Source organism: Vigna umbellata, chromosome 2, assembly GCF_029865625.1.
Source record: "Vigna umbellata cultivar VRB3 chromosome 2, Vumbellata_1.0, whole genome shotgun sequence".
Classification (NCBI taxonomy): domain Eukaryota; kingdom Viridiplantae; phylum Streptophyta; class Magnoliopsida; order Fabales; family Fabaceae; genus Vigna; species Vigna umbellata.
The window spans coordinates 44,218,807-44,362,985 of NC_142166.1; the positions used below are offsets into that span (position 1 = coordinate 44,218,807).

Below are 144,179 nucleotides of genomic sequence, written 5' to 3' on the forward strand. Positions count from 1 at the left end.
AAACGAAATTTTAATTAGTTGAAAAATAACAAAACATAAACTTTTTAATTGATTAAAAAGTTTAACAAAAATGAACTTGAGATTTTTAAACGATTTTAATTAAATAAAAAATTGTTTACTTGTATTAAAAAAATTTAAATGTGTAAATTTGGTTTTAAGTTGTTTTATCGATTAAATTATTATTTTAATTGTTCAACCTATGGTTTTCCAACAAAATGTTTGAAGAATCTAACAGCCTCCAACCTAGTTACTACAAGAGCATGTGTTTCCTAAAAAGTTTAGCAGACACAAATTTTTCTTTAGTTCCATTTATATTAATTTTGTAAATACTATTTAAGATATTTTTTTCATTTGTCACATGCGTTAATAAAAGACTTCCCTGCTTTTTAAGTGTTAGATTCATCAAATAAAACATACATTGCGAAAAAAAAAATCAAGACTAAGTGCACATGTTACATAATGATGTTATGTCTTCTTATTTTCAATTATATACCAATCAACCTATGATTTTCCAACAAAATCATCTTCCATTTTATACATAAAAATATATGATCATTTGAAAAATGCATTCCAAATCATTCGGATTAGACCAATCAACTATACCTAGAAAAAAAAAACATACACAACAAGATTTTGAATCAACTATACCTAGAAAAAAAAAACCATTAGACATCTATATTTTTAATTAAACACATTTATAAGTAAAATACATTTACTAACCTTTGAACTGTCGTTAAGTTAACTTTAATTAAAAGTTTATTTCGAAACCTATAAATATAGAGATAAAAGTAAAAAAGTAAGTGATTGCATTTATTATGAATTTAAGATTTTATTATGATAATCAATCAGCAACGTAATTGACTTGAGTGTCAAAGTGTCATTGACAAGTGTCTCCCGACATTTTAAAGTTACAACACTAAGGACCTAGGAGAACTTTGTAATGAAAACCCAGACAACATTAAAAAAACTTAGAAAAAAAAGTATAAAGCCCACTCCAAACAAATTTTGATAATATTATATTTTTATCATAATATAATACATTATAAATATTTTAAAAAATCCAAATACACAAACACTATCACTCATAATATAATATATTATAAATAAAATATAAATATTATCAACTCATAATATAATATATTATAAATAAAATATAAATATTATCAACTCATAATATAATATATTATAAATAAAATATAAATATTATCAACTCATAATATAATATAGGGTTAAATATGTTTTTAGTCCCTAAACTATTGGCCGTTTCTGGTTTTCGTCCCTCTTTCAAGGTATAATTTGGTTCTCATTCTTTTCGAAACGTTCGTTTTAGTCCTCAGAATTTTGGTTTTAGTCCTCATTTGTTGCTAAATGAGGACCAAATTTTTAAACAGTGTTTAGTTTTCGAGGACTAAAACAAACGTTTTGAAAAGAATGAGGACCAAATTGTAACGGCCAATAGTTTAGGGACTAAAAACATATTTAACCCTATAATATATGATAAATATTTAAAAAAATGCGATTACACATACATACGATACACAATCGCAAGAGCGTTACGCGTGTGTTTCCACTAGCTTTTTATAATTAAAATACAATTTCAATATATTAAAATGTTATTTTAATTTATTAAAATAATAAAAACATCACATAATGAATTTTTATTTGATTATTTATTTTTATTTTATTAAAATATTTTTCATTATAAACCCAACAAAGCTAAGAACATTTTAACATAATAAATAATTTGTAATCAATTGCAAACAAAATTTAACATTTTAAATAATGATAAAATGCTTCAAAATAAATTACTTATATGTAACTAAATCAAAATAAAAGATAAAGAAATACAGTTCAAACTCAAGATCAAACACAATATTAATATCTTCAACCCTTATATAATCTCAACATAGCATATTATATTTAGAAGCATCAAATTTTAAGCTTAGAAACATTAAATATGTAAACTTCAAGTTTCTATATCAACAAACATATTTATATACTTGTGTAATAAGAATATCTTTGTATAAGCTATTATATTTTAATGGATTTTTTATTTTTTTAAATTACGATTAGTCGTATTTAATATAAAGTAGAGCAGTCAAAACGGGTATCTGACTAGATCCGGCCCGACTCACCATGGGTTAGTCACTTAGTGAATCAACCTAACTTGGTTCACTTATTAGCAAGCTGAAAAAATTCGATCTCGGTTTGACCCACCACGGGTTGTTGAGTTAAACAGGTTAATTCACTTAATTATAAGTTTTTTTTAAAATAAATAATTATAATTTTTTAATTTAAATATAAAAAATTTCAGCCTAAAATGATGTTAAATTTCAAAGACAATTCAAAATAAAAATATATATCATACAATCCAAGCGTAAGAAAAAACAAGCACAAAAGGCGAACAAATAATTTTTTAATATTGATAATTTTTGTATGGTGAGCCAACTTTAAAACTAACCTACATCTTTTTCAAACTCAACTCAACTCAAACGCATGAGTCGCGTTAACTCAGCACTAATATAAACACTAGTTTACCTATTAATTAAGGGTCTTATTTTATTTTTTTAATTGGTTTCCTAGTTAAGGGATTTACAAATAATTATGGGGAATCGCTTACACTAGTGATATTGTTCGTTTTAACAATAATTATGAAATTCTTACTAATTTTATTAATAATTAATATTACACTAAAAGATTGATTAATCATTTTTATTGATAATTAACTAATCCTTGTCTCTAATTTTTTAAATTTTAATTCGAAATCTTGTTTACAAGAACCAAATACACTTATTACTTTCCTAATACTGTTTATTCTTAGAACACGACAATCTTTTTCATCAATGAACATAATAAACGTGGCATACTTTTTTGGTCCTATAAATCTAATTTAATTTCAACTGTTTAATATCATTTCATAATAAATCTGAATAAATTTATCGAAGTGATGGTAAGAGAAACAAGACTAATTAAGAAAATACCAAATTGGTCACTAAAAAAAGCGGCAAGTCCTTCATTAAAATTTTCATACAAATATGTTCTCGAAAAAATTATATGCTTTAGTATAAGATCTTATAATTTATCTTTACCCTTTTTAGAGAGAAAGAAAAAAGCAACACAAGATATTATTACTTTGTGATTTGTACCTTTATGGAGCAAGTTGCTTATTTTAACACTTTCTTTTCCAAATAAAGTACATGCACGTCAATGTCACATATATATATTACCATAAACTAATGGGTGGTGCTACTTTGACATTACAAAATGGCATTATTTGATATGGAAAAATAATAATATTTTAATTAGATTTACAATATCTTTTAATTTAAACATATAATATATGTATATTATTATATTATTGAAAAGGATTGTCAAATGAATGTATTTTTAAGGAGAGTATGAAACAACCTTTTTCCTAAACTAATAATAGTGTCAAATATGGAAGTTCTATGAGTTGAGAAAAAAATAAAATGGAGTATTTGGAGTTTGTCTAAGTCACTACTTTAATTTTGGTGCATTTTTGGCACGTACTTTTTCAATACACTTAAATTAGTATTTATTTATCTATATGAATCCACCATTTATGCATGTGTTGACGTACAAAAAAATGAACAGAAACAAGGTGTGCTATAATACCTCGCAGAGTTTGGCTTTCTTAAACCGAAGAAAAAGAATAAAAAGGTGTGTAATGGAGACGTTTCTGTATTATAATATATATATTTATATAAATTCCAGAATCAGATTCGTTTCATATGTCGGTCTTAGCCCAGAAAGAATCTTTGTCATAAAAATTGAAAAAATGTTCGACAAAACAAGATTAAGAAACAACTGAGGATGAGTCCGAATATTAAAAACCTCTGATCATTATAGGACCAACTCTCTTCACCATCCAAAATGTTCCTTCCTTAAGGAAAAAGTTACAATTTGAAATATGCTCTCGCAAGTATCATTCAATTATGTGTTTCTTATTTGCACATTGCAGTTTTTTAATTGAAAAATAATCGTAAAGTGTATTTTTTGAAATTATAAAAAAAATGTTTTTCGTAAAAAAGTTATGATTTGAACTGATATCCTAAGCTGCATACTTTTTTTATAAATAAATTATTCTTTTTACTAAAACAGTTTAACTGTTTGAGAGTAAATTTTCTCAAACATACTCTTAAGTTCACAAGGAAACTATTTTTAATAAAGTTTTTATCGTAGATAATTATTTTAATTTTATTGTAAAAAAATCTGAAAATATCTTTACATGTTCGAACTGAGGTATCAACAGACAAAAAAAAGTGAGACATATTCTGATGCTATGGCTTTCTGATATCAGTGGCAGTTCAGTGGTGACTTTAGTCAAATGGGTCATGTTAATATTTTGAAAATTTTTATTTTGACAACTTCATATTACTCAATAATTAGTGAGAACTATTTTTTTTAATAATACATAGTTAATTAAGTTTCAATGCATTACTTTTCATTTTTGTTTAAAATCATTTGTATAAATTACTATAAGATTTGTTGAGCCTAGAATTCAAATTCAAGCTTGACATCCTTTCTTATGAAATTCAAGATGGTGATACGTTATCATTTGTGTCACAAAACAGCTATCATACTAACCTTCATCAAAATCATTCTTCCCTGAACAGCCTTTCAGTAACTCTGCTATACTGTATTAAAAAATCCCCCTATGGTGGAAATCCCAGGAAGATTTGTTTTCTCCAATGAACATGTTCCAACACAAAATCCATACATATATATACCCATTTGAGTCAAAAATCTGTCGTACTGCAAATTGTTCCTTGTCACTTTCTCTTCACCAATAACTTGTTTTGGTGACACAAGCATTTCGTCACCTAAGGAGACTGGGATGATGAGTGATGACGAAGACACTCAAAAGCAATCAACCATTACATAATTAAGGACTGCTCATATGAACTACCTATAAAACAATAGAAAACAATAGCCTTTGCAGAATGAATGACATAAAAACATTGAAATAAATTTACTATTAAGCAAGAGAAAAAAAAGAATGTAAGAAAAATTATTAAATCAAATATATATATATATATATATATATATATATATATATATATAACATGTTAACAAACTGAACTGACTTAACTAATAAAAAATAACAGATTATGTATAATAATAATTTTATTAATCCATATTAAATGATTAAGTGAATCTCTCCTTTTATAGTGTTTTTTGTATATTTTTATACCGTAAAAGAGAAATAAGATGAAAAATGTGACATCCCAAAAATATACTGCGTGACGTCACCAGATTATAATAATAGAAAGTAGTTGAAAACATATATCCGAATATTAGGATTATAGTCATCCTTAAAATACTAAGAAGGGAAATAAATGTACTCAAGTCTGTCCACATACCATGGGTTCTACATATTACAGTTTTTAAAATGCAAAAGTTAAAGTAAGGAGATCCTAATGGTACTAGGATTCAGCGTCATCTTCCTCCAATGCTTACTTCAGGGGCACCTCCTCGCCATCTGCTCCCATCCAAGTGGATGATCATCGCTAGAGGAAATATACCCAAACATAGAACGGACACAAGTAAGGGTGAGCTAATTATATAAAAAGCATACAATATGACAATATGCATGCAAGAGTTAACTTCAATCAAGCAAGATAAACACGCATCCAAACATGTTAAATACTAGACTTGACTTGTCCGGACTTTAGAATGACAGTCGACCTATGGCGGGTCTTGCACTCGTGGTGGCTTATGAAACTTGGGTTCCCCCACCCTATCACACTCACGAGGTTAGCCTGTTCCGGGCCTTGAGGCATACTGGAAGCCCCCAAGACTAAGACCTCCTGCTACTCCTCACCACATGGTTTAATCCTCTCTACGTGAGAAGAAAGACCATTGGAGTTTCAGGATGACCCCAAGACTAAGCTCCTACATTCATTCTAAACAACTAAGGGCATCACCATGGATCTTCTCCTTGAAGATTATGGAATTACGTACATCAACCATACTTTTTAAAACCACATACTTTGAATCACCAATCATACTATTGAATCACACACACTTTCACTTTAACAGTATACAACATGTTTGAATCCTAACATATGATATAATTTGCTCCAACACATACTTCACAAACCATACAACATTCAACTCTAAGTGAAACAATATAAAAGAGAAAATAGAAAATAAAACCCCGAACGTTTCGCACAGTGCACCACCCTCCCAGCTCGCCTTGCGAATTAAGTCTGAATAAGTGTCAGACTTTGGGTCCCTCGCATAGCGCACCCAGGTCGCTATGCAAGAACCCAGACAGAGACCAACCCTCCTAAAACTCTCGGTATGCGTCCCACTCGCCTTTCGAATTAAATGGGCAGTGGTTTCAGACCACCACCAGTCGCATAGCGACAGGATTCGCCAGGCGAATCCACAAACAGAGAGCAACACCCTCTGGTCATTCGCACAACGAATGACTCAGACAGTGAGCACTCTCTACAGGGTCTCGCTATGCGAGACAGCTCACATAGCGACTCTACATCATCTGCAGAACGCAAATTCTGCAGAATCACACACTCACACAGCCCTTACCATTTCTAGTTATTTTCTCCAACTTCTAACACTCTTAATTCGTGTTTTATACTTACTTAAACTCATCTAGATGATTATAAACATTCTCACTCCAATTCTAAAGTGATTAAGACTCAATTCCTACTCTAGAACGTCAATTTTTCACAACTTAGGGACTCAAATCCACCTTTACCATTTTTAGCATGTTCTAAACCAATTTTATGTTCCTAGCAAGTTTCATTGGACCTAATCAAACTGTATTAACCCTCCAAACACACTCTAAACTTCCGATGCTCCGAATCCTTACCCCACTTTCTCTCCAATGACCTAAAATACTTCCTAAATGTTAAATTGTCTATCTAAATATTACTATCTAAATATTACTACTGCCGAAATCCTACCCAGAAACACTTCATACAAACTCAATTAACAGTAACTAAGTTCATCCATACACCATCCACCACATTTTCATCACGCCCAAATGCTCAAAATCAAGAATGCAGTCCAAGCATCACACCAGTTCAGAATTCAACATGCATACATATTTATAAAACATATTCAACCAAAACAAAATTTAAAAGTTATAACTAGCTCCCCTAACCTTGGTGGTTATAAGCACATTACTACTCATAATAGTAGCAAAACCCCAACAGTGCGTTACACAGCCAACACACAATAAGACCCTACAATCCACTAAAGTGGAGAGACAGAAACAACTCTTAGAGCTATAATAGGCAGAGAATTAAAAGGGGAAGACTACCAGCTGCATGCACCCAATAAAGTTGCATGCCTTAGGTTCAAGAGAGATGGAGGAACTGACTTACCCGTCCAAAACGGAAACTAATCGGATGAATGGGAAGCTCTCAACTCCGTGAACGAAAGGATAACACCTATTTGACAATGCAACGGTTGTAATTTGTGAATGGATAGAGAGAAGGCAGAGCAAGAAGAAGAAGACATAGTTTATGGAGAGATGGAGAAGTTGGCTAATGAACTCAGATTGGGAAAAGTCTCTTCTAAGGTCATGGTGTCCTTAGTTTTACGGGCCATGGCTGCCTCAACATAAGGCCCAAAAGCCCCATATTTTTCAGGCCCTTATAAAAAATACAAATTTAAAATATGTTTCTATAAACTCGAATGTAAAATACTGAAATTTTTTATATCTTTAATTTTAATATATTTTTATTTTCAATTAGTGCAAAATATGTAAATTATATAAGTTTTCGTGTGCATATTATATTGATTTCGCAATTGATCTAATATATATTAATATATGTTGATCTGATTGATATATTAATATATTTGTTTTGAATATTAATATATTCAAAAACATATTACTTAGATTATGTAATGATATAATATATTCATTGATTTGAACTAAGGAACATAATATTTTTAACAAAAAAAACATTGTTGAGAGTGACCATATGAGGATATGTGCTTCTTATAGAAGGTGATAATGCAAAAGAGAACACGAACTGCTAAGGACTAACACTAATGAATCACCACTGATGAATTACTAATGAATCACCATAGAGAATATCACATCCAACGACAAAGTATCATGGACAAAACACTTAGTTGATTAGGAGACTTCGTGTAACATCATAGGAACTAGTACACATTTTGAGAGAGTGGCTACATCACGATTATGCTTCATTTGCATATGAAGATGGCAAAGTGCCAAGTAGAAACAACTACGAAAAGAACTTTCTCAAAAAAAGAAAAACCCTAAGCATAAGAAAATGAGTAGAAAAATACTAACTTGCTGCATCAATTGATAAATAGTGGCCTGGAAAAGAAAAAAAAAGTTTACTGAATCATGACGTGACAATGATAGGGTATGATAACAATGTGACGAGTGTCCTCTACAAGAAATGGAAAATAATAAAAGCACAAGAAAAAAGATGAAGTTGTTGTTGGGAATCCAAATTAATCTAAATCTCACATTGGATAAAAATGAGAAAATAGAGCAGTATATAAAGGTGAAAGAACTATTAACCAATTGCCTTAAGGTTTTGAATAGAGTTACTTATATGGTTGGGCTCAAACGTCATTGGTATTTGTATCTCCCAAATGATCAACTTTCTTCTTGATAGACTCAACAGTAGTATCAGAGCCGATGGTTTATTTTAATGACCGACTCAAACAAATATAATAATTCCTATACTGAAAATCTTCCTTTGAGTTCATATCTCTTCAATAGAACAATGATTTACTACCATAATTATAGTAAATCAGATATATTAATTACATCAATTATTTCTTTAATTATCTAATATATATATATATATATATATATATATATATATATATATATATATATTATAACTTATCACATACACTTAAAAAATGATAATATTTTATTAAAAAATTTATGTTAATTTACTTTAAAAAATTTATGTTAATTTATGTTAAACAATTTCTTATAAAAAATGACTTTATAATGAGTTTTTATTTTATAATTTTTGTCTTATCTAATTTTCACAAGCATAATGACATCCGAAAGAATTGGTAATTGGCATGGAGGGTTTTTTTAGAGATGATGATTCAACATATGCAGATGATGAAATTAGAGAAATTAGTGAAGATGGTGAAATTGAAGAGATCTTGAATGAACCTTTGCCTCAAGGTGAATATGTCAATGACTCAACTGAAAAGGTTGGAGTGAGAGAGATGAAAGAGAAATGATTGAGAGGAATGAGAGAGGTCAGTAAGGGTTTGGGGGGTTTCTTTTTTTTTTTTTTAAGTTTTGAGAATGAAAATTATTAAAATACCCTTAACCTTAAAACTTAGAATCCATGATATATAAAGGTATTTTTGTCTACTAAAATCCGGTATACATTACTAAAATGTACCAACTGAAAAACAGGCGTACGCGCGTTAGCAAACCCCATATATATATATATATATATATATATATATATATATATATATATATATATATATATTATAACTTATCACATACACTTAAAAAATGATAATATTTTATTAAAAAATTTATGTTAATTTACTTTTTAAAATTTAAGAATTAAAATATATTAAAGTTTGTAATATAAATGAGTTTCAATTTTCAAACAATTTTTATTGTTCTTTTAAACAGTAATGATAAATGATCATTGAACTAGAGTGAATTGTTCATTTAATTTTTCTGCACTACTCTTTTACCCACTCATATAATTCTTGTTATAATAGGTGTTTTACCAGTGATATATATAACATGTCAAATATTTAATTATAAAATATATATATAGATGAATTTATTACCATTTAATACACATTTAAAAAGAGTAGAATTGATAACTTTATAAGACGTATGATGTGAAAAAAAAATATACCTAATAAATGTACGTAAAAACTAAAATATATTTTATATAATTTGTCATTTATAAATATAGTGTGAGAAAGAGAGATGAAAAAGACAAAAAGAAAGGTTTTGATAAAAGTGTAAAGAAAAAATATGAAAAAATAATGATTGTTAATGTCTTTTATTAGGATTTAATTGTCCTGGCCAAAACATTATGTTGGTTCAGTGCTTGAAAGTCTCATCTATTGAAAAGAAAAAAGGAAAAATAAGACTTAGTTTCTTAACAATGGAACACTTTCAAAAGGACAGACAGAGTACAAGTGTGGATAAGAATGAATTTTAAGAAAGTTAGTGCCTAAAATGTTGCAGGTTTCATTCAGCATCTTAATCACCCACTGGATATAATGGCAAACACACTGATACACAAGAACTCTTCAAGTTCCAATGCCACTTTCTGGAATTTTCTGCATATTTTTTGTCTAATTCATATGTGACCATCAGTGCAAACTCATGCATTTTAACTTAATATTTCTAATGAAAAAAACAAGAAGTCAGCTGAAGTTTTCTTTTTCTTTTTTTTTTACAATTATAAGATTTCATTTTCTAAGTATTGTATAATGGAATTGATGAGACAAAAAATTGTGAATTTACAATAAAATCATTAAATATATGAAAAATATATAATACACGTGTCATTATTTTAACGAGTTGATCACTTTTCTATCCATTTAAAGTTTATCGCTATAATAATAAATAACTAATGTGTTATTATATTGTAAAAAGAAAAACTGTGTCAAACTATTTTTTTAAAATATATTCAATTTTAAAGACAAATTTATATTGATTAGTAATAACTGATTCATTAAATTGACAATTAATTTATATTTTATTAAATAATTTACAATAAAAAAATATTCCTATGTTATGTAAAGTTATGAGTTCAGAATAGTGCCAAAAATTTGTTATGAGGTGCACTTATTTCTATTGTTTTATTAGTATCAATAATGTCGTATATGAAATTATATTTTCATGTTTTATCAGTGTTGTATTTTTTAACAGTTTATGAATAAAAGTATAATTGATGTTTATCTAGAATTTTCACAAAGATTCAGAAACTGAATGGATGCATGTGCCTGATGTATAGGTTCTTTGATTTCATCATATCCCTATAATTATTTAATTCAGGAAAACGTAAAAGTTAGGTCAGAGCTCGCGCGTGCACACACACACATATATATATATATATAAAATATTTTTTTACAATATTTTAAAATTATCTCATTTTTATTCAAAATTATTTTATAATTAATAATAATAATTAATATAGATAATCACGTAAACTATGTTAAAATATTGTTAAAAAATTTGAGAAATTATTATTATCTTTATGTTTGATAGGCAAACAAAATTTTAGTTTGCAGAGTGAAATAAGACAACTGAGTAGAACAAAAAGGTGAAGGAATCGGCCATGCATGGTGCATTAGTCAGAGGATTTTCTGCCACTTTGGAGAAAACCATGATGAGTGGTTGCCATCAAAAAATTCTCTAAATGGATGGACTAAAACAAAATATGAAGAAACGTGTGGGGACCACGGTTGCAACGTGTGCCAGAGATTTGCCACCTTCAATGGTTCTAATACGCGTCTAAAATTCCACTCTTTTTACACCACCTATCATCTGAACCTCCAACTAACCATTAACACAAAAGCTTTCAGATTTTATATCACCTTTATCAACTTCCATGGCCTTTTCCTTTCTCTAAGCTTTTCACTTTTCTTTTCCATAAATGCTGCACCTATCGTTTATCTACATGTGCCACACCTTCCACTAACCACACTTCTTTGACTTCTCTGTTTATCTATTCTTTTCTCTCAAACCATAATGAATGCTATAGTTAATGCTTTTTTAAGATTATATTTTCATTTCTTTTTTTAAAGAAAATTTCCTTTTTTATACTATTTTATTTTAATTATGTGTGTCAAATAAATATAAATATACATTAAATATGAATATAAATGTGTGTCATCTTGCCATTTATCATCTTAATCCAAACTCTTATAAGTACTCCCAAACCAAACCAACCACACCAACCATCAGCACAGAAAAACAAACAAACACACCCTCTTTCTCTTTTCCTTGCTCTCACTCCGAAACATGAATCTTGATCAGTTTCAGAAAAACAGCATGTACGTGGAAACCCCAGAAGCTTTTGGTGAAGGTGACAAAAACTTCGACGATGATGGACGTGACAAGAGAACTGGTAAACACACATCCTGATCACATATCTATAGCTAGATGTAACTATCACAAAATCCCACACACACACACATACGTATGACATACTCACAGTCATACATAAAATATTATATACCTCGTATCAGTATAAAATGTTTTTATACGACCATGTAATCGTAGAATGACTTGTGCGATATCATTATTTTAAGTATCAAAGTGCTGGTTTTACTTTTTTGTTTCTGTCTGAGTTTTGCATTGGATTACGTGGAAATTAAGGTTTGATTCTGATTTTTTTTGTGGTTGTGTTTGAAGGAACATGGATAACTGCGAGTGCTCATATCATAACCGCAGTGATAGGATCTGGAGTGTTGTCGCTTGCATGGGCGATTGCACAGTTGGGTTGGGTGGCTGGCCCTGCGGTTCTCCTCGCCTTCTCTTTCATCACATACTTCACATCAACTCTTCTGGCAGACTGTTATCGTACACCTGACCCTGTTCATGGCAAGAGAAACTACACCTATTCTGACGTTGTGAAATCCGTCTTAGGTAAAAAAATTCAAACTTTATGACATCCATGCAATTGATCCAATAGGGTAGTTGTCAGGTGTGTTTTTCTGAAATCAGATCATCCAATCCCAGTAACTTTACTAATTTACTTGATTTATTCACATCTGAACTCACAACTTTGAATGAACAAAGAAAACAGGTCATTAAATGAAGGTAGCACCGACCAGAAACTTTAACTTGTGGTATAACTTGTCGTTTACCGTTTTGGTAGGTGGGAGGAAATTCCAACTGTGTGGATTAGCTCAGTATGTAAATCTGGTCGGTGTAACTATCGGATACACAATAACGGCATCAATCAGTATGGTGTAAGCAAAAACCGCATAAAGTATAGTATATTAATTAACATTATCCAAACTTTGGACTATGTGATAAATGATTCTGTTTGCTTAACCAGGGCGGTGAAAAGGTCAAACTGTTTTCACAAACATGGACACCATGAGAAGTGCTTCACGTCAAACAACCCTTTCATGATTATCTTTGCGTGCATCCAAATCGTGCTTAGTCAGATACCGAATTTCAGCAAGCTCTGGTGGCTGTCTATTGTTGCAGCAGTCATGTCTTTTGCTTATTCTTCCATTGGACTCGGCCTCTCTGTTGCCAAAGTTGCAGGTAATAGCAATCATAACATGAGCTGTAATTTGTTTGTATTATTAGGTAGTAGGATGCTAAAAAACAAAAACAGAGTGAGTTACTTTACATTAGTTTGTTACAATGATCATGTTTGGTGAATGGTGCAGGTGGCGGAGATCATGTACGGACAACCTTAACTGGGGTGCAAGTTGGTGTGGATGTTACAGGATCTGAGAAGGTCTGGAGGACCTTTCAAGCTATTGGTGACATTGCCTTTGCTTACGCTTATTCTAACGTTCTCATTGAGATACAGGTAACTATAACTCATTCTCTTTTTCTTATCAAACATATATCTATATATATATATATATATATATATATATATATATATATATATATATCTATATATATATATATATATATCTATATCTATCTATCTATCTATATATATATATATATCTACGATATTTTTGCATGCATGATTACATACATAAACCAGTGAGATTTAATCATCAATATAAGTAATCTTAACGAATAAGTTATATATCTACTATATTTTTTTATACAAGTAGATCTATTAAATATAGAAAAGATTTTGGAAGTGGCAGTGTCTAAGCAAACTTCCATGCTTCCTATAACAGTAGATAACTATTGTTCATTTGTTCTTTGGAATCATGATTGAATGCATGCATAATTCAAGAAAAACGTGAAAGTATGGCACGGGTGACAAATGGCTTGGTTGGTATATTGACCACTTGGTCAATATCAATGATATCGATGAATAAAAAAACGTTTTGCTATTGACTAAAATCCCTTTTAATTAGAATTGATTAACTCAGTGAACTAAATTAAAAAATAGTTTATACTTATCGAAATAATTGGAGAAATGACAGATACACAAACTTATCTTTATATAGGTCTATTAAAATGGTTTTTTGGATCAATCAAATCTAACATAAATTGAAATATGATATTTTCAAGATATGTTATGTTATAAGAAGAAAAAATTAAGTATTTAATTCGTGGGTATTAAATAGAGTTGTGTGTTTATCATTGTTTATATAAATTAATAAACATTTTACATATGTGTATACTTAACTGTTAACATATAACATTGGCAAGTTTTTTGTCAAAAACGATACTTTACTTATCCATTAAAGTGGCAGAATCTATTCCAATCGAAACTAAATATTCTCAATCTTTATGTATCTATTTGTTAGTGGAAAGCACACTATATATGATATAATGAATGTCCTTTTAACCAAAAAGCAATTATTCTATCATGGGAAAGATGCCAAGTCAAATTATATTATCTTCTCATGATGTTCGTTACTCGGCGTTTATGTGTTAGCATTTACCACTTTCCTGTAGTTAGTGCATCACTAAAAAAATCCTTTATACTGTTTATAAAAAAAGTAAAAACTACATCTGGAAAAAATTATTTTGCTAGAAGAGAAATGAAATACACTGTAAAATCTAGAAAACTGTTGCCAGATTCATTTCAATAGGATTTCATCTATGTGAACGTTACTTAGTTAATAGACATCTACCTTGATTTCATCTACAGTTATCATACACTTGTTTTTTCATCCTATCTTATTTTTCTTATCACATTATACATCCTATAAATCTATCATTTATTATAAGTGTTCATCAACGTTTTCTGTGTACATGTGTAACTATGTAACGGTCCAAGAAGAATTATCATGATTTGTTTCTACCTATAATTAAGATGACATTTTGGTTCCACCCCATCAAATATAATTGCAGGATACCCTGAAATCGAGCCCTCCAGAGAACAAGGTCATGAAAAGATCAAGTTTGATTGGCATCATGACAACAACCTTGTTTTATGTACTGTGTGGCTGCTTAGGTTATGCAGCATTTGGAAACGAAGCACCAGGAAATTTCCTCACCGGGTTCGGCTTCTACGAGCCCTTTTGGCTCATAGACTTTGCTAACATCTGCATAGCCGTGCACTTGGTTGGAGCATATCAGGTAACAACTACAATCAAACACATTTCCTAATTCTTATTTTGTTGATGAATGGCGTTTCATTTATGCCTTGTTTGTCATCAGGTTTTCTGTCAGCCAATATTTGGATTCGTAGAGAACTGGAGTAAGGAAAGGTGGCCCAACAGCCAATTTGTTAATGGGGAGCATACAGTGAAGTTCCCATTGTGTGGAAGCTACAGTGTGAACTTTTTCAGGGTGGTGTGGAGAACGACATATGTTATCATCACTGCTGTCTTGGCTATGATGTTTCCATTCTTCAATGACTTCCTAGGACTGATTGGTTCGGTGTCCTTCTGGCCATTGACCGTTTACTTCCCCATAGAGATGTACATTAAGCAGTCAAAGATGAAAAAGTTTTCCTTCACATGGACATGGCTCAAGATATTGAGCTGGGTTTGCTTGATTGTTTCCATTATTTCAGCTGCTGGCTCCATTCAAGGCCTCGCTCAAGATCTCAAGAAATATCAGCCCTTTAAAGCCCACCAATAGTTGTTCTCTGTAACTTTTTTTTAATGAGTTTAAGTTTGTGAATGGGATAATGAATTGTTATATCAAGTGCTTATAGAAGAAACAATAGACATAACACCTATCTGCACTGCACTGTATAAACGTCAGAAATAATTTCAAAGTGTTGAAAGTCTACATTATCCTTTAATTCAGTAATCTACATACAGTACATGCATAATATATATACCCACTTGATTCGGTGGAGTATGCACTAGGCTTGTATCTACATTAAACGTATGTAGTACAAATTCTGGAGTGAGGAGACTCGTATTCACTAACTGGTCAAGAAATCCTGTAATGGCACAAGTATAATGATGAAGTTGCAGTGGAAAACTATCCCAAACCGTGATTCACGTGTCAGTGGAAAACAATCTAATTAACCTTCTGATGGCAAGACCAATTCCATGTCAATCATTTCTAACAACTACTTTTGCATGTTTATTTCCTCCAATATCATAAACAGAAGAATTTTTTAAAACAAAATTTATTACTGTGTATTCATGTTACATGGTAACTTAGTTGTGAGCGAAAAAATGATGAAAAAGGTGGAATCAAGAAATAGGTGAAGAGGTGTCAAAAAGAATTTAAAACCAGTTTAAGTCAGGTTGTGCGTAGAATGATTCAATTTTTAAAATATGGATAAAACTGAAATTCACTTACTTAGGTTAAACAAAATCGGATTACAAATAGGTTTACTCACAATTCATTAATAGCTACACCATTTATCATTTTTAATATTTGTTTATTATAATTACTTATTATTCTTAATTATGTAAATTATGTAAATTGACAATTTAATAATATTATTTACAATATTAATAATATTATTTGTTGAATTAACGTTTTGACTACTTTTTAATAAATAATTAAAGTTAATATGTAATAATTTAAATTGAATTGACTCAATTAAGTCAACTTGTAAATGCCGATTTACTTTGATATACACAGGCGTGATACAGAAATCCGATAAAAAAAAAATCTTCATCAGATTTTAAAATTTAATAAAAGAAAATATAACCTCTAAAATTGCACGATGAAATATTTGGAGGCACAGGTGAAACAGCCATGACACCTTCTTGTTGCACTTCAGTAGATTTTAACTTTATTGAAATAAAATATTTACCTTTATCTTCTTCCTCCTCCACCAATGCACCCTTCTCCTCATTCTTCTTCCTCCATCGGCACTGCTTCTTCCATCTCCACCGGTGCTCGTCCTCCATCTCCGATCTTCACACACCAAGGCTCCTTCCTCAACCTCCACTGAAACACTTCTTTCTCCACCAAAACCCTTCATTCTTCCACCTCCCATGACACCCCTTCCTCCGCTCCCATCCCCTCTCTCCCACCTCTTCAACTTTTATAAGAGAAAAATATATTCTGGATTTTACAATCCAAAATACAAAATGTATTTATTTAAAATATAAATTTTATAATCCAAAATATACAATTCAAAATACAAAGAGTTAAATATGTTTTAAGTCCCTAAACTAATGTTATTTTGGGTTTCGTCCCTCTTCTAAAAGTTTGTTCATTTTCGTCCTCTTAGTTTTGAAACTCGTATTTTTAGTTCTTAAAAAGCAATGGTGTTAAGTTTTCTGTAAGATGGCTAACAGCGAGTACGTATGATGTCAGCTTCCCTCATAATTGTGTGCCACGTTGCTTTTTTTTTTTTCTAAAATGAGATTAAATACGATTAAATTTGAAGTCACTCACAATTTTATTATGGACTACAGACAATGCCTCAACCTTCATAACCACCGTGAAATCAACTCCATCACTGTCGCACATTCATCTTCATTACCTACAAAACTAGAAATCAAAAAATCCCAATTGCCAAGAAACCCTAGAGTCTCCATCCTTCTCGCATCGGACCACCACGCTGTCACCAACAACCACCATGCATCGCGTCTCGCGCCTCCACATCGAAATCCAGTAACCTGCAAACAAAAAACCACAAGTTTGTCAACCCTAGTCGCGTAAGATTCACCTAAATCAAAAATTGAAACCAGAAGCTGCAGCGTTTTCGTCTTCACGAAAAACCCAAAATCCTGTCGTTGCTTGCCTCCACCGGCCACTATGAGTGGCACAACTAGGTTCGTCTTCTTCATGCTCTACATGGAGAAACTCAATGTGTTTTAACTTCTTATTTACCACTTTTCATAAGAACTTTATCCAAAAAGTTTCCTTTACCAGTTTCCTGAAATACCTAGAAGGCAGGAACACTTTCTGCCACTTGTTGGGTCATTTGTGCAATAATTATTGGGTCCACAAATGCCATAAATAAAACAAGGTTGTGGGTGAAACATCCCTGACACCATCCACTTCTCTTGTCCATCTACCATGCTGTAGACCCTCACATTACCATCATGATCAAGGGTCAATCTCCGCTGAAGCTCCAAGGAAACGAGGTTGGTGCTCCCTCTCAGAGTCTGGTTTGGAAGAAGTGTGACGGTCAGGAAATTGAAGTTCCGCCACAAAACAGCGTTGTCGGAGGAATCTTTGAGGAGTACGAGGTTGCTGATGTCATACAAATATAAGCGGACTTGTTTGGACGAGGTGGCAGTGTCGATGGACCATACTTGCAACTAACCGGTGTCGGTGAGTACGAGGTTACCGATTTGTAATTGCTCATTTCAGGAAAAAAGAGAGCAACATGACACACAATTATGAGGGAAACTAGAATCAAACGTGGCTTGCCGTTAACTACCTCACAGAAAATCTAACGACGTCATTGCTTTTTAAAGACTAAAAATACAAGTTTTCAAACTAAAAGGACAAAAATGAACAAACCTTCTAAAGAGACACGAAACCTAAAATAACATAATAATTCAGAGACTAAAAACATATTTAATCCAAATACAAATCTTGTATTACAAATTATACAATTCAAATCAAAATACAATTTTGTAATTTATATTCTAGGTTATACATTTCAAAATGTAATCATTATATTTCGAAATATAGATTTTGCATTCCAATTTCTACATTTCAAAATATCTCTGAATTATTCAGAAACTCAATGAAAATAGAGTAAATTTAGAATTGTAAAGCGTATAAATGTGCAGGAAAAAAAAACTGCCTTAAATTATGGACTAGACTAAGCAATGCCGTCCTTCCCACCTAACTAGTCAAGAACCACAACCAATTGATTTTTACAAGGTTTACCATGTCTTCCTGAAAAGTCAAGATAGTGGTTTGCTAATGTTATTATTTTATTTGAATTCCTTGACATGAACAGAAATGGTTTTATTGAAATTAAATTTCAATTAAATTAGTATATATATTCAGATATCGTAGCCCAATTTGATAATTTAAATTCATTTATTGAAGTAATAAATTCGAACATTATCCTTTTTTGTAATTTGTGCGCAGACATCTATTTGCTAGAAGTACTAGGATTTTTTTTCATCACACTGTTAGCAGGATAGTTTTGGGCGAGCTGATGAGAAAAATGCTTCTCCACCTTTCCTTACGAGCTAAAACACCAAAGAAAGAAAACATGATCCTTTTAGCAGGTTTCTACTATAGGAAGGCTCACGACGTCAACATTTTTTATTTTTTCAATTTCCCATTCTCATTGCTTCAACTACATTTCCATTTCAGTATAGATGTAAGCAAGGAAAAAGGGAATGCCGATATAAGAAGTCGATTTCATGCAAAGACGAGAAAGCTTCCATTCAAAGTCAACAATATATAATGTAAAAACCATAATAACATAATTTTTCATTACATAATTAATTATATCAATTTATTACTATTTAAGTTTTTAATTATTATCATATAATACTTAATTACTAAACAATATATTAAAATAAAAATTATTGATAACAAAAATATTTACCTCTCTTTCCATTCATTTTCTCTATTTTCAGCTAATACAAACAGCTTCACTTTTATTTATTGTTACTCTTTTCTCTGTATCACTAGTTGCCATCTAATCTAAACAAGACATTAAACTCTTCAGATCATGCTAATAGTTGAGCTAGTCTCTTGTACAGCAGATCAAGTGATTGTAGAGAAGAGCAAATAATTGTATCTTTCTTTCGGCGGTGTCCAAATGCAGAGAAGAGACGGCTAATTAGTATTCTTACATGTCCAAGATTAGGAATAAAGCATACACCAATTTGCTTAAGCTAAATATACCAATGACGTTGAAACCCCTTATCTTCATTCACTTCACCTACGTTTTCTGTGAGATTTAGAAGGCTTGGACATGGACATTATGAAATCTATTAAACATATGTTGTAACTTCATAATGGAAAAAATCAAACCAAATGAATGCACATAAAAGCACAGAGGGGGGCATAGTCATATTTCTATAGGATAATATTTCACAGATTATACCACATGCCTACTAAAAATTAAGACAGGAAGAAAATTAAGCAGAAAGGCTCAATTACAACTTCCGGACTAAAGATACAAACCTATTAGTATATTACCCAAATAGTGAGATCAACCAGACTCCCTCTCACTCATGACAAATGCCTGAATAAGACTTTGGGCTGCATGAGTTTGCTCAGGGGTTCCAGATATTATAATTTTAGTTTCCACAGCTCCGGGTTTTGGATCAGTTATAGTAATATTTGCATCAGAGATCTGTGTAGATCACATAGTAAATGTCAAAATTCGTAAGGAATTATATAATGATATCATCATAATCCCACCATCCAACAAATTATGTTCTAATTAAAATTAAGGAGTTAATATTTTCATTGTTCATTTTCACTGCTGTCATGTTGTACTGGGTTAGAGATTAGGATGCACTTCTTTAACTTGAATGTTCAATTTCTCTCATTTTAAACAATTAAAGCATTTAGTGTATCAAAAATGTAAATCATCCAAAGGACCAAGGTCGCTTAATTTTAAAATAGATGGACATAATTGCTAGAAACACCTAGAGGGGCCAAAATCACTCAGTAAAAACTAATAACAACAAAAAAGTCTTGTATCAAAAAGTGATTTCCGCTACGTGACAACACACAACAAACTTAAGGGTCCAAAAATTAAAGTTCCTTGACCACAGTAAACACAGACTTATACAATAAAGTATTGGTGCAGGTGTGGATGCATGTTTGGCCAAGCAGCTTATTTAAATTGTAAAGCACTAAAATCATCTAACAACCAAATACAACAAAAACTTATCCCACTAGGTCTAACCATCAGATAAAATCTACAAAATTAACATCCATAATTATCAGATGCAAAGGTTCACCTGAAGTATTTGTTTCAGGCATTCACCATCTTCCCCATATATTACAGGCACCAGTGCTCGAGGAACAACAACTTCAACAGTGGTACTTGTGATAATTGGTTGGCTACCCCTGCAACGGGTAAATAACCTCAGTATTGAGAGATACAGAGAATAGAAGACAAATTGAAAATTCAGAAGAAATAATAAGGAAAACAAGCATATTGACAGTGATGATGCAATAGACTAGACAAACCCTGCAAATCCTGAAATTCTTCTAGGAGGACCTCCTGGAAAGTCTGGCAAGCCAATGCGTGAGCCACCTTCAAGTACCCCCTAGAAATAAAAAAAAAAAAAACAACACACGTAGACATATCAGTTCATAAATGAGAAATTCTAAGACATTATGGCTTCTCAGTTCTCAGAAATCCAAGCTAAAGAGTGGAATGTCATTCCTTCTGAAGGTTCCATTTTGGGAGATACAGACCAGCTAATTTGGCCTGGACAACTGGATATTAGTCCAAAGTCTAGTGCTCTACTCTTCTATTGACTGGTATTTATCTGAACAAAGCTTATATCAGCCTCAGGCTGTAGCCTGCCAAAAGGCCCCAGAATTAAAAATAAAATTTGTGCGAGATATTGATCTACGTTGCAATTTTGTTTGTATCTCTTTAGTAATTATGCAAGTCACAACTGAAAGAAAATATTTTGTAAAATAAGCACCTTTAAACAGTTCAGAATTAAAAAGCAAACATGCCTTCAGTTGAAAAAAAATATATCAAATATATTACAATTACATACAATCATAAATATTCATTTTGATGTCAACCAAGCCTGTAAGATCATTCCTCCCACCCTCCCTTATCCATTTCAATTTTTTATTTTAACTACACCAACTTCAACATGTAGCCCAAGTGTTTGATGATAATTTAAATGATACAGTAGCGTTTAAACCAAAACTGATACAAAAAGTAACTAGTGTCCAATACCTGAGGACCCCAATGCTTCCTTTCAGATATGTGAGGAGGAATGCCTGGTCTGTGTATGTTATTCAAAAATGGAGGACGGTCATCATGAGGAAAACCCGCATAAGGTGGAGGACCAAGGTCAGAATACATCCCAGGAGGTGACAGTCCCCGTCTTCCTAAATAAGGTGGGAATGGAGGAAGTTGATCCACAAATGGAGAATTTGAAGGATAATTGACAGATGGATGTGAATCACGGAAGAAATGATGCTTTAATCTAGTAGTTATTTGCATAAGAGCATCATGCACTGCCTCAATTTCTCCGTTTACCTGTCAGAAAATATACAGGAAAAACATTAAATAGCACTAGAAGGTAAAACCAGTCTAAACTAACCAAAACTGACCACCAAGCATATGTGATGCCAATTAATGAAATTAATTACACTACCATGAAATCAAAAAGTTAATCTGACTCCTCATTTTGAAAACTAGAGGAATTCACAGTATGACCATATCCACTCTAGTTTTCCCAAATAAATCTCAAACATTCTATTCTGTAATAAAATCATGAATCCAAGGAGGAGGAGTTTGATTTAATCTTTAAACAATTACAAGATATAATTCGCACCTGAATTACTTCTTCATCTTCTGAAGCACACTTTGGAACCTTATCCTTTCCTAATATACGGATATGGGCCCCTGATTTCTTCCTCATTTCAGTTATGATGGAACCACCCTTGCCGAGGAGACAACCTATTTGATTGGAAGAAACAAGAAACCTTGCTAACATTGTATGTTCTTTGGCATCAGGCATAGGCTTGGCTATTCTAGTTTGCACACGAAATACAGCTTCTTGCACAGGGGATACTCTATCTTCTGGGTGCTGCAAATATTAATCTAACTTAAGTGAAAAACAAACATCGCTCCGTAACAATAGCCAAGATGAGAAAATGGAAACTTGAACCATACCGCTGGACCAGATATAACAATAACACAATCCTCTGAATCTGGAGGACTTTCTACAATCTTGATATCACTTACTGTCTCTTGCTGAAGTGTCTTTATGATTGTTCCACCTTTACCAATTACATTTCCTGCCCTTTCCACAGGACACAATAAACGAAAAGTAAGCATTTCCTGCATAGGTCTCGTGCGACCGTGAATGGCAGCTTCATGAAACTTGGACATCAATGGAGGGCCAGAATGAAAAATAGAAATATCATGGGCAGCACCAAAAGGTTGACCACCAAAAGAACGGCTGTGAGGTGCGAATTGTCCAGATGAATGAGAAGACCCGTTAAAATTAGCTGACAATTCATGATCCCGGGGTGGATTTTCCAATAGTTGATGAGAAACAGATTGAAGAGCTTTCCTGACAACATCTACTCCTCCTGAGATCTACATCATAGCATACATATAAAAAATACTGCCGAAACAAGTAACTCCCATGAACAGGTCTTAAAATGAGTAATCATAACAAGCAAGCACCAACATGGAAGTTATAGAACCCCTTTTCTGCACATCAGCCTCATTATGTACCACTCAAAATGCATAGATGCAGGTATCAATCAAATTAATTTCAGGGTTCAGATAGTTAACTAAATAACATTTGACAAAGCAAACATTCCAGCCAGATATTTTCTACTTCAAATAAAACTACCTATGGTACTATGATTTAATTAAATAACCCTGAACCGAAAAGGGATAATGGAACACAAACATCTACCTGAACTATCTCATCAGAAGCTGATGCACACGCTGGAAGTTTGTCTTTAGGAAGGATCCGAATATGTGCACCACTTTCAGCTGCCATTCTCTTAATCACACTACCACCCTTTCCCAGAAGGCATCCAACTTGAGTAGTAAGAATAAGTAACCTAAAAACAAGGGTAGAAGATTTATTACTTTCTTCATCCCCTTCACTCATCTCCTCTACTCCCTCAACCATTCTCTCAAAAACTAATGATATAGCCTTCCGAATGGCGGAATTCCCCTTTTCACTGGGAGAATCTTCAACGAGAACCGAACTTTTATCTTCCTTTTCTTCATTATCATCACCAGCACCATCACCACCATCCCTCTCCTCTTCATCCCCTTTCCCCTCGATTCCAGCATTATCATTGTTAACCTCCCTTACCTGCTCTGCATGAACTTCTTCCGCTTCTTTATCAGAACCTGAGATAGTGATAACCCTTTCATCACACCCAGGTATAGCTTCCTCAATCTTAACCTTCACACCACTTTCTTGGCGAATTTGTGAAATGATGGCACCACCTTTTCCAATAACACTGCCAATTCTTGAAACGGGACAGAGCAAACGGAAAACCGCAGTCCCTGGAGAAACATCCAACGACGAAAAACCACCGGAAGATTTTTGGCGTTTCCCTTTCCCGTTAGGCTCTACATTCGGCCTCTTAGAAGACGCCATTGGAACTGACACAAGTCCAAAACAATGACAACACTATTCTACATCAGTTTAATGCAATAATACAAGCATGTTTCTACAAATAACAAAGTGTTAATAACATATCCTGTGAAATCATTCAATCCTAGGTGTCTGTGAGGTTATAGAGTTAATATAAGCAAATAAAAGTCGAAGAAGAACAAGAAAAATTACAGTGTCGATCTACGTACGCCCCACACCTTCCAAAACCCCACGGAAACAAAAGAGCGACGTCGTCGATGATGAACGGCGGAGAACGACGGAAATGTGTCGCCAAAAAATTCTCCCTCTGCCTCTGCACTGTGACCTAAGCAATCAGTGAACTCGTGCAAAGTTAAAAGTGCGAACGGGCTTCTTCTAATCGTAGAGCCCAAAGTCACTAATTGGGCCCCCGCTTTTGGTTGCTAGATTTGGCCCAAGTGGTTTTTGAATTTCATTTGTTTGGTTTTGTGAGGATATAAACAAAGGGTTTATTGGTTTTATCGGAAATCAAGCATCCAATCCGGAGTATTTGTGGAAGATAAGTTTATTTAGACCAATGCTGGTACTTATTTAAAAAGTATATATTTATAATTTTAAATTACATGAAATCTTAATAAATAGGTTTACAATCTATTTAATCTTATCAAATTAACTTACAAAATAATGCTTGAATCTTATTTATACATTTTTATTTAATTTTATCATATGTAAAATATCCGCACGCGTTAAAAGAGTTATTTTCTTTTATGTTTGAATTTATTTATACTGATAATATGTGCCTTATATATATATATATATATATATAAGGATGACACGTTATATATTCTAAATTTACTATTTATAATATAATTCTTATTACCTGACTTTTTAATACTAACTGATAATTTGAAACTGTCATTGATTTCATTTTCTTTTGTCTTTTTTTTTTTTTGTTTCTTCTCATATTTGTAGTTTACACGTTAATATTAAAATACTTCTTACTTATTTCTAATCTCTTTTCCTTACAATTTAAAAAAATTAAAATTAAATTCGGATCATGATTATAATTGAAATTATCATAAATGAAGAGTGAGGATAAAATAATATAAATATTATATTTTTTACCCTTTGAAATGATATAATAAGAATTGAGTTAAATTTAAAATTTAATCTATGATATTAAAGTGATCTAAAATTTATTTTAACAAAATTTGTTATTTGTTAAATCTATTATTTTATCATTATAAAAAAATATATTGTTTTGAATTTATCATGGTATTCGTTATAGAATCATTATTATTTAATTTGACATTCAAAATATATATCTCATTATAAAAGAAATATAAAGGAAATCTCACTTTCAATTAAAAATAAGAAAATAAAAAAATATAAATAGAAATTTTTCTTATAAGTTAATTTTAAGAGTAGCAATTTTCTTTAATAATAAAAGTGCTCATGTATAGTTTTTCCAAGAAGAGACATTGTTATGCAGGAAATGTGACCTTTCACTCCATAAAGTGGATGAACATACCCAAAAGCATAACAGGTTTCCCCTTTCCTTAAAAAAGAAAACCCAAAAGAGAAGCAAACCACTTTAAGAGTTGCTTAGAAAATTACTATACAACATTAAGGTTTATTGGGTTAAACTCTCAACCATTGTGATTCTCAACAACTTTTTTATGTTATATATTTTTCTGTCACATTAATTCCCACAATTTCTAGCATGTGCTTAACTGTCATTTATGGAATTTCTTTCATATAATTTTACAATATATATACTATCTATAAAAGACATGCAATTAAGTGCGAATGATAATATGTGCAGTTAATAAAAAAAATAACACACTCTTAAAAGGTGAGATTTCAAATCTTGAATGAGACCAGGTAGATATTTATGTGCAACCTTCTCATAGGAAGTGACAACGAATGCATCTGTTTAAGAAGTGACTTATCGAGATACGACAGGGGACATCTTTGAAACCAAAACAAAACATGATTTTGTTTCTTTCTACCTTTAATTGTTTCATTGCATTTGGCATCTCACTTCAACGTTGAAGCGTTCATAAAAGTCCTGTTCTATATATATGGTTAAAATTCATGATTAATAATGTGCCTAAGTTGCAGCTGTTGGATCAGAAATCATCAGTTTTCACAGCTGTTTCATTTCATTATTGTTCCGATTATGGATTGAAATTTTTTATTCATTACTCATTTCTTCACTTGAATAGATTTGAAGAAAGTAATTAAATGAATTTGAGAGGTTTTAAAGATAAATTTTTTATTGTTTATTTGAGTGGATTTAAGAGTGAATGAGAGTGGATTTAGAAATAAAGTTTGTGAGAATTAGTGTAGGATTTGATTGAGATTAAAAAAATTTACTTCGAAATTCACTTTCACTTACTTCCAAATTCACCCAAATAAACAATAAAAAATTTACCTTCAAATTCATTCAATCACTTTCTCCCAAATTCATTCAAGTGAACAAAGTGTAAGTATTTTGAGTTTTGGTGTTTGTTTTTATTATTGTTTGTCCCTTGGATCAAATTGAAAGGATAATTGTAGAAAGTATTTTAACGTCAAAGTCAAATATCTAGTTAATGTATAATAAATGCAATCGTTTTTTTTTAAATTTGTATTTATAAATTTCAGAATGAATTTTGAATTATTGACGGCTTAATTATGATTCAATTGATTTTATTCATGTTTTACCATAGAGTAATCTTCGCCAGTAGTGATGTTAAAGTGGATTAGAATCCGCGGCCAACCCATCCTATCACATATTTGAACCGGGTTGGGTTCAAAAAATATGTAATTTTTTTATACAAGTTAATTTTCAACCTGACCTACTTAGAACCTTGCTCACGTGGGTTCAACCCGTAGTGAGTTATGGCTCATCAACGATCTTAATTTAATTTAATTATTTATTACTTTGTATTTCAATATTATTAGTTAATATTTTTTATTGTATTATAAATGGAGATAAAAAAATATTTCAAAAGAATAAAATATTATAGATTTATTCATTTAATACTCTAATCTTATAAATGAATAAATTACATAAAATGATTAATAATAAAAACTTATCTATTCATTTTTTGAGTTTACTTTTGGATTACATTTGAGTTGTATGTTACTTTTTTTTATTATTTTAAATTGTCTTTTGAGTTTAACATCATTTTAGAGTATTTTTTGGATTTAAAAAAATTATAATTAAGTAAGTCGGTTTGTTTAACCCACCAACTCGAGTTCGAATTTTTTCGCCTCGCTAATAAGTATATCAGGTTAACTTGACTTACTAAGTAATCAACTCATAGTTGACCAAACTGGATCAAATCGAATGTCCCATTTTGACAATATTATCCATTAGATCTAATCATTGTTTAAGAGGGATCACCATTCAATATGTAAGATACAATCATTCGATCTCTTTGATAATCATCGTAATGTTCATAACTTTATCGACCATTTAATCTAAGATTAACTAAACTATCACACGATACAACAGACTTTGTGTTGTGTTTGTAACTTATAAAGTGTAAGTTCGATTTTTTGCATTAACTTATTTGTCGTGTAATTGATTACTGCCTATATCTGTTTGGACTATTATAATTATTTTATGTTGATGTTCAGATATTGTAATGGTATAATTTTAGTTTAAACATTTCGATTATGTTAAATAGTTTCTCTTAAAAGTTTAAACTTCTTCTCATGTATCAAAATTGTAATGTATAGTGATCCAACACATTATTTGTTAACATTACAACATTAAATTTCAAATGATTAATATCAAACTTGAAATATTCTATGCAATTCATGTATATATTGAAATATTCATAGTGCCGTCAAAATGGGTTGAAACCCGTGAGCCAACCCGGTTCACTATGGGTTTGAGTCGGGTTGGGTTGGAAAAAAATGCAAAAATTTTGATGCGAGCCAATTTTGACCCGGCTCACACGGGTTGAACCCGTGGTGGGTTGGGTTGGCTCACCAACCCACCTATTTTTTTAATTAAACTAAATTAATTATTCAAATCCTATTTTTTTATTAAAATCAAATTAATTAAATTAATTATTCAAATGTACAACATTTACTTAGCAATAGTCTTTTGTGTTGCTGTCTTTCCAAAAGGTCCCCTCTACAAATAAAATCCTAAGATTATAGATTAGACAATATTATAGATGGAGATAAATAAGAACATGCTTCAAGAGTGCATAATACTGTGGATTTATTCATTTCAGACTCCAATCTAATAGATGAATAATATTATAGATTGGATAATTCAGGAATATATCATTTGTTTTATCTTGTTTTTAGACCTACCTACAAGCATGACAATTTTATCTTGTGTTATATATTTTTGTTAACAGTTATATATAGTTTCTTGGTCAAACAGTTGTGTATGTCTTATTAAACTAAATTGGCAAAATTTTATGATTTATAGGTTAGAATATATATATATATATATATATATATATAACAATAGATTTCTTTTGTTTCATTTTCTCTTATATCAATTCGTCCAATTATTATTGTTTCAATTTGATCCATCAAAGTAATATGTTATAAAAATCTGAGAAGAAGAGGGTGAAAAAAAGTTAATTAAGTGAGCCAATGATCCAACCCGTTTAACCCACCAACCCGTGGTGGGTCGGGTCAAACGGGATTACCCGTTTTGATAGCTCTAAATATTCGTATCGAATTTTTTTATAATTTTAAAACAAATAAAAAGTTAAATTTTAAAATTATATTAAATAATAAATTAAAATCTTAATTATTTAATTTTATTGTTTTGTTTTAGATTTTTCTTTTACCCTTCTCTATTTTTTGCACGTAGGGCTTTTGTTATTTAATGCAATCATAATTGATTAGATTAATCTTAGTCAATGGTGTTTCAATTAATATGTTTATTTTGTAAATTACACGTATATGAAACATAACTCATAGATTATGAATCACAAATAAATCATATAATTAATGAGTAATAAACTTTTTTATAATTAAAATAAATTTTAATTTTTCTTAAAAAAAACAAAAGCATTAAATATTGAGAATAATTAATGAATAACGTATATTAGTCTTTAAAAATAAATATTGGAAATAAATATAGATTAATTTTTTCTCTTTAGTCTTAAGAGCATCTTAGATTAGTGCCTCAAAATGGGTTGAAACCCGTGAGCCAATCCGGCTCACCATGGGTTTAAGTCGGGTTGGGTTGAAAAAAAATACAAAAATTTTGATGCGAGCCAATTTTGACCAGGCTCACTAAGAACCCAGCTCACACGGGTTGAACCCGTGGTGGGTCGGGTTGGCTCACCAACCCACCTATTTTTTTTAATTAAATTAAATTAATTATTCAAATCCTATATTTTTTTATTGAAATTAAATTAATCAAATTAATTATTCAAAATGTACAACATTTACTTAGCAATAGCCTTTTGCATTGCTGTCTTTCCAAAAGTTCTTAGCAATAGCCTTTTGCATTGCTGTCTTTCCAAAAGTTCTCCTCTACAAATAAAACTCTAAGATTATAGATTGGATAATATTATAGATGGAGATAAAGAAGAAGATGCTTCAAGAGAGCATAATTTATCCATTCAGGACTCCAATTTAATATATGGATAATATTATAAATTGGATAATTCAAAAATATATCATTTGTTTTATCATGTTTTTAGACCTATTTACAAGCATGACAGTTTTATCTTGTGTTATATATTTTTGTTAAGAGCTATATGTAGTTTCTTGATCAAACGGTTGTGTATGCCTCATTAAACTAAATTGGTATAATTTTATGGTTGATAGCTTAGAATATATATAACAATATATTTCTTTTGTTTCATTTTCTTTTATATCAATTGGTTCAATTATTACTCTTTCAATTTGATCGACCAAAGTAATGTTATAATTAAGTGAGCCAATGAGCCAATCCGTTTAACCCACCAATCCGTGGTGGGTCGGGTCGGGTTACCCGTTTTGACAGTTCTACCTTAGATTCCAGATGAAGAGAAATAAATAAAAATAACATGTTCTCAAAATAGTATATTTGTAGTTTTTTTTTTCTTATTTCTATTAAACGTTAAATTCAAATTAACATTTGAATTTCTATCAATAGTATGCCACATATAAGTTACTCGTATATTGCTTAATATAAATTTTTCGAAACACGTTTATTTCATATTTTTCTACCAAATCTACCTTCAAATTTAGGTTCAATTTTATTTCAAAAGTTTTGAAAGTTGAATCACATCAATTATTAAATCGTTGTTTAATAGTGAATTATGATTATATTTAAAATTAGTTTGTTCTTAAAAAACGTTTTAAAGAAAAAAATATTTAAATTATTTTAGGCCTCAATTTAAATGTGGATTGTAGAAACAGTTTTTATTTATTTATCATAAAAGATAAATGATTATTTTATTTAAAGAATGGTTAAGTTTTAAGAAAAAAACATCAAATAGAAAAAAATTATTAAATTTCAAAAAATTTACTAAAAGGTAAAATATATAAGTTAATTATTTTATTTGAAAAAAAACATTTTACTTATTAAAAGGTAAAATTAGAAAAATAACGACTACACCCAAAAAATAAATTATTTTTATATAATACTTGTGAAAATACATAATTACATCATGTGTGTTGAGTTTTTTCACGCAAATTAATAAAATTATAATTTTATTTATTAAATTAAAAAATCATATTTAATAAAGAGTTAAGTTTAAATAATTACTCACTTAAAAATTGGTAAAATAATATTTATTGAAAAAACATGTGTACATTAAAAACCTGAATCTTCTTCTATAGACTAATAAAAATATATGCATTATGTTTTTTTATTGTAGATAATTACTTTAATTAAAAAAAATAACAATTAATGTCAAAGCATAAAAGCATACAACAATTATTTTAATTTAAAAAATAACTAAATTTAAATTAATGGTCATTTAAAAAGTAAAAAAAATTAGTTTAAATAATCATTACTTAAAAATTATATATATATATATATATATATATATATATATATATATATATATATATATATATAATTGAATATATGGTGGAAAGTGAATAGTTGTATAATTTGGAAAAGTATAAAATAATAAGTGAGAAACCTAATGTTAAGTTTGGATGAGACAGAGTAATTTTTTTATTTGAAAATTTTAATTATTTCTATATTAAAATGACTAGATAAAATAAAAAAAAATCAAATTTAAGAAATTTTGTAATATATTTTAAATGAATAAAATATAAGAATTTTAAATATTTTAAAAGTAAAAGAAATTTGAAATTTCATTCTTTTTTTACTATCATATTTCTCACAAAAATTGAGTTGAGTCAACTTAGGCTAAAGGTCTGAGTCAAATGTCAAGTTGAGTTGATTGAACTATAGGTTGAGCAAAGTTGGCACAAGCTGAAAATTGAACCGATTTAGGATAGATAGAAGTTCAAGTCAATTTGATATAAATCGAATGACAAGTTGATTTAACATAAATTGAAGGTTAAGCCAAATTAGCGTGACCAAATGTCGAGACAAGTCAATAAGGTCGAAGGTGGACCCAAGTTAATCCGGGACAAAGGTCGAGTAAAGACGGAGCAAACCGAAGGTCGAGCCGAGACGGTCTAAGCCAGAGGTCGAGTCGATCTGACCATGGCTAAATCGATCGGTGCCAAAGGTCGGGTCAAGTCACTCGGTGCCAAAGGTCGGGCTCGGTCGACCGATACCAAAGGTCAAGCTAAGTTGATTGGTGCCAAAGGTCAAGCTGAGTCAATATGTGCTAGTAATGTCTAGTTCATGCTAAAGGTCGAGTCGGATCGACCTAGCCCGAGGTCAAGTCGTGTCAAAGGTCGAGTTGTGTCAAACCCGACCAAAGGTTGAGCCGAGTTGGCTTGTTTCAAAGTTTGAGCCGAGTTGGCTTGTTTCGAAGTTTGAGCCAAGTTGGCTTGTTTCAAAGTTTGAGCCAAGTTGACTGACACCAGAGGCCAAGCCAAATCGACATAGATTAAAGGTTGAAATCAATCGATCCTTGTTGAAAATTGAGACAAGTTAATCAAGACTAAAAGTCGAGCATAGTTGACCTAAGTTGAATATTTTAGAGTCAATCACGAATCAAAAGTTGAAATGAGTCGTCTTTGACTGAAAATCAAATTAACTCAACTCGAACCCAAGAATATAGTCAAACGTTCCTTAAAATAGAAATTGAATTATTTATTTAAACAAGAATATTAAAATCTAATATATTTCAATTACTCAATTCAAATAAATTATTTAAAAAACAAAAAATAATAATTATAAATACTATATATTTTAATTTTTTGAAATTATTGAAATTTCTCATACAAAGTTCAAACAAATCTAAATACTGAATAGTACAATGAAGTTTATGTAATTAAGTGAGCAACTGTTGGTGGGATAATGGCATGTGAGAGAGGGCACTACAGAGAAAACACGATCGAATATGAAAGTGTAGTATTTTGAAGATGCTGCAGCCACTCAAACTTGGTGGTTCTGAGTGCATTGCACCGAATTAACGAAAAAGGCAGAATTAAAAGGCAATTATATATGTAATAGATTACTTGGAACAGTTGCAGTTGACTTGTGTTACAGTGTTCTGAGCTGAGCATGAATATTCTTCACCTTAATCCTTTCTTTTCTACTGTGAAGAGAGAATCATAAAAGAATAGAACAAATAGCACTCATGCCCACTACTATATCTAATCAATTCATTTTTCTCATTCATTCCTATTTTACTCCAAAAAGTTGGAACTTTCAACCACCATTTCCCTCACATGCTAACTCGTAAAGTATTTGAAGTTTTCCGTTGTTTTTTTTAAGTAAAACTTTGTAAATTTTATATCTATTTATATATTATAAATTAATTTTATTTTTAATTGATGTAAAATATTTTTTCTTTAACCGATATAAAATTTTTAACAATTCTTCCATATAATAAAACTCATAGTTCAGTATAAGCATTTTCAATATAATACATTATCAAAGTGTACCACTTTTCTTATTAAAGAGGTGCATCTAAACCTTTTGGTTTATCCTAAAACTAGTGAAGCATGAGGCCTTTAAAAAATTAAGAGCACTTGAGCAATTTCTCATTGGGTTAAAACAAGTTGAGTGTAATATATTTAATGACATGTCAGGTCTAGTTGGGAAGCTTTATACTATATTGTAAAGTTTCTTTTGTAATGAATAAGTTAAAGTTTTGAAAATTCTACATTTTGAAAGTTTTTTAGTGCTGGAAGATATTTTTTTTTTTTGCAAACAAAAATATCTCTAGTTATAGTTAATTATTTAAATTAGTCAAATCATTTTAATTTAGATTTGTTAAGTGTGATTTAACTATTTGGTTTGATTCAATATTTCTTGGATTGTACAACCACTATGCATATCCTGTATTCTTTACCATCATACTTTTTAAATGGGGTTATTTGTTTAACTAGAGGCTAATAATGTATTCTCTTACCCGATTCACATATGATCTCTTCAATTCAATTTCCTTTTTCTTTACAAATTTAACACATATGCATGGTTACAAGTTAACTTCAAAATCATGATCAAACATAATTTTTCACACATCATACGTGATATTAGAAAATAGTATAAAAAAACACAGGTGTATGCGTTTTTTTATATATATAATAAAATACCAACAATTATGATGAAATTGTTTGATTGAAAAAAAAAAATAGCATGACTAGCAAATAAAAGCATTTTATTTCATTTACTGTATTGTAGAAAGTTAAAGTAGGAAAAAAATATACTTATAATGTATTGAATATAAATTATTGTTATGCATCAGTTGTAGATTCTTTTTAAAAAACTCTATGATGTTTTGAATAATTTGTGGTATATGTACGAGAAGCAAAATGAAAGAAGATGTATGATCTCATAACATAATATTATTAAAATAAACCATTTCATTATAAATATTAAGAGAACAGTTTATCCAAGATATATTTTATATCATTATTATAGTCCAACAGATAAAACTACAATAATATAAATCACGTATATTTCAAGATACTATGCTATGTTTCTATAATGTATTGAATATAAACTATTGTTACGTATCAGTTATAGATTCTTTTAAAAATATTCTATGAATAATTTGTGCAATATGTATAAGAAGTAAAATGAAATCAAGTATAGTATTTCACTTTAATAGCATAATATTACCAAAATAAAATATTTTATTATAGATATTCAAAAAATAGTTTATTAAAAGTATATTTTATATCAGTATAGTAGTCTAACAAATAAAATTACAATAATATAAAACATGTACATTTTAAGATACTATGTTATAATTATATTCTAAAATTATACTTAACCTTATACAATATTGTTCCATCACTCATATAGTTAGTTTCTCACTCACAAAAGATATCTATATACCTACATTTTCATCTGTTCATATTAATAAAGTTATCATTATAAAGAGAATAAGATAACACAACAATCACAAAACATACAACATGGTGAGCTATAAATGAAAAAAGGAATAACATATATCTACAATACAATGATTCATTTAACTGCCACACAAAAGCATACATGCAATCAAACTCTTTATAATTAATTTATTTGAATATGTGTCATTTAGTCAAACTAATGAAGTCATGTACTTATGATGATAAAAACATTATTTTACCAAACTGTTATACTAAGATGATACACACAAGGTTAATCTTTATCATAGTCATAAAAATTTTGGGGTCGTCCTTGACAGAACTTCCTGTCACTCTCACCACCTAATTATTTATCTACATAAGTATGACGAGTATAAATGATTAGTAGAGTTCAGGATAGCTACACAAAATGAAACAGTACTCACGTCAAGGAACACCATAGGGAAACACATATTCAAAGGGATTTCCTCTCTGGAAATGTCCTATAATTCCTTCATCTACACCTTTGTTCCAATTTACAAACCAAATGCATCATTAAGAAAATAAATAATTTTAAAGACTCGTGAAAAACAACTCATAAAAGATGCAGAATATATTGGTGTCAAGAGAAAATCAAAGGCACGACCAACGCTAGCTATCTAGGGGCTTGACACCCAGCAAGCCACACTTGTGCTCAAAGAGAAAAGCCCATGCAACACCTCTAGATGAAATTAAAGATTTGTGTTTAACGGTAGGGTGGTGCCCAACAGTACAAAGTTAGTGAGCTAACTGACTTTGGTTTTGACCAGCAAAGCACAAGCTCGCTTAGAAAAAACTAAGTCAAAAGGTCATTGTCAAAGCGTAGCCCAACAACACAACCTGGTGTCCAATGGTCTGGAACGAAAATGCTTCCAAAATTGAGTTTTGAACTAGTGTCCAACGCCACTAATTTCGCCTAATGTCATGAAAAATACCAAACACTACATGAGAAAACTCTAAGTTGTTCAATTGACCAATTGACTATAAGTGACACATCTACTTAATTGAATCTTATATAAAATAGTCTTTATTTGGTATCAATTAAGTCAATTATTCAATTTAGAATATTCACATCCAATTTCTATATCAAACCACATTTAATCATATTCCCAACAACACACAAAACACTTATATTCACAACAAATCACCAATTCTATAATAAATAACATAGATTTAGTAGCAGATTATATATCATATTTATCACATCATCAACATGCAATGTAAATATCATCATAGAAGCATAATCACAACAATATACTAGCTTCCCTTATCTCTTAAACAACTTTAATATCTCCAAAAACACCATAACTCATTTATCTTTACAAAATGTTTTATCTACACATAGAAACATCATAAGAACAACCAAACTATATCATTATGATCATTAACCAACAAAGACTTATATTAAAGACTTAAACAACAAGGACAACCAAAAAAGGAATGCATGCAAGGACAAAACAGATTAGATAGAGAGAAAAGGGGCAAAAAATTAATTTATGGAAATGAATAAATTGATTGATCCAAATTGAAGAGCTTGTTGTGAGAAACACTTATGTTATCTTTATTCTTCAAACAGACAAACTGAAAAAGAAAACTTCTAATAGTCAGAAAAATCTAAAAAAAAGTGATTTATAAAGAAATGATCTGTTTTAAAAATAATAAGGTTCATTTATAACCTAACTATTTATAATAAATCATTTTAATGTTAAAACAATTGAATTTCACTCCTTTTTAATGTAATGTGAATTCTAAAATACCATTTTATAAGTATTTACAAGATGAATGGTAGAGAATAAGAGTAAAAAAAACACATCAAATTTCACTACTTTCAGAGGATGTTTTATCCTTTATTTCCTTCCTCTGTCATTTCAACCAGCAAAGACAACTAAAAGAAGTGATTAGTAATTTATCTTTTCAAAAACACATATAATAAAACAATAGGCTAAATGCACTATAACTTATTTCAAGTTAACTAACAAATATTTCATTTGATTAGTTTAATCCTATCTTATTTGTTTGCTTTAAATTTAGTGAAAAACATAAAATAATTTATCTAACTGTGATTAGTTGATCCTAATTTCTTATGACGTGTGTGGTTATCCAGTATACCTTTCGAAAAGCATTATAAGAAAGGTAACATAAAAATATTAGCAAATACAATTATTTTAATTTCAGTGGCTCACAGGAAACAGAAGCGAACAAAATTTGGAATGTGAAAATTGCTTTTTCTTTAATTAGTGAATTAGTGTTTGCATAAAGAAGGACAAAGTTCTTTAATGTCTTGTTGATTTACCTTGATTTGGAAGGACTTATACTTAAGCTTTACTCACATGAACAACAACTCATACTTTTCATGCATCTAGCTGCCCACTTTTCCACTTTCTCAATATTTCATTGGTTAAGCCTCTTAGTAATTATTCACTATATGTCCTATTATGTTAAACGTGCTTATCCACATATCCCAACGTATAAACCACAATAAATACAAATAGATTATCACTTTTCTTAAAATAACTTTCGCATTGCCTTTCAAATATAAAACTATCACGTTACTTTAATATATTTTTCTATTCATGCATACAACTAGTACGGAATTATGTTTTGGAAGTTAAGGGTAAGTTTAATCTCTCATCCATTCATATATATATATATATATATATAATAAAAAAACATTATGTATCGATTATTTAAAATTTTTTGGATTAAAAAAATATCTCACAAATTTGGAATTAAAAATAGTAGGATTAAATATTTTTTTATCTATGAACTTTAACATAAAATTAAAATGAAATTTTAATTAATTTCGGTCTCTAAACATTAAAATAAATAAATATATATTTTTTAATCTAATTATATTAAATTTTTTACATGTCAAATGTCAGTTTAAAAATATATTTTATATATAAAACAAAAATAATGTAGTTAGATTAAAATGATTATATTTATTAATTTTTAAAATTTTAAATTTCAATTTTATGTTAAAATTTTACTGATTAAAAAAATATTTAATTCAAAATAATATTTTAATTTTTTATGTAAAATGTTCATAGTTGACTGCTGTAAAATATTATCGACATAAAACGAATATGTATATCTTTATCTATATTTCTATATCTCTATGTATAGAATTCAAATATATTTATTATAATCAATCAAACACTTGTGATCCACGTGATTTGGTAATTAAAGATTAAAATTTAATGTTTGATTCCCTTTACTATTGCTTTTTGTTTTAGTTTAAGAGATTTATCTTCAACGAATCTGAATTTAAATATGACGAAGATATCAAAATATTCTATATCAAATATTGAAGGTTAGTAAGGCTTAATGTCAAAATAAACTTGTTATTAAATTTCATTGGATTCAGAATAAATTTGTTAGTCTTCGAACGTTTTCAATATTATTTTTCTTACAATTTTATTAAAAAATTATATTTAAATTATTTTAATATGATAATAATCCTTATTTATTCTTTTGACACCAATACGAGAGGACCAAATTGCAATTTTAAATTAACCAAACATCTCGCAAGACCAGATTCGCTCAACAAATCTTTGTACCCATATTTGCGTATATCTTTGTCTCAGTTTTTCTTTCTATTTTTAATTTATTTCTATATTATAATATATAGTTTGTAGCTTAAAGGATCTGCCAACTGTACAAATATGAGTGTTTATCCTTTATATTATATAATAATTACCTTTTTAATATTTAAGTTATGTTCGTCGACTGTTTTAGATGGCCGTAGTCCTTGAGCTTGAGCTTTGAGAACAAATTCTTCTCATAAAATTTATGATTTTAAGGCAGCTTTATGCAATTGTCAATCACTTTTATTCGTCAAAATTAATAAATAATAATGTCAAAACTTAGGTTATTTTTTATTAGTCTACTAAACAAACAACAAAAATTTGGATGTCGGGTCATTTTTTTACGACCGTGATGGCCATTGAAAAACACTATAACTTTGTGTGTGTCCATACATAAAAAAATAAATAATAAAAAAAATCTCTTTTTGTTTCATTTTTATAATAGGCACTTAGTTCCAAACTGTGTGCTATCAATATTTAAAAAAAAATCTATTTAGTGGTACCATTATTTTTGTGTGGAAGTTTTGCAAATCTTTTGTAATCAATGAAAGAAACTATAACTAAAATAATTGACAACAATGTTTATGTCACTACAAAAATGTACAATTTTACCGGGGGTTATTTTTTTAGTTTCCGGCGGTTTTAACCCCCGGAAAGTACGTTACCCGCGGTTAGCAAAACCCATGGGAAAAGCAGCGTCGCTAAATAATTACCGGCGGTTTTTTGAAAAACCGCCGGAATTAACGGGGGTTTTCGAAAACCGCCGGTATTAGCGGGGGTTTTCCGAAAACCGCCGGTATTAGCGGGGGTTTTTCGAAAACCGCCGGTATTAGCGGGGGTTTTCCGAAAACCGCCGGTATTAGCGAGGGTTTTCCGAAAACCGCCGGTAATTGTGAGGGTTTCCCAAAACCGCCGGTAATTACTGAGTTTACATAGTTGGGTTTCCAAAACCTCCAGAAATATAAATAATATTTTTTATTATTCAAATTATTTGATTATCATAAATAAACTAAAATTAAATAATATGAAACCAAAATAAAATGTAAACATTAAATATATACCAAAATATTATTATATAAATTATAAATATTAGAAATACAATTAATGTTTCCTAAAAATTAAAATAAACATGTTATGAATAATAATCATCAGTTTTGTACTTCTTCATCGTCTTGATCGTCTTCATCATTTGATACTTCTTCATCATCTTCATTATTTGATACTTCTTCATCATTTGATACTTCTTCATCGTCTTCATCATTTGATACTTTTTTATCGTCTTTATTTGAAACACTTCTTTTTCAAATACCTATAATATAAAACAATAATTATTGATAATATATTAAAAAAATTATTAAATTATTGATAATTGAAAAATATTAAAATATGATATATTAGAAACTACATAACCAACTTAGAAAACATGTCATAACACTTTCAATATTAATTCAAATTAAGATACATTCATTAATAATAATAGGAAGTGAAGTGTCAACATTTTCCAAGGTGAAATGAAAAAAGAGTAAAAACCGAGTTTTTGAATCCTGGATAAATTAAAAAATATATTTGAAACAAAGTTAAATAGCCATAAATTTTCAGTAACAGAAACATTATCATACACTTAATTTAAGGCCAAAATTGAAAATCATAAATACATATGCTTTTACAACAAGTCTGCATTATGGAGAGACAGAAATATTAGAACAATATTAGTGGTAAAAGAAGGTAATAGGACTTGACAAAAGACTTTATTGAGAAAAGAATAACAAAAGACTAACTCACATTTAATAAAAATAAATAAATTTTTGAAGCTATTCTTGGAATAATTTTATCCATATTTCAAATTTAGTATTAAACTAATACGTGCATAATTAAAATTTTAATACTGCACATAAGTAATGATATCAGTCACTTCTTAACATTTTAATACGTGCATAATTAAATGTGAATCACACTTTTAAAGACTGAACGAACAATTTAATCAAACAAAAACTAAAAGAAGTCTGTTATGGCATATTGTAGTTTGATGATTTAGAATTGTGAGAAATAATATTTTGTTTATGGCTCATAAAACTAACCGAAGATCAAAGAAAGATTGTAGCTATCATATTGTTCTTAATTACAACAAAACAGTGATTATCATTCTCTGTTGTTCTATCATACATTAAAACAGGTTGCCATAGTAAAGAAGATTCAAGGTTTTTATTTACTATCCAAGAATGAGGAATTTTCAAAATCAAACAGATTATAATTTTGCAGACTATGAGACTGGGTGATATAATTAATAAGTAAAGCATTTGTAAAACAATACAGTAGGAAGTAAAAGTTTCTCATAGCTCTTTCTCTCATACTCCTCAAATTATTAATGAGGTAGATGTAGATGAAGTTCAAACCTTAAGATTAAGCTCGTTATACAGGGCCTTTACTTTAGCAACATTTTCTGGATCTGCACTCCCATAGTTGTCCTGCAAACCGCAAAAATTAGTGATTTAGTGCAGTGTTATCACAGGATAAATGCGGGATATATTAAGATGATCACTTACGTATAGAACTTTCTTTTGTTGCTCATTGGTAAGCTTCAAAGCTTTCGCAACTAACCAAGAGCATTTAAAATTTTTAATATTTGTACCTATCTGTACCTATCTGGTCCCATTAATTATCCAGGATTCTCACCTTTCCAATAGTATCAGGATCCCCAAAGCAATCCAAATAATCATCCTAAAATTAGAGGGGGAAGGGGAAGGGAAAAGATACGTCAAAATACGGTTTTTTATGAAATATTTTAAGCTGATAGTGAAAGTATACACTAGACAGACATCATTCTAGAGTCTAAATGGTCTTAAGAGAAGCGATCAAAACTATACTAGCAAAGTATTACCGGTACTTGAAAGTAGGTTCCCATCTCAACAAGAATGTTCTTCACATCAACATGGTTTTCCAGATTCTCACCCGCCATGAGCAATGCACATGTAACCTGTGTAAGAAGGAACTAGGAAAAGGCAGCAGTTATCTCTCTTCTAGTGTCAGCTTCCAGTCAGGTTTTACGGAATACACTTGATTGCACTCTATAGAAAGGACGTGATTTACTCTCTAGCAGAAGAATTTATACTTTTTTTTCTTATAGTTGTTTTAGTCACATTTACATATGATACATGATTTCATGTTTGTCAAAAAAGTGGTTAAGCAATGATAATTTCTCTCCAATTGTTCTCCTTGTTTTCCCGTACTCACAGAGTTAATGTGTATTTGGACAGGTCTTTTCTTCCTTGCAGTGTGGTAATTAGATCTATCATCTATCCTGAAGCAGTCTGGAACTCAACCTAAAGGAAAAAAGCAAGATGGTCACATTTTAGTATATTGATTAGAATAGTCCCATATAACTTAAACTTTGACATTTGTACTACCTCATTAAACAAATCAAGAAGATCTACTTAATATAGCTTTCCCCTGAAATGGTTCTTAAGAATGCGTGGAATATGGTTTCTTAGTAAAACTCCATCATTTGCTGCAATTATCCCAATCTACACGATGCAATAACTAGAGATTAATAAATTATCAGTGATAATTACCTAATCAAAACAAGATGCCATCATCACAGTAAACTCTGAAACCATTAGAAGTTGTTTAATCATTTAAACAAGAAAAGCAAAAGCTTTCAACTGTCATATTGTAAAGTGGAAATTACAGGCTTCTTTTGATAGAGGCTTGAGTTCTGAAATAAAATCATCATCAACACCAGCTGCTACTTTCTCTGACTTGTCTTTCACAAGGCGCTTGATCACATCACGATGAACTGTTGGAAATTCATATGAACGTAAATGATTTACAACAAACAAAATGAGAAACATTAACAAATAATTTCTTAATGATTTGCATTAAACATCATCATCTTAAATCAAGTAAAATACCTTCATGTAGGTCTCCACATCGGTTGCCAGCCTGTCCAGATCGAGGTCGATGGAGGGAGATGGTCGGTCCTCGAGCCACGTCACCTGCGAGACCAGGTAAGGTTTCGTGCGCACCACACTGTTCACTCAGAACCTTTCCTGGCCCTTACAGATGAGGAAAAAGCGGTCATCCATGAGGCTCTCATGCTTTATGACTTCGCCGACACAGTCAACGGCGGTAGTTCCGAAGACGGCATCCGTGTAGATGACGCCGAAGCGGAGGTTTGTTTGGAGGAGTGTGTGCATCATGATGCAGTAGGGGAACTCGAAGATCTGCAAGGGGGGATGGCGCCGGGGAAGAGCACCAGAGGGAGAGGGAAGAGAGGAAGCTCGACGACGTCATCGGAGTTGGGGGAGTTTGTATGGTGCTTCTCGGAGAAGGAAGAGGAGCAGCGGAGAATGGAATTAAGCTTCAGGCAGCGGTGGCGGAGAGGTGCAGCGAAATGAAAATTGTGATTTGGGAGAAAATGAAGGCATAAGGAAAAAGAAGATAGTGGTTTGGGAAAAAAAAAGCAGAAAGAATGAAGGCGCAAAAACATTATTTTAAAAATTAAAAATTATAAATGTTACGGGCGGTTTCTTTTAAACCGTCGGAAATTTTCCGAGGTTTTGAAAACCGCCGGAAAAAAACCTCTCCTAAAATTAAAAATTTTTGTAGTGTGTGTAATATTTTTCAAGTAAACTAATAATAGTCTCGTTATCAATGATTTTTGTTTCTTTTATCTTTTGAGTGTTCTGAGAAGGAAGGATATTACTTGTAACTTATCTTGAACTATATTGAATTTCACTTAAATATGAAAAATAATAATATCGAGTTGAATATCACTTAAATGCTAATATAATGATTATTATTTTCACTGTCCATTATTGTTTAAGCGTTAATATGAATGCTTAAATGAGAATATGGATAGTATCAAACAATAAATAATCTCGTTTTCATGTTTTTTTTATAATAGACTGTTTAATAAAAACCAATTAGAGATAATTAATTAAGTTCTCATGACAATTCTATAATTTTCTAAGTCTCTCTTTCATTCTTTTAAACAGCTACACTTGACTATTTAAAAAAAATCAATAATTTTCAAAAAAATATTAAAAATGGAAACTTTCTAAACAAAGAAGTTCCGTGAGTTTCAACTTTCAATTTTCTAATTTTTTTATGCTATAATTTATGCATGAATAAAAATCTGTTGATTAATTGTTGGATGAATTTGTCCCTAGTTATCAATAGATCGTTCCTACATATTTTGAGACAATTATTCCAAAACACTTTTTACCATGCAAAAATAATCTTCATCGAGTAGTTAACCCTTAAAAAATCTCTTCACTATCTTAATCATATATAATGCATTTCTTACTAAGTTATTATTGCGTTTTGTTCAAGTGATTTGATGCATGCACAGAGAAATTCAAAGAACAAAGAATACACAATTTAACTAACTTTCTGAAATCAACTAATTTTGGTGCAGAACATTCCGTTACGGATAAATATATGCTTATGCTCGTGTTTTATTTGGATAAAGAATAATGGAATATCTTGTATGAGAATGGAAAAAAAGGGTTACTCTCCGTTAATATATATCATTATTTTGACTTTTTAAATAAGGTGATATAATTGAATTTTCAACTAATTAAAATATAAAAAATCATACTCACAATTTTACAAATTTTGCCAACATTTATAAATATTTGGTTGAGAATGAACTGAAGTCATATATAATTTTTGTTTTAATTTCTTAGTAATTGGGTCAAAAAGTATATAAAAAATTTTAAAATTTTTGTTATTGTTTTGATTATTTTATTTGAGTAAGGAGATTTGCTTTTGGTAGCTTCTCTTTGTTCTCTAACAATTGAAGTTGAAAGATGCACAATTTTTTTAAATTTTTATTATTATTTTAATTATTTTATCTGAGGATATTTGACTTATACATCCTTATGTGTTTCGATTTTTAAATAACATTGCAACAAAATTCAAAATTTGTTTTTTTAATTATTTTATTTGATTGGAATGATTTGGTTTTGATTTTTATTATAACCTAAACTTAAAATGTTGTTTAGGGTTATTTTTAACAAAAATTTAAAAGATGTTATTGTTTTCTATCTTCCTCCAATATTATAGTTTTCTATGAACATTATTTTGTCAACATCCTTAACTCTTTTTATTGTCAAACACTACCATGTTGTTACCACTCGTCTATTCTTCCATTCTCTTTTCTTTCTCTCCTTTTACATTTCAACTTCGCAACTATTCTTCCATTCTCTTTTCTTTCTCTCCTTTTACATTTCAACTTCGTAACTTTTACTTTGCTTCCGTTTTGAAATAGTAAGGAAAAGTTTCACTCAAGTTTTTTTTTTTATTCTAATTTATTATTTGAAACACTAATATAACTATTTTTTGTTTTTTTTTTCCGATTCAAACTTGTTTTGTGCTCCTATGTTCATGAAATTTTATAATTTTTTATAAATATGTTTTTATTATTTTTTTTTGTATATTTATGTTAAAGTACGTTTTATGTTTAATGTATTTTTTTTGAAGGATAATTTTTGTATCTAAATTCTGATTTATTCTAAGTATAATAAAATATAATGTGTTATTTCTATGTTGCTTATATGGTATTTTACATAAGTTTAAGAAATTAAAAAAAAGGCCTACATTAAGCTTTGTTTATAATTGAAGAATAAAGTGGTAATTGATTTTAGTTCTAGAAAAACCGAAACTTAATATATTTTTTTATTTAAAATATTTATTAATTTTAATGGTATGAAAATCAATGTCAGATACCTTTAAAATTAAATATCTTCTTTGAAATCATAAAGAATTTAGATTTACTTTACTATTTGAACCAAAACTTAATCTACATTTCTTTTATATTTTTTATTTATTTATTTGGTTCTAAACAAACGAAAGCATAATAAGAATTTTTATGCTTCGGTTGATAATCAAAATCAATTTTTTTTTTTACTTGATACGGATATGTTTGAATTATAAAACCAAAGTTTAATTTTTAAACTAATCGCTGTCAAAACTATTATATATATATATATATATATATATATATATATATATATATATATATATACTAATAATCATGTATTGTATTGTGTATATTTTTCTAATTATAATTGAGCTTTTTCCTTTTTTTTTCACATGTATTAGAGTTTATTTTCTTATCTATTATTATTTGTAGTATAACAATTTTTATATAATCCGTTAGTTAAAAATTTGTAGATATAATATCTATTAATTCCATGGCAATTTGTAACTGAATAGTAATATGAAAAACATATGCACTATCAAAATATTCTGGCAGTTGACATTCCAATGTGCTTAGTGCTATCTATGCTCATGGATTCCTTGAAAGGAGTATGCATTATTTATTTATTCGAGTCCTCCTCTACAGTGAAGAAACAAATATTTTAGTATTGTTTTATGTTAATTTTTATTCATTTTAAGTATTAATTGATCACTATTTGATAACACAAACATTTTATTTTTATTATAATAGTTCTGAATGAAAATAATGTGTTTTTTATTATTAAAATATATTAAAAGTTTTAGAACTAACGATGTTAAGTTCAACACTACAATGTTGTTCTGGCGACTTGATGCAATAGGTCACATGATACAAAAAAATGGTCTGATATATGTATGCATGAATTAGTCAAATGAATATATATGGAGTTGACTTATGTATAAAATGATTTGAATTGAGAAAGAATAAGTGAATATACATAATGTTATATATTATCTTAATACTTGAAATAATATTGTGATTAATTATGGTTACGATATTAACTTTTATTAATTATACTTGTTTTAATGATAGTCTAAATCACACAAATTAAAATTTAAAACGATGAGAACTCCAAAGAGATCTTTGCATGTATAATTAAAGATTTTTGTGTATTAAATTACGAATTATGTATAATTTATTATTATTCATAGAGTTCTTCACTCTGAGAATGTATGTTAATATAATAGTTTTTTTATATCGATAATGTATAATTATATGAATAATATATGTATAATTTATATTATATATTATGACCAATATTGTTTGAAATTAGTTTTTCTTTTTATATTGTGTTACTGTTATTGTACTTCATACAAGTAAAATGATATTATAAATATTGATGAGACTTCTAAATATCAAAAAAAATGTTATCTATTTTATTCCTTTATATGTATTTTAGAAATTTAAATTTTTTATATAAAAAAGTACACAAGCACACACACTAACATTAGCCTTTTTGTCTAATTTGAAGATAATTATTTGGATAAATTTTAATTATTAATTAAACTCATTAATTATATAATCCTTCTTTATTTATACTCTGTTTACGATTAATTATCTAATCCTTCTTCGTTTAAGTTTTGAATTTCTTTATGTTATCATAATATATTGTAGGTGATAAGTTCACTGTGTAAAACAATGGCATAATAAAACATGTTTTTAGATTAAGTGGATACAATATCCTTTGATTTATATCATCCAGTTTTATTTTCACTTATTTTTCTATTTTCTAAAATCTTTTATATTTTTTTATCACTACTGGTAATATATTGTTATATTTTTTAGCATTGATTAGATTAACCTAAAATTGTTAATAACTTGCCATAATTAAAAACGTAACACGTCACTATTAAGTAATGACATTAATAACACAACACATCAATATAAATAACGGTCTACCTAGACATACGCATGTTATGTATTTAGTTATTGACTGTACATGCAATAAAGAAGATTATTTTAATATAATTAAAATCCACAATAAATAAATATTTTAAGTATATAATCACACCATATTTAAAACTAATAATTATTTTAACATAGCAAATGGGATCGTTTTTGTTTGAAATGAATTTGCTCCTCTCGTTGGTCTACTCGTTTACGTGTACCGTTTACGAATATTAAAAGTTATAAACTGAAGTTAATATTTTAAAATGTTTCAAATAGAAAAAAAAAAATCAAGGGTTAAATATATTAGGACCAAATTGAACACAATAGGAAAATAATTTATTTTGGTCTTTAAAATTATTCTATTATATTTAATAGTAAAGGTAATATTTTAAAATGTTACAAATAGAAAAAAAAATCAAGAGCTGAATATATTAGGAACAAATGGAACACACATTAGGGAAATGATTTATTTTAGTATTTAAAATTATTCTATTATATTTAATAGTCTCATATTATTTTAAAAAAAAGTCAGATTAAATATTTTTATTTTTTTTACTATTTAAAACATATATAAAATCGTGATAAAGTTTAAAACTAAATAATATCTTACATATATAATAATTAGTTTTAATAGTGTCATTTGAGAGACGACATAAATATTTTACGGGTGCCAATCATAAATGATACGTAAACTTATAAATATAGATATGACTTCAATCTTTCTTTCATGATACGTAAATTTAAACTGGTCACACCACCTTTGATCTCAATTGAAGAATGGAATAGAATATTATAAAAGAAAAACTTACGTATCTTTTATTTTCTTATTATATTTAAAATTTGTTTAATAATATGCAATACATTAAATAAGATATATAACAATGACATTGAACTTTAAATTAGAGATAACATCGTGAATTAAGTTGTATGAACTGACTCATCTTTCTAGTTCAGATAAGTCTGTGTTGCGTAACTTATCTGGTCAAAGTACGTAAGACCAATTTCTCTAATTCCGTTACTTATATATATTTTTTAAAAATCTTTTTGGTATTTATAATGGTTTGTCTTTTGTTAGGTGTAGGTTTTTTTGCGATATAAATATTATTAACGCTAAACTTTGCGGATTGGGTAGCAAACTACAGACAGCATATCACATATCGGTCCTGATTAAGCTTTAATTTGTTTTATTAGTTATTACATATATAAAATATTTTAAAATCAATACAATAACATTTTACAACACTATAAAATCTTATTAAACACGTTGTTTTATTCATTTATTTATCAAGTGCTTTAAATTAAATAAAAAATGTATGACTTTACTTTATGGGATTGAATTTAAAGTGGTCGGTGCATGGGAACGTGGGAATGCTTATATATTTAACGGAGCCACATTTTTAATATTTCGAATCAATGTTAAATTGAAAATATATAAAACTAAGAATTAAATAAAATTGTAAAGCGAAGTCTTTGAAACAAGTTTTCTTGTTGTTTTTTTAAAATTAAAAACAAAATCAGAGTTATTTAAAATTCTCAAGACAAAGAAGATAATTAAACTATTAAATTACAAGAAAGGAGAGAGAAATTAAAAAAAAAATATATAAACTAGGGATAAAGTGCAACATAAATTCTCACTCACTCGTAACCCGAAGCAACAGTGAATCCAAACAGAGCAGCGTGATTCTAACGCGTGGAATGATGGAAATTGAATTCATCATCGTGAGTACTATCTTCAGTTTTCTACAGCTCAGCATAACACAAAGCAATCTCTCTATAAATACCCCTTCTGCGGTCCCTCTTCTATCCATTCACTCTCACTCTTTCGTTACCTTCGTTTCATTCATTTCCCGTAACACCCTTCCTCTCTTGAATTCCAAATCTCCCTTCTTCTTCTCCACCAACCATTTCCCCCTTTTTTTCGCTTCCCTCCTCTTCCAACCACTCCAACAAATACCGATTTCGCTTCTCTCTCTCTCTTTCTCTCTTTCTTCCTCTTCATTCTCTTCGAAATTAAGCTTAGATAGGGTTAGGTTTTCGGTGAAAATATGAGGTTGAGGGAGAACGACGACGGTGGTGAGAAAGAGGAAGTGGTGGAGAATGATGTCACCCTGGCCCAAAATCAATGGTGTCCGGTGGTCAATGCGGGGTTTTCGTCGCCCAAGAGACTGGTTGTGGTTGGTTATGCTCTTACTACTAAAAAGATTAAGAGCTTTTTACAGCCTAAGCTTGAAGGTTTAGCTAGGTAAACAGAAAGCCATAACGGTTAATTCATTCATCATCGTGTCTTGTTGCGATTTAATTGATTGCGTTTAAAGAAAAACGAATTATTAACTGGAATAAATCGTTTCTTCGTCGGATAACTGCCTTTATGTGAATTCAAACCAGAGAATTCTTCGTGAAAGGTTATTTTCAATTTTCAATTAAATGAGGTTCTTCCCACGCGCGTCGTTTTCGTTAGGCTGGCGAGAAAGCGAACCGAAAATATGTGATCCTTGGAGAATCTGTTGCAAATGGGAAGATATTTTACCAATTTTGTTGTTTTTACGGAAACTACATCAATCGTTGTTCTTTCTGAAAAACTTGTCTGAGAGCCTCCTCTCAAATTCTGAATACATGGATCGTACTTGTACCTTTTTTGTTTTCTTGTGTCAATCCCGTTTTGTGGTTCAATAATGTTGTCCTTTTACCTTCAAAACATGACCGTGTTGTGGTACTCGGTTTGTTACTGATTTCAATTTGTACGGACTTTCGTGCAGGAACAAGGGAATACTATTCGTGGCTATTGACCATAATAGGCCCCTTTCAGATCAAGGTCCTTTTGATATTGTCTTGCATAAGGTTATGATTTCCTCCTGTGAATTTCCTCGTTATCTTTCTCAAATTATTTCTGTACTGCTTGTTATCCACTGGTAACTCATAAAAGATTCAATGTATTTATGTCAATGCTCAAATGATACCTGTTCGGTTTATCTGTGGCTGATTTTTCCATTTTGTTTCTTGGAAAATGCAGTTATCAGGGAAAGAGTGGCGCCAGGTTCTTGAGGTTTGTCCCCACCCACCAGCCACCCCCTTTTTAGCGCGTGTTTCTGCTCTTTTCTGTTGTGCTAATTAATCCAATCATAATAGTTATGGTTGCTTCTTGTGTTGTTTCTTTATACATTTGATGCTAAGTGGGATGTAAAAAGAAAACGATGAAAGGCTGGTCAACGACTAGCTTTTTTAACTTGCTATCTGGCATAATTTGCAGAGTGATTCTTCCTATCTCTCGTTATGAATCATGAACCAGTAGTTGAGGTGGAGGCCTCAAGGTTCCTGCAAGTGAGGGTGTCGCTACTTTCATGGACATCTAACTGTTTTTGTCAGGTTTTACATAGCAAATAAATTTCAACAGATTTTTCCTTTTTGAATCCCATTAACTAGGTTTCATTTTTTCTGGATGCTCTAAGATGGACTTCCAGTTGGTTAAAAGAGAGAAAGTAAATTATTAGGTCCGTTCTTAATTTCTTATATTGCAATTATCAGCGCTGCTGTGTTAGTGTTTTCTATGCTTCTAAACGGGAATTAGGAGTCATAATGACCTAAATTTGAAGGTTAACGGCTCTAAGATTTCTGATCAGGGGACCTAAATTGTGCTGTCTGTCTCATTAACAGTAATTGCAGCCCGGCCTATGATAATACTTGTTGGTTGTACTGTACATAAGCGTGTGTCTGACAATGTCTGCCGTAAGCTCCAAAATATTGTCCGCGAGTCTACAAGTAATTGTACGAATTTATAGGAAGTCTTGAATCTGATTCAAAAAAACTGCAATCTTATACTTTATACTGTAATAATAGCTGCTCTTCATATTTTAAGATGGAACTTTCAGATAATACCTAAAATATTGGAAAGTCCTATATAACCGACTGATAAATGAAAGAGTTTTGCATTTTCTTTACAAATTTACTGATTAGTCGCATTTAGATATCATATCATTTTACTCAAGCCCGACTTTATACTGTAATAATAGCGCTCTTCATATTTTAAGATGGAACTTTCAGATAAAACCTAAAATATTGGAAAGTCCTGTATAACCGACTGATAAATGAAAGAGTTTTGCATTTTCTTTACAAATTTACTGATTAGTCGCATTCAGATATCATATCATTTTACTCAAGCCCGACTTTCTGGGTGTTATGTTTTCTATTTTGGTACAATATCATCAATGTTGAAAATTCCACCCATAGTTTTTTGAGTATTTGTGAAACTGACTTAATGGTACTTTCCTCCTGTAATCTTTTATATGATGAGATGTCAAATAAACCCAGTCTCTGCTTTTATTTCCTTGAACACAAATATATTGTATGAGCTGTTGCATTCCTACAATATTCATACTTCTTACGATGTCTTCTATATTTAATGTATAATTTTTAAATTTTTATAATAAAATTATATGATGGAGTTATTGTTCATGCTTTAAAAGTATAACATTTTTCGTTCTGAGAGGAGGTATTTCTTTATGCTTTGGACATGTGTGAAGTGTAGGTGTTCAACCTCACAGAAATAAAGTATCTCCAGAAATGAAAGAGAACAAAATAATAGTCTGGTAGTGTCTTTAAGGAAAGATGTGAATGCAAGTTCTTTTTATATAGCCTGGGTAAATGGTTGTTGTAGAAATTGAGGCAGATTATCGTGTAGTCTTCTACCTAATTTGTTGAATTCGCTATTTCTTGATTGTCGTTAAGCTTACACATTTCTATTAATGAGACTTGAATGAAGATTCCCTATATGTTCTCTGAATTGAATAGTCTTGGACGTTGCATTCCAGAATTTGTTGTAGTGTATTCTGAAGGGAACATTAGCGTTCCTTGTTTATTGTGAGGAGAAACTGTGAACTGAACTAAGGTTTCTTTTGGATGAACACATATTCTTAAGGAGAAAAATAATGTTGAACTGCTGTTTGGCTATTTAATTCACAGCCAATTCTACGTACTTATTTTTACAAAATGTATAGAACTAGTGTCCTCCAGATGTTTTCTATTCTACGTAAATGTTTTTCTTAATTTTTATACTTCTGGATATATTTCAGGATTATAGGCAGTCACATCCTGAGGTTACAGTTCTGGACCCTCCAGATGCCATACAACACTTACGCAACCGTCAGTATATGCTTCAGGCTGTAGCAGATATGAACCTTTGTGATTCCTATGGTATTTTTTTTTTTGTCTCCACCTTGATTATGAATTGTGGCTCTATGGAATTACTATTCAGTGATGCTGTATGTTCAGCCATGTTGAGTTATTAGTAGGTATTGAGTTTTCCAATATCATCATGCAGGCATCGTGGGTGTTCCTCGGCAATTAGTTATCAAGAGAGAGGCATGCGCTATTCCAGAGTTGGTCAACCAAGCTGGCTTGACTTTACCCCTTGGTATGTATATGTTGGTTTTTCAACTACTTTTAGATGCTGCAGTTATGCGATTTCTCAGAGCATGGACGCATGGACATTTATTGTTACGAGGGTTGTGTTTTTGAGGCAAAGTCATTAGAACTTATGAAAATAGGCATGGTAATCCCATCTATTTTTGTGTCTGATCCTAGTACTTAATTTTGTATTCCTTAATTTGAACTTTCTTTCTTATGTTTGCAACTTCAAAATCATTTTAGTTGCAAAGCCACTAGTTGCCGATGGAAGTGCAAAGTCACATGAATTATCCCTTGCTTATGAGAAGTTTTCCCTTCAAAAACTTGAACCTCCTCTTGTTCTTCAGGAATTTGTCAATCATGGTAAGCAATTTTATATATTGTATCTATTTTTTACCCTTAAATGTTCAATTACAAATCATTATGATAAAGTTAACGAGAAATGCCACTTCATTGTTTGTGTAGGGGGTGTTCTCTTCAAGGTTTATATAGTTGGTGATGCTATAAAGGTAGTAAGGCGGTTTTCATTACCTGATGTTAGCAAGTGGGAACTCTCCAAAGATGCTGGGATATATAATTTTCCAAGGGTTTCGTGTGCTGCAGCTTCGGCAGATGATGCAGATCTGGATCCTACTGTCGCTGGTAATTATCATGTCTTGTATAAAAACTTTCTATAGAACTTTACTTCTTAAAAACAAACAGGCCTTCACAATTCTCCCTCCCCTGTAAGGGAAAAAACCAGGCCTTGTCTTATTCATTCGCAAACGTAAGAGAAACCACTTCCTGGTTGGTTCTCATCTGTTGATAATGTCCCTTCTTTAAAAACATTTTTGGTTTGGTGTGATAATTCTCTATAATTTTATGGTTATCTATTTCAAACAAAATTCTATTTCATAATCTGTTTGACTATAATAAAACTTTTGTCCGGCCTATGATATGGGTAGGGTGGCGATCCAAAGTCAATTAGAAATCTCAGCACATTTACATGTGCGTGGATGAAGGAAGTGTTTGTTTTACGGGTGTGGTCATCCAGAGCTAAAAAGATATATACGCTCGTGCATATTGAAAGTCTTAACGACTAAACTGTATTTTAGTCTTCTGATTTTGTCATTTTCTCTCCTTGCAGAGCTTCCTCCAAGGCCATTACTAGAGAAACTAGCTAAGGAACTTCGATGGCGATTGGTAATTTGCGCATTCTTTTATTTGAAGGTTTCTTGCCTATACAAGGACTACAATAAGGTTTTTTTGTCATTGTTCTTATTCTAGGGTCTTCGTCTATTCAACCTGGATATTATCCGTGAATATGGAACAAGAGATCACTTTTACGTCATCGACATAAATTACTTCCCTGGTAAGAGCATATATATACGTTCGATCTTACTGTTTAAATCATAACCCATTAACAGATATTATACCCAAATGAGATTAATTTCACCTAGTAATAGAAAAGGTGTTGAAAAGAAAAATGCTAAAAGAGGTCACGTACAATAATTTATTTTGATATTTCTTTTTATGTTCATTTTGAATCATTATTCCTTATCGTGTATCTGTACTATTTTCTTACGAAATAGCTAGTCTTAAACTACGTGAGAATACGTGCGTATCCTTTGAAATTATTCAGCGTTTAAATACTTGGTGTTGCAGGATATGGCAAAATGCCTGAGTATGAACACATATTTACTGATTTCCTGTTGAGCCTGGGGCAGGGGAAGTACAAGAAAAGATCAGGCTAAAATAAATCCTTTTAGCCCTTTGATTTATGTCCTCTCACAGCGTAAGCACGTTCGTCTATCGAGTCAGTTTGAAGCTCGGGCTTATCTGTAGGAAAGTATCTTAGAATATTAATAATTTTTGCAGTTTTGCTGTGCCATGGAAGTTCAGGGGAAAATAATTACGAAGAAATGTGTTTGGGAAGATGGACCTGTACAGAACAACTTCTGGTAAACTTGTCTTCCCTTCTAAAGTAAGGAATGTTATGGCTGATGACCGAAGGGATGAATTTGACGGGACCTCAGTGGGTATGACCATAAGTTGACGGATTTCAAATGTACTGACCGTTCTTTGCTGTATATATAGAAGGCCTAAAAATACTTTACAGTAGGGAATCTAGACCAAATTGTAGTTCAAGTACACATCTTTTTTTTATCTTCAAAATTAATGCATGTTGTTCTTTTTTTTTTTATTACAATCCAACAAACGAGCTCCTTCTTTTTCATGTCTACTTAACACCACCAGATGAAGTGTTCCTGCATTTCACATAAATGTTTACATTGGGATAATCAAGATGTGATTCGGTTAAACTTAATTTTAGATGTAATAATAAATAAATGTGTAATAATTTGTTTTTTGAACTTGAATTTATATTTAAACATTACCTTTATATCAATTTATTTTTCAAATTATTATTATTATTTGGTGGAATTTTCAGAAAATGGGGGTTCTCTTTCACTAATGTCATTTTCAATGAACTGTAAACAGATATGGGAGGTAGGGGGCTTCTCGTGAATTAATGTCTCAGATAAAATTATTTTCACCTTTAATAGTTTGACTTATCACCATGTTTATCAATAAATTTTATTAAAATATTTTTATTCAGTTTTCTCTTTACATTTTAAACTAAAACTTAATTTTTATCATACAAATTACAAAAATTCTAATTTAATTTTTAAGCTTCCATAACTTTTTAAATATTTATACTCCTTAAAAATATATTATGATTTTTATAAACCATTTATTTATATTATTTTATTTTAATGAATTAAGAATTAATATTTATATCAATTTCAATTTTATATAAATACACATGGCAACATGACAGGCAAGGTCCACCTACCACAACTGCACCCTATTTTTTGTTAAACTTAAATATTTCTCTCCACATTAGATAGTGCCGCAGTAGTTACTATAAGCAACATAAAATATGAATATAACTTATTCGAAAAACTTACATTATCCTCTTCTGATGATTTTAACTTCTTTTCCTTTTTGTTTCAATCTATGGTCTCTTCTATTTTTGAAATTTTTAGTTATTGATTGTTAATTTTTCATTATACTCTTCCAGTTAGTGTTAGTATTTATTATTTTTATCTTATATGAATATTTGAATTTCATCACAAAGGTATTGAAGTTTTAAATGATCCATTATTGAAAGATATTAAAAAAACACTAACAAAATAAATCAATACTTCATTGAGTTTTAAGTCGTATTATATAAAAAATATTATAACTTCTTCCAAATATATAAACAGTTCTAAAAAGAATTACACGTAAAATATCATTAACAATTGAATATTTGTTTCTACCATAGAAAAAATCTCTTTCTTCCTGCACCCCCATAACTTCATCCGGCACCCCATAGCCCAAAGTAAATATGACAGAAATGCCCTTAAGTTAAAAATAAGAAAATATTTTTCCCTTGACGTAGCCGCCACAGTGATCTCTGCACCTCCATACAAGTTTCTCCACCTCCATATCTCCATTTCCGCCGCACCACCGCACCTCCATAAATACTCCATTGCAAAGTTCTGCATCTCGCAAGGTTCTGCACCTCGGTAGCTTGAAGACCCAGTTGATTCGTCCGTGCATCCCTGAGAGTGAGAGGTAAGTACAGTTACTGTATTTGGCATTAGTGATTGTTGGCTGGGGTGTGTTTTCGTCCAAAATCATGTCCTCTTATGCTATTCTTATTAGGATTACCGGATTGTACAGTCCGGCACATCATTACGGATCCCGAAGATTACTGGAAATCCGACACGTACAAATACATCTTGCAGACGTACTGCAGCCGGCCACCACCGCACACAAACCTGCTTACGAAATAGTAACCATGGAACTAACACCATCACCTGTGTGCAAGATGAACTTCCATCCATAAATGCTACTGTTCAAAATCCTAAATTATTTTTATTATATATCTTAGGAACAGGAGTAATTTTGGAATTTTCAAAAGTATAGGAATGCGGGAAGAAATTATAGGGGTTCAGGAAGAAAACGCCATCGAAAAAAGTATTTTAAAAATCATATTTTGCGGAGCTCATGCTGGAGAAGAAAGCTGGGCCAGTGATAGATAGCCTAATGGCAAGAAATAAATAACTACGGCTGTGGCAAGATTCTTTTTTAACTTACATTAAATATCAAATTTTTATTTCCTTCATGCCATGATTGAAGATATAAGATCATAAGCCTTCGCAATCCCCCTTTATTGCCGTTCCTACACCTGTATCCTTTCTTAATTTTGGTCTTAGTGTATTTTTGGTTAAACATATGAAATTATTAACCTTTTGATTAAAAAAAATTAAAGTAATTTTAGCTTAGTCATGGTTATGTATCCGTGTTTAACTTAATCCTACTATTAAACTTATCGCAGTAATTTATTCCCTTTGTTATTAGCTTTGACAGCATCATAAAAAATAGTTCATTAAAAATTCTACAAAATAACGCACACAAATGCACAGACTTTCAAACTTTTATATGAGGTGAGACATCTAATACCATCATTTAAAAGTGAAAAATAATTATGTTTATAACTTCCATAAAAACGTATAAATACATTGTTATTAGTAGTAGTATAAGTAAATAAAAATAGACTAAAGTTGGTAATATATACCATACAACACTTAAGACAAATAGATTACTATACCATATAAATGTACAAAATACAATATAGCAACAATGTAAAAGCATTTTAAATTTAAAATAATGTTAGAATCTTGAATTTACAAAATATCCTGTAAATAATATTTTCTCCAAGCACTAAACATTCAATCACTTGAGACACGTGATGAGCAAAGACTCGTGCCCACACGAGAGACAGATCAAACATGTGCAAGTTCAAAATTCTGAGAAAACTGATGGGTCATAAGAAAGATGGAAAGAAGGGTACAAACAAGAGGAAAGGAAAATTGGCACTCGAATAAAGGAAAGAGAGTGAAGATAGTTCCGAGTTCTCAAGTAGAGGAGGAGGAGGAAATGGTAAAAGTCAAGGAAAGACGGCTTTAATAAGAAAAAAGAAATACACTGTTACAACTGTGTCGGGCCATTTTGCTTTTGAGTGTTGGCATGCAAAAGGGAAATAGACCAAAAACAGTGAGCAAAAGACAAATGTGGCTCGAGATTCTGATTCTGATTAGGATCCAGTATTGTTGGTGGTGACTGATCTCCCTATTTTGGTATTTTAATACTGGTTGTTAAAACTATATGACTGAGTAAAGAGAGGTGCTGAATGAATTTGACGTTAGCAAAATAATTAAGATCAGAATTGCATACATTAGCACTCTGTTAGCAGAAGGAATGGAAAATACTGTGATCAAGAGAAAGGATGGGAAGGCAGCACATATACAAATGATAAACTGATTCTTTAGACCCACTTGCAAAGAATACGACTTCTTAAGTCAACATAAAAGCAGCTGAATTATGCTGTCTGAGTGTCTGAATTTGTAAAACTGAGAAATGAAATACGAATTGTTTCCTTTTGAGAACTTAGATTAAGGGAGAGTATTCTGGTTAACACAAGTGTGTGGTAATTAACAGCTTTGTTCTGTTCTGTTTCTGCAGTAACTACTTTCCATTACAAATATTTACACAGACCCTTGGTCAGACTGTACATTCAAGTATTTTTCCTACTGCCTTAGTTTTGAGTTGAAGGTGTTCGATATTGGTCCACTTATGCCTCTTTCTTTAATTTCTCTAGTATATGTATACATGCGAGAACATAGCTAAGTGGAGAAAAGAAATAAGGGACAAAAAAAAATGTGAAAAAGAAAACTGTAAGAAGAAAAGTAGTGCAGAAAGAACATCTGTCTACAAGAATTCAGAAATATAAAGTTAAAGGTAGTTGCAAAGGGTTCCTGAGTGTGTAGGGAGAGTGTCCAGTTTTAGTCTAAAAATTGACGTATACTAAACGCATTCAGAAAACCTAACCATCAGTTCCCAAATTAATCGAAATCTCGCATTCAGAAAACCTAACCATCAGTTCCCAAATTAATCGAAATCTCGTGCTCACCGTACCTAAGAGAGTGAATTCATCCAAAACAAATGCACAGATAAAAAGTTTCATTTGAGATTTAAACAAGAAATATAAGATAAAATGTTTAAAGAGTAGCGAATATGAGGCTTGAAGAAAACAGAGAAAGCATGAAAACGAAGACGCAGTACCGAGTGAGTGGCTAGGCAGAGGGAGGCGGAGGAGCAGAGGAAGCAGAAGAAGCGTCAGCAGGAATAACGAGAGTCCAATCCGGAGGAAGAGGAGGCATAGGATCGTACACAGTTGGCTTGCGGTTTATATCCCATGGCTGCGTCTTCCGTGGCCGAGTCTTCATGTGATGCGCAGTCGCTTTCTTCTGCGGCCGAGACGAACACACTATCGTCAATCCTCCGTCACTTCTCTTTCCAATTCCCAGTGCTTGTGGTGGCGCCATCACCACTCCACACCCAAACATGCTCGACAACGACGACATCCTTCTCTCTTCTCGCTTTTCTCTCTTCTCTTCGGTTGTTTCTCAAACACTCATCTCTTACCGCTTTATCCCTCTCAGATATTTTTCCAAAACTTCCCAATTTACCCTTCGGATTTTGGTTCGGAGGTACAAGGCCCAAAGGTTATGTGCTTTTTCCCTCTTCGACAGTTTCCTCCTTCATCCATTAAATTTTTCCTTACACTACATTATTCTGGAATGTTTTGAAGAGTGTAAAAAGAAAATTGACAGGGTACAGAAAGAAACATCCTCCCTCTTCACGAACTTTACTGGGCCTGGTCTTTTCTTTCTATACCTTTTGGGCTTCCCCTTTTGCAGACACCTTTGCTGAAATTAATCCATGATTCGATAACAGTACAGAAGCATGAACCATTTAATCTCTAAATTTATAATGATGAATTAAATTTGTTTTTTACACTGATAGACAAGAAAAATTATTTCCAAAATGTTAATTAATATTAATGTGGTCTCTCTGAAACTAATTTAATCATTTCTTATTAACTAGCATTATTAAATAATGCCAAAAGGTACTGAAATAAAAATATCATTTTACTTTCTCTATTTCTTTCTTCTTATTCGTCCATTAGTTATGTATTATCTCATAATTTATCCATTTAGTAAACACTTTCAAAATTTTAAGTATAAACTTGTTTGGACAACCTTTTCCCCAAAAAAAAACATTTATAGAAGATGAAAATAATAAAATAAAAAAAATAAGAACATTTCTCGCAAACTAAAATTTTTGCATAAATTAATAAATTACAAATAAAATTTTTTTTTCTTTCGATTAGGTCCATCGAGATACATAATTAGCATTAGTGACCATAATTATCTATTCTATAGATTTTTTTTTAAATTTAAACAAAGATTAATATCCCTTGTCCGTTAACTCAGTAGCTTAGCTGTTATCAACAATGTTTAAAAGGACGCAAACAAAATCCATTTAATAAGGAACATGGCGACAAAAACACGAAGACACTCCTTTGTTACTACTCAAACCCAAATTCGTACTTAGGTGTGAGCAATTTCTTGTGGCAATACACAATACATAAGTTGATCTTATTTCTTCTACAACTTATTCAAAAAGACATTCGATATTTCAGTAAAAATATGTAACTACCATTCAAACATTTCCAACTACTAATGACACATACATAAAATAGATTTAGGCATTTCATCTTTTATTTATGAAGTAAACATGTATCCATATACCGTGATACATAACAACAATAAAATTTATGTCTCATTCATTTTCATTGGATAATGGTCATGCTTATACTTGAACTTTATTGTTTTAATTATTAATCAAATAACTTCTTTTACAAAGAAATAAAAAACACATCGAAGTAAACATTATATTATCAAGGATTTATTGTTAAAATGACATAAATTTTAAATATTTACGCGGTTGAGCACTTTAAATTGAAATAGTAAGATTTATTTATGTGGATAAATAAACAATTAATAAAAATATTGATCATAAAAATACTTGAAAAAAAATTAAATAATCAAATGTGCCTCATAAAAAAATATTTTAATTGATTAAATTAATGTTTGTGTTTTTACAAAATTTAATAAATCGTTTGCATGGAATCACACAAATAAAAGATAAAAGTATAATCAAGGTTGTGACAAAAAGAGATGTATCTTAGGGATACGGGTTACCTTTATGAATATTGAAGAAGTCAAACAATAATTAAGAGAAGACGAAAAAGTGTGGCATAAGAAATAAATAAAGGTTTTTCCAAACAAACAAGACTAAAGATAAAGGAAAACATTGAATATATCTTACCTAATAAACTGTTAATGTTTTAGTAATTTAAAACGGGATAAATATGAGAATAAAAATATACAGACGGAGTCCAAACAAATACACATATAATCGTTTACAGTCTCATACTCAATTTTAAAACTATGTATTATACATATTTAGTCAAAGAAATTGTTCCTTGTTAAAATCGGAACAAGTTAGACAACACATGCAAAAAAAAAAGGATTTATTTGTTATTCATATTACTAACTAACTTTGAAGTTGTATTTTAATTATAAAAGTATAACTTTTTAAGATTTGACAAAAGATTATAAATACTTTAAGGAAAGTCTGAGTGTTTAAATGTAATAACCTAGGAGTTGAGTTTATGTTAATTAACATACAACTATTGAAAGGAGAGAAAAGAAATAAAAAATTAAGTTCCTTATTAAGTAAAGTTCTATTCGTTAACAGGAGATCTCGTGTACACATTGTTTTTTATAATACATGCCTTGACATGATCTATTCTATCATGTCATTAGCATATACATTGAAGAAAGTGAAACACTTTTAACTAAAATCTCTTGGTATATATGTCACGAGTTATACACTCCAACTTTCTGAGTATTCATAAATATTTTATATCAATTATTATTTGCTTATTGAATATAAGTTGTGTTGCTTGAACCTTTATGAAGATTATGTGGTGATACCTCTATCTAAAAGTATTTATTAGTAATAATAAAATATACAGTATTTAAAAATAATACTAATGAAGAAAATAATACAAGATTTAAATTCTAATATAAGTTATAATGACAAAAATAATGAATTAATAATAGTACTAATTTTTTTACAATTCAATATTTAATTAAAATTATTTTTAACCAATCACGTTTTATTTTAAATTAATTATACTTATTTTTTTTTATAAAAAATCATCAAATTTTATTTTAAATTAATTTTAACTAATCACATTTCACTTTCTACTAATTTTAACCACAAAGATAAATGTATAATCTTATTACTTAATTTATTAAAATATGTTTTTAATCTTTTGCATCCATCAAATTATTCATAAACTTTAAATAAAGTTTACTTCCAACTATCTTTATTTTCACTTTTAAATTCCTTGAAAAGAATTTATCTTCTATTTCTTTCAAAATAATTGACTCTCCCTCAAATAATTTTTTTAAGTCTAAATTAAAAAAAACCGACTAATTTTACTTTTGTACTAACAACTTTATCAACTATATTGTGCACGTCAATTAAATAATCCATATCACTCATCCATCTCATAAATGTTTTGCACATCTTTATCTTAATCTAGTGCTTTTTATTTGCCATGTAGACCATCTTTAAGATGCATATACCATGTCTCATGTTTTATATATAATATTTTATAAGTTAACCTATGCAATGCCTTCGACAGATCACTATGAGACCATGAAAATGACTCCACCTTCTATATTCGTAAGGGTTAAATCTGATTTTTCTTTTTAATTTCTTTTTAATGGACTTCACCAATTCAAACGTGCAAAAAGAGCTATTAGACGAAATCAACAACAACACTTGTAAGTATAACAAGATAGAAGAATCCCTAATTAAACCCTCAAATGTGAAATCCTAATTCTTAAAACCTATTTAAAAATCTTAAAATATGGAAACTATCTTATTCTAAAATATTATTGAAAACTTCTTTGATATATATATATATATATATATATATATATATATATATATATATATATATATATATATATATATATCCAACAAATATGTTAAGTCTAAGTGATATGATTTAATAAAATTCATTTAACTTTCTCAACTTAAAGTTATTGAAGAATATTTCAAAATATATTTGTTATATATTTATATTATATGTTATTAAATCTTATTAATGTGATTATATTATAACATTCTTTAATATTATATATTTATAAGATATTTGGTGAAAACACATTATCGTTATTATTTGATATAGTATTTCATCGTAAAAAAATACACTCGTACTCATTTTATTCAAAAAATTTAAACTTTTCCGAATTATATTTTGTAGGTAAAATTTCTTTCCGCTCCAATCTTCAAAAATATACATTAAAAAAAGTTTTCAATCCACTAAAAGTCTCGTTCGAAAATGCATATTCATATTTTAAAAATAATATCTTATTAACTCAAGAATCTAAAAAGAAAAATTCTCAAATTGTAGCCATACATAGAACGACTAATTCAAACAGGAAAAAAGACTTTTAATGTAATGGTGTAAACACTTTATTTACATTTGGCTACTTAAAAAATAAAAAGTAATAATATTTACACATTGATCATGTCATCATCATATTTTGAACCAGTTAATAACTAATTCACTTCCAAGAATATATTTGATTTAAGATTAAGGGATAAAATCATTGAAAATGTGAAACTTTTTACGAATGAAGTTAAGAAAAAAAGAAGGTATTTTTAATATAAAAGAAAAAGTGAATTTTGCAAGAATATATATATATATATATATATATAGGATTCTTGAACAGTAGCGTGCAGTGTGGAAGGCATAACATAGAGGAACTCCACGTGTGGTGTGGCAGGTGCGCCTCAACCTGCTTTACCCCTAGGCAGTAGGCAACAAGAGGAAATAAGAAAGTGAAGGGCAATTGAGAAATTGAAAAGATATAAAAATAGATAAAATAAAAAAAGAATAGTATAATAATGGATAAATCCAATGGGTAAGAAGAGGTAGGGTGATATCAGAGAGGGTGGAGCCCAGCAAAGTGCAGCGGAGGAGAGAGAGTCTCAACAACAATAGATACCGTCAACATGGGTTCCCCAGCCACTAGAGTCACGACACCCTGTACCCAGCTGTATCCCACCCTCTCTCTTTTTCTCAAGCCCTTTATGTCACCTCCCCTCAACAACTAACTCATTTCACCACACTACACTACACACAAAACAACTCTTCCCCCTTTTCCGTTATTGCCCCAAACATACCTTCCCTCCATTCCTCCATTCCTCATGAACAACACTCTCACTAATCTCATCTTTCTTCCACCACCACCATCACCTTCACATTAGCATTACACCCTTTCTTCTTCTCACCAACCTTAATTTCTCCCCATGGATCCTTGCCCTTTCGTCAGGTTGACAGTCGGCAACCTCGCCCTCAAAATCCCCGTTGCTTCCAAACCGGCGCGCTCTGTCGTTCACCCTTCTTCTTCCCCCTGTTTCTGCAAAATCAAGCTCAAGAGCTTCCCTCTACAGTCCGCAGTTGTTCCCTTCATCCCTCCCGAGAACAACCTCCCCGACTCCCACGTCCACCCCATCGCTGCAACCTTCCACCTCAGCAAGTGTGATCTCGACAGGCTTGCCGGAAAATCCATCTTCGCCGGCAAGCTCTGCCTCAAAATCTCGATCTATACCGGCCGTAGAGGTACTACCTGTGGCGTCAACTCCGGGAGACTCCTCGGCAAAGTTTCCGTGCCTTTGGATCTCTCGGGAACGGTAGCGAAGACCACCGTGTTCCACAATGGCTGGATTAGGATAGGGAAAGACGCCAAAGGCTCTTCCGCTCAGTTCCATTTGAATGTAAAAGCCGAACCCGACCCCAGATTCGTCTTCCAGTTCGATGGCGAACCTGAATGCAGTCCCCAAGTTTTTCAGATCCAGGGTAATATCTCACAACCAGTTTTCACCTGCAAGTTCAGTTTCAGAAACACCGGCGACCGAAATCACCGTTCCAGGTTAGTTTTCTTCACTTCCACGTCATTACTTTAACCTAGAATTTTGTAGCGTTTAAATTATGCTAGTTGCTATTGTTAGGTAATCCACTGTATGCTGGCAAGGAAAATTGAAAAGTCAAGTTCAATTGAACATACTGTTACTTCTAGGAATTTCAATGTGACTGCTCTGAAATGCACAAATTTTGGTTGGATAGTTTGTTTTAGGATTGGTTTAGTTTAAGAGTCAATTTTAAGGATTTGGATTTTCATGAGTGCAACGGTTTTAGTAATGTGAGAGTGTGTGAAAGCCGTGTGTGTGTGCAGTGTGTTAACTATGGGGTTATAATTCTCTTTCGTTCAGGTCGTTACAGTCAGAGCCGGGAGGTTCTAGAAGCTGGTTGAGTTCGTTCGGAAGTGAGCGCGAGCGTCCGGGTAAGGAGCGCAAGGGATGGTCCATTACGGTTCACGACCTTTCCGGTTCGCCGGTTGCGGCAGCTTCCATGGTCACGCCTTTCGTCGCTTCGCCCGGTTCGGACCGGGTCAGCTGCTCCAATCCCGGTTCGTGGCTCATTCTTCGCCCGAGCGACGGTACATGGAAGCCCTGGGGTAGGCTAGAGGCGTGGCGTGAGCGTGGCGGCTCCGACGGCCTCGGCTACCGCTTCGAGCTCATTCCGGACACCAACGGCGGCATGAGCGCAGCGGGCATAGTGCTTGCGGAGTCCACGCTGAGCACGTACAAAGGAGGAAAATTTGTCATTGATATGGGTTGTCGCAGCGGAGGAAATAACGGCGGATCGAACGGCCGTGCCACGCCGGGGAGTGCAACGTCGCCCGCATGCAGCCCGAGGAGCAGCGGGGACTATGGGTACGGCCTCTGGCCTTACTGTATGTATAGAGGTTTTGTGATGTCAGCGAGCGTGGAGGGCGAGGGGAGGTGCAGCAAGCCTAAGGTGGAGATTAGCGTGCCGCATGTCAACTGCACGGAGGATGCGGCGGCGTTCGTAGCGCTGGCTGCCGCGGTGGATCTGAGCGTTGATGCCTGCAGGCTTTTCTCTCAACGGCTTAGGAAGGAGCTGTGCCAGCAGGTGGAATTGGTTGGGTGATTCCGGCGTTTTTCTTTGTCGTTTGGTGTTTTGCCCCTTTCCTTTTTAAAATTTTTTAGTGGGGTTGTTCATTTTGAGTGAGGCATTTTACTACTAACAAACAATTTACAGGCTGTACAGAAGGATGAGAGTAAGCAAGTATTAGAGTGGGCTCAGTGTATTCACGTGTGGCTTTTCATTGATTTTCTGTCTTTTTTTTAAACAATTATGGGAAATCAAGAAAAAGCTTTTTTTTCTTAATCTTATTTTTTAGCAGAAATCTCACCTGCTTCGTAACCGTGTTTATGTTGTATTATTTTCTTCTATTTTCAGCTGTAAATGCCAGTCTATGGAAATACTGCTTAGCCGACTCTAACTAAACTAAAATAGATACCTGACAACTCATCACATAACTCCGTTCATACTTTACTTCTTTGCCAGGTTCTTTAGATTTGTTTTTATAATTCTATTTATTTTTGATCTTTAAGGTTAAATATTATTTATTCTATTTTTTCAGAGAGATAAAATGTAACTGATTGTTATTTTGATAATTATTCTTTTTAAACTCTGATGTTTTGTATGTCATTTTAGGTTTAGTCTCATTTTTTATTATAAAAGTTAGGTTTAACCACATTTCTTATTATAAAAGTCAGGTTCAGCCTCATTTCTTATTGTAAAAGTTAGGAAAATATCATTTATTTTCAGCAATGTCTTTGTCTATTTCGGCTAAAATTGGGATTTCGATGACTTTAAAGTTGGTTAAAATTACATCTTTTTTTATATTTATTATATAGGTTTATATTGTACCCTCTAATATCTTAATAACAATATATTTTTAATGTAAATTTTCAGATATTCATTGTAGGGAAGAACGACCAATATCTTTTTTAAAGAATACTAGTTTTAATTTTATATATTATTTTTTATTTTAATTTTGTTTTAGTATTGATTTGGCACTAAGTCTCTTATAAAAACTGGAAAATTATATGAAAAAGAATAACTATCGTCATTAAGTTTAGACTACTTTAGATTAATATTATATATTACTTGACGGAAACATGAGAAGAAGAATAAAAATAAGAAAAAGTAAATCTTATAAAAACTGGAAAATTATATGAAAAAGAATAACTATCGTCATTAAGTTTAGACTACTTTAGATTAACATTATATATTACTTGACGGAAACATGAGAAGAATAATAAAAATAAGAAAAAGTAAATCCGTCAAACTTGTAGATATTTTTCTCTACATATTACTTCCAAGTGGAATAAAAAGGACAAAAAGGTTTTTCTTGATTCAGTGTCACTTCCTAATAATATGGATTGTTTTGGTCAGATAATTATTATGTTTATAAAGGGTAAGTAAATAAAATTAAATGGCATAATAAAGAATAAAATTTTGTATTTGGAAAACATTTGAAAATTTTGATTGGGAACACGAATGAGCACCTCCGAAGATATTAAAAGTTGATTTAATTGTTAATTATTTAGTGAAAAGTGATTTGAATAGAAGAATTTTGTTTTTAAGAAGATTGCTTAATTGACAAGTTATAGAATATATATTAAGTGAACAGGTGTTGGCAGAGAATGAGAGTGGGAATGAATTTGAATGAAAGATGTTATTAGATGGAGTGAGTGAGTGGTGGGGGGAATTTAAAATATGTTAGAAGGCGAAATTAAGTAATGTGGATGATAGCTGTAACGCAGGGGCGCAGAGCGTGCAGGCTGAAATTCAGTTGGGGCGTGCTTTAAGGGAGGTAATAATAATAATTATAATAATAAATAATATTAGTAGGCACATAATCATATGACTTCCTGTTTCTGCCTCTTCTATTAATAAAAGAAAGGGTAGGTTGTGGTGGGTGAACGAAGATAGTAGGGGGTGTACTGGTGATGACAGTGTCTGAATTATGAGGTTGCAGAGCAGAAATTAAGATTGTGTGTGTATGTGTGTGTGTTTTGGCAGTGCTTGGGTTGGTAATATTATAGGTTAGGTTAAGCGTGGTGTGAAGACTTGGAAGCTAAGGCAGCTGTAGGCTGTGGTTTGAGTTACTTTGGTCCCCACATGTGCTGTGTCATGTAACACCCTTTTATTGGAAACTGAAGAGGAATTTCGAGTAATGCTTAAAGAACTTCACACAATACCTACATCAACATTGTACCCTCATGTCTCTTCTCGCCTACATCGATCGGCTCCATGCTGTATAATACTTTTTAATAAACAAGAAATTTTGTTGCAAATATACTGATTTTAATATCATTTTAAATTTAATTTAATTTTATAAAATTAATTTATAAAATGAAATTTATATTTTTATATATTGTATTATATGTTTGTCTTATTAATTTTGGAAGGTCAACCATCAATTGAACGATTTTGAACTATCAATGATTTTTTAGATTAAAATTTTCTAGATCAATCATTTTATACTGTGTTTTTTTTGGATAAAGTTTCTCTTGACCGCGAATCGCTTTTAATCCACTACTTAGGACGGATATCATTCGTGAAAGACTACCTTAACCAAACAATACATTCGACTGGTTACAAAATGGTCAGATTAATAATGGTAATGAAGAATTAACTTGTTAATACTGATTAAGATATAATTGAATTATAATTAGACAAACAAAAAGATAAAAACTCGTAATAAACACTATCAAGAAAACTCTACTAAATAACTTTTATATACATTGCATTAATTGTTAACCAATCAACCTACTTACTTTAGCATCAAAATATAAGTATTATTCCAGCAGAACGAAATTTTGGACTACTTTGAAAAACAAGCAATTAATGATCTAGTATCCATTCAGCTACGAAAAAAACATGAACATTCGATGTAAACAAACTCATACTCAACCTTAAACATAAACTAAAAATTTGACCCAAAAATTTCTAGATATATTTATTATAAATTAATTTTACTTTTTAGTTAATTTCAAACTTTCAAACTTAAATTGTTATGGAAAGTAATTTTTTATTTTTACGGAATTTTACTTTCAATTTCTCCATTATGATTATTCTTTCAGTCTTCTAAATAAACTCAGATTACTAGAGATTATTAGTTTCTTATGTTTACCAGAAAAAACAAAATTACTTCTACTATTCTTTGTTTGAAGTCCATTTTGAATTATGAATAAATTTTTTTTTCACAGTGTTTTTGATTCCCCTCTAAAACAGGGGATTTTCTTACATCTGCCATGTTACTTGTTTCTTGGCTACATCGCCCACCTTTATAAATTTTGCTAAAATTCGGCAGTTAGTGACACTTTATTTCGTGTGTATTAATAATGATATTAATCCACATAATTAGCCTTGTGGTGTGCTAATTTAACTTTATACCATTGAATGGGGAGAAGTGGTTAAACTACTCCACTTGCTATATATAATTGAATTTCATTTATTATAGCATTGAAATTTGGGGTGTTCCTTGAAAGTTAACTTTTAACTTGCTGTTAAAATACCTAAGTAAAATATATATATATATATATATATATATATATATATATATATATATATATATATATAAATTATGTTAATAATGAGAACTTTTCTATGTAAGATTAATTTTCTTGTTCCAAGTATAATAGGGTCATATCTGGTAAAGGAATCTGCATAGTTACGTGAAGAATAAACAATATAAAATTCAGGAGCAACTCAACTTTAAATTTGCAATAAAATTGAATTATAAAAATAATTTTCTTAAAGAAGGATATTCTATCATGATAGTTAAGGACACAAGACAAAGTCAAAAGGAAATAAGGAATCCAATATTCTACATGAACCCACCTACACGGTCCTTATAACATTCCAACAACCCCAATGGAAGCAAGTGAAAGAATATGAAGTACAATATGTTTTTTTTTTCTAAGGAATTTTTTTTTGTACATATTCTAATATATGATTGATTTAACATGTAATTACGAAGCCTGTTATTTTAAATAAGTTTATTGAGATATAGCATTTTAAGAGGAACAATTTCAAAAAGAATTTTATATTTTACAAAAAGCTTATCATATAATACTATCATTCTGCAAAGAGTTATCCAATGTACTCATTAATTAAATTAGATTAACAAAACTTTTTTCTTTTCTCAATTTGGGATTTTTTTCTCCATCTGACTTAGATAAATGAGTCATGAGTGGGATTTAACAACTGTATGTATGTATTTATTTATTTATTTATTTATTATCATTATTATATTATTATTTTCCTCCCAAATATCACGTTATCAAAACATGATTTTTGAAAATATCATTATGGATAAGAATGACCTTTCTTCAAGTCGTGGTCATGGTTGTAACTGTCCAGCTCACAAACACAGAATGTTCCGATAAAATCCAGGTTTGTGAAAGCATATAATAATTTTACACAGGAAAAAAACAAGAAAATAATACTTTTATGGATAAGTTCTTCTACAAATTGTTATTGCGAAACAAAACAAGAAGGTATATCAATAGTGATTAATTGGAACAACTAGTTATTGATATTCATAGTTTCAACTTGTACTTTTACACAAATTACAATTCTTTTAAAATTACAATTGAATTTTTCTTTTATTTATTCAGATTAATGCATTTTTAAATTTTGCCAAGTACTTTTTTAGGAAGAAAATATTTATGATTAGAACAGTGTATGTCACATTAGATTCTTTTTGAATAATTACTTCGATTGAAAAAAAAAACTTTGCCCCATCTCATATTTTCAACCTTATTGTGATTATTTTTCCTCATAAATGTTTTCGTCCCACCTTTATCTCACCTACTTCGTAGTTGTTATCATAGTTTAAAAAAATCTGAATAAATTCCTTGCTATATATGTTCTAATAATCAGTTTCATCATATTTTTTTTTTTGTTTTCAGTACATTTAATTTAACCATAATCATGTTATATATATATATATATATATATATATATATATATATATATATATATATATATTGCTTACTTAGATAAAATAAATATGTTACTACTCAATATATTTAGCTAATTAAAAGACTACATGTCCTCATAATACTCAAGTCAATGAAATATTGACTAAAATGTAGTCCCTATATATAAGAGTCAGGTATCACACTAGTTATTAAAATAAAAAAGATAGTTTTTAAATTTTGTCTTTTGGTTAAACTAAGTTTTATTTATATTCTGAAATTAATGAATTAATTTCCAAACTTTATTGATAAGCGACTTTAGTTTCTCACCTGATTTTAAAATGATAAAAAATATTTATTTAAATATTAAATTTAAGTATAAAAAATTAGTTTGGATACAAAAAAATGAAAACTAATTTGACATGTTTTTAAAAGGTAAAGTAGTATTCCATAAATTTAAATCATGCCATGACAAAAAAATTGCTTTAAAAAATTACATGATTTATTTTCCTAATATAATTATAATGGTTAATGAATAAATTAAAAGTCGAAATTTAATAATCAGGTCTTACTATGGAATAAATTGCATGGAACTATGTGCAAGTTTTAATGCTATTTATTTTTTCTATAAAAATTTAAAATCATTTTCTCAAGGACAGAATTGAACAGTAATTAAAACAGAACAGTGGTTTGCGTATTCACAACCACGTTTAGGTTGTAAGTTTTTGGGTGTTTGAGACGGCATCGTTTTAGGGAAGTGACAGAGGAGACTGTAGAGGCGCAGTGAGAGTTCAGTCACGAGAATGAAGGCGTTGGGATGGTGGCTGATAGCGGTGGGCACGCTTCGATTGGCTTCGGTGTGGTTCGGTTTCTTCGACATTTGGGCTCTTCGACTCGCCGTCTTCTCCAACACCACAAGTAACTAATTCTCTTCTCTTTCCTCATCTTGCTCCAACACACAAAGTTGCTTTCGCATTTCGTTACACAGATTTAGGTCATTGATTCATTCAGTTGCATCAATCAGTTGTAGTAATAAGTAGATCTTCACTTGTTTCAATGGTAGATACTGTCGGTTGAGTATGTAGTGTGTTCTGTTACTTCATTTGCGTACTCGCCGTTTCAGCGTCTGCAACGGTGCTTGTGTCATTACATTTAATGAGTTTTCTGAGGGAGGCAATCCAAGCGTTAGATCCAATGTATGGCAATGAGATCTTCTAGATCCCAATGCTTCGGATATTGTTATTCATCTTTTCTAGCTTACATAAGGAAATGTCGTTGTTCCCCCTTTTGCGTTTCACAAGCTATCAGAATGTTTCCAGGATAGGCTCTACATCGGTTGCATTTTCATTTTGAGGAATTCCTTTTTTCCATGGTAACTATGTGTGTGCCTCACGCAACCTCTTCAATTTTTCCTTTTTGAAAAATATGAACTACTTTTTGGCAATGCAGGAGGCGGTATTGGTTTTTATATTACTAGTTTCCTTGAAGAAACTGTCTGGTTTAACTGTTGGTTTACTGCGCATTATGCATTTGATTTCTACTTTTTAAAAATTGGTTTAGTTTTCCAAGAAGGTAGCTGACAACTAGTTGGGGGCTGTGCAACGCACACATAAGTGTGTAAATTAAGCGAGAGGTTATGAAAAGAGAGGAAGATGAAACATTCTGTTCTGAATTATAATTTTGATATTTAGCTTTAGCTGTTCATGTTTAGTTCTTACAATTTTGTGACAATATATTTTCATCTAATAATTAACTGGGTTGTTCCAAAAGTATGATATATCATTAAAAATGCCTTATATTACAAAAGTATGATGTATGATTAAAAATTGGCCCTTGTTTATGAATGTAAAGGATGGTTTTAAAATTCTGAAGTAGTTTAGAGGTTTAAAATTCTTTGATCCATGAAATGCTATTATCGTCTTGTCCACTGCATCTCATTTTCTTGCACAACCTTTTTGAGCCCTGGTTTTAACCAGCCAGAGTCAGCTTTTGAACATCACGAATCTTGACAATGTGGTTTTGAAAATTGTTCACATGATCTTTCCAAGGCTATACATATCCTTTCCTGAATAACAAGTTGTTTCCAATTTGCTAATTGAATCTTTCGAATTTAAAGAATGTGTTTGGATGACCATTTAGGATTCGCCTTTTTTTACCACATTTAGGATACTCGTGATGTAAAAGTAAGTGTGTTTGGTACAGCGTTTGGATCTTAAATTCACATTATAAATGTAAAAAATGTAAACTACTCAAAGTAGTATTTGTTTATTGATCGACATTCGACTTGATCCCTCATTAAACCAAACATCTACTAAGTATATATTGCTTCAAGTTGATACATACCCAGCACAAAAAAGCTCATAAAAAATGCTGTGAATCCTTTTATCTACGTTAACCCTTTTCCATGCAGCATGTTTATGACATGATTACCCAATTAATCAAATAAACTAGGTCCGAATTTTGAAGTTTGGTTGGTCTTTACTGTAAGTAATGCCCTCGACTGTATGAACAGGCTTTGTTTTCACCTTTTTAAAATGATATGATAAAGCTTTGTTGCACATGTGATGAAAATAGATTTTGCCACTTATTAATTCGACAGCATTCATTATAGCTTTATATATATTATAATTTTAAACATAATCATAGTGTGAATTTCAAACTTATAGACTAGTTTATTCATTGTTGTAGTGACTGAAGTTCATGGACGCACATTTGGAACTTGGACATTGTTGACCTGCACCCTTTGCTATATTTGCGCATTCAACCTTGAAAATAAGCCTCTTTACCTGGCTACTTTCTTGTCATTCATCTATGCATTGGGACATTTCTTGACAGAATACTTAATTTATCGCACAATGGAGATTAAGAATCTAACTACTGTTGGCATATTTGCAGGTATGAAACTTTTTTTCTCGAGCCCTATCAAATTGACACGGGCTACATTATTTGTCTTGAATATTAATCAAAATTGTATTTATTTATTGTTTTTTATCTATCTGCCAATTATTTTTCTATAATCACCCTTCCCCGTGTTTAATTATTGGTGTCGAGAATTTTTAAGCTTTCTTTTTACATCTTTATACTTAATATGCTTGACTATCTCAGTTGTCTTTTCGTTGTGTGCATTATTTGCTACTCTCTTTCTGCTCTCCCCTAGTCAAAATATTTAAAAGTAAGGAAAAGAATCTTGTACCCCATTATATGTCCTCTAACCTTTCGGTTCATTATTATTCTGAAACGACCTTGGTTTGACTTATTATTCCTCCTATGTTGGCATTATTTACGGGTGAAATACATTATAACATCTTAGTTTATTAACAGGAACATCGATAGTATGGATGCTGTTGCAATGGAATTCTCACTCGAAAATCCACTTGAAACACTTTTAGTAAGCAAAAAGAGTTGGGGCAAAAGTACAATTGGTGGTATTCAACTGTGTAAAATACAGGAGACACGCAGCCTTAGATATGTTTTCCGTTTTTTAGATTTTATTTATCCACATTTCAAGTTGATTTCGCCACCCATTGCGGTTTAAGAAGTCATGAATGCGGCGCTTACCTTGTTAACCTATCCTTAAAATGCAAATTATTATTGCCTTTGGGCCGTTTTGCACTAGTTGATATTAAGAAATGAGAACCCTGGTGTTTTAGAATTTTGAAGATGAATTCTACTTTTCCATGTAATCCGTTTAATGACCTTATATTGCTGAAGGGATTGCTTCTGTAATTAGAAGCATGACAAATTTGTGAACATAACTTTGAAACTTCATTTCTAGATACAAGTTAGTACAAGGTAATTTGCCTTGACTCATTGTTCAAAGCTCATACGCAAAGAATCTGAGACCATTATATATATTTTAAAAAGAATAATTATCAATTGTCGTATCTGAAATGATTTTACCAAGTTGCAGAGATTTATATCATTCTGTCTAGGCTGTCTCAAGCCCTACAGCGTGTGTATCACATGAAATAAAGTTGGGTAGAATTGTCTTTAGGAATTACCGTAAGTAGTAAGTTAGTATCAGAATTATTGGGCAAAACTGTGCCAAATTGTGCCAAATTCTTTAAAACAATGTCCCAAGATGCTACGAATAGACATGGTTCAAAGAAGGAAAAAGATGGAAGATGTAAAAATAAAAATACTTTTTAATTATTAGAATATATTTATTTTATTAGATTTATAATTTTTACACTATGATGATAATATAAAAAATTCCCTACTGCTATACGTAGGTAATTCACACTTACCTGATCTCGGTTTCTTCTTTTTATTATTATTCACATAAATACTGACAAGAAATACAAAGTCTAGTTAGTAGGTTGATTAATCACATGCCTCTTCAATAACTGTAAAATAAATATTAACAATGTATTATTTTGAAATTTGTTGCTTTAATACTTCAATAATCCCAGTTCTATTAATATTGAATATCACTGAAGAATGGTGTTAAAACTGAAGTATCAGCATGTACTACCATCATTTCCTCTCTTGTGATGAAGTAATGCCACAGCTATGTACAGTGTTGTTTTCGAAAAGCAACTTTCACTCGTTATATCTGAATTTGTCTAGGACAAAACTAACAAGCTCTGCCATATCCATATATAAATCCAATACCAAGGGGAAGGGATTGTGAGCCCACAGCTTTTGTACCCTTAGCCATTTTTGTTGTTATGCATCACGAGGGCTTTCAATCTTGAAGGAAATGGACCATCTGATACTACAGATAAAAACATTGGGTCCAGCCTGACTTACAAAAATGTCGGCAACTCCTTTTGCAAACGAACCAAACTAGATAAAAAATGGAGGACCAAAAATAAGATGAGATCAAATCCATATGAAGCAATTCGTTACTACAACTAGTTTTTTCTGTGTGTGTGGAACGTTTAAACTTTGACTTTATGTGGAATATTTGAACTATAATACTGTCTGGGCACAAGGCATAATATGACTCAGAGACTCACAATAGCAGAAAGTATGAATAAATTGTTTACAGTCTGAAAAAGGAAAACAGCGTACAAGACATTATTTTAAAGCAGATACTTGTTTGGTTTGTTGTGTCTCAGAAAGGGTCTGCTTATTCAGCTCGTTATTGAGTTCATTTCTACAGTTGTTATCGATAACTTGATACAATGCTTTCCTCCAATTTCTCCTCATTCAAATTCTAAGTGACTTTTATTTTCCCTCTCATGCAGCTGTCCCATTTCAAAGGAAAAAAAGTTTCTAAGAGCACCCATGTTAAATCGTGGCATACTATAGGTTGCACTATCAAAATCATTCCTTAAGTAACGAATCTTTGATCCAGCACCAAAATCAAGCACATCATTTATTCTTTTTGTTGCTAAGACATTTGGAAATGAATCAGTGCTGTGGCCAATGACGTTGCTTGAGTCCATGATTTTCTTCTTCTGCTTTTCTGTGTCAAGCCCTTTTGAACTCCCCACCTGTTCCTCTTTTACTTTTCTCAATTCTCCAAATTCAAATTCAGAACCTAAACTTTTTGTCATCCTCATGAAAACCCTAGATGCTCCAGTCTCTTTGTTATATTTCTCACTTTTTGATTGTGTATCATTTTCACCTTCGTCATGACCTTCATCCTCTAATAAGCTCATATCTTCCATCTGTTTTCCCATGTCTTCACTATCTTCGTCTTCATTTTGCTCCTCCTTCTCTTTATCTTGTTCATCAATAAGGTCTTCTGCTTCCTCAGATTCTTCCTCTTCAGTTCTTTCTCCATCATGTCCAACAATGCTGTCATCCCTTTCAAGTTCGTTTTCTTCAGTATCCTCCAATTCGAACAGTTTATCATTTGACCGTGGTTGCAACCCTTTTCTTCCAAGCCTTTTAGTTTCAGAACCAACCTTCAGAGTCTCAAATGTTTTTGCAGAGGTTTCCTCGTACGGCATCTTTTCATGTGAGTGCTGTTTGAGTTGGTGAAGCAACCATATGCCAGCAACAATCAAAATAAATATTTTAAAACCTTGTTTTACCTTGAAGCCTTTTGTCCTCTGGTTTCTATTGGATACTTGCTTCAACATGATTTACTTATGAAACATCAGGTGTTTGCAGAATCTGTACAAGGCAGCATTAGTGTGACCAAAATAGCATATCAGAAAAAAGTAAAAGATAAAAAAGTCAAGCAAGCATAAACCAAAGTCTTCAACAGAGTAAACAGAGAAGCCCTAACTGTAGAAAAACGTTTCAGCATAAAGAAATAATATTGTTATATTGATGCCTTGTAAAACAACTGAAGGCAAATTGATTAGTAAGTTTCTATCTCAACATGACAGTGAATCAGTGACAGTCTTCTTTCACCATTTTTTTTTCTGCATAATTAACTTTGTTAAGTCAAATCAGTACTCCACTACTCACCAACTATCAAAATCTACTAAATTTTGAAATTCCAAAACAAGTATTCTAAAATCCAAACTATATAATCGGGAGATGTTCTCCCATCATATCTTTTTTATAATGTTGAATCTCTCTTTCAATTCCTCTATCTATTTTGTTTCTTGCACTCTAGTAGTTGTCTGTCTGAATAGCTTTGTTTACTTGCAGAGTTTTGAAAATAGAAATCACATCCAAAAGTTCATACTTCCATTCTTTATCCTCACTCCAAGTAGTGGACTCTGATATATACAAATAATGAACAAATTCACTACATAAGAAAGTTTTTCAATTCAACCAACATTTAAGCTGATAAACCCGTATTAAAAAAGTGAGATAGGTCAGTAGTATACACAGTTCAAGTCCAAACTTTATGGTCAAGTAGTAATGTATAATATTCATTAAAAAAAAGAGACAGAATGAGGCAAGAGAGAGTTAATTTCTAAAGGAAAAGTGAATGCCACAAGAGATGATTTTGAAGTTGAGTGCAACTTGGAAGTAATTAAAGCTGGTAGAAACTAGGATTAGTAACAAGTAAATAGAGGAAAGAGGATGAAGGGTATGTGATACCAGCGTGGGAGAGCAAGACAGTGAGAAAAATGAAGCATATCCATATCTCTGCAATCTCTCTGACTGTGTTTGATGAAAGTTCACAATGAGAGAGAAAAAGAAGACGACGAACCCTCGTGAATAACATATGGTGGTCACGGGCTAGACTAGCCATGCGTGACGCACGTGCATGTTTTCCTGTGTGGCGGAAAAGGGCATGCACAGTGACATCCTTTGTTGAAGGCAAGAAGAAGAGTATTTATAATAGGAATTGGAGGTTGGTAAAATGATTTTTCATCTTTAATGTCAGGGTATACTCTATTATTAGTCTTTTTCTTGCATTTTAATTGAAGTTAGTTTCTATATTTGACTCTTTTTTTTATAGTAAAACCAGTGTTGTAGTGTTGTGGGTTTTGAAAACTATATTTTTTAGAAAATATTATTTTAATCATGAAATGTAACATTACTTTCTTAACTTATTATTATATTTAAATTATGTTATTATTGTCATTTTATTAAAAATAATGTCATTTTATTAAATATCAGTGAGTTTTTTGTTTTTTAATTTCCAAGAGATATAACTGTAGTTTTATTTACTAAAAGCATAATAAACATAAATGTCTATTTTTAAAAAGACATGTGGGATTCGTCTTTAATACCATAAATGTCTATATTGCCTAAATGCACATAACAGCAATGATCTCTTTTTTATGTCTGAAATAAATAGCAATTATAATAAAGATTTAAAAGTTAAAAATAGTTAATTAGCTACAAATATTTTTTCTATGTCAGTTTTTTTATTTTACTCATTTATTTTTTAGTCATATATCTATAATAATTGTGATACTCAATAATTATCTATAAGTTTTTTATATCAGTGTTTACTACGTAATCATTTTTTTAGTAATTATTAAATGATAAAATAGTATAATGGTAACACAAATTAATTAATAAAATAATACTTCGGTACTTTTATATCGAAGATGACAAGTTATAATAAATTATGGATTTGATAACATGTAACAACATTTACATAAGATTAAATAACTTTATAAAATTATTAAGTTTAATTTATTAGATTTGTATTAATATATCGCACTTTATATTCAAATCTTATTTCAATTTATTATAAATATAAAACAATTTTTATTTATTATGTGAAATTTAATATATTCTTTTTAACAATAATTCAAATAATATATAAATTATTATTTAAGAATATGTATTTGAAATTTATCCTTACAATTTTTTTATATATTTTAATTTTATTTTTGCAATTTTAATTTTTTTATCAATAACAATTTTAATTTCATTTTAATGTAATTTTAATTACTTAAATTTAAGTTTATATCATCTGTACAAAGAAAAATTAGTAATCATCTATTTTTATTAATTAAAATATATTTTAATTTATCATATCTATTACATGGTTCACAAATTCTCATGAATTTTATCTTTAAATTTCTTGGTTCATCTTTTCAAATCCCTAAATACAAACAACATCACAAATTCCTCTCCATGATTTCAAATCTATTCACTCACTATTTTTCAAATCTCTTTCTCAATCAAAACACTACCTAATGTTAAGAATACTATCACTTGCTTTTCTTAAAAAATAAATAAATTTAGTTCAATTTAGTTATAATAATTCATGACCAAAGGATATATTGTTTCTAACAAATATGCTTAAAAAAACATCAATGATAAAATTGGGATTTCTATTTATTAATATTTCTATGTACAATCATTTATAATATTTTTGTACATTTTTTTATACGGATTTTTTTTACATATTTATCAGTTTTTCTTTTTCTTTATTTCTTGTTTCAACTTTTTCCGTATTAAAACAAACAAAACAAACAATCAAATACAAACATAAACATAAACATGCATCTTCATAAAAAAACAAAAATTCTCTAAAATAATTAAAAAATAAAAAAAGAGTATCTCTTAAAACATTTATTGCGTGCATTAAGTTTCCAACCTACCATGTTTGCATCGGGTGACATCTATTGGACATATATGGATAAGAGTATAGTTACATGTAGACTTATGGGGTATCTTGTATATATACAAATGTAGAACCTAAATCAAAGTTTTCAATAATAAAAGTTTAAAACATATTCCGCAATAAAGTTATTTGTAAGATAAACTAAAATCTATTTAAAACAATTACTAATATATATAATCTATTTCAATAAAATGATTCCGAGGTTTAAAAAAATTAAAAGGAAAATCAACGAAGTTTTCCGTGTTAAATCCAAATTACATAAATAAGTACTGGTTTACAATTTTCTTTTCTTTAAAATTTTGATCTGTGATAGGTTTTTCTCAATTTTAGTTTTAAACTTTTTAATAATCTAATACTTACTTTGTCACATGTTAATTAAATTATCTATTAATAATATATTAGATTTAAGATCAAATTGTATTAAAATAAAATAAAAATGTATGTATAATTATAGATTAAATAAAAAATTAAATTTGTCAAATACTAGGACTGAAAAAATAAACTGAAGTACGTAATTCTGAATTAAAAAAACAGAGGGTTAAAATTTTAATTTAACATTTACATTATCACATTTTTTAGAACATAACTATATATAATGTTTTCCTTTTTATTTTAACAAAACATTATTATCCATATAAACATATTCAAATCTTTAGTTTTTTATATGTACTTTTTATTTCTTAATTCTCACAAATAAAAGAAAATAAGAAGAAAGAGGAAAAAACAAAACATTGAATTGACACGGAGATATCTTTTTAAAAAGAGTAAATGAGTTAAGAAATTTATTTATAAAAGTCATTTTTTTTCTGACAGGACTCTTCATGAGAGCATGTGAGTACACCAGTACAACAACTAATTGGGTTCATTTATCTCTTTTTTTTAAATCTTATATTTTTATTTCTTCCCAAGCAAATCAAAATAATAATTCCTTATACATACACTTCTGCTATGCCAGTTACCTAACAAACAACATGAGTGGACAAATTACACTTTTTTTTTTAATTTTTATTTAACATTTTTATTTTTGTTGTGATTTTAGCTTTAGATTTTGAAAACCTGTAATTTTTGTATCTTTATGTTTCAATTAATAAAATTATTTATTAATGAAACTGCAAAACAAATATATGTTAGGCTTAAGGTTCAACTAAACTTAAAAATAAAGAAAGTTTGTGTTGTTTAGAAAGTTGAAAAGTTAAAGAAAAAGTAACGGACACACATCCACATAATTTGTGTTAGGATTTAACAGAGTTATGTCATGTATTCGTTTGTTTAACCCATGGTTTTAGCATACTCCTAAGTAGTGACAGTAATGTCCACTCAAGATAATGTATTAGAAATTATGATACAATGAGATTTTTTTGTATGAAGTTTGAACTGAGGAGCTAGTGATGAGAGATGAATAAAAGACGGTGAATGGTCATAGATGGTACAGTGCAAGCAGCGAATAATACTCTCATTAAATACCACGCTTCAGTGTCTGCAACAAAAGAGATAACCAAACTCATGAATCAATGCAACTCACACACAAAAATTCACCCACTGTTTATCATACATCAATGTTGTGTTCCCATAAACAACATCACAGCAACTTCTTCAATTCAATGGACCAAAATTGCCACTTTCATTACTAACCTTTCTCCCCATTCAACACTCAATTAATGCACCATACACACACAACCCTGCACTGCACAAGGTGTCACAATTTCATTTCATCACTGAAATATTTGTGTCAGCTAAACTAAAACTGAAAGGGAAAAAAAATACTACTACTACTATGCTAATAAGTGAGATCCCTAGGTTGACAGATTTTAGGATGTGTGTTATGTATTGATTAATGCTTTTATCAGTTCGAGGTGGGTGGTATTAGCTCACCCTCTCTGAATTCTGATGCTGAAAATATCTTAATCTTGTAGCATACGAAAACAAGACCCTCTGACACACTGCTTCTCTTCCCCTTTCATCTTCTTATCTAGTTATTGCAATGGATCTACCAACCCACCATGCATTTTTTCTTATTATCTCATTTTTATATTCCATAGCAGCATAAAAGGAAAGTATATACTTGCAGGGAGAAGATATACCCAGAGGTTTATACCAAATGCTGGTAATGTCTGAGTAGAAAAAGTAAACCCTTACTTACAAAAGCTTTTCATTGTAAGCAGAAATAAAAACAAGTAGATGTGATAAAAAAAACAGAAAAAAAGAGTGGTTTAAGCAAAAGGAAGTCACAAATATTGACTATAATTGCCAAATATCTACAAGGTGCGGAAACATGAAGAGGAATTGGTATGTAAATAATTGAAATCATACACATTTTGAATTGTTGATTCCCAAGCAAATATGTATGTAAGTTCCCCCTTTAGATCATGGATTGAAAAGGTAATCCCCACACTTGCATTTCCAACTCATTGGTTTGTAATTTGAAAGGTCATCACCTCTTGATGAGTAAGAAACAACCGTGGTTGCTTTTGCTGGTGAAAAATGACTTCTATGAGGTTGAATTTGAGGTGCAACAGGGACTTGAACTGCTTCACAGTGCTCACAAGTACTGCATCTTCTTTCACACTTGGGAGGCCTAGAACCTATCTGAGATTTTTCCACCATCATCGGTTCCGGCTTTTTCATGTCCTTCTGCAAATATTCAAGTAATCAATACCAGTGCCTCAAGTTAATAAATACCAACAGATTGGAACATATAAAGTAGAAGAATTCAATGATGATTTTTGTACCTGAGCAGGCTCTATAAGACTGGAAGAAACTGGTCTTGCTGCATGCATATATATACAGTAAGCAAAGTTAATCGGATAAAAAGAGAAAGAAGAAGAAAGAATATAGAAGCGGGACAACCTTTAGCCGTGAATAGAATAGCAAAGAGAATGAGGCATAGGAGGGTTTGTCTATAGTTGTGGCAGGAGACACAGACTTGAGTTAACCCCATCTTCTCATCAGGGGAAAGAGACTGCAGAAGAAAGGATTCAGTAAATTGTTTTGAGTGTAACTAAATACTACTAACAGCTTGATAGAGGAAAAATGATGGTGGAAAAGAACAGTGTGACATAGAGAGAGAGTGTGAGAGAAAGGAGGGATATGTGGCAGAAGAGAAGGCAGTGCAGCTGAAATTCTGAAAAAGGTGTCCCAAACGTGGGTCAGATATTGAATGCCACCCCTATTATACAAAACCGATCACTCACTCTCACCTCTTTTATTACCCTTATTATTTCCCCATCAATTCATAAACACTCACTGCAAAAGGTGTATTATAGATCTTGGACTCTGTGAGAAGGAAAGGGTGTAAGCAAAGGAAGGACCTCACCACTCCAACACACACACACACACGGTGCCTCGTTAACTGAGCCTCAAAAATCCAACCTCTGTCATATGGTGACAAATTCTCGAACTGAGGGCACCATTCACACTTCGATTAATGGCCATGCCATTCTCACACACCAAACTTTCAATACCAAAATACAAAGACACAAACATAAACAAAAAAACACACAACCAACTTCATTCACAACCTCGGAATAGGTGTGTCAACAGTTCATGCTTTGGTCTTTCTTTACTTCTGAAGTTGGAAAAAAATGAAACATGCTCAGCCCAGTTTTGTCCTTGAACATTTATTTTCTTCTGCTGTGAGGCCAACTTGTGGCCATTCTATTTGCCAGATGATTCATTTTAACTTAACCACCAAAGTCAATAAACACTCACCTTTACATTACTTTAGCTTATCTCTTCTTCTCATTTTGTGTTATTCTCTATTCATTTTTAATACTTGTTCTAAGGTATATTGCAAAAATAGCATTGATCTTGCGTGTTTATACATATACAGGATTTACTACGTTTGTTCCTTGAAAGAGTACACGAAACATTAATGCATCTCCTTCCATTATTCCTCTCATCATTATAAATTACTGTTACGCAAAGCTGATGGAGTGGTGGGCCAGTTCGGCTTATTCATGACTGCTGAATTCATCAGTTGCGTACTTTTCTAATAAAGATAATAAGTTCATTCAAATACAATTTAAGAAAATTGATTTTGAAATAATTTTGGCAGAAACTGTAATTACACTACAGCAAGCAATATTTTGAGAGTACTGTATTTGAAAGAGTATAACTTTTTAACTTTATTTTGGGTGTTCTTATTCCAAATGACTCCATATACATTGCAGTCAAAGTAGAATGAATGGGCACAAGAACAATGTAGGGTGCAATTATAAGCCCCGTTCTGTTCTTTATCAATGTATTTTTCACATTCTTGTGTTCTCTAAACCTTCTTGGTCTGTATTCTTTTCAACTTCAATGGCAAAAAAGTGATGAAGCCCTCTCCATCTTACAAAAAATGGCATTGCCTTGGCTGTTAGAATCTGGAAATATGGGAAACTATATCTGAAAACTGTCAACCATATGTTGAATCACGTCTGCTCCATCGGAATTGATGCAGTAAGTATTCACCTGATATAGAACAGATTTCAACCATACAGAGTGCATTGTCAATACTTAAAACAAGGTGTAATATAGCAGAATATCATTATCACTTATCATTTTCAGAACATAAAATGTGAAACATTGAAGACCCCATAATGGTCTTGCCTGGTGTTAAGATTAGAAAAGGATTATAGTTCCTACATTATCTGTTTCAAGAAGCAGAAACTTGCCTGAATGGTGCTATGTGCCAGATATTTCTGCCTACTGCCACTGAAGCTGACATCAATTCTGTCCCAGCTCATTGCTGTCAAGCTTCTGATCATTTCCTCTGCAAGGGTTGTTAAATTGTACACAATATAAAGCATCATATCTTTATGTTCAATCCGATTTGGCAGAAGCATGTAACTAAATTTCAGAACCAACATTCAGGATTTGTTCTCAAGGTTCTTAACCATACCAGGAAATTCTACGAGGAGGATACAAGTACTCGTACAAAAACTATTATGTAATGGCAAATAATTATGCATTCACGTGTCTATGGCCTCTACGTAATTCATATTCAAGTTTTAGATTGTCATATTTAGATTAGTGATGACAGCCATGATCTTGAACTACTTATAAATTTATTAAAAATTACATCTCAGAGTGCCACAGTTATAATAAGTAGTGCTTTTTTAGCTCATGCAAACACACTTTTTTTCTTTGAAATTACCTACTTTATACTAACCTCATCGTGGTGTATATCATAAGAAGATTTGATTCGCTTGTTAAAAATGTTTCTCACATCTAACTGCCCCTTCAGAAGGGAAGACAATTAGTGACTCCACCAAATACCATACTATAAGACGAATTATTAGCTTTAAACAAAGTCAATACGTCTTCTTAAACTAATCTTCAAATGACAGCAACTTTGATTTTATTTTTTCATTTTCGCTTTCATGGGTCATCACAAAACTCCAAGCACCAGCCAACTCCGACCACAACAGATAAGAAATTGCCATGTTTATCATAGTAGTTATACATGCCAAAAATATTTAGACATCAGCAGATTTTACAAATACAGAATAAACCTCATCAGTTGAAAAACTTGAAAGCGAAATACCTTCTGAATCAAGTTTACAGGATTCACTACTCAGTTTGGATTCAGCAGCAACTTCCTCAGCGACACAACTAGATTTTGCTGTCTCTACATTTACAATATGAGGGTACTTTTCATGTCTTGAAAGATGCCGGCGCTGAACAAAACAACACGTCAGACAAAGACGCAATTTAGATAAATTATATTAAACCAATATATTATATTGCAGAATCTTGATGATTACCTTAGGGAGTTCCTTTCTACGTCTGATAGATGATGTACTCCATCCAACTAGCTCTATTTAAAGAGTCAAGTTGTTCGTGTAAATAATTTGTGGAGTTAAACATTAATTCACGTCAATTTAATAGTACTTGTGGTTATTTTGATTTCTGAATCAGACAAAATTATATTGAGTGGTTGGCATCAAAATCAAGAACTAAATTGACAGATTAAGACTTCAAATTCATCTGGGCTTATGACTAAAAGACAAGGATACGGTCATAACGAACATTTGCATAGGCAACGCGGCGTTTGAAGGAGCGTAAAGCAGACCTATAGAGAAAGAGGTGTTGAATGTTATTTGTTATTGGCTCAGAGAAAAAAATCAAACAAACAGAACCATAAATTCTTACAAGAATTTAATGTCTTCGGAGTCACGAACCATCTGGAGAAGAAGAGGGGGTTTCCCATTGCCACTATCTGTTAAAAATAGATGTTTTCCCGTTTTACCAAAAACCCCAGCAACACGAGACACTGCTTTCTCCAGAGAGTAAAATCCACAGAACATAGGAACCTGAAGCATACATAATTCCAAAAACTATGTCATTGTCTTCACATAAAGTCATTATCAACTCATACTAAGCCACTTCTGTGTATAACACAGTCTTCTATTTATTGTTTTTACTCCCTTAGTTTTATAAATAGTTATAGAATTTACTTTACAGAAAAACATTTCTCATCACAGGCAATAAAGCATTCAAATTGCAAATTTTGCTCCATAAAGTCATAGGCTAAAGCTACCAAAGAATGACCTGTTTATGACCTCTAGAACCAAAGTGTGGCGTTGCAGATGTAATGAAATTAATGGGCTCGAGTCCTGCAATTTTTCCTTCATATTTTCTATCATGACATTCTTGATCTGAAACACGGCTTTCACAATGTCCATTCCCCACAGAAAGTTCAACAGATATGTCTCTCCCATAAAGCCGGGCTATTGCATATCTTGCCACCAAGCCTCCTAAAGAGTGACCTACAAATGAAATTTTCTGAACACTTGGGTGACGTTTTATAACTGATATAACCTGAGAAAACAGAAGAAAACAAATATCTTTTATCTTTCTGGGTTTGTTGCCAGAGACTTGAAGTCAATTGAACGCCTTAAGGGCTAAACTAATTAACTGCGTGTGGAATAAACGATTACAAAGATCAAACAACTGAATGTCAAAGCCATAACATACCTCCTCGGCTAGTCTATCTCCCATTACATCAATCCCATCAAAGGTCAACATCGAAGAATTGCGTTCACTGCCTACATTGCACAATGATTATACATTTCCATTAAATGGTGAAAACCAATTTTGCTCTGAAAGAGTGCAATAGAGTATAGAAATTTAGAATGAAGATAACTGACACTGCTTCACTTTTTTTAGCCTTTTAAAAAAAACAGGGGATGAAGGTTGCTTCTAGTTTGCAGGCAATAACATCAGTAACCCATGATAAACTTCAACCGGGGCACCCATTATCTCCTATATGGGTTTACTTCACAATATAGTAAGATTTAAATAAAATCAACCGCACAACACTTGCTCTGATTAGTTAAAATTGTAACTTTTACAACATGGTTCTTTTTTATCAAAATCCTGATAAAAAGAGATTTTTTTTTATCAGCTGTGCACAGACTCAATGCTACCACACATCAGAAAGATGATTTTGCTTAAACAGACAAAGGAAGCAAACAGAATTGTGTTTCTGCGAACTTACAATGTACAACAGCATCTTCTGGAAACCTTTTAAGAAGCTGTTTTGCGGCAAATTTCCAATTCTGAGCACTGCATCAAATAGATCACACACACAACCTAGACACATAAATGCTCTGGTACATTCATGAGGCAAATCATAAATAGTGTAGACAAGGTTCAAACTTAAAAGTAACAGTAATTAGGCAAACCTGCCAACGAGACCATTAACCATTATGATCAAGTGGGTTGGGGTGGGACGCTGACCAGACTCATCAACAACCTCAATATCAAAACCTCCTCCTGAAACATCATGTTCTATTCTGAAACAGCCAAAGCTGGGAAAAAAAGAACTCTTTTTGCTCTTCTTCTTCTTATTGATCCCTCCACCGACACCCTCTTGCTTTATTTCTTCAAGTTGGGGTGCTGCTTCTAAATCCATGGAAATCACGGTGATCGGAATGGAAAGGCCAAAAGACAAAAACTTTGAAAAGGTGAGTATATTGAGTTGATTTGTAAGCGTGGAAAGGGGAGGTAGTAGAGTCCCTTCCTATGTACTCGAAAGGAATACAGTACTTGAATGGGAAAGGGAACTCCAACGCGAAGCTGCTTCAACGACTTTCAGCTTCAGCTTCTTGACTCTGACCCTCTCATTCTTATACCATGCTTTCACTATTTAATTTTCTATGTACTACTATGCGTCTTCAACCAACCACATTTCACATTTTTCTTTCAATTATTTCCTTTGATTCATCTGAAACTTGTCCACCTTATTCTTAAAGGCTAACTAAGATTTGGTCAATCATCCAACGGTTATGCACTAATCGAGATCATATAAACTTCAGACATGGGTCGTTTAAGGTTTTGTTGATTAGTAGTTATTATCCCTAAAAAGTCTAAGCAGCTAGAAATTTCTCCCTTTTTTCATCTTTTTTCTAGAAAGCTATGATTAGCGTACTCCATCTAGAAAATGGTAGCAAGACAAACATTTATGTTCATTTGATATATATTATAAAAGTAAAATAATTATAAATGTATAAATTTTTGTATTTTTTTAAGAAAAAAGTAAAAAAAAAATATTAAATGAATGTAAATTTGTTTTTGTGTGAAATAATTATTTTTCTTATTCAAATAATAAGAAGAGAAATAAGAAAAATTGAAGATAAAATTTCATAAAACATTTTACCAGCAAAATTATTTTCTGCAGAGTCTGCAATGGTAAATTAGGGGGAAATCATTTTATTTTTAATTTAAAATAGACTTACCATAAAACGATCAGATAAAATAAAATTACAGTTTTTTTTAAAAATGGGTTATATGAGTATAATATAAAACTTGTAAATAACCGTTATGTCAAATCGACTCCATTCATTTAATAACTTAAAGATGATTGTATATTATTATGGTTATGTATTTAATGTCTTATTATGTTTGAGATTTGGTCAAACTAATTTAATGATTATTGGCTAGGTTGATAATTAGGAATTAATGAATGTAATTAAAGAGAAAATAAATGTATGAGAGAAAGTAGAGCAACTTGAGTACAAAAAGTTGAAGAGACTTGATAAAGTTGATGCTGAGTGCAAGGACTAATACAATGCATAAATGGAACAGATGACATAAAAATTTAGTTATAAACTATAGGAGGATCTTATTTTGTTTCTATAAGTTTCTTATTTAGGTATACTTTTAATTCTATTTAAATTACCGAGGTTTTTATTTTGACTTTTCTTAAAACAAGGTTTTATCTTTGTAACATTTGAAATAATTATTTTAAACTATTATAAAATATGAGGTTTGTTTCAGTCCTATAAAACATTTTTCGTTGATTTTTTTAACATTTAAAATCACTTAAAAACATTAATTTTTTAATTTCGAATAAACTATAAAATTAAGAATTACTTTTACAAAATTAAAAGAGAAAAACATAGTGTAAGGCTATAAAAATAGCTAAGAGAAAAGTGATATCTTAAGTGAAGGTTAAATATTTTATTATTAAAATATCGAGCTTATAAATATAATAATTAGTTATTCAAGCTTTACTTTAGAAACAATCATGTTATTTATCCTCAATTTTTAAGAAAATTTTAAACTATTATTATTTTTAATTTGGTCTCTGTTTTGAAATTTTTTATGTAATTTGTAATAACAATGTTAAATGGGTTAACAATGTTAAATGGATGTTACCTGTTAATTTGTGGGGGTGTTGCTCCCTCCACCACCCCAAGCTCCTGCATTTTCCCACTATTTTTGTTTATTCTAAAAATATTTTATATCTTCCCACTATTTTCTTTTATTTCAAAAATATCCTACACCTTCCCACTATATTCAACAATCTTTCTTTTTCTCTCCACATTAATGGAGCATTCACATGACTTGATATATTGCAAAATTTTATTTACACTTTTCCTTAAATGAGTTTGATTCAATCTTATTTTCACTATTCCATATATATTTTTTTCTTCAAATTACTTAATAAATGGTAAATTTTGTTCTAAATTTCTAGAAAAATGTTTATATATGTGTGGTTTTTTTTTACATTTAATATCTATAATTTTTAACATTATATTATGTTTTAACTTACCGACATGTTTGACTCAAATAACTTGAATAAAGTATTTAATTTATTAGATAAATAATATAAAAATATTATTAAATACTTAAAATATAAAAGAAAAGTTATTTGTTAAAGATTTGGAATTTATTTAGTTCTTTCGTCATTATAAAGTTAGTATATAATAATAATAATATATTATTTACTATTAATATTATTATGTTTATTATTTTGTATTTGCATCTAACTTTTAAGTTTATAAAATGGAAGTGGTAGAAACACTAATATTGAAGTTTTCTCTTAATTTTATATTTTGCAATATATCACAAGTTTAAATCTAAGCCATATGAATACTCCATTAATGCAGAGAGAGAAAGAAAAAGATTATTGAGGATAGTGGGGAGGTTTAGAGTATTTTTAGTGAGGAGGTATAGAGTATTTTTGGAATAAAAGAAAATAGTGGGGAGGTAAGCACTTGGGGTGGTGGAAGGAGCAACACCCTAGTTTGTGTTACAAAAAAAAATAATCACAAAAAATTAACAAAAATAAGGATAACAAAAATAACAAATAATCATAATAATTTCTCTTAATTATATATCTAACTTTAACCTCATATTTGAATTGTACTTTCAAATTTTCCTTTTCGACTTATTTGTCATTCTATATAATTGTCCTTCTTCTTTATCAATAACAATATATTAATTTTCAATAAAGGAAAAAAAAATACAATAGCCACCTCCTTTGCTTCTTGGCTGCATTTCATCTATCAATGTAGACCATTGAATTCACTCTTAGAAATAATGTATTTGGTTATAGGTTTAGTGGCAGCTTCTTCTTCACAAGTTAAGAGAAAAACTAAAAAGAATAGGAAGGAGATGAGTAGGAAGAAAACTAAATCATGACATTTATTGATGTATTTTACATATGACCAAAATTTGTTGGTAATTTCTAACATATATTTACGACAGATTTGTGATCCTAGTAATTATAAATGAATTTCAAGATTTGTCAATAAAATTTATTGACGATTAATTTATCAATGGATTTTTTAGTGTCGGTTACTCAAGTTAACAACAAATTTTTGTTGTTATTAACGAATTGTGTTTGTCAGCCATATGTACATTTTTTTAAGTGAAAATTATTTTCGTCCAACAAATCAAAACATTAGAAATTTGTTATAATTAATGGCTAACATGCAAATGTAGATTGTGAAAATTTTGACTTTGTTTTAATCGATTATGTAAGTAAGGTAATCGATTAAAATAATTTATATGACCCCGTGTGTTTCACAACATACATTTTTTATGCCAAAAATGTCTTTTAAATGGTATAACTTTATTCTAATATTTTGGCCTGACTTGTAGTCTAATATGCTATTATAGTTCATGCCGATGTGATAATGTTAATTTTTATCATTATTTAAGCCTTGTTTTATTGACAAAATCGACTCCTTTATAGTTTATTATTTGTTTAAATCCTCACCTTTATCTTTCTTTTATAAATACTTTTATTTTGGATTACACTTATGTAATTATCTCTTTAATCCCCTCTTTTTTATTATATTTTTGTGTTAGGAAGACACTCCACCATTTCAAAGAGCTTGGCGACCCAAAGAAGCATGCAGAATAGAAAAAAAGGGGAAGTCTAAGCAGCCCAAGTGGCATTGAGTGTCACCTCATTACGTTGAGCAATGTTATTATAGAGAGTAATCAAAGCAACCATCGTTGAGCACCCCCTATCACCGTTGAGAGCCACAATTATAGAAAGCAATTTGGGCAATCCTGAAGACCATTGCTAAGCAGAAAAGCCCTGGTGTTTTATAGTGCTTGTGCTTATGTGTCAAGTTAAGTTTATTTATTCAAGATTTCTCGAAGGAAATTGAGTCTTTGGTGGTTTGGGGACACATCTTCACTTTAGGAGCTCATGAAGGTTGCTTGGGGCTTGTGGGAACATCTTATTCTTCCTCTTTGTGTTTCTTTTTTCTTCCATCTTCTATTTGTAAGCTTGAGGTTTTCCATGGAAATAGAAAGTCAAACCCATCTTCTCAAGGGTTTTTGTATCCATTGAACTTTTCGTGTACCTTGTAAGTGTTTTAATTATATATACGACTCTTTCATTAAATGTTAATTTCTTGTTTCTTTGTTTAATGCTTGCTTGAAATGAGGGTGTAGATAGCTTCATTCGTGGTTGTTAGGTTTTGGGAAGAATTTAGTGAGACTTAGACTTGAAACATGAGATCTAGTAGAGTTTGTATCTAGGAATGGAACCTGAACCATTAATTGTCTTAAACCCTAAATCTTAATGCGGGTTAACTTTTTAAGTGTCAAAGGGATTAGTTCTTAGTGAGAAAACATAGGCTCTTTCACTTGAGGGATTAGGGCTTGAGTGTTTTAGTGAGTTAACATCAGTGTTTGATGGAAAAAAGATGATTTTGTGAGTACATGAAAGTGAAGTCGATGAATTCTACACTTAGCAATGTCATTCCATACCAGTTCTGACATTTCCCCTCTTATACGTGCTTCCAACTATCAAAGTCCATCTTTTATTTCTTTTCGAATTTCTCTTCTTGAACATGATCTTATATTATTTAGTTTATATGAGTTATTAATTGTACAAGTCTCTTGGAAAACGATACTTGGTCTTATCATTTTATATTACTTCAGCGATTTGGTATGCTTGTCGATGATCATTACCAAGATGCCGACCTGAACTCCCCTTGCCAACTTCTAGGATATCATCCTTGCCGAGTTGTGATCTTACCGAGTTGTAGAGTTATTAGATTAAGCTCAAACATTGTTGGTGTAGTTTGCATAGCTCAGTCGTCATCAGTTCAAGTAGGAAAAGCTCAGTCACTACTTGCTTAGCTCAAAAGAGCTCGATCATCATTACTCGTTTATTCTCGAAAGAGTTCAAACATTATTCGCTTATTTTCAGAGCCCATACATCATTAACTGAGCTCAGAAAAGCTCATACATCATAAAAAAAGAGTATGTATGCTCCTCCTTTCAACAAAGTCTTGTTTAGAGACCTACATAGTAAAAATTTTGGCTCGCCCTACGCGCAATGAAATCAGAGTTCTCTGCATTTTAAAAAATTGAATTTCACTTAACAAAAAATGACTCGCCTAATTATTGACAAATACACCCAAATGAGATTTTTAAGTGCTTTCTAGTGTCAAAATGATATATTATTGTAAATAATATCATAATGAAAGTTTGACTTAATTGTTGTATCAATTTAGTTCACTACTCACACAAACAAAAACATTTACTTATCAATTCACTCTCACATTTAAAAAATCAACATCACCATAATTCTTTGCACCAAAATAAATAAGAATACAACATTATTTTTACATTATATCATCAAACTAGTGTACTAACAACAAAAAAAAAATATTTTTCATTAACTAGATTAAGTTTTAAAATCTCATTATAACTCTAAACACCTTTCGTCACACACGATGTAAGATTTGTACACACAAAATTTATATAAATTATTTGACATATTTTAATGATCATATATATATATATATATTCATCGTGAACATTTTTGAACCACACCACGTAATATCACATGTATGCAAGATTTTCAAAATGATTAAAATCAAGAGTAAAGGATAAACTTACTTTAATGAAGATCTTATAGGATAAAATGGTTGTGTTCTACAGGAGCAATCTTATGATGAACTAAGATCTTAAAAAATGAGTAGAAAGATAATAAATACATATAAAATGTAAAAGAAAGTAAGAATACAAGGTTTAAGAAAGATATGATCTTTATAAAACAAAACTCAACTAAATAAATTTTCTATTTATAAACTTGATATTTTAATAATAAAAAATCAAGTTTTATTTAGACTACTCTTAGTTATTTTCTACTTATTTATATTTGTAACAGAAAAAAAATTGTGACTCTTTATATTTTAAAAATAAATAACAAAAGTAATAAAAGATAAATAACAAATAATTTATAGAAAAACATGATTACGTTTTAAAAATACAATTATAAAATAAGTAAAAGCAAGAAAGGAAAATAAATTGCAAAGCTAATGATCGTCATACTAATTATAAAACTAAAATAGGATTTTAGATATACAAAATATGTATACTTAAATATCATTTTCTATAGTTATAACTGAACAATAGTGCTTGTAGCAGTAAATTCTGTTAAAAAGAGTCTGCTCAACTTTAAGCAATCACATTAAAAATAACTCAAATAAATGATTGAAAGATCCACAATATTTTATATCTTTGGATTAATTATCTATACTATTATATAAATATAAATGGGTTTTTTCTTTTGGTGTCTATATTTTGTTTCTTATTTTACCTTTTATATAATTTTTTTTAAAATTAAATTATTCTTTTTACTATTTTACCTTTCAACTAACATTTTTTTTATTTCTTTTTTCTAAATTTGATATTTTTTTAAATTTATCCATTTTTTAAAACTGAAACAACTATCTATAACAATATTTTTAAAATAAATAAAATCCACAACAATAAAAATATAACATTTATTTGTATTTTTTTGTAATTATAAAAATAATAATTATCTTAAAAAAAAAAGTTCACACAAAACATGCATGTTTTTCACTTGTATGGTATGTTCCTTTGAGAGGAAGATGAATTTACAAGTATCATTCCTACTCCTATAATGCGATTTGAAGACGAGTACATAGACAGATGACCTCATATCGGGCAACTCAAAGGGTGAATGACTCATTCTTTCTCTCAATTTCATTTTTACAAAAAGAAACACAACTTACAATTAATAAAAGAAGTTGATTTACTGACATGATTTTAATTTAAATAAATAAATAACTCATTAGATCAATTTTTAAAAAATATTTTTTAAATGGAAACATTTTACCAATACTTTATTTTATGGTCACTGTTATATAGTAGTTAAAATTATTAAAATTCCTTTTAACTTACTTTGGAATAAAACATGTATATCTCATGCAACCGTTTTGTGATAGTTCATTTGTTCTTTATATAACAATTTTTCGGATATTTTTATGAAAAAAAGAAATATGTTAAAAATGATTGCCATTTTGTTCACAATGTTTTTGAAGATAAAACAATTTCTATATCTCATGTTTCCAATTTTGTATAATTCAAAAAGATTTTTTATCCAAACTTTAGGTAAATCACTCTTTTTTTTCTTACTTTTTTCTCAACTAGAAATACTTAAAAAAAAAAAACTCTTTACAATTTCTAAAGTTCTTGAAACAACTCAGTGAATGTTATTATGATTATGTGAGTGGTTTAAAATTTAGTTTTGTTTCTTCTATTAGCAATTATAATTTAAAAATCAAACTATTATTTTATTTGTGTTATCTTGAATCATAATACTTGAAGAAGCAAAACAAAAACACATAGAAGAAGAAAACAAATTTGAAGTTAAAATATTGTTGCTTTTGATATTTGTTCGAAAATATCAAGTTTTCATTTGATTCATTTCAACTGAGTTTCTATTTTTAAGATACCTAATAATTAAGTTATTTCTCTTAGTACAGTATTATAGTATCTATGTTAAATGTGTTAAAGGTAAGTTTGTGTTTTTTATTTTCTTTTAATTTATTTTTGTTATATGTTAAGTTACTTTTTAAATTTTAATTTAGTTTTTATATTTATTATTGTGATTTCCTTTTAGTTTTAATATTTTTAAAAATTCAGTAATTTTGTTTTTTATATAAGTTCGAGATAAAGTTTAATTTTTTATATAATTTTTATAACGATATTTTTATTAAATATTTTTAAAAATATTAAGTTTTTTTAATTTATATTCTACATTAACATTCAAGTTTTATTTTAAAATTTTAAATATATATGTATTTTAAATTATTTTAAAATTTAATATTTGAATTTATACGATTTTTATTTTTAAATCAACTCTAATATTTGAATAGAAATGATTGATATATAATATTATATCAGTATTTGAATTTATAAATCTATATATAATTATTTGAAATATAAATTCAAATAAAAAACAATATTAAAATTTGATGTGTTAAAATATCAATACAAATACATTTAAATTTTTTTAAAATAAAGTTTAATATAAAATATAAATTTAATTAAATTTAATATAATTAAAATATTTAATAAAAATATCAATTTTAATAAAATATTAATATAATATTTATATAAAAATTAAATATGGTTTAATTTGAAAACAATAACATTATTTAAATTTTAAAAAATTAGAATTAAATTGAATTAAACTAACAAATACAGAATTTGCATTGAGATTTTAAATAATGACTTACACATGATACAACCTGACTTAATATATGAAAAAAAAAAAGACAAAAAAAAATTTATAAAGAAAGTTTAAAAATAAAAATTAGAAAAAATTAAAAGAAAATTATAAATTTATACATATTTAAGGTTATTAGTAGAATACACTTAATCGATAAATATTTTAAAAAATAAGAACCTAATTAATATTAATCAACATATAAAGACTTATTTAATTTTTTTAAATAAATATGAGGATTGAGTGATATTTTAACAAAAAAAAATCACAAACTTGAAAGTGTAATGGTAAATACAACATGAATAACTTATTAAAATAAGTTATTAAGAGTGCTAAACATGTATACAAAGAAAAACATCACGTAACACTTTTTTATATCAAATGACATACTACTAATTTGAGTAAGTTGAAATAATTGAGTATAAATTATTTAACAATTCCAGTAAACCCTTATTTTAAAATTTTCGAAAGTGACTTTGTTGTATAAGATATATACGCTTACACACAAATTAATATTAACATAAAATTATTTCTATATAAAAAAAAACTGATCCAAACAAATTTAAATAAATAAATTTAATTTTAAAGTGTTTTAACACATGTACGTATTTTTTGCATAGTAATCGCACAGGAAACATTGTAAGAGAAATAATGGAGTAGCTAGCTGCCCAAGCTTCTTACACAGTGTCTTAGTACATGCAGATAGATACACGCGTGTATTGTTTTATTTTTCAGGGAAGAATAGTAATAATAATTTTTAAGCAAAGCAAAAGCCAAAACCCCCGCAACCATCCCACACTGACACCGCCTCCACCTTCACTCCACGGTGGCGCCGTCGCTTTCTCTCTGTCGTCCCGGCGTTTACCACGCGCGTACTCACCACGCAAGCAGCAACCTACCCTTCTTGTCGCTTTTCACTTGCACATTCCACATGGGTTTCGTCCGTTAATTATTTTCATTAATTAGGGGTGTGTCTCTGACGCTCCTTTAAATCGGCGTGAGGTTCGGTGAAACGAGATAACATTCCCAATGCTAGCCTCCAAACTAATCACAAAGACTTGTCCAATAAGATTCGCCCACGTGCACAAAGTAAAGATCGAGAGTGAAAACCAGCGGGGTTCACATGAACCTCACCGCATCGTGACACCCCCTTCTCCTTTACCACCAGAATTAAATAAAGCTGCCTCTTCCCCATCGTGCTTCTTCTCTCCAATTCGCATTCGATCTTTCTTCTCCCCGCGCGTCTCCGAGAGATTTCTAGGGTTTTTTGTCAGTGAGATTGAATTGAATTTCCGCACGCAGAGAGAGAGAGACCTAGGGTTTTTTAATATTGATATTTTTCTATTGGTGGTGACCGGGATGGGTCATTGCATTGGTTTCTGAATCAAATTTCACTTTGCAAATCCGAATCTCAGTTCCTTCAATGTGATGACTCCTGACGCCGCCGGTGAATGGCTCGATTTCGTTTCCGGCGCCTCCGATTCCTCGCCATCTTCGTCGTCGTCGTCGCCGTCTTCGCGAGTGACGAATCGGAGTCAGAGCGTGAACTTTCGGTGACTGATTTCGATTGGAACCTCTTCCATCAGGACTACTCGCCGCCCGCTCCGCCGCCTCCGCCACCGCATCCACCGTCTGTGTCATGCGTCGACGATCTCGGCGGAGTCGGGACTCTGGACACGACGTGCAAGATCGTGAATGACGTGAACCTCACCCGCGACGTGTACATAGCAGGGAAGGGCAATTTTAACATCCTCCCTGGGGTGAGGTTCCACTGCGAGATTCCCGGGTGCATGGTAACCGTTAACGTCACTGGTAATTTTAGTTTAGGTAGCAACTCGTCGATTGTGACCGGGGCTTTTGAGTTGGAGGCTGAAAATGGTGGTTTTGGGAATATGTCGGTTGTGAACACGACGGGTATGGCGGGACAGCCTCCGCCGCAGACGAGCGGCACTCCGCAGGGGGTTGAGGGCGGTGGTGGGGGTCACGGCGGGAGGGGTGCTAGCTGTCTTGTCGACATGACGAAGCTTCCGGAGGACGTCTGGGGAGGGGACGCGTATTCGTGGGCCTCGCTGCAGAACCCTTACAGTTTTGGTAGCCGTGGGGGGTCGACGACCAATGAGAGGGACTATGGTGGGTTGGGAGGGGGGCTTGTAAGGTTGACTCTTCATCAAATTGTTGAGATGAATGCAAGTGTTTTGGCTGATGGGGGTGATGGAGGGACAAAGGGCGGAGGTGGCTCTGGAGGCAGCATTTACATCAAGGCTTACAGAATGTAATATTTTTTTTGTCTTTTTCCCCCCCTCGTTTGGTTAACATAAGGATATATTTATGTTCTCTGGTTATACTTGGGACATGAGTGATATGACAAGTTACTATATTTGTTTCTCTGGAATCTTCTATCTGAGGTTCTTTGTAAACAACTGTTTATATGTTTCTGCGCTGCTGCATTTGAGATGTGGTTGTCTAAGTCTAATATCACCATCACAATTATTTTGATGGTATGAGTTCAAATTACCAACTTTGTAAGGCTAATACAGAAGCTTAATACCAAAGTCAGCTGTTGAATGTATATTTCTAAATATGAAATTTACAGTAGAAGGATATTTTCTCCATAATCCCTTATATTCCTTGACGTGTACAGCCACATGCCAACAATGGAATGTTAATAATTGGTTTCGTGATTGATTGTAATTGAAATGTAATGTTGTGAATCTAGTTTTTATGCTGTTCCATTGATATGCTTTTTTTCTTTCTGGAAATGAGCAGGACTGGCAATGGGATTATAAGTGCTTGTGGAGGTAATGGTTTTGCTGGTGGTGGAGGTGGCAGGGTTTCAGTTGATGTGTTCAGCAGGCATGATGAGCCCAAAATATATGTGCATGGTGAGGATTTTTAGTTTGTGCATTGGGTAACTGTTTCCAAATATACTCTGCAGAAATCCTTCCCTGCAAATTGAGTGCTCATAAACGCTTAATCTCTTATAATAAATAAATTAATAAATAAATATGGTAACATTAATATAGGGATCACTTTGTTGCATGCCACTCTCTGTCATTGATTTGTTAATGGGCATGAGGAAAATGTTTTAGAAATCAATGCTAACATTTTTCAGCATTTTGAAATAAAAATTAGGTTGCTCTCTAGAATTAAGTATCACTCGAGTTGGAAAATATGATTTGATGATCTACTGTTTATCAACCTGGAACCTACTTTTTTGCCAACTCATGTAGGTGGGGTAAGTGATCGTTAATTAATTAAATACCCTTGGCCTATAGTCAGTTGCTTGAAATTCTATTATGACTTTTTTGTTGTGTTAAACTTGTTGGACCTCCAAACTTATCATCAGTTACACTGACTGCACTGCACGATTGATTTCTTATTTCAGGTGGTAGGAGCCTTGGCTGTCCCGAAAACGCAGGTGCTGCTGGGACTCTTTATGATGCAGTCCCTCGAAGTCTTATAGTTGATAACTGTAACATGACAACCGATACAGAGACTCTTCTCTTGGAGTTTCCAAATCAACCCCTTTGGACTAATGTTTATGTTCGAAATAAGGCCAGGGCAACAGTTCCATTGCTTTGGAGTCGCGTACAGGTTTGTCAAATGAAGATCCATACATTAATTGGATAATCCCGATGTCAATATTCTGTCAATAAACTCTTTCTTCTCTTGTTTACTGACACCAGACATTCTCTCCTCCCTCTTGTTTTGCTTGTATCCTCAATTTTTTACATCTATCAAAACGTTCATTAGTAAACTCAAGATGAGCATATGCAGTCACTTTTGAGTACCTCTAATAAAACTTAATATCTGATTAAGCCAGGAACTTTTCTGAAAAGGTAATTTACCGTTGTTCTACTTCTGACCGTTTGACCAGTCATACACCTGAAAAATTCTGACATCCCCTCTTTCATCCTATGTGCTGAATGATGCATATGTCTTAGACTTTTATATTATCCTGATTATTCTTGCTAAAGTTGACTCCCTCAAAGAACCCAAGTGCTGAAAAATATCTCCAGTAGTAGATATGGATATTTTTAGTTAACAACTTAAGCAATACTAGTAACTCCCACTGAGGATATTGTTGAAGATTAAAGCATTGAAGAACCAAAGACATTAACTTCTCGGTTTGGCTTTCATATGCCTTTAATCCATTTGCTTGATATATATTTTGCTTATATTGGCATGTTGAGTTAATTGTTGGTCGTTTGAATCCATATTGGTTGTTCTCAGGAGTTTTCTTGATGTTAATATGAATTATATATATAATCTTCTAATTCTAATGTATTTAGGGGTTGGGGCGATGCCTTTATTACTTTTTATTAAAGGTTTTCTATTTATATTTGCTTTTGTTTCTAATGAATTCTTTTATAAAATGCTAAGTTTCCTCCTGATCATCCCTTCATATTGTGATCCTTGTGCCCTTTTAATTTCAATCTGTTTTGAAAAAAAAATGTTTGGCATGTGAAGGACATCTGTGCAACTGTCTTTTTCTTTTTATCCATTATATAGGTGCAAGGGCAAATAAGTATCTTGCAGGGTGGGGTGTTGAGCTTTGGTCTACGCCACTATGCTACATCAGAGTTTGAGTTATTAGCTGAAGAACTGTTGATGAGTGATTCTGTAATGAAGGTAGTTGGAATGAGTTTTAATTTTGCAGCGATATTGTTTATTGGGACATGTTGACATCTAGTTCCTGTATATGTTGCATCTTTTACCTGTGCTGTAGAACTAGTAAACAAAATGAGCATATCATATATATAGGCTGCACTGATTTTTTATTTTTCCAGTAGTCAATGTTACAATGTCATTTGTTGATGTTTTTACACGTAAAATTTTATGAAAAAGGTTTATGGAGCTCTTCGCATGTCTGTAAAAATGTTCTTGATGTGGAACTCAAAAATGCTCATAGATGGTGGGGAAGATGTGACTGTGGAAACTTCTTTACTTGAGGCCAGTAATTTGATTGTTCTCAGGGTATTTAACCACTCCTCGAATGAATAATATTAGTGCATGTATGATCTTCACAATTTGACTCATTGGGTTTCATTAACAGGGGGCTTCTGTGATACATTCTAATGCAAACCTTGGAGTTCATGGACAGGGTCTGCTTAATTTGTCAGGACCAGGAGATTGGATTGAAGCACAGCGTTTGGTTTTATCCCTATTTTATAGTATTCATGTAAGGCATTATTTATTTTCACCACCAATCTATGTAATTTTATAGCCTTTTAAATTTTAAACACTTATTTTCCCCATTTGATTTATCTTTATTTATGAATTAGGAGGTCTCATTTCTTTTTCATTAGACTAGTGTTTTTTAACTAATCTTTTCAAATTATTTTGTTACACGTTTCTTATTCTTTTTTAATTTTACTGGCTTAAATTGTAGGGCTTTTTCTATTTTTATTTCTTTATTTAGAAAACATTGTAAGCATATCCTAACCATTTCCAATTATTAAATATTTTTTGATTATTAGTAGTAGAATAAAATGACACGAAGAAGTTTTCCTTTGGGTCTAAAACATAATTCGCTTGAACAGAAAAATGATGATATATACCTTCAGTTAACATTTATCAGACAAACCTTAACAATGAGGTGAAAATCAAAGAGATGGTATAGAGACAATCCTATTATGTGCATCTAAAGTCGATTAGAATCCCCAAATTTTTACCTTCGCCTACCAAATATCCCAAAGCAATGCATATATAACTTGTTACTAAAATAAGGTGAATAAAGAAACTGTCTGAGGAAAATATCATAATGACAACTGAGCATTGATAAAATCTCTTTTTACACCATGTCAAGATCTTGGGCTTTATTTGTGGTGCAATGGACTGTTTTTTGTTCCTTGTGTCATTCTTTCGGTGGCTCAGTTGCACTCTTCTGATGCTTTGGTTCTCCCACCACTTCGGGTCTGATTATTGTTAATTCCATCCTTTTAAATGAAACCATTGTGGTAACTTGGTTGGACATTAATAAATGATGATAATACTGTTTGTGCTTATGTTTTATTTGAGCATTATTTGGTCTTGGCTCTACAACTTGACTTTATTTTTTACATCTTTTGTAGGTTGGGCCTGGATCTGTCTTGCGTGGTCCATTGGAGAATGCAACGACTGATGATGTGTACGTTTGGAAGTTGTCAAAATATTGTTAGGTGATTTCTCATTCAACACATTTTGATTGTAGTTCTGCTAAATTTCCATACCTTTATGGTTTACAGTACACCAAAGCTTTACTGTGACAATAAAGATTGCCCCTACGAATTACTTCACCCCCCTGAAGATTGCAATGTGAACTCTTCCCTGTCTTTCACACTTCAGGTACTTTATGAAGTATTGATTGTGTAATAGATTTGGTTGTGCTAATATATATCTACAGTTGAAACTTGAAAATTCTGTATGTTGCCTTTCTAGATCTGCAGAGTCGAGGATATCCTTGTTGAAGGCCTTATAGAAGGTTCTGTTGTTCATTTCCACAGGGCCCGGACCATAAGTGTTGAATCTTCTGGAAGAATATCTGCCTCTGGAATGGGTATGCTTCTTTGTTGTGTGTGGTGGTTGTCACTTTTGGATTCAAGTAGTTGGATTTCCTATAGTGATTGTGTCAAAAAAATTGCAGGCTGTACTGGTGGTTTGGGTCATGGAAATATTCTAAATAATGGTATTGGCAGTGGCGGTGGGCATGGCGGTAATGGTGGGGATGCATGGTATAATGATAATCACGTTGAAGGTGGCAGTTCATATGGGGATGCAAACCTGCCCTGTGAACTTGGTAGTGGAAGTGGAAATGGCAACTCTACATATATCACAGCTGGAGGTGGTATCATAAGTAAGCCAAAGTTTATGTTTGGGCTAATTAATGTTTCTTTATGAATAATGGAAGATGTTGATTGCCGCTAAGTTTCTTCTTTAATTCGTATTCTTCTGTTGTATTATCTGTTAAGCAGTTGTTGGATCATTAGAACATCCTCTGTCAAGTTTGTCCATTCAAGGTTCTGTAAAAGCTGATGGAGAGAATTTTGATTCGGTAGTCAGAAATGAAGGTTTTGCAGGATTTGACAATTTTACTGGAGGTCCTGGGGGTGGATCTGGTGGCACTATACTATTGTTTCTTCATACACTTGCCATTGGGCAATCAGCTGAACTTTCTAGTATGGGGGGATATAGCAGTTCTAATGGAAGTGGTGGTGGGGGTGGTGGAAGAATTCATTTTCATTGGTCTGACATTCCCACTGGTGATGTTTATCAGCCAATTGCTATTGTGAAAGGTGGCATTCAGACCAGGTATTTCTATTTCAAGTTTTTGCTGCGACTCTTCAATATTATTTTTATTCTGATTTGCGTAACATTTTTAGCTTGTCTTTTTTTTCCCAGTTTGCATAACTGAATTTTAACCAAGAATAAGTTGTCACCAGTTTCTGATGTTATCTTTGCTAGTTGTTGAATGGATGCTTGTTTTGTTCCATTTTTTTTTTATTTATATCTATTGTTTCTCTGGAGTATATTTTAATAGTTCTTTTTCCCTATCATCTTGGTACGGGCTTCTTAGATAGGCACTAACGCAGAAGATAATATAGTGAGAAGCCAGTTAACCATTTCTTTTGTTTTTCTGTTTGAAAATGAAGTACGATTAATGATATAAAGTCCCTTTGGAACAAGATAAGGCATCTTCAAGATCCGGAAAGAAAATTTTTAAAATAAAAAGCAAAAATCTGTAAAGGAAACGTGGGAAGCCAATACTTTTGCATATAAGAGATGGATGTTACTCGAAACAGCCTTGGGAAGAACTCATGAGAGAGCATAAGAACATAACTCTTTCCCAGTTATTTAAGGGATGTTATTAGAAGGGGACTTTAAGCCTAACTCAACACCACAAAACCGGCTTGTAGGGTGAGGTTTGCACCCACTTATAAACTATGAATTGGCCTTATCTCTAGTCGAGACTTCTAACACCCCCCTCACGCCGAGGTATATACATCTCGAGCGTGGGATTAGACATTTTTAATAGGTGGTCCGATAGCGGCTCGATAGCGGGTGGAGCAATATGTCCAACAAACAACAAATATCAAATATCGCTAGGATAGGCTTTAACCATGGTTCTGATACCATGTTAGAAGGGGACTTTAAGCCTAACTCAACCCCACAAAACCGGCTTGTAGGGTGAGGTTTGCACCCACTTATAAACTATGAATTGGCCTTATCTCTAGTCGATGTAGGACTTCTAACAGCTGTAAAACACGGTTAAAGATTTGTGCACCCTGCTGCACGTGATAATAGCCAATTATCACTTTTGGCATTCTACTCTTTTCAGCCGAACCCTTTAAATTGGACTGTAAAAGACTGCTCTAGCATAGGACACTTCCAGTGATCATTACTTATTTCAGATCCTGAAATGTTTGTCTGTCGGTTCTGTAGCACACTTTTTCTGTTAATCCTTTTTGGCCCATGTATTTTTTTTTTTTTGGTATGAGGGTTATAATTAGAAGATATTTTATTTTATTTTTTTAATTTTACTGTTTGCTTTGGTGTTTTAGAGTTTTTTAACTTTTAGCTTGTATATTTCAATTTCAAGAATTTAATTGGAATAGACTGATAATGTGAAGATTTCTTACAATCATTCAACCGCGAATTGTGATGTTTGATTACATTGTTTACTTTTGTGATACTTGATTTGAAAGTCATATCTAGTGTAATTTCTTTTAAAATGGCTTTCTAAAAATCTTTAAAACAAATCCATTTTGATCGCCAAATAATATTAGGTTGTATGTGCTAGTGGTAATGATTCATCTCATTAGGACACGTGACATGCTTCTCTTGGGATTGGAGGGGAACTATGTTCAGCTCCAGGGGGTGATTGGAGTCCCTAACCTAAGAAAACTTCAAATTATTCTCTTTTTTGTTTTAATTTATCAACTTTTGTTCCATTGAAGTTTCTATATTTTGTCTCTATTTCATTTCAGTTTCTGCCTTTGCCTTTGGTTTGTGTTATAATGGAAATTTAAAAACTTTATAATTTTATCTTGATTATGATAGGGGAGGAAAGGGTGAGGGTCAGGGTGGAAGTGGAGCTAATGGGACAATAACTGGGAAGGATTGCCCTAAAGGGTTGTACGGTACCTTTTGTGAGGTATAATTTCTTTCCACCTGCCCTCAATTCTTACATTTCCCATATTTGTGTGCTCTAGCTGGCCTTTTCATCATGGGATTTTCCATATATATTGGATGTGACCTTATTCTACATTTCTGTATGCTGGTAGTTTGAGTAAATTTGTTACTTTTAATGTTAAATGTATGTGGAGGGCCAAGAGTTTTATCATAATGGTTGTCGACATCATCACCATTTAGGTTATGCATTGTTTTTTTTCCAGCCTCAATATGGTGGTTGGCTAATTAGCCTGGCATGTTGATTAAATTTCTGATAGTGATGTACCGTATTATCTGAGGATAATTTTACTTCAAACCTTTGTGGGAATTATACTCGAAAGGATATTGTTAATGTGCCACGTTATAGTAGACATAAAAGCAAATATCTAATGGATAAACGTGTATGAAGGATCAGTGGGTGACACTTGTTGCTGCTGTGTTCTATGATATTTATACTGTAGCCTCAATATGACGGTGCCTGGGTTGACAGGAGTCTGGTGTTTTGAGTATATTTCTGGCAATGATATACTGATAAATCTAAAGGGAAGCTCACCTTTATTAGTTAGGCCAATTATGATTATTAATGAAAATATGTCAAGTTTCTGATTATATATTCATGTCAACCCCAAAAATATGCTGATGTTTTTGATATTTTTGTTCTTAGTTTGACTTAAGGACCTATACTTTATTGATTCTTAGTTGTATAACTTAGTTCTTACAACAATGGTATGGTAATTTTATTCTATACTGTCATGTTATTGCATGGCCTTTTTATTTTGTTGAAAAAAAATTCCTTGAAGTTTTTTCATTTATAAAGCTTTAGCATTGCATAAGACTTTTACAATTTGTTACTTCGTGCAATTTTTTTCATTTGCAGTTTTGTAAGGCTTTATGCGCTGGCATATTGTCTTTTCTTTTCTCAATCTTTCTACTGTGGCAAAAAATATTGTATATTTTTTACTATTTCTAGCTGAGTGCTGCTTTGAAGCTTTACATAAATTAGTGTTGGTGTTGAAAGGATTCTGTGTAATATACAAAGCCTAGACACTTGAAATGTTCTAATAATAAACTCTAATAACATATTGGTAGTTGAAAGTGCTGGATTTGACAGCAGATTTTCATATAAAGATGTCAACCTTAGTTTTAGCTTCTATTCACGTTAGTAGAATCCAGTGTCCATTTTAGTTACATTCAAAATGTGGCTACTAGTGTTTGAATGATGAAAACAGTTTTTGTTGCAATGTCATAGTTGCAAGCTTTTGGTTCATCATGTTTTGGCTGAGCTTATTCTGAGTTGTCCTCATCAAAATTGATGAGGCTACATGGGTGCTGGTTCCAGCTTCTTATGAACCTAGACTGGCCACTGCTTTGGAATTACTGCTCTAGAGCAGGGTTACTCAACATAATAGAAGCTTTCTTTACCCTTTTTTGTCTCATGTTATATTTCTACTTTCTTGCTTTCCGTTTTTGATGACTTAACTGATGCTTGTACTTCTAAAGTTTCTACTCATAGGCTTTTATATTTCTTGCTTGCCTCCAGGAATGTCCTGCTGGGACTTACAAAAACACTACTGGATCTGATGAATCACTTTGTCTCCATTGTCCTGTTAATGACCTTCCTCATCGCGCTGTTTATATTCCAGTCCGAGGTAGAGGTTATTATTTAATGGATGATTACACAGCAGACATTCAAGGGATTTTATTCTTATTTAGTTTGAAGTATTTGTTGTCCAAGTTGAATGATTTGTGTACTGTCTTTCATTTTTTTGTCTCTTTATTCTTGGTGGTAAATGATATAATGTGAGCTCCTTTCTTCATAGTATATCTCTAAAGCATACCCATTTCATTTTAATCTCTGGTGCATCATCAATGCGTAATTTGCCATCTTGTCCTTTTGTCCAGGTGGTATTACTAAAACCCCTTGCCCATACCAATGTGTTTCGGACAGATATCATATGCCTGACTGCTATACTGCTCTTGAAGAGTTAATTTACACGTTTGGTGGGCCTTGGTTATTTGGTCTATTTCTTACGGGTCTCTTGATCTTGTTGGCACTGGTGCTCAGTGTTGCAAGAATGAAATTTGTTGGTGTTGATGAATTACCTGGCCCAGCACCCACCCAACATGGTTCTCAAATAGATCACTCCTTTCCTTTCCTTGAGTCACTAAATGAGGTTTTTCTCAAACCATGTGGTTCCATTTTAGTTTCCATATTTTGGTTTTATTTTCAAGATTTTTTATTATTGGCATGATGACAACAATGTGCTGCATAGGTGTTGGAGACAAATAGAGTTGAGGAGTCCCAGAGTCATGTTCACAGAATGTACTTTATGGGGCCTAATACTTTCAGTGAACCCTGGCATTTGCCACATACGGCGTCAGAGCAAATAATGGATGTTGTGTAAGCAAACATTTTCTGTTTGATCACTATAGATCCCATGGTTAAATTTGAGGATTTCAGCTTCTTTATTTGTAAACTGTTTTTGATTATGATATTGAGATCTTCCAACACTTGACATGGCAGTTATGAGAGTGAATTCAATACATTTGTGGATGCGATTAATGCTATAGCTGCTTATCAATGGTGGGAGGGAGCAATATATAGTGTTCTTTCTGTTCTTGCTTATCCGCTTGCATGGTCCTGGCAACAGTGGCGCAGGAGATTGAAGTTGCAACGATTACGTGAGTTTGTTCGATCAGAGTACGATCATGCTTGTCTTCGTTCTTGCCGATCACGAGCCCTCTATGAAGGGATCAAGGTTTGGACTTGTTCATATATTTGTTGAGCTTGTGAAGAGTGAAATAGTGGATATTCTATTGATTTGCTACTGAGTTGTGTTGGTTTAGGTGCATCTCTTGATCTTGTTCGAAGTTATCTTCATTTGATCCAATGTAACTGTTGAGTTTGTTGAATATGTATAACTGGATACGTGCTGACTGATCAGTTTGTTTTTGTTTTTATTTCAGACTTGGTTAGTTGTATTTATGTTGTTAATAATCAGCAGCGACATGTCATCAGATGTCAGTTTATTGTATTATCACTTATTTTTCATAGATAGACAGGTTACATCATAACATCATTAATTCAAAACTATTTGGCATGTTGTTAGCTAGTGGGAGATAAAAAGTTCTTGATATTTTTTCTTTCCTGCCTGATGTCAGGGTAATGTATGTTGTAATTTTGAACGTAAGAGTTGTTTCTTTTTATTTTAAGATAGCTTACCTCACTCTAGGTTTTGGCATACTTCTTCGTTCTACTGTCTGGGGCTATCTGGGGCTATTTAGACCAAGCAATTAAGAATTTCAACTTTTCATTTATTGAAATCACAGCTGTTTCAAGTATTTAATGCTGTTTCATAGTGTTAACTGACCCATAAAATAATATAGGTAAATGCAACTACTGACTTCATGCTGGCATATGTGGACTTCTTTCTTGGTGGCGATGAAAAGAGGATAGACCTTCCTCCTCGATTACATGAAAGGTTCCCAATGTCGTTGCCTTTTGGAGGTGATGGAAGTTATATGGTTCCATTCTCCCTGCACAATGATAATATCCTTACCAGCCTAATGAGTCAGGTTTGTTTATTTATTTTGGGATCTGTGTTATGCACAGATGCACTTAAGACACATGCCTTACTTTTTGTTCCATTCTAACGAATTTAATTATATGCATACCTTTAATGATGTTTGCAGTCAGTACAACCTACAACCTGGTATAGATTGGTTGCTGGGCTGAATGCACAACTACGGTTGGTTCGCCGTGGACGGCTAAGAGTAACATTTCGACCTGTCCTCAGATGGCTTGAGACTCATGCCAATCCTGCATTGAGTGTCCATGGTGTGCGTGTTGACCTTGCCTGGTTTCAGGCTACAAGCAGTGGCTATTGCCACTATGGGCTTATGGTATATGCTCTTGAGAATGGTCAAGCCACTGGAGGAAGTGCCGATGGAGCTTTAAGAACTGAGGAAAGAGCAAGGTAATCTTTTATACATATTTTAGTGGAATGTGGTATGATTTTGATGGTATTATACTTGATACTCTCTGTTTGTTTATTAATTTTTGGTCTCTAGGGTCCAGAGTGTTAAAAAGGAACATCCTTTTGGGTTTGCCAGAAGCAGAGCTCATTTAGGCCCTGGTGGAAGAACTGAGGACAATTATATAAGGCGACAAATGCATGGAGCTGCTTTAGATGTAAACAATTTGCAGATGCTTGACGAGAAGAGAGATATCTTTTATCTTCTCTCTTTCATACTTAAGAATACAAAACCTGTTGGACATCAGGTATTTCTAGTATTGATTGTTTTCTGGTTTGCTAGACAAAATTGCTAATTTTTGGCTGACTAATCTGATTACTGATTTCTTTCTTTTTGCTCCTGTTGACTGCAGGACCTTGTTGGTTTAGTAATCTCAATGTTGCTTCTAGGAGATTTTAGTTTAGTATTACTTACTCTGCTTCAGCTGTATTCAATTTCTTTGGTGGATGTCTTCTTTGTGTTGTTTATATTACCTTTCGGCATTCTTCTCCCTTTTCCTGTCGGAATTAATGCTCTCTTTAGTCATGGGCCAAGGCGTTCTGCAGGCCTTGCACGTCTTTATGCTCTGTGGAATCTTACATCCTTCATAAATGTTGTGAGTAAATCGAATTTCAGCTAGTTGGGGATATTTGATCCTTCAATCTATTGTTTATTTGTAGGGCCAATAAACCTTTCCTTTTTTTTCACTGGTTTTAATTGGGATCTTGTGTTTTTTGGAACTAGGTTGTTGCATTTCTTTGTGGATATATACACTACAACTCTCAATCGTCTTCCAGTAAAAAACACCCGAGCATTCAGCCATGGAGTATCACGTAAGTGTCTGGTTTAACTTTGGTTAAGAGCCTGCTTATTTGGGAAAATCTTACTCTGTCTGGGGATGCGTGCATGCAGGGATGAAAGTGAATGGTGGATTTTCCCAGCTGGATTGGTTTTATGTAAATTGTTCCAGTCTCAACTCATTAATTGGCATGTTGCCAATCTGGAAATTCAAGACCGGTCCTTGTATAGTAACGATTTTGAGCTGTTCTGGCAGTCATGATGGTATGTTCACAGCATATAATTCAACATTAACTTTTTACCCCCATTTCCCTCCTCCTCTCTCGATCGATCCATCACATGTTCTCAGTTCAGTAATATAGGATAGATCAAAAATTGATTGACATAGAGATGGTAGTATTTTAGATAAACTCGAGGTGGGAGAAACAGAACTACAGAAATCCAAAGTAGAAGTTGTAGAGGCATTCATTACTGTAACATCTAATGTTCAATAGTTCTTTTTAAAAAAAAAATTAAATCATTTTCACCTTCATTTTTCCTACTGTGTAAATATCAAGTAACTAAGCACATTTATGTTGTAGTCGTGGACTACTTTTTTTAATATGTTCAATTGGCCAACGGCATCAAGTTGATTAGAGTCGGCAAATAATCTGGGGTTCTAGGGATAAGAATTGTTCTTGAAGCGCGTTATATTTTCCTCACCCTCTAAAACGCTTGTATTTATTTATTTTTTGGAATCAAGTTAGTAAATGTTTCATGAAATAGTTACCTTTTGCCATCAGACTTCTTAAAATCCTATTCTAAAATTTTCTTGATAGTAACAGCATGTGTTCGATCACTTTGAAATTATTATAGAAGGTACTTGGCTGCTTTTTAGATTTGTGATGGTTATTTGGCTACAAATTACTTCTCTGAATTTGTATATTTTATTCAATTTGGATTCTCAGTTTCCAATGAAGTTTCTAATATTTAAATGGTTATTATTTTTTTCGTCTCTATATTTATATGCTTTATTTAATTTAGTTCTTATATTGTTAGAATTTTTTATTGAGTTCGTCAATTAAGTAATGCAGTCTTTATTTTTCTTAAATGATAGTCATAATCCTTGTATATGGTTTCGGCGAATTAAATTTATAAAATAAAATAAAACATGCTTTTTTTTTATGATTTGAAAGAAAAGTCGTAAAAAAGTGATGCGTAGTTAATTTTGAATGCAATTGTTTTGACTAAATCCATAATTTATTTTCTTGTATTTAGACAATTTATTCAATCCATAATTTATTGTCTTTCTGTTGAATTGTTAAATGTCTGTTTTGTATCATGCATATGCATATAATGAATTTGTTTGCGTCAATCTAAAAAACCCAAATTGATGTGAACATAAAAAGATGGAGATTGGAATTTCTAATAATGAAAAGACTAAATTAAAGAAATCTTACAAATACAACACAAAAATGAATAAATCGACTATTCTGGAATGACCACGGAAGCTGTTCCAGAATACTTCTAGATAATTTGTTGAATGGGTGTTTAAGAATATAACTTGAGTTAACACTCCAGGACATCCATTCCGGAATGTCCCCAAACAACACGGAAGAAACATAACGCTACGGTCGTCCTCAGCGGGGCGACAGTGGGCGACAGTCTCAGTCCCACGAAGGTGGCTCAAATGGTTTCCGGATTCCACACCTATCCTAGCGTTTCCAACTTTTTTCACAAAATTATGTACCATTTTTTTTATTTAATAAACAAATACATAAAAGTCTTAAAATAAAAGTATCTTTGTTATAAAGAAGTAAAAAAGATTATATAAAAATTAATAAAAGATATAATTAATATTGCATCATTAAATAACAATTAGTCGTATGAGTTTTTTTTTTTTAACTTTAATACTTATATTTTAACGTAAACCCTAATTTAATTAGTTAGTGATTGATCGGTATATGTCTGCACAAATTTAAAACTTTGAAAATAATATATTTACACCATTGGACATCGATACTTGTCTAATAATTGAGAATAAAATAAAATTAGAAGTTTGTAGCTGAAATTAGATTGCTCATAGTTTTAGAAATTACAGAAAATATATACATTAATGTTAAATTGTGTTAAAATTCATCATCTCTCACTATCTACAGCCATCATGTGATGAAAAAAATGTGAGCACTAAAAGGTCTCAGCAAATAAAACCTTATTTACATTTTTTATCACTAAAATGGGATTTACAAGTTGAAGCGGGTGCACTAATAAAATTGGTGGGACGAGCAAGAAGTCAATCTCCCTCGGCATCTCCTTCATGTGCTATCAAATTGCTTCTTTCTGTGTCGTTAGTGGTGCATTGATGCAACTGGGGAGAAGCAAAGAGATTCCTTTGAACGTCATCGGAGGAATGTGAATTCCCAACATTAGTGGAATTGCCGCTAGGCACTGTTGCGACATGCGGAGAATCAAAGTCAATGCCTCCGCCAGAAATTGGTCCGTTTTTACCGCTACCTATAATCAGCAAGCATTGTTAGACATAACTCTTTCTTTCAAAATAAAACCTATTCGGAGGGAAATATAACCTGAAAGATTAGGGGCAGGAGATGTGTTTGATAACGCAGGTGATGTACCACTTCCTCTTTTCATCTTTGACTGCAAAGCAAAACTTGCCGTAAGTAATGTGGATTAACGATCGGCTTATAAAAGGAAGAAACATCACTCACTCAATTTTAACTAGGTAATAAATTGTACAAATGTTGCAATTGTCATGTAGAGAAATAATCTTAACTTGTAGTTCGCAATTCAATTGTCATGTGATGATTTGAATGTCAAGCACCCTTCACAACGATGCTATGAGGGGGTTTGATTTGGCAAAAAGATATGTGCAGCTAAGTAAGGAAATTCAGTAGGGTGTTTACCATACATACCTTCGAAATTTCTTCACAATGCTTCACAACAATTGAGATACTTGCACATCGTCCATGCGATAAAACATAGGCCCACAAGAGAAGCTTCCTTGGTATGCTTAGATCAAGTGCATCAATCCCAGCTGCACTTGGGTTGAATGATATATGTGTAATTAATTGTGATGGAATCAAATAAAAGTTGAGTCCGGAGGTAAGCACTACTGAAGAACTCTCCCGATAAAAATTATAGCATGCTCTGAGCAAAGTGTTTGCAGTTTCCAAATTCTCATCAGAAGCTTTGTTAATGATGATATTTTTTATTTTTCCTAAAATGGAACTCCATCTTGTTTCAATCTTTTCCAAAGAAGCTGGATCTTGAAAAGCTGTACTCCATAATTCATTTGGCTGCAAATCAATGCAGAGCAACTGGCTATGATCCATCCCACTTTCCGTCAAACTATGGACCTGAATCCCGTTTGAGAATCCACATAATAATGGAGTTATTTGTGCCAAATTATATATGAGAGATCGGCACCAAGCGACAGAAGCATGCCTGCCAATTTCTGCAGAATTACTGTCAGAGAACTTTGGATTCTTAGAACGCTTCCGAATCTTCTCATTTATTGCTTCAAGAGTTTCCAGTTTTCCGTTTTTCTCCAATAATACAATATAGTCATGAAGATATCTTCAAAAATTTGAGAATCTAAATTAGTTAATACAATTGAAAAACAGACAGCGACCATATTGTACTTCAATCTAAGAAGCTCAGTGAACATAATTTGTTCAAAAAGTCATATATTACTTTAAATCTTATTACCCATATATGATACTCTCTGACATATCCGAGCCTTCAATTTCAGTCAAGCTGCATATCTCTGGCCATAAGCTCCCTTGTTCCATGAACAACGCAAACATTCTCTCCAGCACATTGTCATAACTGGTCACTGAACCAGAGGCAGCAGTCTGAGAATGGCAGCTAGTTGAAATCAGAGCCTTTAGATATCTACCGATAGCCACTGGTATAAGATCTTCAATGCATAATGAAAACTGCACTTGTGGTAGAAATGAAAGACAAACAAAAAATGTTACAATACAATCAAACTACAGAACCAGAAAGGCAAAAATGGCAAAAGAAATGAAGCAGATAGTCCACGGGTGACTAATAACATATAATATTAAAGGATTCTACACAAAATAGAAATGTTTACTAGGCAAGGAAAGTGGTGATGCACAGAACACACAAATAAAACACAAATAGTTAAGCCTCCAAGGCTGCTTAAGAAACACATTTGAAGGGTCTAGGAGAGTCTGAAGCAAATAAAATGAATAATTCGTGAAATTCATTCTAGTATTTTTGACGAATACCTACTAGCTATAATTGGCAACAAGAACGTCCATGTTTTTATAGACGTAAAACTGATATACCGAGGTTTAGAAATGTTAATATAAAAGAAATGAAAATTGAAAAGAGAAAGGAGGACTAGGAATCCACCCGAGTCAAAGTCCTGGATTAGAAATTTTCCCCCTTGATAAATCAGATGCTAGATTCTTCAAATTCAGGACCAGCTTTTGCACTGGTCGTGAAGGGGTTTCCTTCACTTGTGCTCATATAAACTGTAAATCCATCTCTTTAGCAGTAAATTCTTATCACCTAATTTCACTAAACCAATCTTAGTAATACTATCTTAAAGGCAACAAGCCAAATCATCAAACAATTTGCATTAATCAAGTGCAAGAAAAAGCTATAATAAAAGTTCTTCCACGAGAACAAATAAAGAATAAATTGTAGCAGTTATTATTTACTGACGTGTAACTTAAGCAGTAAATCAGGACTCTAGAATTTACCCGTTTATCTGCCCGAAGAGCAGCATACGAACGTTCAAGAATACATCTATCTCCAGTTTCCTCCAATAGTTTGAGATAAAACAGCAAATACTTCCTAATGCAAGTAATAAATTTTCGAGAACTTTCTGGTAAGTTAACCTCAAGGGCCTTTTTGTTCCCAGCAGAACCTGGTGTCTTACGCCTGATATTAAATGCAAAATAGGTTAGTCCTAGGTTGGGGACTTATTGCTGTTTCCTTTCTCCTACATAGCATGGATAACAAATCCATTAAATGTACAATATTTTGACAAGGAATCCCTCCAGTTACACAAGGCAGTTTGGGCAAAATTTATTCATTAAGACAGAAAGAAAAGGTTCCAAGTGATTTATAAGGACACTAATTAACATTACCAAAGTATTAGCCAAGTATCCTTCAAAATGGCGAAATCAATTGTTAGTGACGAAATGCCATTTCATTTATCAAATTAACAAAAACTTAAAAATAAAAGGATAAAAACAATCATACCTTCCTTTTTTCACCATGCTATCAATTTCCCACATATTTATTGTAAATGATGAGCGTGAAGATTTGAAGCAGAAAGATAGATGATCCTTTGCCCTCTCTACATCACCACTCTCACCTCTTTTGTATAGCCCTTGTGCCAGCATGTATCTGGCCTTATGAAAATGTTTGAGATCCCCCTCCACACACATTTCAAGAGCAGAAAGGCAATCATTGTAAAGCATAGACCATACAGTATCCAATTTGAGCAACACTTCATGGTTTGTTTCCATACCACTAAGAATACTTGTGACAGCTTCTTTTACAGATTGATTAAAGGAGTTTGCTGATAGAACCTGCTTAAGAACAAACAATAGAAAAAAAAAATATAGATCAAGTGCCCAAATTACCCAGTCAATTAAAAAATTGAAGGTTAACATTTGAATTAAATTAACTAGAACTATAAAGGACAGAAAAAGAAGATATGACAGTTAAAAATGCAATCAAAATAAATGAACAAGGTCAAAGACAAATAAATAAACCAAAATAGAGTTCAGTGAACAGAAAAGGGAGGGAAAACCTTCAAAATCTCAAAATTCTGCTTTCCATGCTTAAATAATAATTTCAAGCGTGAGGCATGCATCCTATAGACAGGATCAACCGCTGATGTGTTCAAACCAATAGCTTTATTGTAATATGATATTGCAATTTCATGTGAATATCCAAGTTTTTCGCTGAGTTTACCCAAGTAAAAGGCATGCAACCAATCTTGCCTGCGCAAAGAATCAAGTAGTTTATAAATATCACTTTAAACCTAGAGAAGTGCAGAAAATAACAATATACAAAGAAAAAGGATATACTTAAGTGTGAAGGCTTTCTTAAAATGTTTCATTGAATTCTCACAAAATGTCATCCACGCTGCATCCTTTAAGGGCAAAACAGATCTCTGATCATAAAATGGGACTACGTTTTGAAGACTGTCATAGTATACCAACGCCAATAACTCATGTATCTCACACTGGAAATACAACAAAGGCAATAAAAAGTTAAATATATAAAAAAAACAATAGTACTACCAATGCAATAATGATATCACAGATTCTTAAAGAATGTGTATGCATTCGAGTAAATGTTTTAAGCATATATAGTTACAAATCCATAACATTAAACTTAAACATCAAAGCATCATATAGCTTTTTACTGCACATTTTAATTAGTCTTGAAAAATTAGTGTCAGACATTCACCGCAACCAAGTAGCTAGCCTAAACAAAGAATGTCAGTGTCAATGCAGATAACATTTGCAGGTATAAACACAGACTTTCAAGTTAAATTCCCACTCTGATGGAATTCAACTAGGTTAAACAACCAGATATTGTAAATAAAGGGAAATTTTAAAAGGAGTAAATGTATAAATAGAGGTAAACCTGTTGAGCAGATGTCTTTGCCAAAGCTAAACTCATTAGTAGGCAACGTCTACTCCTCCTTCTGCTTGTTTCCACTCTCTCGGACAAAGTAGCATTCTTCCTCCAGCCAACTACATTAACATGCTTGCTACCATCATTTAGTAACAAATCTACTTCCTGGCTCCGCGCAACAAAGGAACATTTATAAAACTATATGGGGCAGCGTACTTAGAGATTGAGGCAATAATGTTTATTAGTAAATTCACAGTAATCAGGGTTTTAATAAGCCAAATAACATTTCTAACTCACCTCATCATAAATATTTCCAAGTCTCTGCCAGCTTTCAAAGCGCAGAGGATTGTAAATGAGATCATATTTGAAGAGCTTTGCATTTTGTTGAACAAATTCTTCCCCTTCCTTGGTCAGAACAAATCCAGGCCACTTATCTGTTGCACTCATTTCCTCAGACAGAGCCAAGAAATAATACAAGTTACAGTAGACCTCCAAATATGGCTCAGACCTGAAAGTCAAATGCACTTTGAGATAACCTTAAGATGTTAAAAAACAATGAATATCACGATATATTGTACCCATTAAATTTAAATCAGAATGTTATTAAATAAATTAATAAAGAAGCACGTACACTACTGTAGAATGTATACCTTCTCAACAATGTTCCATTATACTGAACAATGCCACCCACATCAGGAAACATTCTCTCAGTAATAGAATCAAGAAATCCATCAGATCCAGCCTCCTCTGAGAGCTTTTCCTCACATAGATTAGGATCATCAAGGAACTTATCTATAGGGTTTCCTTCCAAGAGGTCCTCAGGTGGCTGCAGAAAGTGCTTCCTGATAGCTCTTAAAACTCTACGAAGTTTGACCAGTCCCGTCCTCTAACACAATTTTTTAGAAAAAAAAAATCACAAATGAAATTTTATGTACAATATTCCATGGACATGTTGTACTACAAGCTATGGAATGAGAAAACTCACAGAGGATGACTTTGCATATGGAAGAACATACTTGAAAACATCAGCACATTGTTCTTTAGTTTGATAATCTCCTCGGCTTGTGTTTTTGTGCATGACTAAATCATCCTCATAGGATGAATCAGATCTTAGATGTAATCCATATAGACAGAAAAAGCACTGATCTAAGGCACAGTCAATTTTAGACTCAAGTTCCTCCCGTTCATCTTCAGAAAGTTCATTTCCACATTCAATCAATTGATTGCTTGAATTTTCAACCATAATTAACTTACTGTCAGTGCCAGCACCTCCATGATTTTCACACTCTACTTCCTTGCTGTCTTTATCATGAATTCTGCATGAGAATATATCTTTGGAAATCACTCCTTCAGAAACATCCTTTTTAACTGAATTAATTTCATCAATTTTGGTCCAGTCCATCTGGACGCCTAATGTGTCTGATTTTGATTCTTCAAGAGACACATTGACAAAACTATTTTTGGACACTTCTTCACATTGCATTGATTCTTTATGGCTAAAGCTAGATTTAAGCTTCATATCCAAGGCCAAAAGATGCTTTATTGCAAATCTAAGAAATGTTCCTTCTTCACCTTTTCCACCTTCACCCAAACAGCAAAGCCCATATTCAGCAAGCAGGTCATGTGTTGCAACAATTAAATCAACCTGAGTTAAGAATGCAGAAAAGAATAGTAGAAGTTTTCAATTAAAACAATCACTAAAACAACCAAATCACTTAAAAGTACAACTATCCAAGAATAAGATAGCTAACTTGAGTTTTGATGGGTGTGGTTGGGCTAAGATGCTGGAGTTTGCAGAAAACAACAACTGCATCAACGAAACATCTACTTTCAGCTTGATCTGAAAGTTCTTCTGTTGAGGCTTTATTGAAGACCAGTATGCTGGCAACATAGCTCACGATTAACAACAGCAGAGATTGCATTTGAGAAATGCTACTTTTTGGAACAGAAAGGCCACCCTGCAAGTATAACAACAAATGTTTTCACCACAATAACATTCTATATTGAAATATCGACAAAACTAAAGATGTTATAAGTAAACAAGTTACACAGACCAGCGTAAGCAACCACAAATTATATCCACTTTTAACTGTAAACAATATTGAGAGGAAAGTACCAACAAGAAAAACGAGCTATATTTCAAAACAGAGATAGAAAATAATGAGATAGCAAGAAAGAATATCAAAGAATGCTGCAGAGGCAACAAGGCCTCTAAAGGCAAATTCCCTTGAAACAACCATGAGTGAACAAGAGAGAATCCACAATTGCAACCCAAATCAAAGCATATCAAGTGGCAATATGGTTCTTTAAAAATTGAGCTTTCCACTCAACCCAATACATAATTGGATAGAAAAAATTGCACACCAAGCCTTAGTCTTTGAATAGCTTTAAAACGAATCATAGAATTGTTTCAGAGTGAAATGTTCTTAAGAATGACCCAGCATGCAAAACGATTTATTCTTAAGGAAAAGTGCCACACAACAATGAATAAATCATTGATCCCTTGTCTCCAAACTTAAGTCGCAGATCACATAAATATCAACGAAAAAGAGTCCATTGAGGCCTACCAATCAAGAAAAAGGCATTAATATTACTGATAGAGAGTACCGCACTACTTCTGTACAGAACAAGCTCACAAGTTTCACTTTGTAGAACAAAGTTAAAAAAATTAGTTTCTGTATCAACTAAACCGGGTAAAAAATAAAAAATTTGTCAGTTTGAAAATAACAATAAAGAATTCAATTCTTATCAGCCCCATACACATTCAGTGAAAAATAATATCATAATTTGTATAACTGATAATCATGAAGGCCTTCATGAAAAATAATATGCTTGAAAAGGCCTTCCCAATTCAAGAGGATTCCCTTAAAATGTATACAGATCAAAGATATTACTATCTTTTAGTGCAATCAATGAAACGGTAAGGAAGAAAACAAGATAACACGAGAATGAAGTTCCAATTAAAATACAATTATTTTGGTTCCTTTCTTTTTTTTTTTTTGCCTGGCAGAAAAAAAAGAGTTTCAGCGGGTTCTTAAAATACTACACTCAAAAACATAGGAAAGTAAAATCAGGAAAAAAAGCCTAAACAACTAATCAAACAGATAGAGCCCATCAAGTTCCTGTATTTCTATGAGAAATCTGAGACAAAAATATCCACAAGCAAACAGAACAAGTAATGAGGATGTGACTTTTTCAATTATAATACAACAGAAAATTAGTTTATCAAGTTGATGGCACAATGACCTTTATTCAAGAAGGAGTAATTAATACTACTCTAGATGCTCATTACTAGGTTAATAATAGATAAATATTAGGTAAGTTCTAATTGTCTCCTTTGTTTCAGGAAGGAGAATGACATATAGTTCCTGAACTTCTTGGATGAACAGGAAAGTATTTTTTTATTAATATGCGCTATAACATCACAGAATTCAAAACTACTGAAATGGTATTTGCTTACAGAATCTCCACGTTGATCAATAATTTTCTTCACTTGTGAGATACAGTCAGAGAGTGCTTTCACTTCATCCACAACCCAGTGACTGCAGTGCTTACTAGGACTTTCCCTTGAATCAATATCAAAATTAGGAGATGCATTTAAATGTGGTGCTTGATCGGAGGATTTGAATGATTTAATACATGTACTTAAACCCATCTTTGTCATAAGTATTTTCAGCTTCCTATAATGACAATTGAAATACATCTCCACATCCATTGGCTTTGTCTTTTGGCATGCTTCCATTAGAACATCTACAGCCATGAGCTCAGTGGAAGTTATCTTTTCATCCTTTTTATCTGCCATGGATAAAGGGAATGAATCAGGGTAGACATCCCGCATGCAGAATACAAGTGGAGAAAGCAGGGATACACACTCCATATACTTTTCATGCTCCATCATCTTAATGACAGAATTCTCCATCAAGAAATTGACCTTCAATATATTAATTTCATCAAGAACTCTATCAAAGTTTAGTTCTTTTACAGCCTTGCAATGTGGACGGGAGACTGAACAGAGGGAATCTTCCACAGTTTCTCTCTTTGCCAAAAGTGACAAAGCAATACAGAACTCTTCACAAGCTTTTGCCATGTTGCCATCAACAATAGACAATCTCCCACTTAGCCAGAAAAATCGAGCCCAAAGGGAACTCTTTTTCATCAAAAGTGTGCTGTCTAAATTTAAATTGCTTGTCATTGAGGTATCTATTGTTTTTACACTGGTCTCCTGGATACTATCAATCAAAAAAGAACCTTCATTCAAGGCATTAGTAAAGTGAAAAGGGTAATCTAAAGCTACAGATTCTATGATCTTACAAAGATGGTAAGATGTCTCAGAAATAAATTCTGACTGATTAGAACCAATGGAAGAGCACGATGCAAAATCATAATACAACTCAGCAAGGAAAACATTACATTCAGCAGTTCTCTCTTTTCCCCAATGCCTAGTCAACTTTTCCAACTCCAGAAATTTGACAAAAGCATCCTGGTATGTGAGACCTTGTTTTGCAACCTCTTCTAAAAGCAAGTGCCCCATATGATAAGCACCATAATTGTTTGAGGTCTCTCTTACAAATGCAGAAACATTATAATATTCAGAATTTCCTAAACAAGGTAGAGTTGTGGTCTCTCTATCAATTGTATATGGCCCCTCCAATCCACCTGCAATAAATGGCTCTAGATATTGAATGACAACCTTAGTAGGGTCCTTGCCATAAGAAGAATCAGATTCTTCTTTCCCTGGTTTACGACTTCGAAGCCGTTCAAGTCGAGAACTTCTCCTTTCATGTGGCTGTTCTTCTTGAGTGTTTGCTTCTTTCTCTTTAAAAGCACTCGATTGTTCTATGTTACCATCACCAAAAACACTATTATCACCATTGGACTCTTTCATTTCCACAGTGTTCAAAACAGCTTCTGAGCTATGTGGTAAGATTATGCTTAGCTTAATATCAGGAGAAGTTAACGCCTTTTCAGGATCTACCTCACTTTGTGGTGATAAGATTTCCAGGAGTGCATCAGCAAGAGCCACCCAGGAAACATCTGTCAGGTGAAGTTCTTTATTCTGTTTCAGCTTTTTGAATGCAACATCCTCATCTGCATTGTCATTAGAAGCTTTTCTCTTGTCAGGAAATTTGAGTCGCACATGTTTAGGTTCCAATTTGTCTATGCCCCTTGGAGCAAATGGCAAAATTTCTGATTCTTCAATGGTACTTTTAACATACAAAGCACGAGCATGTGATGGCCAGTGCCTCAAAATCAATTCAGCAACAGAAAGGCAAGCAACCTCATCACCAATTGCAATAAGAACTTCCAAAAGCTTCTCCATGCAATTCCCTGTAGACACAGTAGGGATTACATGAGCATAAATACGTAATATATGAGTATTTTGCATAGCTGGCATAGAATTAATATTGAAATGAAGGTATTTTGAAAAAAACTTTCAAAAGGTGAACTTTACTGTTTAAAGTGATTTCGAAAAACAAAACTAGTCTTGTGTGGATAAGGATGAACATTGTTACAGTAGATTACAAATTCAGGTCCCAATGCTCATATGGGAAATAGGTAGATGAGTTTTGAAAATTACTTTTGAAAAAGGAGCTCGACAACAAATTCAAATCTTAAATTAGCATTTAAATGCTATGAATGACAACATATTTGTAAAACTACTAGCCTGAGTACATCAAAATCAATCCTTTCCGAAAGACCATTCACTCAGCCAGAATTAACAAAATATAATTTCTGACAGAATGGCAGTTCACACTGCTCAAGATATAAATTTTACTTTTGTAACTAAAATTGAAAAATTCCAAAAGTAATTCTCCAGTCCAAAGTAATTTGCACAGCGCTTAAGTCATTCCTCACTTTTATTCCCATGCTCATACAAACATGAAGAGATTGATAAACAGTTCGTTCAGAGACACCCAAACCTTATACATGAAGGGTAAAGATAACCAAAAGAGGTAAAAGAAAAAATGAATTTCACATCCAAGAAAAGCTAAGAAGCACTCCATTAGAGAGCCATTAGAAAAAAAAAATACTTGTTAAGATATAAGGTGCTTACAGTTATTAGGGCTACACAACAGGCCTTGCTCAAATGCCCAACGTGAAATACTCAGTGAGCCCATTGAGCATGATAATGTACCAAGCTGGTTCCAAACAACAGAATCTTTAGAATCGATCTCCACAGCTTGAAGATAACAGCGTAAAGCATTCTCATAAAATGTGGAGCCTTGCTTAAGAAATACAACAGCAAGGTTTTTCAATGCCAAAAATCTGTAGAAGCATTTGTAAGTACTATGAAACACTCATAAAGTGATATAAACATTCAAGCAAAATACCAAATACTCAATACATTCAAGGAACTTTCATATCCAACAGGTCAAGAGATCAAAAACTTGTTACAAAACCTAATTTATCCCCTACCGAAAGCACTCAACAATGCTAGCTAATATTGACTGGACCCAGTCTAGAATCAGAAGCATTGAAAGCAAAGGGACGACATCTTATGCAGATAGAAGAATGCATAAATGCAACAAGTACGAGAAAAGCGTACATAGGTTTTACTTACTTGATACCAAATAATAAACTAAGATCAATTTTGTTTAACTAAGATTTTCACCCAGAAGGATAGCTTTAAAACTAACTTCACCAGTGATGTGTTTCACGAAAATTAAAAATATCGACAGAATTTCCTTGGTATGAGAATCAAGCGGCCTAAAACTTAAGGAGAAAGGAATTTATTGCAACATATTCATGTGAAAAGTTACCTTAGTAAACTAGAATTTGAAAGGGAGAAATTCTTGCATGAGCACGGTATCAATCAAAGGCTCAGCAAAAATATTAAAATAAGTGAATAACTAGAGCAAACAAGCGCAAATTTTAACAGACTTCCTAGTTATTTTAATTAATACCGGGTTTTAAATTGATCATGCCTTTAGGTACTAAGCAAGTCAACAATTGATCAATTAAAGAAACGACCATGAGCAAACAGTGATGACAGAACAGTAGATATCTTGATAGATAAAATGTAGTAAAGCACAGATCAAAACCTGAGTTGCAATAGATGACCATCACTGCCAGTGCTATTCACCTGATAAGAGGAAACACATCAAACCACGAATCTAAAATGATTGAACAAATTATGCATGACACAAGAAGCAAAACCTGAGCATTAGCAATAAGAGGGTCTTTAAGAACAGATTCCAAGAGCTCGCGAGACTTCTCGTACTCTTTTGCTTGCAACTTGAGAAGCCCGTCATGATAAGTTTGAGAAAGATGAAATTCCTGAAAAAAGAAACGGAATCAATAACGGTAATGCATAACTTGAATTTGTAATAAAAAAATAAAAAATTAGCAGCATATACGAATAAAAAAGCTATTAAGAGTTCCAAGAATCTAATCTTTATAGCGTAAGCAAAGCTCTCAGAAGCGTTTGACATTTTCAATTATGCTCAAACAGGAATACGGAGAAAAAGAAACGTACCTGGGCTTCTTTCGTCGGAGCTAGTGGCTCCCACTTACTTTTGGAGTCAGTGTCGTTGATAGCTGCAATTGAGAACTGAAAAGGCAAAACCAAAGCCATTTATCAGAATGAATAATTCAACGAGTAACGACCATGAGACGAAGATTCGTAGAACAAAAATTTAGTATCGTACCATATTCGGACTCACAACGGTATTGCTACCCCGTAGATTCGGCGATTTAGGGTTCCAATCTCATTCGGATTTTGGCTTCAAAACGTTTCAGTTGTGAAGAGCTTTATTTTGACAAGCACTTAAGTTATAGCGAGCGAGCGCGCTCTGAGAACGCCCTTTAACCATTTAACAAACGACGTCGTACTATGGGCTTCTCTGCTATCTTTAACTTTGAGCATACACAAAGCGTCTCTCTTCTCTACCGCACTGTGGTTCAGTTTCCGACGTTGCAATTGCATTAGTTGAAGGAATGTTTGTTTCCGCAATAACCCGCACCTATGCATCACTTTATTTTTATTTTGTCTTTATAGAAAAAAAAATGTTTCTTAATTTTTTTAATTAAATTTTAAGAATATATTAAATTTATATATTTTAATTCATTTTTTATTAGAAAATCACTATATTAAGTTTTTAGAATACTTTATTAAATATTTTATTATCTTAATTTGTTATTATGTTTTTTAAATTGATCAATAAATTAAATTATAAAATAAAGAAATTAATTAATGAATTTGAAAAAATAATTAGCTTCTTTATGATAAAATTCAAATGATAAGATATTTAGACGAAAATAGATTAACACGGACAAAAAAATTATTCTGGTACAATGGTGATGGACACTTGCTTAAGCTTAGAATCATTTATAAAATTTAACAAAGTTCAATTCAAAACCAATACTACAAATTGAAAATATGAGAAAAATAAAAGATAATTTTCTTTTTCTCCTTAGGAATAACTAATTAATATGAAAATGGTTTTGAAAGGAAAAAAAAAGTTTAAATAAGATTGTTTGGATTAAGAGAAAATGGTGAAAAGAAAGTATGGAATGTCTTGCTTAGTTGATAGATGATAGAAATAATTATTTTAATAAACAAAATTGTAAAATGAACAAATTGTAAAATTAATTTTCAAAAATAATTTGGTATATGTGATCTCTCAATTATATAATATTAAACTATAAAAGAGCTATCACATAGTTAATAAAATAAGATAATTAAAAATACAAGGAGTAAAAATTTCAACATAACTATACAAAATATAAGTATAAAATGTAATTTTATATAGTCTAATTGAAGCAAGTTTATGTACATAAAACTAGTCTACAGAATTATAGGCATTTGTTGTCTCTTAGTCCAAAGACTATTCAGACTATTCAATAGTCACCTCATCACCCTTTGTTCACATCCACAAAATGATTATAGTTAAGAGAGAAGCACACTAACATACCAACAATGCACAAACAAAAAGGGTAAGCTAGTAATACAAAAGGATTCATATAATACTATAACATCACAAGCATGAAACATAATTCACATATCATAATCCAACATCTTAAACATGCCAAGACTTAAACTGAACTTTCCAGATTTAGTATGAATGTTAAGCTATGGCGGGTTGTGCACTTCTGGTGGCTTCTACTACTTTGCAAAGTCATTGCCAATGAGTTTCACCCTACCACACTCCCAACGTTAGTTTGTGTCGCGTCTCAGGCCATATTGGAAGCATCTAGACTAAGACATTCTGTTACCCTCATCACATGCATCAATCTTCTCTAATTCAGAATGAAAGACTGTTAGAGTTTCAGGATAACTCCAAAGACTAAGCTCCCTGCATTCATACTAACAACACTTGTAACCACCAATAAGAAGTTTCTCCTTATAACTCTTTTACACCACTTTTCATTCATAAGTGTGTGTGTGTGTGTGTATATATATATATATAACTTCATGTAACACATCAAAAACTCACATAAGACAATTATACATTCATCACAGTATCCAAAACAGTGCATCAGTAAAAGGGCGTCCAAGAGCCAAACTCACTAGAAAAGGGCATCCAGAGGGTGCTTAAGGGCGCTTAACTCCAAAGCTTGCTCAAAAAGGGTGCTCAGGGGGCGCTCAACATGACACTAAAACTTGAATTACTTATAATCTGACATTGAACACCAGAACATTTGAAAACACATTTCTTACTCAAAGTAGCTACCTTAAACCCAACTTAACTACTTTAAACTTACCCAAACTCAATTATACTTCTTTTATTATTGATTTCAGCAAATCGAAAGTTTAAACAGGTCATAAATGACTCAACCAGAGACCCAAACTCTCAAATTTAGTTAAAATCTCTTACTTTCAATATTTCATTACTTAAACCCTCGACTTAAACCCTCCAAAACACCACCAAATGACTATCTTTTAGTTCTAAATCAGATTTCAACTAATTTACACTTGTAATAAGTCTCAAATGACATCACAACATACTTGAAATAAGAATTTACTCAAACCAACGCTTATCCCACAATCTCGAATATTAAGACCTATTACATTTTAATTGACTGGATAACTTTTTTTGACATCTTAAATAAATATGTTAAATATACATTCAGATAAACTAAAATAAAAGAAATAAAAATATATAAAATTAAATATTCTATTAAACTTGTGGTTCATTTTTAAAATAGCGAAATGTATACCTCTATTTTCATATTATATATATATATATATATATATATATATATATGGGGATGTGGATTCGCTAATTTATATAATATTGTACTAAAATTTTAGTTACAAAAACACTCTCATATATAATAGATTTTAAAATTTTAGTTACAAAAACACTCTCATATACAATAGATTTTAAGTTTTAAGATTAAGAGTATTCGAATAATTTCTGATTTTTTTTATATTTTAAATTAAAAATAAAAATTATTAAAATATTCTTATATTTAATTAAAACGGTTGATTGAACCCTACGAAAATAGATTAACTTTGGTTTGACTGTTGATATTCTTCCAATAAAAAAAATCATTAAAAGTTTTAAGTTGTTTAAAGACTACACAATTTATAAGTTATTAATTTTTTTCTGAAAAAAAGGGTCTCCAAAACTTGAAAAGAAAAACTTCTAAATTGTATAAATTATTTTTACTTTCCGATTGCATAATACAATTTTTTATTTTATTTCCATAATAAAAAAATATTTTCTTAAAAAAAATAATTAAAATTACACAATGAAAAGTACAGCTTCTTGAATAATCTCAGATTTAAAAAAAAATGAATTTTAATTAATGTAATTTGAAAGTTATTTTTTTACTTTTGAATTATATAATTTAAAAGTCATTTTTTTTTCAAATTACATAATAAAAAGATAATTTTAACTTCGTTTATATAACATGTTGGAAGAAATATTTGAATGTGCACAAAGAAACTCCCTTGCCTCTTTAACTTTAGGACTGGCAACGGGAAATTTGCAAAGATAAATCTTTGTTAGGACATGATTATATTAAACCAATTTTGTTGTTATTAATGTTTGAAAAAAATAGTTATTAAAAAATAAATTAAAATCTGTTTTATATACTTAATAATCTTACATTACTTATTATTATGCATTATAATAATTAATTTTTTCTAATAAAAATATATGTTTAATAGTAGGAAAGCATATCAATACACTTGTCTATCATAAGGAGTATATAGTCAATTTTCACATTCTCTCATTAACCATTATAAATATATTTTTTACAAATTCTTGATTTGTTTGCTTCTAATTATGTATTTGATATTGAGAGGGATATATAGGGAAATGAGGTATAATAATAATAATAATAATAATAATAATAATAATAATAATAAGGGTTAAATATGTTTTTAGTCCCTAAATTATTGGTCGTCGTCCATCTTTCAAAGTAAGGTACAATTTGGTCCTCATTCTTATCGAAACGTTCGTTTTAGTCCTCGGAATTTTGGTTTTAGTCCTCATTTGTTGCTAAATGAGGACCAAATTTTTAAACATTTTAGTTTTCGAGGACTAAAATGAACGTTTTTGAAAAGAAGGAAGACCAAATTGTATCTTACTTTGAAACAGGGACGGACGAAAACCAAAAACGGCCAATAGTTTAGGGACTAAAAACATATTTAACCCTAATAATAATAATAATAATAATAATATTGTTGTTATCCTTAGAGGAAAGAATAATTTTCATAAATGCACTCAGTCCATTCAAATCTTCTCGTTATGAAACATTTTCTCCTTAAATAAATAGGAATAAACATATGGATCATTCCTTCCTCCATCCTTACCAAAATTATTTTCCGAAAGCAAACAGTTTTTCATCTGTGAAACAGTCTTATTTTTATTAGTTTTTCTTCGAAATTTAAAGTTTTTTCATTCAAAATTCAAACTTTTCTGATCAGTAGTCAACAACTCAACTCTTAAAAGTCTTATTTGTTTTAACCAAATTCATACAAAACAAGATTATATTTGAATTGATGAAAAAAAATTAATGTAAAATCAATTTAAAGTTGTTTTTCCCATTAAAAAAATAAAAATAAAAACAATATATTGTCAAATAATTTGTAACTATGGTACATATGTCATTATTTTTTTTATTGATATAATTTATTTTATTAGTTTACCTTTTAAATTTTATAATTATTTTTAAATTGAATTAATTATTTATAATAAAAAAATTTATTTTTTTAAGAAATTTACAAATATATTTTATTAAAATATAATAATATTGTTTATTTTAATAATTATGATAAAAATTAACTTTTCTATTTTTTATTATCATAATAAAAAAGTTGATACACATACATCTAAACACATATGTTTCACTATTACATATAACAAAATTATTTATCGTAACTTGAATATTTATCACATATCATTCTTTCATATCATCATCAATTTGTTTAAAATTATTATTTAACATATTTCTTAATAAATAAAATAACTTTTTTTCCTTAGTTTTCTTATTCTAAAAACAAGTAATTTTTTTATGCTTTAAGAAGAAAATTCCATATATTTCTTAAATGAGTGATTTTTTTAAAATGTTTTATTATTAAATGTTACACATTGGAACACATGTAAAGCAAAAAATAAAAAATAAAGGGTGAGTCGACTACTGATTTTAAAACAATCTTATAATTAAAAAAGTTATAACAAATTTCATAAAAACGTTATTTTGTTCAATTATTTAAAAGAACAGTAATCGTTTATTTATTTATTTACGAAAAATATTTGTTTATTTTTTTCTGGACATATAATATAACGTGCTAGAAAGGACGCTCCTCTTCCTGTAGAAAAAAAAAAGACAAAAAGGAAAGGAGGTATTTGAAAAGCTTAGAAAGCGGGATTGGAACACGTGGCTTGCTATCCGTTATTCGACCGTTGCAGGAAGAAAGCTGTCGTTGTGCTGTGTGTTAATGCAAACACAACCCAACACAACACAGCACAGCCTCTGTGTCCATTAAAATCACTCTCTCAAATTCTCTCTCTCTCCATCATTCTTGCAATTGCGCTTCCATAATCATGGCCATCGCAACAGAGACTCAGCCTCAACAACACAAGGTCTCTGTTCTCTTCTCTTCTCTCTCTCACGCTCACAAATCTAGGGTTTTCGTTCCTCCAAATCTAACCATTTTTTTAATTATTTTGCTTTGCGGAATTAATCGGCAACAAGGTTTCGTCGCAGTTCTGTTCTGATTCTGTGGTGTTTCGTTTTGCCAGGATTCTTACGAGTTGTCTGGTTCAGCTGCGGAGAGGAGGTGGACGCTGAACGATTTCGAGGTTGGAAAGCCTCTTGGAAGGGGGAAATTCGGCCACGTCTATTTGGCAAGAGAGAAGAGTGTGAGTTTTATTTTGTTAGGGTTTCTGCTGTTGATATTGTATTCTTCTGATCAGGGATGATGACTCGTGATTATGCTAATTTCTATGGATTATTTCATTGGTTTTTCGATTTATTTGGGGATAATTGTGCGCCACTGCTTTGTCACGAGTTCTACGGTGTTTTCGTTTTTTCTTTTGTTCTCTTAATTTCGAATTGAGGGTTTGAACGATTAGCTGTGTAGAAGTGTAGCTACTCAAGTTTTTACAGTTGTTGGATTGTGACTACTTGTTGTTATAGTCTTTTGATGAGATGGGATGCAATATAAAGCATCTAAAATGTTTCACGTAACACTGTTAACAGGTTTTTGGAATTGTTGGTTTAAGATCAGAGCTGTTATTGACCATTGTATTTGTATGAGGACTGTGATTTATTGTGCTCTAATGTGTACAGAATGTTTCTCTTTACTTTTTTGTTTTCGGAAGTTAATTGTAGTGTGGGACTGATATGTGGTTTTGGTACAGAGTAATCACATTGTTGCTTTGAAAGTACTCTTTAAGAGCCAATTGCAGCAATCCCAAGTTGTGCATCAACTTCGGCGAGAAGTTGAGATTCAAAGTCATCTCCGACATCCCCACATCTTGCGACTCTATGGGTACTTTTATGACCAGGTACGTTTGTTTTTTACTTTTTATGCTGATATTGTCGAAGAAGTTTAAAATGCTCTGCTATTAACATTTTATGTGGAATAACATTACTGCAGAAAAGAGTGTATTTGATTTTAGAGTATGCACCCAAAGGTGAACTTTACAAGGAATTGCAAAAGTGCAAGTATTTCAGTGAAAGGCGTGCAGCTACTGTAAGTATAGCAGCTATTGTTTTTTCCTCTCCCCTCGTGTACTGTTGTTTGTGTGATGCAAAAGATTGACTCAAGTGTTTTCTTCCACATTACTGTCTTAATGTATTAAGAAGCAAGTAAATACTGGAACATTTGACATAATATTTCACTTGGAGTGCGGTTGCTTAGATACGTGGTTGGCATTCTTCTGATATGGACGAAATGTTTATTTGTGTTTGAGAGCAGTATGTTGCGTCATTGGCTCGGGCCCTAATATATTGCCATGGAAAACATGTAATCCATAGGGATATTAAACCAGAAAACCTTCTTGTTGGTGCACAGGTGATCGTCTAAACTCAGGCTGCTGTTTCTTATGTGGCTCTTTTTGTTGTCCTCGTTATTTAAGTTAACATTTTTTTAATCTCAGGGTGAGTTAAAAATAGCGGACTTTGGGTGGTCAGTGCACACATTTAATCGCAGGCGGACAATGTGTGGCACACTGGATTACCTTCCTCCCGAGATGGGTATGCTTATGCCACATGAACACTGGACAAATATTTTTTCTGTTACTCTTTTCATAAATGGTGCTGCACTATATTTATTGTTTAATACTTTATATTTCAATAGTGGAGAGTGTAGAACATGATGCGAGTGTGGATATATGGAGCCTTGGTGTGCTGTGTTATGAGTTTCTTTATGGGGTCCCTCCCTTTGAGGCTAAAGAACACTCGGATACTTACAGGAGGTAAAGCACCAATCAGTTGAATATAATTTAGCATCAGCATGATAGACTGTTTTTTCTATTGTCCCAACTACTTTTTTATCATTATTCCCGCTGAGGGGACTAAGATTTAACCAACTCGGGTGATTTTGCTACTGAATCTACCGAGTTTCATGCTGCTGTCCACTTTGGTCTCTTATTAGAAACTGCTTTGTAAACATTAAATCAATTTAAATTGCAGTGCAAGTGGATCTTATGTTCCCTTTTGAAAACCTTATTTACAGGATAGTACATGTGGATCTTAAGTTCCCTCCTAAACCAATTGTATCCTCTGGTGCAAAGGATCTTATCAGTCAGGTTTGTTATCAACTCTCAATGTTTATTATATATTTGTTCAAACGTTTTTGCCTTAGTAACTCTTTCCTCTATTTTTTTTTATTGACAGATGCTTGTCAAGGATTCATCGCAACGGTTACCACTGCACAAGCTCCTTGATCACCCTTGGATTGTTCAGAATGCAGAGCCCTCTGGTGTATATAGGGGCTAGTGAACTTATCATTCTTTTTCGGTATTTTCTTAATCAGGAAAATCACCTAGATGAAAGAATCGAAGCTTGTCATTTGTTTGTAAAACCTATTATAAAGAATAACTCCTCAATTGTTTTTCTTTTTATTGTTGTAACCCTAAATATATAAAGGTATCTTTTTCTATATATTAATTTTGATATTATAATACCGAATGATTGGAAAGATTGTAAAATAATTTTTTAATATATCATTAACAATACATTTATTTCTAAATAAATAATAAATTAAAAAATGTAATAATAAATTAAAATAAAATTGAGTCTTTACTGTTTTTTTGTTTTGATCTTTACATAATTTAAATGGTTTATACATACTAGATACCTAAAAGTTTGAACTATCTTAGTTTACAAATTTTTTTGTTATATTAATTATGAGTATTTTTGTCAAATCAACCATAACTAGAAATAAAAACTGAAATAGAATAAATAAAAACGAGTAAAGGTTTTTTTTCCACTAAATAAACGAGTAAACAAACAAATTTATATATATTTCTTTTTCCCTCACTATTTGAAAATAATATATTAGCATTGTGCTCAGGAAAGGTTTGGTCTCACTCTACCATGACCATGTCAGCTCAAGAAAAAATCGTGATCACAACAAACGTAAGATTAAAGGGAAAAAAAAAAATGTAGTAAAAAGGAGTTGTTTATGCCTCGTTCCAGTAAAACTGTTTATAAAACCAAAAGAAAGAAAGAGAACAACAAAAAGCAAATAAACTAGTCCCTTCAAGCCCCTGATTGAATAATTCTGATCAATTCTTAATATAATGATCAAGTAAAGCAAGACGTACCAACTTTCTAAACATGCTCCCAGTACTCCAGGCTTGGAGGGGCATTGGGTAAAAATGATACAACATGTCACCAAATACACTTGTAGGTAAACAAATCTACATCTAATTTATCGTCTCGATACCATTGTCTGCATGGTTTTCAGATTGTTGTTGATCTTTGAAATTGTCCCCTTCTAACAATTGACTGAAAGTGTTTTCTTTTTTCTCAGCTTCACCAATATCATTGCAACTGCTCCCTTCTAACAATTGACTCGGAGGTTGTTCTGCTTTCTTGGCTTCGTCTAAATCTTTCGGGCTCAAAAAGCTTGGCTGGTTGGTAGAAGAAAGGAGTCTTGCCCACATTCTATCAGTAATCACAACCTTGTTCTGCCTCTCAATGATTCTCTGGGATCAAAATTTGAACATAAATTCTCCATTGTATAAAGAATCCTGAATATAAACCATCAATGTAAAATTGGAGAAGCAATAGAAAAAGGCTAGCCATGTTCATATGTACACGGTGTGGTAAAACATATAACTAACTCTGTATATTTTAAATATCATTCTTCCGTCCCAATGATAGTAGCTAACTAGCGAAAATCTCTTTTTTTTTGCTTGACCACAGGAATTTTCCATAGAAAAGAGTCCAGTTCAAGTCCGGCACGCTCAAAAATAGAACTCAATCCAACCTCTTAATCCAACCACCGCTTGATATTAAGCACCAGAAGAAAATTATTGTACCCAACCAAAAAAAAAAAAAAAAGAGGAAAACATTATGAAACAGTCCAAAATTTAGTAACTCACATTGAATGGGATATAAGTATGTCTGCCATTGACCAGTCCAGATGTAAATCCAGTATACCCTGCCATTGCACCATGCACTGCACTCTGAGCAAGAAGTGTACAGTAGACATTATCTGATGCATTGCTTGGAATTGCTCGGATCATGTAGGTTGGATCTGGCACATACAACAACAATAACAAACCTTTATTCCACTAAAGAATTAAATAGTTGCCGAATTCGAATTTTAAGAAACCTTTCAAATTCTAAATAAAAATGAAAGACTAAAGAAGCTATAAAGAATTGGTCAAAAAAGAAGAAAATAATGTAAGAGAAACTGACCTATATATTTAAGATTGATGGCAATCTTATCCTTCCTTGCAAAGTGATCCTGTTATAAAATGACAAATGTTTTTTAAAATGGAAAAGAAAAAGAATTGTACAATTGATTTTTCTAATTAGAAAACCCTAAAACACTGACTTGTAAATGCACTACTTGATGCCGGGATGATGTCGGTCACCTACACGGACATCAGCTCAGAGTAGCTGAATAAACGCAACTAAATACTCAATAAGGCACTAATGAGGTATTAAGGCTATTGAATCAAGTTAATTTAGACTCACTCAGATAAAAGTCCATTAAAATATTATAAATAGGTTTCCATTTACGAGCTATACATTGTTTATTGATTGCTTATTTGTTATGTTTAAAATAGGCTTTGCTGAATTAAGTTTCAGAGTGTCTTTGTAGACACACCATCCCTCTCAATCAGAGAAGTGCCAAGGAGACATCCTGGCATGCCCTAAAACCTGAGGACGCAAGCAAGGAAAACAACGCACCAGAGAGCAAGTTGAAGCAGGAGTAAATATGCCATCTAGCTATTGGCTGAGATAGAGAGGAGTGTGATAAATGGTGAGCTTTTTACTGATATGCAATGATAAATAGTAGTCATAGTGCAGAGTAAACAAAATCATGAAAAACTCAACTCAAAATGTTTTTCCAAATGACGCATAAAAAATTTCAATCTACTTTTGTAGTTTTTAACAGTTCAAGAATCCAAAAATGTTTTTAGAGCTCAGAAAGGCAGAGATTAGATTATTATGAACGTCAATTTTAAGGGAGTGAAATACAGTCCATTAAGATTGAAATTAATCAAAAGAATATTGTTAGGTAACCACTTTACTAGTTAATTCAACATATCAGTAGTTAGCCTAAATAAGTTAGTTGAGTGGAGATAAATAGAAGCATCAAGGGAAGTTTCCGATAGGTAAGACGAGGGAACACAGATGGAGGGATATAATTAAAGAATGGGGAGATAACAGGATCTCTTGCATACCTTGAGTATTCCATTCATTGATTGTATATAATATAATTCTAATTCAGCTTCTATCAAATATAGTCCAACCAATTAATAGTAATTGGAAAGATCTCCCCAAGTAATTAATTCCTCAGCGAGAGTAGAATTATACTACAAAAATTCCAAGGAAAAGGAATTATGTTTTAAAAACCATCTTATGTATAAAAATACCTTGATCTTATGAGATATCCATAAACCAACATCTTGAAGTAGTTTGTTTCCAGAAGCATCTTTCTGGTCCATGTCTTGCATACTTTCAGTAAGAAGATCTTGTCCTGCTCCCTCCGCTATGACTATGACCATATGCCCATTTTCTTTCAGCCTTTTCTCAATAAATTCAAAAAGTCCACCCTTTCCTTCAAGGTAGAAGGGTGACTCTGGAATCAAGCAACAGTCCACATCTCTGCTAGCAAGAGTAGCATACATAGCAATAAAGCCTGCAGTTACAGTACCCATTAAAACACAGGAAAAGGAAAGCAAATAGATCCAGCTCCTTTAAAACAACTGGTCCACTTTATTAGAGGATAAAATGCAATTACACATGTTGATTAAAAAATAAACAGTTGAGGATTATGATAAAATCAAATAAATGTATAAAAAGTTTCAAAGTTAGTAACAATGTCAATCTTTTTTTTTTCTTTCTAATTAACAGTTATTAGTGCCTTTATCCTCTAAATTGCACTTCGCCCAATTTAGAGGAACCATGATAGGTTTCTTCTCAAGAAACCTTCACAAACAAACACAGACTACACCAAGCACACAATATAAACTGATGAATAACCTCCTCCTTTTATTAACAATAACCCAAAGTGCAGAATATCAGAAACAAAGAGAGCCTAACCTCCCCCACAGGATGATAATTCCTGTCAGAATTCACAATTAATCCAAAACTGTATAAAACGTTTATTCTAAACTATTTATATGAAGTTATTTCCCGCTCTTCCTAACTGCCAAGGCAGTTAGCCTATTCACGTTTCTTACGTCTCTCGTATACTTTCAACCTCCTAACATTACCCTCCTCTTTTTCAGCAACTTTGTCCTCAAAGTTGAAATCAGGATATTGATCTTGGATTGTGATCCTGTCTTCCCATGTTGCACCCTCTTTTCCTCCTTCTTGCCACTCCACCAGAACTTGCTCTAACAGCTCATCTCCTTGCTGTACTTGCCTGCTGTCCAGAATCCTCACAGGCCAGTATGTGGGGCCTTCTCCCTGCAGTTCAGAAGGCAATTCCTTCTCCACCGTCTTGTCACCTATTGCCTTTTTTAGTTGGGATACATGAAACACTGAGTGGATCCTAGCAGATTCTGGCAATCTGAGTCTAAAAGCCACTGCACCCACTTGTTGCACCACTTGAAACGGCCCAAAATACCGGCTGACAGCTTTGGATGCAGTCTCACTGGCATGGAAGACTGCCTATGAGGTCTGATCTTAAGATAGACCCAATCATCCACCTTAATGTCTGTTGGCCTCCTCTTTTTATTCGCCTGTTGTGTCATCAAATCTTGGGCTCGAGTTAAATGAAACTTTAATTGCTTAAGTGCTTCATCCCTTGTTCTTAGCTCCTGAGCCACCGCCTCCACAGGTGTTTCTCCTGGTACAAATCTACTCAAAGATGGGGCAGCCCTGCCATAAACAGTTTCGAAAGGGGTGCATCTTGTTGCTCCTTGGTAACTGGTGTTATACCAGTACTCGGCCCAAGGTAGCATTGCTTTCCAGCTTCTTGGTTGTTCAGAGCAAAAACACCGTAAATAACCCTCCACAATCCGATTTAAAACTTCTGTTTGACCATCTGTTTCAGGGTGATAAGCTGTACTCATCCTGAGTTGGGTGCCCTGCATCTTAAACAGCTCCTTCCAGAACAAGCTGAGGAATAAGGGGTCCCTATCGCTGACAATCGAAACTGGAATCCCATGCAATCTCACTATCTCTTTAACAAACACCTCGGCCACTGTCCGTGCTGTATAAGGGTGTTTGAGTGACAAAAAATGAGCATACTTACTCAAGCGATCAACCACCACTAATATTGCATCATAACCTTGTGATTTGGGCAACTTCACAATAAAATCCATACTCACCTCTTCCCAAACAGCATGAGGTATAGGTAAGGGTTGTAACAACCCTTGAGGAGAAGCTGCCAAGTACTTGTGCTGTTGGCACACCAAGCATTCAGCAACAAAATCAGTAACGGACTTCTTCATTCCCACCCAATACAGAGATTGGGCCACCTTCCTGTAAGTTCTATAGACCCCTGAATGACCTCCTGTGTTGGTCACAGAAACTCAGCCAATAATTTGGGGATCCACACAGAGTGGGCGGATATTACCAATCTTCCTTTGTAATGCAACCTGTCATGCTCTAACGTATAAGCCGTATGCGAATTTGGGTCCTTTTGAATTTCGGATATCACTTTTCTCAGCCCTTCATCTTGCTCCACTTCTTTGAGGACTTCTTGAAAGTCCTGCCAATATGGTCTAGCAATCATCTGCAGTTCCTTTTCTTCCCCACCTCTTTCTCCTCTTCTAGACAGGGCATTCGCCACCTTGTTAGTACTTCCCACCTTATACACAATCTCAAAATCATAGCCCAATAGTTTTGCTATCCAATTTTGTTGATTTTGAGTTGTTATTCTTTGATCGAGTAAATATTTTAGGCTCCGCTGGTCAGTATGTACAATAAACTTCTGTCCCAACAGGTATGGCCTCCAATGTTGAATAGCCATTACTAAAGCCATTAACTCTTTTTCATAGATTGATTTGCTTAAAGATTTATCTGATAGAGCCTTGCTGAAAAAGGCTATTGGTTTTTTTTTCTGAGTTAACACTGCTCCCACTCCTCCCCCAGAAGCATCACATTCTATATGAAAGGGTTGGGAAAAATCTGGTAATGTCAGCACCGGTGCAGATGTAACAGCTTCCTTCAGCCTTGTCATGGCAGCCGTGGCTTGATCAGACCATACAAAGTTACCCTTCTTCAACAACTCTGTTAATGGTTTTGCAATTTTTCCATACCCCTGTACAAAACGTCTGTAGTAGCCGGTTAAGCCAAGAAATCCCCTCAAAGCTTTTAGGCTCTTCGGTTCTTCCCACTCCAAGACAGCCTTAATTTTCTCTGGGTCCATCTCAACCCCTTCTTCTGAAATTTGATGCCCCAAGTATCTAATCTGTCTTCTCCCGAATTCACACTTCTTTTTATTGGCCGCCCATTCATTCTGCTGTAACCTATGCAGCACCAAACTCACTTGCTCCAGGTGGTCTTCCCAAGTAGAACTGTACACCAAAATATCGTCAAAGAAGACCAAAACAAACCTCCTTAGATATGGCTGTAGTAAACTATTCATGGCACTTTGAAACGTTGAGGGTGCGTTGGTGAGGCCAAAGGGCATCACTAAAAATTCATAGTGGCCCTGATGTGTTCGGAACGCTGTTTTACCCACATCCTCCTCTTCCATCCTAATTTGATGGTATCCCGCTTTTAGATCTATTTTTGAGAAATAGGTAGCCTCTCTCAACTCATCCAGGAGCTCTTCTATTACTGGAATGGGAAACTTATCTGGTATCGTTGCTCTGTTCAAGGCCCGGTAGTCCACACAAAACCGCCAGCTTCCATCTTTCTTCTTTACCAAAATAACGGGACTTGAATATGGGCTGATGCTTGGACGAATTAACCCTGCTTTCAACATATCAGCAACCTGTTTCTCAATTTCCTCTTTCAATAGATGCGGATAACGATAAGGTCGAACGTTTACAGGAGCTTCTCCTTCTTTAAGGGTGATGCGGTGCACCATATTTCTTTTTGGCGGTAGGCCACCCCTTTCTTGAAAAACACGGGAGTGTGAGTCCAGAATTTTCTCCATCTCTGCCTGTTGTTTCTCAGACAGTCCCTGACATACTACTGTATCCTCTTTCTTTTCCACGTGACCTAGGTCCCACACCAAGGTCCATGATTCCACCTCTGTAATTTTTAATAAAGACTTGGGCCCCACCACTCGTCTAGTCAAAGTGGGATCTCCTTTAATAATCACCTTCTCGTTGCCCTGTTTATACACCATAGTCATCTTCCCCCAGTTAAGCATTACTTCTCCTAACTTTGCCAACCATTCCACCCCTAATATGACATCCACACCTCCCAACTCAAACAAGTGAAACCTCTCTTCAACGTCGGTCCCCGCTAATGTAATCATTACCTTTTCACAGTACCCCCGTGTTCTCTTTCGGTGTCCATCACCCAGACTTACATTATATGGGGGTGTGTCCGTTATTGGCAACTTCAGCTCCTCCGCCAGTGCCCAACTAATAAAGTTGTGGCTGGCGCCACTGTCGATGAGTACTAGTACGCTTCTTTCTCCAATCCTCCCTACTAATTTCATTGTTTTGGGCTGCGTTATCCCCTCCGCCGAGCATGCCGACAATTCCATGGGTTTCTGGTCAACGTCGGTTATTTCTACATTATCATCTTCTTCCTCATCCTCCGCAAGGAGTACCACCCGTAAACTCTTCTCTGGACAGTGGTGTCCAGGGGCAAATGGACCCCCACAACGAAAACACCGTCCCTCTTCTTTTCTCTTCAAGAACTCCGGGTAGGGAAGATTCCTCACCAATCTTCCCCTGTTATCACTTCCCCCGACATTGCTAGATCTCACGCTGCCATTTGTCACGACGCCCTCTCTCCTCACTGAACCGACACTCTCCATTCCTCCTGGGCGATTCATGCTGGGTCTCGGAATTTCGTTACGCACTACCACCCCCATCGCTCGCGGCCCCGATTGATTGCTCTTGAACCCATTCCAACTTCCTCCTCTGGCTCTTCGTGAAGCGTCCTCGACATCCCTCGCGATTCTCATCGCCACCGTTAATTCTTGAGGATCGTGAATACGGACCTGTCCCTTAATATCCTCACGCAGACCAGCGAGAAAATACCCCAACATCTGCTCATCAGAAACACCCCGTGCTTGCCCCACCAGCATCTCAAATTCCCGGACATAATCCTCGATGGTTTCCTCCTGTCGCAGCGTTGCCAATCGTTCAAACACAGTTCCCCGATATCCGCCTCCAAAACGGCCGATCATGGCTGTTTTCAGGCCCTCCCACGAACGATTGGTAGCCTTCTCTCTCCAGAACTTGAACCAGTAACTCGCGCTACCCTCCATGCTTATGTAGGCGAGATCTACCTTCTCCTCTTCCGCCACTTTCTGAATATCAAAGAACCGTTCCGCTCGATTGATCCAACTGAGAGGTTCTACGCCTTCGAATGTGGGTAAGTCCACCTTCTTCCTCCAATTACTCTGTACCTCCGGTTGATCGCCGTTCCTTCTACCTCCATTTTCCTCCTCGCGCCTCCGCTGATTCCCATTTACGGATGCTTGACTCCCATCCGAGTGCCCGTCGTTGTTATTCGTCTGAGCCCCCATCATTCTCATTAGTTGTTGCAAATCTCTTCGTACAGCAGCGGACTCCTCCTTCATACCCTCCATCGTAATCTCCAGTGCCTCCAGTCTTCCTTCAGTGGTTACCTCCATTTTTTGGATTTTGCACTCAATTTGGGATCCGGCAGGTCGGACCAAATTGATAGGTTTCTTCTCAAGAAACCTTCACAAACAAACACAGACTACACCAAGCACACAATATAAACTGATGAATAACCTCCTCCTTTTATTAACAATAACCCAAAGTGCAGAATATCAGAAACAAAGAGAGCCTAACCTCCCCCACAGGATGATAATTCCTGTCAGAATTCACAATTAATCCAAAACTGTATAAAACGTTTATTCTAAACTATTTATATGAAGTTATTTCCCGCTCTTCCTAACTGCCAAGGCAGTTAGCCTATTCACGTTTCTTACGTCTCTCGTATACTTTCAACCTCCTAACAAACCAGCTCCAAAAAAAAGAGTCTGACTGAGCCAATTGGGAAACCAATTAGGGCTTAAATAATCTGAATTAGATGCCTAAAACATAACAAACAAATGCAATGTAATCATACCACTATAACGTCCCATTAGCTTTACAACACCAATGCCATTCTCAATACTTTCAGCTTCAACATGTGCTGCATTGATGGCACGTTGAGCCTCCTCGACCGCAGTATCAAAACCAAAGGATTTGTCAATAACCTAAAGAAAAACAAGACAATTCCACATGAAGTTTTCTCAAACATAGATAACAAACACTTCAGATGCGTTTAATAGTAAAACTAGAGTTCTAGAGAAACAAAATAACAACATTTGGAACAAGCATACCGGGATGTCATTATCTATGGTTTTGGGAATTCCTGCAATTGCTACTTTCAGACCCCGCCGTCTAACTTCCTGTACAATACCAACATCTGTTCAGAATCTTTAATTCATATATTAAAAGAATGATTTCAGGTCAATCGGGACAGACAGCTATAAATTTTATGCTACCAAATTTCTTTGAGTAAAATCACATGCTCTTAACAATCCCTTGAAACTACCATGAAACTTGACCTATATGAAAAAGACTGCATTATATTTGCAAACCAGCATAGTTTAAGGTTTTAAGACTCTATTTAATTTGCACTTAAGGACCTGGGTCAACTTTGCCACTGACACTACATCTACATAAGATATATACTATCATCATTGTGCTGTTTATTGGAATAAAACGGAAAGGGCTCAAGCATAAGAGCGGAAATATGCATAAATTACGAAAAAAACAGTTCCCACCTTGAGCAAATAGAAGGAATGAATCTGAGACTTGTCAGTTGTACTACTTGGTGTTGAGATGATGACGGTCACCAACACCAACATCAGCTCAAATTAGGTGAATAAACACCATTACGCGATTAAATATTAAAAAAGGCACTAATTAGTTATTAAGGCTAGTTGATTAAGTTAATATAGGTTCACCCAGGTAGAAGTCTATTAAAATATTATAAATAAATTCACGTTTATGAGGTATACATTGTAAATTGATTGCATAATTATTACAGTTTTAATGTGTTTTGTTGACTCAAGCCGTTAGAGTGTCTTTGTTAGCACACCATCCCTCTTAGTCAGAGAAGTGTGAAGGAGACATAAACAAGCAAGCAAGAGAAAGGGGAATCACTATGGACCTTTATGGAGCACTTTGGCAAGGTGGTGCTTAACATACGAAACATCCCAAGGTATACCACATGATCACCATTCTAAGACTAGGCCCCTTTGCCAACAGTTTGCGGAACAAACCCACAGCCAACCTAGAAGAATTAAGACATCTAGCAGCTAAGTTCAAGTAGTTAGAAGAACTTAAAAGGGTTTCGCAACAAGGTCCAAGTCAAGACAACACCCATCAAGAAAAGGACATACGAGAAGTGCTTGAGGGGCCAATATATTGTGATAGCCAAAAAGATCTCAACCACCAAAGAAATGGAAATTTTCTTCATTAGCCTCTCAACTACCTCTTGAGCTTAGGGCCAATGTACTCATTGGTGCTTATGTTGGTCACGACACCAACATCGGCTCATATTAGTGGAATAAACACCATTAAGCAACAAAATATTCAATAAGAAATTAATCAGGTGTTTAGGATATTGGATTGAATTAATCTAGGATCATCCAAGCAAAAGTCCATTCAAATATTATAAATAGGTTCACATTTCTTAAGTATACACTATTCATTGATTGCACATTTATTATGCTTTCAATATGATTTGCTGATTTGAGCATTGAAGTGTTTTTCTTTGTAGAAACGTCATTTCTCTCAATTAGAGAAGTGCAAAGGAGACATACTGACACATCCGGAGACCTGAAGACACATGCAAGCAAGCACAATAGAGCAAGTTGAAGAAAGCATCTTGGTCTTATATGGTTATTTCAGTCCTCGTAAGAACATCATTAATTATTAATAATCTATAATTTGTCATTCGAAATTATTTTATTTGTACTATCTTCTCTTAGTGTCATTAGCAAATAGAGTGAACATAAGTAAGTTTATGAGATGTCAACTAAGATTGAAAAAGTAAATTAAACTTGGAATGGCTAATCATCTGCCTTCATTGAACATAATCAAGAAAATCAACAAATAAACCAAATCAAGTACACAAATATGCTACTCATAATCTTAAAAAGGTATATATTAAACATATTTCTTTTTCAATGAAATGATATTCTTATTTTTCTTATCGTAGATAAAAATAGAAACATTAGATTTTTAAAAATTTTGAATTTCAATACCTACCTCATAAATCACAGTAGCTCCTCTCTGTGTACCATCTCCTCCAATAATATAAACCTGTAACAAGAATTCAAACAATGTAAACCCATGCAATGACAATAACCTACTCAAGTTTCAAGCACATCGATATAACTAAACTCTAAATTTGTAATTCCAGCATTCATCGTCATTAGAAACTTCACTATAATACAGTTGACACATGGTAAACCTGATTAATTCCTCGATCCTGGATGCTGTCAACTATCTTGCTGGTATCATGCCCCCCTCGTGACGTCCCAAGAATTGTACCTCCACGCTTATGGATGTCATTGACCACCTTAGGTGTTAAAGTAATGGTGTTCTTGGAATAAAAACCTCTATAACCTCCCTGTATAAAGTTTGGATACAATATAGTGGTGAAGACAGTGGATGAAGAAGTGTAACTGAGGTTAAAAGACCAACAACAGGAAAAAAAAAGTGTGAATAGTAAATTGTCTCCATGAAACCCAAAAGTTTGTTCAGTCCAGTATCTGCGGGAAATTCTCAATAAACACGTGCATTAATTTGCCAGAACTTGCAAAAACAATGAAATGCACATATCTCATGTAAACACTACATCACACATTGTATTCAATATGCTGTCTTTTGACAATAAATACAAAAATGTAGGATTCCTTAAACTACCAGTTATTGAAAGGTTTCATAGCAGCTAGTCAGCTTACCATCGTTACTAATGTTTTATTCACATATATTTATCATCATGGCAAGAAGTATTTAAGAAAAAAAGGTTCATGATTTCTTTCATAACCATAGGTCATCAAGGTTCCAAACTAAACAAAACAAAAATTCCCAAATCTAATGCAGTGAAGAAAAACCAACTATGAGAGACAGAGAACTTGCTTGATACAAACATTAAAATGATCACAAAGACAATTAGATGTGTCGAAAAACATTTAATGACAGCTAGTTTGTATAAACTTCCTGATAAACATTTATGGAAGAAGAAAATAAAATGAATTAAGGAGATAAGCTGAATCTAACTTCTTGCTGAGTTTAAATTAATTCATGAACCTTAACCTTTTTCTAAAACCTTTTCATTTAACTTCTCCATGAGCAATTATTAAATAAACAGAGTTTGGTATTTTTACCTAGAAAATGTTTAACAAAAGCTCTCCTAAGCAAAAAGCTAAACCAAAAACTGAGATTTAATTCAAAAGTTGCAACTTATACTACGTTTAACTGTATTTAAGAATGTCTCTAAAATAGGAAAATAAGGAATAAATCCAAACCAAGAGTTTGTACGAAATCAGAGTCTGTTTGACTAATAGTCCAGTAAACTACACATGCAATTTGAGTTACAAGGATGAAATAAGATTTACAAACACAAAGAAGGGACAGAGAAGCACATCATAACGGTATAAGCTTTCTTACCATGCAAATCACGGGATATACAATTCACAGCAACAGATAATATGATGAACATACAACAAAAGAGAATTTTCTCACTCACATCTATGCCAAGGACTTTGTTAACACCATACATGTAAGAAAGACCACAGACAATTTCCCTTATGACAGTGTTGAGGCCAGGGCATAGTCCGCCGCA

At 32.1% G+C, this 144,179-nt stretch overlaps 13 protein-coding genes and 1 pseudogene across 17 annotated transcripts in view; 6 read left to right on the forward strand and 8 right to left on the reverse strand.

The window, feature by feature from the left end:
* The first annotated feature begins 11,718 nt into the window (after positions 1–11,718).
* On the forward strand, positions 11,719–15,900 carry LOC124821795 (amino acid permease 6). The gene is made up of 7 exons (XM_047293741.2): positions 11,719–12,119; positions 12,407–12,640; positions 12,873–12,966; positions 13,056–13,270; positions 13,399–13,544; positions 15,002–15,229; positions 15,311–15,900. The coding sequence occupies exons 1-7, from the start codon at positions 12,014–12,016 to the stop codon at positions 15,734–15,736; spliced, it is 1,449 nt and encodes a 482-aa protein (XP_047149697.1). The 5' UTR covers positions 11,719–12,013; the 3' UTR covers positions 15,737–15,900.
* A 4,134-nt stretch (positions 15,901–20,034) lies between these two features.
* Positions 20,035–24,674, reverse strand: LOC124823660 (RNA-binding KH domain-containing protein RCF3-like). 2 transcript variants are annotated; one of them, XM_088106985.1, is made up of 8 exons: positions 24,526–24,674; positions 23,635–24,341; positions 22,878–23,306; positions 22,537–22,791; positions 21,933–22,238; positions 21,200–21,279; positions 20,968–21,076; positions 20,035–20,351 (listed from the first exon to the last, which is right to left on the reverse strand). In XM_088106985.1, exons 2-8 carry the CDS (start codon positions 24,334–24,336, stop codon positions 20,208–20,210), a joined length of 2,025 nt encoding a protein of 674 aa, XP_087963111.1. In that variant the 5' UTR covers positions 24,337–24,341; positions 24,526–24,674; the 3' UTR covers positions 20,035–20,207. The 2 variants fall into 2 exon arrangements, with proteins under 2 accessions (XP_087963111.1, XP_087963112.1); XM_088106986.1 differs by lacking the exons at positions 20,035–20,351; positions 20,968–21,076; positions 21,200–21,279 and adding an exon at positions 21,299–21,538.
* Positions 24,675–40,614: 15,940 nt separating this feature from the next.
* LOC148204086 (farnesyl pyrophosphate synthase 1-like) lies at positions 40,615–42,426 on the reverse strand (annotated as a pseudogene).
* A 6,336-nt stretch (positions 42,427–48,762) lies between these two features.
* Positions 48,763–54,547, forward strand: LOC124841986 (inositol-tetrakisphosphate 1-kinase 3). Of its 3 annotated transcripts, none has more exons than XM_047318371.2 (11): positions 48,763–49,207; positions 49,722–49,803; positions 49,976–50,008; positions 52,032–52,152; positions 52,280–52,372; positions 52,609–52,728; positions 52,831–53,007; positions 53,492–53,547; positions 53,632–53,716; positions 54,010–54,139; positions 54,223–54,547. In XM_047318371.2, exons 1-10 carry the CDS (start codon positions 49,011–49,013, stop codon positions 54,096–54,098), a joined length of 1,053 nt encoding a protein of 350 aa, XP_047174327.1. In that variant the 5' UTR covers positions 48,763–49,010; the 3' UTR covers positions 54,099–54,139; positions 54,223–54,547. The 3 variants fall into 3 exon arrangements, with proteins under 3 accessions (XP_047174327.1, XP_087963113.1, XP_087963114.1); XM_088106987.1 differs by lacking the exon at positions 48,763–49,207 and adding an exon at positions 50,213–50,328 and having other exon boundaries at positions 49,734–49,803; XM_088106988.1 differs by lacking the exons at positions 48,763–49,207; positions 49,722–49,803; positions 49,976–50,008 and adding an exon at positions 50,429–50,453.
* A 3,858-nt stretch (positions 54,548–58,405) lies between these two features.
* Positions 58,406–58,870, reverse strand: LOC124841988 (large ribosomal subunit protein cL38-like). The gene has a single exon (XM_047318375.2). It carries the CDS (start codon positions 58,818–58,820, stop codon positions 58,530–58,532), a length of 291 nt encoding a protein of 96 aa, XP_047174331.2. The 5' UTR covers positions 58,821–58,870; the 3' UTR covers positions 58,406–58,529.
* A 4,365-nt stretch (positions 58,871–63,235) lies between these two features.
* LOC124842000 (formin-like protein (DUF1005)) lies at positions 63,236–65,644 on the forward strand. Its single transcript, XM_047318402.2, has 2 exons — positions 63,236–64,322; positions 64,663–65,644. Exons 1-2 carry the CDS (start codon positions 63,700–63,702, stop codon positions 65,402–65,404), a joined length of 1,365 nt encoding a protein of 454 aa, XP_047174358.1. The 5' UTR covers positions 63,236–63,699; the 3' UTR covers positions 65,405–65,644.
* A 5,299-nt stretch (positions 65,645–70,943) lies between these two features.
* On the forward strand, positions 70,944–73,919 carry ERG28 (ergosterol biosynthesis protein). The gene is made up of 3 exons (XM_047318367.2): positions 70,944–71,172; positions 72,943–73,149; positions 73,576–73,919. Exons 1-3 carry the CDS (start codon positions 71,058–71,060, stop codon positions 73,641–73,643), a joined length of 390 nt encoding a protein of 129 aa, XP_047174323.1. The 5' UTR covers positions 70,944–71,057; the 3' UTR covers positions 73,644–73,919.
* Positions 73,920–75,199: 1,280 nt separating this feature from the next.
* Positions 75,200–77,417, reverse strand: LOC124842004 (uncharacterized). The gene is made up of 2 exons (XM_047318407.2): positions 77,209–77,417; positions 75,200–76,323 (listed from the first exon to the last, which is right to left on the reverse strand). Exon 2 carries the CDS (start codon positions 76,287–76,289, stop codon positions 75,405–75,407), a length of 885 nt encoding a protein of 294 aa, XP_047174363.1. The 5' UTR covers positions 76,290–76,323; positions 77,209–77,417; the 3' UTR covers positions 75,200–75,404.
* A 3,870-nt stretch (positions 77,418–81,287) lies between these two features.
* LOC148204087 (EPIDERMAL PATTERNING FACTOR-like protein 2) lies at positions 81,288–83,053 on the reverse strand. Its single transcript, XM_088106990.1, has 4 exons — positions 82,717–83,053; positions 82,046–82,157; positions 81,928–81,965; positions 81,288–81,829 (listed from the first exon to the last, which is right to left on the reverse strand). The coding sequence occupies exons 2-4, from the start codon at positions 82,134–82,136 to the stop codon at positions 81,563–81,565; spliced, it is 396 nt and encodes a 131-aa protein (XP_087963116.1). The 5' UTR covers positions 82,137–82,157; positions 82,717–83,053; the 3' UTR covers positions 81,288–81,562.
* Positions 83,054–83,313: 260 nt separating this feature from the next.
* Positions 83,314–87,440, reverse strand: LOC124842001 (alpha/beta-Hydrolases superfamily protein). The gene is made up of 10 exons (XM_047318404.2): positions 86,869–87,440; positions 86,682–86,749; positions 86,159–86,229; positions 85,733–86,002; positions 85,334–85,494; positions 85,198–85,253; positions 84,946–84,998; positions 84,726–84,858; positions 83,854–83,951; positions 83,314–83,650 (listed from the first exon to the last, which is right to left on the reverse strand). The coding sequence occupies exons 1-10, from the start codon at positions 87,096–87,098 to the stop codon at positions 83,579–83,581; spliced, it is 1,212 nt and encodes a 403-aa protein (XP_047174360.1). The 5' UTR covers positions 87,099–87,440; the 3' UTR covers positions 83,314–83,578.
* A 9,077-nt stretch (positions 87,441–96,517) lies between these two features.
* Positions 96,518–110,069, forward strand: LOC124841991 (ephrin type-B receptor). The gene is made up of 22 exons (XM_047318379.2): positions 96,518–97,752; positions 98,247–98,362; positions 98,866–99,074; positions 99,993–100,112; positions 100,329–100,457; positions 100,537–100,662; positions 101,555–101,610; positions 101,708–101,807; positions 101,901–102,018; positions 102,106–102,315; positions 102,434–102,770; positions 104,520–104,613; positions 106,171–106,279; positions 106,533–106,804; positions 106,904–107,031; positions 107,155–107,389; positions 108,018–108,206; positions 108,324–108,607; positions 108,702–108,912; positions 109,018–109,260; positions 109,389–109,477; positions 109,557–110,069. The coding sequence occupies exons 1-22, from the start codon at positions 96,932–96,934 to the stop codon at positions 109,702–109,704; spliced, it is 4,344 nt and encodes a 1,447-aa protein (XP_047174335.2). The 5' UTR covers positions 96,518–96,931; the 3' UTR covers positions 109,705–110,069.
* Positions 110,070–111,467: 1,398 nt separating this feature from the next.
* LOC124841989 (Tetratricopeptide repeat (TPR)-like superfamily protein) lies at positions 111,468–124,024 on the reverse strand. Its single transcript, XM_047318377.2, has 19 exons — positions 123,722–124,024; positions 123,550–123,624; positions 123,231–123,350; positions 123,116–123,156; positions 122,128–122,339; positions 119,533–121,400; positions 117,824–118,030; positions 117,058–117,717; positions 116,723–116,958; positions 116,370–116,580; positions 116,082–116,237; positions 115,517–115,674; positions 115,237–115,429; positions 114,681–115,012; positions 114,176–114,356; positions 113,148–113,377; positions 112,352–113,015; positions 112,007–112,076; positions 111,468–111,935 (listed from the first exon to the last, which is right to left on the reverse strand). Exons 1-19 carry the CDS (start codon positions 123,722–123,724, stop codon positions 111,715–111,717), a joined length of 5,838 nt encoding a protein of 1,945 aa, XP_047174333.2. The 5' UTR covers positions 123,725–124,024; the 3' UTR covers positions 111,468–111,714.
* Positions 124,025–128,930: 4,906 nt separating this feature from the next.
* AUR1 (ataurora1) lies at positions 128,931–131,639 on the forward strand. Its single transcript, XM_047318405.2, has 9 exons — positions 128,931–129,112; positions 129,272–129,391; positions 129,893–130,039; positions 130,132–130,227; positions 130,453–130,548; positions 130,634–130,730; positions 130,834–130,951; positions 131,212–131,284; positions 131,373–131,639. Exons 1-9 carry the CDS (start codon positions 129,074–129,076, stop codon positions 131,472–131,474), a joined length of 888 nt encoding a protein of 295 aa, XP_047174361.2. The 5' UTR covers positions 128,931–129,073; the 3' UTR covers positions 131,475–131,639.
* A 504-nt stretch (positions 131,640–132,143) lies between these two features.
* LOC124841984 (ATP-dependent 6-phosphofructokinase 6-like) overlaps positions 132,144–144,179 on the reverse strand; it is a 13,242-nt gene continuing 1,206 nt past the window's right edge. The window contains exons 5-13 of one of the 2 annotated variants that reach the window (XM_047318370.2): positions 144,084–144,179; positions 142,803–142,961; positions 142,598–142,651; positions 140,659–140,727; positions 140,403–140,532; positions 134,594–134,859; positions 133,407–133,455; positions 133,088–133,242; positions 132,144–132,688 (exon numbers count right to left, since the gene is read on the reverse strand). The exon at positions 144,084–144,179 is cut by the window's right edge and continues 42 nt beyond it. In XM_047318370.2, coding sequence (XP_047174326.1) covers positions 132,407–132,688; positions 133,088–133,242; positions 133,407–133,455; positions 134,594–134,859; positions 140,403–140,532; positions 140,659–140,727; positions 142,598–142,651; positions 142,803–142,961; positions 144,084–144,179 — 1,260 coding nt within the window. In that variant the 3' untranslated portion in view covers positions 132,144–132,406. Of the gene's footprint in view, positions 132,734–133,087; positions 133,243–133,406; positions 133,456–134,593; positions 134,860–140,402; positions 140,533–140,658; positions 140,728–142,597; positions 142,652–142,802; positions 142,962–144,083 lie in introns of both variants that reach the window. The other variant, XM_088106991.1, reaches the window with a different exon arrangement.

Excerpts from the sequence above, each read along its gene's own strand:
- LOC124841989 (XM_047318377.2), bottom strand. Across the intron at positions 122,340-123,115 it reads GGTCATCTATTGCAACTCAG|ATTTTTGGCATTGAAAAACC; the intron begins GTTTTGATCTGT and ends ATGCTTCTACAG. Across the intron at positions 115,675-116,081 it reads CAAAGACATCTGCTCAACAG|TGTGAGATACATGAGTTATT; the intron begins GTTTACCTCTAT and ends TTGTATTTCCAG.
- AUR1 (XM_047318405.2), top strand. The coding sequence starts at position 129,074 with ATGGCCATCGCAACAGAGACTCAGCCTCAACAACACAAG. Across the intron at positions 129,113-129,271 it reads CTCAGCCTCAACAACACAAG|GATTCTTACGAGTTGTCTGG; the intron begins GTCTCTGTTCTC and ends TCGTTTTGCCAG. Across the intron at positions 130,952-131,211 it reads CACTCGGATACTTACAGGAG|GATAGTACATGTGGATCTTA; the intron begins GTAAAGCACCAA and ends CCTTATTTACAG.
- LOC124842000 (XM_047318402.2), top strand. The coding sequence starts at position 63,700 with ATGGATCCTTGCCCTTTCGTCAGGTTGACAGTCGGCAACCTCGCCCTC. Across the intron at positions 64,323-64,662 it reads GACCGAAATCACCGTTCCAG|GTCGTTACAGTCAGAGCCGG; the intron begins GTTAGTTTTCTT and ends TCTTTCGTTCAG.
- ERG28 (XM_047318367.2), top strand. The coding sequence starts at position 71,058 with ATGAAGGCGTTGGGATGGTGGCTGATAGCGGTGGGCACGCTTCGATTG. Across the intron at positions 71,173-72,942 it reads CGTCTTCTCCAACACCACAA|TGACTGAAGTTCATGGACGC; the intron begins GTAACTAATTCT and ends TCATTGTTGTAG. Across the intron at positions 73,150-73,575 it reads TACTGTTGGCATATTTGCAG|GAACATCGATAGTATGGATG; the intron begins GTATGAAACTTT and ends GTTTATTAACAG.
- LOC148204087 (XM_088106990.1), bottom strand. The coding sequence starts at position 82,136 with ATGGGGTTAACTCAAGTCTGTGTCTCCTGCCACAACTATAGACAAACC. Across the intron at positions 81,966-82,045 it reads TATTCTATTCACGGCTAAAG|CAAGACCAGTTTCTTCCAGT; the intron begins GTTGTCCCGCTT and ends ATATGCATGCAG. Across the intron at positions 81,830-81,927 it reads GTCTTATAGAGCCTGCTCAG|AAGGACATGAAAAAGCCGGA; the intron begins GTACAAAAATCA and ends GAATATTTGCAG.
- LOC124841986 (XM_047318371.2), top strand. The coding sequence starts at position 49,011 with ATGAGGTTGAGGGAGAACGACGACGGTGGTGAGAAAGAGGAAGTGGTG. Across the intron at positions 50,009-52,031 it reads AGTGGCGCCAGGTTCTTGAG|GATTATAGGCAGTCACATCC; the intron begins GTTTGTCCCCAC and ends GATATATTTCAG. Across the intron at positions 53,008-53,491 it reads TCTGGATCCTACTGTCGCTG|AGCTTCCTCCAAGGCCATTA; the intron begins GTAATTATCATG and ends CTCTCCTTGCAG.
- LOC124823660 (XM_088106985.1), bottom strand. The coding sequence starts at position 24,336 with ATGGCGTCTTCTAAGAGGCCGAATGTAGAGCCTAACGGGAAAGGGAAA. Across the intron at positions 23,307-23,634 it reads CTTCTGATGAGATAGTTCAG|ATCTCAGGAGGAGTAGATGT; the intron begins GTAGATGTTTGT and ends GCTATGATGTAG. Across the intron at positions 21,077-21,199 it reads AGAATTTCAGGATTTGCAGG|GGGTAGCCAACCAATTATCA; the intron begins GTTTGTCTAGTC and ends TACCCGTTGCAG.
- LOC124841991 (XM_047318379.2), top strand. The coding sequence starts at position 96,932 with ATGGCTCGATTTCGTTTCCGGCGCCTCCGATTCCTCGCCATCTTCGTC. Across the intron at positions 106,805-106,903 it reads TCCTTGAGTCACTAAATGAG|GTGTTGGAGACAAATAGAGT; the intron begins GTTTTTCTCAAA and ends TGTGCTGCATAG. Across the intron at positions 107,390-108,017 it reads CCCTCTATGAAGGGATCAAG|GTAAATGCAACTACTGACTT; the intron begins GTTTGGACTTGT and ends AAAATAATATAG.
- LOC124821795 (XM_047293741.2), top strand. The coding sequence starts at position 12,014 with ATGAATCTTGATCAGTTTCAGAAAAACAGCATGTACGTGGAAACCCCA. Across the intron at positions 12,641-12,872 it reads CGTTGTGAAATCCGTCTTAG|GTGGGAGGAAATTCCAACTG; the intron begins GTAAAAAAATTC and ends CCGTTTTGGTAG. Across the intron at positions 13,271-13,398 it reads CTCTGTTGCCAAAGTTGCAG|GTGGCGGAGATCATGTACGG; the intron begins GTAATAGCAATC and ends TGAATGGTGCAG.
- LOC124842004 (XM_047318407.2), bottom strand. The coding sequence starts at position 76,289 with ATGTTGAAGCAAGTATCCAATAGAAACCAGAGGACAAAAGGCTTCAAG.
- LOC124841988 (XM_047318375.2), bottom strand. The coding sequence starts at position 58,820 with ATGTCGTCGTTGTCGAGCATGTTTGGGTGTGGAGTGGTGATGGCGCCA.
- LOC124842001 (XM_047318404.2), bottom strand. The coding sequence starts at position 87,098 with ATGGATTTAGAAGCAGCACCCCAACTTGAAGAAATAAAGCAAGAGGGT. Across the intron at positions 86,230-86,681 it reads AGAAGATGCTGTTGTACATT|GCAGTGAACGCAATTCTTCG; the intron begins GTAAGTTCGCAG and ends TGTGCAATGTAG. Across the intron at positions 85,254-85,333 it reads TCCGAAGACATTAAATTCTT|GTCTGCTTTACGCTCCTTCA; the intron begins GTAAGAATTTAT and ends CTTTCTCTATAG.